At 42.7% G+C, this 144,179-nt stretch overlaps 2 protein-coding genes across 11 annotated transcripts; one reads left to right on the top strand and one right to left on the bottom strand.

Moving 5' to 3' along the window:
- Positions 1 to 89,622: 89,622 nt before the first annotated feature.
- NDUFB11 (NADH:ubiquinone oxidoreductase subunit B11) lies at positions 89,623 to 92,727 on the bottom strand. The gene is made up of 3 exons (XM_049871325.1): positions 92,289 to 92,727; positions 90,027 to 90,157; positions 89,623 to 89,851 (listed from the first exon to the last, which is right to left on the bottom strand). Exons 1-3 carry the CDS (start codon positions 92,493 to 92,495, stop codon positions 89,725 to 89,727), a joined length of 465 nt encoding a protein of 154 aa, XP_049727282.1. The 5' UTR covers positions 92,496 to 92,727; the 3' UTR covers positions 89,623 to 89,724.
- A 230-nt stretch (positions 92,728 to 92,957) lies between these two features.
- Positions 92,958 to 137,922, top strand: RBM10 (RNA binding motif protein 10). 10 transcript variants are annotated; one of them, XM_049871268.1, is made up of 24 exons: positions 92,958 to 93,117; positions 95,144 to 95,288; positions 121,935 to 122,118; positions 123,644 to 123,874; positions 125,729 to 125,798; positions 127,614 to 127,687; positions 129,156 to 129,242; positions 131,241 to 131,478; positions 131,632 to 131,808; positions 132,179 to 132,339; positions 132,531 to 132,628; positions 132,715 to 132,802; positions 133,443 to 133,629; positions 133,734 to 133,876; positions 133,994 to 134,111; positions 134,207 to 134,298; positions 134,408 to 134,572; positions 136,091 to 136,240; positions 136,338 to 136,403; positions 136,483 to 136,671; positions 136,759 to 136,833; positions 137,153 to 137,259; positions 137,337 to 137,466; positions 137,587 to 137,922. In XM_049871268.1, exons 2-24 carry the CDS (start codon positions 95,272 to 95,274, stop codon positions 137,710 to 137,712), a joined length of 2,973 nt encoding a protein of 990 aa, XP_049727225.1. In that variant the 5' UTR covers positions 92,958 to 93,117; positions 95,144 to 95,271; the 3' UTR covers positions 137,713 to 137,922. The 10 variants fall into 10 exon arrangements, with proteins under 10 accessions (XP_049727225.1, XP_049727224.1, XP_049727223.1 ...); XM_049871267.1 differs by having other exon boundaries at positions 92,958 to 93,304; XM_049871266.1 differs by having other exon boundaries at positions 92,958 to 93,335; positions 131,418 to 131,478; positions 132,179 to 132,336.
- The last annotated feature ends 6,257 nt before the right edge of the window (positions 137,923 to 144,179 follow it).

The raw sequence follows: 144,179 nt of genomic DNA, 5'->3' as shown, positions 1-144,179 counted from the left end.
CAGAGGCTGAAAACATTCCCCTTAAAAACAAGATCAAGACAAGGATGCCCTTTATCACCACTCCTATTTAACATTGTGTTGGAAGTCTTAGCTAGAGCAATAAGACAAGAAACAGAAATAAAGGGCATCCAAATTGGTAATGAAGAAGTTAAACTCTCCCTATTTGCAGATGATATGATACTAAGAAAATCCAAAAGACTCCACATGAAAACTACTGGAACTAATAGAAAGATTCAGCACAGTGGCAGGATACAAAATAAACATACAAAAATCACTTGGATTCCTATACTCCAATAAAGAGAATGATGAAAAGGAAATCAGGAAAACAATACCATTTATAATAGCCCCTAAAAAAAATAAAATACTTGGGAATAAATCTAACCAGGGATGTAAAAGACCTATACAAAGAAAACTACAAAACACTACTGCAAGAAACCGAAAAAGATCTACATAAATGGAAAAACATACCACGCTCATGGATAGGTGGACTCAACATTGTGAAAATGACAGTTTTACCCAATGCGATTTACAAATACAATGCAATACCAATCCAAATACCAACATTCTTTAACGAGATGGAAAAACTTATCATTAACTTTATATGGAAAGGGAAGAGGCCCTGGATAAAAAAAAAAAGTAAAGCACTATTAAAAAAAAAAGAATAAAGTAGGAGGGCTCTCACTACCTGTCCTCGGAACCTACTATACAGCTACAGTATTCATAACAGCCTGGTACTGGTACAACGACAGATACATTGACCAATGGAACAGAATTGAGAACCCAGATGTAAATCCATCCACCTATGGTCCCCTGATCTTCAACAAAGGCCCAAAGTCCATCAAATGGGGAAAACACAGTCTTTTTAACAAATGGTACTGGCAAAACTGCATGTCCATCTGCAAAAAAAAAAAAAAAAATGAAACAGGACCCATACCTCACGCCATATACAAAAACTGACTCAAAATGGATCAAAGACCTAAATATAAAGCCAAAAACCATGAAGTTCATAGAAGAAAAAATAGGATCAATGCTAAGGGCCCTAATACACAGCATTAACAGGATACAAATCACAACCAACAGCACAGAAGCTCCGGAGGATAAGCTAGATAACTGGGATCTTCAAAAAATTAAACACATGCTCATCAAAAGACTTCACCAAAAGAGTAAAAAGAGAACCTACAGAGTGGGAAAAATTTTTTGGGCTATTACAAATCAGGTCTAATCTCTAACATCTATAAGAAAATCCAACACCTCTACAACAAAAAGACTAATAATCCAATTAAGACATGGGCAAAGGAAATGAACAGATGCTTCACCAAAGAAGATATTCAAGCGACCAACAGGTACATGAGGAAATGCTAACGATCTCTAGCCATCAGAGAAATGCAAATCAAAACCACAACGAGATACCATCTCAACCCAGCATTACCGGCACAAATCAATAAAATGGAAAATAGCAAATGTCAGAGAGGCTGTGGAGAGATCAGAACTCTCATGCACTGCTGGTGGGAATGCAAAATGATACAACCATTTTGGAAAACGATATGGCACTTCCTTAGAAAGCTAGAAATAGAAATACCATATGATCCAGCAGTCCCACTCCTAGACATATAGCCTAGAGAAATAACAGTCATCACATGGAAAGCCATATGCACACCCATGTTCACTGCAGCACTGTTCACAACAGCAAAAATATAGAAACAACCTAGATGCCCATCAACAGATGAATGGATAAACAAAATGTGGTACATACACACAATGGAGTATTATGCACCGATAAAGAACAACAATGAATCTGTGAAGCATCTCATAACATGAATGCATCTGGAGGACATTATGCTGAGTGAAATAAGTCAATCAAAAAGGACAAATATTGTATGAGACCACTAATGTAAGAACTCATGAAAAGGTTTACATACAAAAAGAAACAATATTTGATGGTTACAAGGGACGGGAGGGGTAGGGATGGAAAAACAATAGACAATATAGATATGTGGTAACTTTGATGAAGGGTAAGACAGTACACAATACTGGGAAAGCCAGCACAACCTGTATAAGGCAAGGCCATGGTAGCTCCATAGACACCTCCAAACTCCCTGAGGGACTGAATTGCTGGGTTGAGGGCTGTGGGGACCATGGTCTCAGGGAACACCTAGCTCAACTGGCGTAATATAGCTTATAAAGAAAATCTTCTACATTTCTACTTTGGCGAGTAGCGTCTGGGGTCTTAAAAGCATGTGAGTGGCCATCTAGGATACTCCACTGGTCTCACCCCTTTGCGAGCAAGGAAGAATGAAGAAAACTAAAGACTTAAGGGAAAGATTAGTCCAAAGGACTAATGGACCACTTCTACCATGGCCTCCACCAGACTGAGTCCAGTACAACTAGATGGTGCCCAGCTACCACCACTGGCTGCTCTGACAGGGATCACAAAGGGTCCCCGACAGAACTGGAGAAGAATGTAGAACAAAATTCTAACTCAGAAAGAAACACCAGACTTGCTGGCCTGACACAGACTGGAGAAACAACAGTATGGCCCGGGACACCCTTTCAGCTCAGTAATGCGGCCACTGCTGAGGTTCACCCTTCAGCCAAAGATTGAACAGGCCCATGTAACAAAACAAGACTAAAGAGGTGCACCAGCCCTGGGACAGGGACTGGAAGGCAAGAGGGAACAGGAAAGCTGGTAAAAGGAAACCCAGAGTTGAGAAGGGAGAGTGTTGACATGTCATGGGGTTGTTAACCAATGTCATACAATAATGTGTGTACTGTTTCATGAGAAACTAGTTTGTTCTGTAAACCTTCATCTAAAGTTCAATTAAAAAAAAAAATCAAGTAGAGGTCTCTCTCTCCAAAGGCTAAGTCCTGACCTAGCGAACAGTGCTGCAATAACCACTTCTCTCTTCTGAGACCATGTCCTCATTCCTTCTCCAGATGCTAAGTACCATATTGGCTCCAGAGTCTAAGTCTTCGCATCTTGCTACTGAGGCTGAGTCCCCACTTTTTTACAGCAAAAGATAATTCCCAACGTTTACAAGTGGTTACCAGGGTAAGCCTGACAACCAATGAGAATAGAGTGGACCCACAAGTGACATAACACCAATGCAGTCTCTTCCTGGCCAACTTTCTGAGCCAAGGGAGGTCAGAAAGTTGTTGAACCTGCCCAGGGAACACCCAGAGGCCTCTGTGGAGGGTGCAGAGGAGTTCTGGCAGAGCCTTCCAGGAATAACAGAGATCCCAAGCCCTAGGCAGGGCTCCCCTTATCAGCCAACTAGCCCGTCACCTCTACTTGGTTGCTTCCTAGCTCAGAATCTCAGATTGAAGGAGGAAGGGACCAGCTTGCTGGGCTCATATGGGCCCACTCAGAGGCTGAAGAGACCTTTTCACTGGGGCCTTCCAGGGATGGTGTATCTGAAGCCCCAGACCTCCCTCCTCCCAACTCCCACCACAGTTGCTAGTTGTCCGATCTCTACTGGGTCACTTCCTGTCCCAATTTCTCAATTGAAGGAATGTAGAGGGCAACAGGGCTGGCATGGGAAAACCCCCAGGACTCCAAGGAGGGTGTAGAGACCTTTATTGCATATCCTCAAGAGACCAGGGATGATATGAAGCTCCAGACCTGGGTCCTTCAGCCACAGCTGGCTGGACTAAAACCATGCTCTGGTATATTCCCAGCCCAGGTCCTTGGAAATGGAAGGTCAGAGAGTGGTGGGACTGACTTGCTGGTTCTCCAGGGACCTCTGCAAAGGATTTAAAGGCATTTCAGGGGGCCCTCCATGGAAGCGGTCTATCTGACTCCCCAGTTCTGACTCCCCCACCCCCCTTCATGGCTTACTAGCCACTTGTCATCCTGATATACTCTCCAAAATGGCTTCTCAAACTGGGGAGTGTGGGGAGGTGAGACCAGCACCATGAGCTTCTAAAGTCTGGGAATGATCTGAAGCTCTAGATGTGGCACCCAGCCCATCCTACTACAGCTGGTTAGTCTCCTAACTCAGTTGCTTCTGGCCCATTTCTCAATCAAAGTCAATCGGAGAGTGGTGGGACAACCGAAGAGCTCCAGAAGCCAAGGTGGAGTGTTCTGAGAGCTTTGAGGAGGGAATCTTTAGGAATTGTGGGTGATCCAAACCCCCACTGTGGCTCTCTCACCCTCTCCAGGACCCCTGGGCCCAGGAACTCAACCCAGTGGAACCCAGGCTCTAGCCCTTTCCCTGGCTGCAGAAGCCTTGCCCACAACAAACATTAATCCCTTGCACTATCTGAGACTTTCCTGGCCAATTGCCCAGTAGCCCATCTGGTCAATCACACTTCTAAAAAGGATATCTGGTTAACAATGAATCCAGTCCACAAACCCAGATATAAGGTTAACCTCCAAATCAGAACATCTTTCAAGTCATGAAGCAGGCCATCTGGTTGGCCTGACTTATCAAAAGGTCATCTGATAGATCTCCAAGACTGGTCAACTGGTTGACTGTTGGAAAACACAATCTTCCATTGGCTCTGAGTGTCCCTCCGCATTATTGCTAGGCATGCCAAGAATGCAAGGCCATGACCATTCTTTACACAGGTCATTTCTCAGTGTTGTGTTTGCAGCAAGTTCCCTTTTGAAATGAGGTAACATCTCCTTCCAGACAAAAAGTAGGCTTTTTAACTGCTCATTATAAAAGTGATAAATTCCCCCCCCCCCCCCCACACAGTGTTCCTCTCCTGTAATACAACCCACTACGTGTACAGGCATCCATCTGGGCCCACCTGAATTACCCCTGTGGGACCTGGAGGGCATAGAGAACCAGCCCAAACATCATGCCGACATTCTTACTATTGCTTTTGCTGTGAATAATGAAGTCCTTTATCTTTGACTCAGGAATCTTATGCCTTCTGATATTATCCATGAAACAGGCTAGCTTGTCAGCTTACAAGTAGGGTAAAATTTCAGACCCTTTACAGTTCTGGACATTGACCCATACCCACCAGGCACTGAGTCCAAGGTCCTCAGGCCAGGCACTAACACCAGACTCCTCATACCAGGCACAAAATGCTGTCCTCCCCCTGCCAGATACCAACTCCCAAACTATGCTGCCAACTACTACTTTTCCAACCCTCGCCCCCAGAGGCTAACTCCACACTAATAGTTCCAGAATTTAAGTCCTCATTTTTGCTTCAAAGGCTAAGTTCCAACCTTCCTCTCCAGAGACTGAGTCCTGACCTCTTCTGCCAGAAATCAAGTTAGGAACTATTCCTACAGAGGATAAGTCCCAATACATGCTGCCAGCAGCTAGGTTCCCACTCCCCACTCCAGAAGCAAAGTCCTGATTTTGGCTCCATAGTCTAAGTCTCCACTTCTTAGTCCTGATATTAAATTCCAATTTTCACTGCAGAGGCTAAGTCCCAACTTTCACAAGCAGCCACTAAAGCTGTCTAACTGCCTGACTTCAACCCAGACATTTCATGGTCCCACTTCTTATGCAGGAGAGAATGGAGAGAGTAGGCGCTGGCACAGGGGGTTCCTGGGATTTTCCACAGAGGGTGTAGAGTCCTTTTAGGACAGACCCTAGGGAAACCAGGAACAATAAAAGGTCCTGAGCAGACCCCCCCAGCCTTCTGTGGCTGGCTGACTTTTAGATAATGACTCAGATAACTGGTGACCCCATTTCTTAGGTAGGGGAAGTTGAAGAGCAGGGAGACTGACATGGGATGACCCCAGGGGCCAACGCTGAGGGTGCAGAGGCCTTTTAGGAGGAGCCCACTGAGAACAGGGGGAATCCCAAATACCAGCACATGCTCCCTCAAACTTCTCCAGAGTCAGCTAGGCATGTGACCTGAACCTGGACATGTGACCTGCCCATCTCTTGGGAAGGAAAGTAAAGAGTTAGGGGAAATGGCATGGGTCACCCTGGGCTTCTCTGTGGTAAGTGCAGTGGACTTTTACGAGGGGCACTAAAAGAACTGGGAGGATCCAAACTCCCCAGCAGATCGCCTGCCTCCTCACTCCCTGCAGCTGCTATAACTACCAGGAATTTATCATGTGGGAGAGGTTGGAGAGCAGTAGAACCCCAAGGGACCACCCCAGGGGCCAATGCAGAGGGTGGCCTCTGTGGAACAGGAGCTGTCTGAGACTACAGCTGGGCTCCACCCTCTTTGGTTAGCTAACCACGTAACATTGTCCTGGTTACTCTCTGACCCTATGGTCAGAAAGGTTGGAGAATGGCTAGATTGACTTGCTCAGCCTCCAGGAACCTCCATTCAGGTTGCAAAGACTTTAAAAGGGCTCCTCCAGGCACCTAGCTCTAGCAAAAACCCTAGATCAAGCTCCTTATTCCACAAGAGGCTAACTGTTCAACCTCAACCTCATTGCCTCCCAGCCCCTGTTCTCAGCTGGGAAGACTGGAGAGAAGTAGGACAGGCTCAATGGTTTCTTGGAGGATTCCATGGAAGATAGGCTTGGTGGGCCCCTGGATTTCTTGTTCTGCAGCCAGGAGTGTAGGGGTTTCTGCAGAGTAAGGAGGCCTTTATTGAGGGATGCCCCAATATCCAGGACTGATAGATAGCTCCAGACCACATTCCCCCAACTGCATCATTGAAGTCATTGACTTCAACCCAATGAATTCCTGGCCTTGGTTCTCAGCTGGGAAAAATTAGATAGCAGCTGGACTGGCTTGAAGAGTCCCCAGTGGTCTCCACAGTGAAGGCAGAAGCCTTTTAGGGGACTTCAGGAGATCAGGGGCAATCTGAAGCCCCACTTTGCTCCCCCTTCTGCAGATAGCAAGCTGTCTGACAGTTCTGGTTGTCCTCTAACCTCTGTTCTCAGTCTGGAGAGAGCACCAGGAACCCCCATGGATCTCTGTAGAGGGTGGAGGCTCTTTGTGAGTGACATCTCTGAAAAGCCCATAGGGGTCAACACAGAGGGTTCAGAAGCCTTTTAGAAGAGGTCTTCCATGGAACTTGGGGTAATCTCAATCCCCAGAGTGTGCTTCCCCCATCCCAACTGCAGCTAGCTAGTTAATCAATCTCAAGCAGCAAACTTATTGGCCTGTTTCTAACATACCTAACCCTGAACCTAACCCTGAAATCGAACAATCAAATATTGACCTCAACTTAAACTGAACCCTAACACTAAACTGAACCCTAACACTAACCATAACCATGATCCTGACCCTCACTCTAATCATAACCCTAAACCTGATTCTAAAACCTGACTATAAAGCCTAACCCTAAACGTCACCATTAACTAGATCCTAAACATGACTGCTATGAGTCAGAATCAACTCCACAGCAACAGGTTTTTTTTTCTCTTTAAGTATGGCCTGATCATGACCCTGACTCTGACCCTAACCCCTAACCTAACCCTAAACTTGAACTTTACTTTAAACCTATCTCTAACCATAAAGTTGACCCTGACCTAAACCTAACCAGAATACTATCACTAAGAACCTGACTCAACTCTAAACCCTAATCCTGACCCTGATACTAAACAACCCTAACCCTAATCCTGAGACTGCTCCTACCAGCCAGACTAGAAAAAAACACATAATTCATGTGGTACTGGGTAGAGTACTCAGGAAGGTCTTGCCTCAGTTTTGGGGAATAATTAGCCATAGACTGAGTTATGCTCAAGACCCCATATAACAATCATAAAAGCAAGACCTAAAAGAACCAAAAGGTTTCCAAGAAACTTAACTTCACCCCAGAACAAATTTCAAGAAAATTATAAGAATACAAAAATATCCATAACCCAACAATGTCTGGCATCCAATCAAAGATTACCAATTATTCAATGAGACAGGAATGTTGACCCCTAACAAGGATAATAATCAATCAATCAAAACCAACCCAGAAAATTCTGGGAAGATGGCAGCAAATCTAGGTTCTCAATCCTCCTAACACATACACCAAGAAATACAACAAAAGATCTGTGCTTGGCTCTAGGGACCCTGAGCCAGTGGGCAGAGGACAGCAGCAATGATCTGCAGACAGACCCAAGTCAGTGACAAGTCTCATAGGTAAGAAAAGCACTTTGTCAATTGTCTCTGCACCTCCCCATTCCAGCACCATGGATTGTCAACTAAACCAGACAACAGCAGTGGTACCTGCAATGGAGCCTGTTCCCCTAGCCAACACAGGGCTTGCCTGTGCACAGAGAAAGGCCTGGAGTTCCAGCTCTGAAATTAATAGGACAGATCTCCTCAGTGGTCTATTGGGTATGCCCACCTCCCCACCCCCACAGCACAGTGCAAAGATGGCTGGGGCAATCACAGTCAACCTACAGCTTGCCTGAGAGCAGGAAAGGGACCCAATCTCTGCCTATAAGTGGGCCCCCACAGACCAGGAGAGGGAGCTTCAAACAAGAAAGAAAGGGCTGTTCATTCAGCATGGGCTTCCTTCCTGATCAGTCTGGAAGCCACAGAGACACGGAATGCATCCACACAGAGCAGGGGAGAGAGTGATAACCAAGTAAAGGAGGTTGCGCCCCCTGGTGGACGGATTGATTAGCACGTACTCTTGGTTCTATTTGGGAGAAGCTAAAAGATGGCAACTTTCCTCTGGACTTTCACAGAGCAGGGAGAGGCAGTGATAAATAAAGTCTGAAGGCTTTATTTAAAGTAAAACTGCCTCACAGGGTTTCCAAGGCTGTAATCTTTACAGAAGCAGACTGCCACATCTTTCTCCCACAGAGCAACTGGTAGATTCAAGCTGCCAAACTTTCAGTTAGCAGCTGAGTGCTTAACCACTTCACTACAAGGGTTCCCCAAACTAGAAGGTAAGGTAATCAAAATGATAGAAACTGAACAGTAACAAAGGAGAAGGCTTAAGACTGCTAAGCACAGTTTAATGGAATTATGGAACAACATCAAGTGCATCACAGGAATTCCAGGAGATAAGAGAAAGGGACAGAAAGAATATTTGAAGAGATAATGGCAAAAAACTTTCCAAATCTGATGAAGAACATAAACCTACAAATCAAAGAAGCTCAGTGAACTTCAAGTAGGATAAACCCAAAGAGATCCACACAGAGTCACATAATCAGACTCATAAAAACTAAAAATAAACAGACTCCTAAAAGCAGCAAGATAGAAGCAAATAGTCACATACATAGGATTCCCAAAACAATTAAGTGCCAATTTCTCCTCAGAAACCTTGGAGGCCAGAAGTCAATGGAATGACATATTTTAAATGCTGAATGAAAAGAACTCTGAACCAAGAATATTGTACCCAGGGAAACTGTCCTTCAAGAATGGAGGCAAAATTAAGATATTCTCAGACAAACAAAATCTGAAAGAGTTCATATACACTAGACTGGCCCTACAAGAAATGCTAAAGGGAGTCCTTCAGATGGGAAAGGACACTAGAAAGTAACTCAAAGTTCTTAGAAAGAAAGATCTTCAATAAAAGCAACTGCATGGGCAAGCATAAGGGCAAGTTTTAAGATATTCTTCCTTGGTAATTCTAATTACGTCCTTCATGCTTTATAGTGATAAATACATAAAAATAAGTATAAATTTATGTTAAAGTGCACATGATGTATAAAGAGGTAATTGGTGATAACAATGTAAATGAGGGGAGGGAGAGGAATGGTATAGATATAGAGTTTTTTATGTCACTGAAGTTCAGCTGGAATCAGTATAATGCAGATTGTTATAAATGCAAGATCTTAAATGCAATATTCATGATTACCACAAAGAAAATATCTTCAAAATACATACAAAAGGAAAGGAGAAGAAAATCAAAGTGGCTCACAACAAAAAAGCAACAAAATACGAAAGTTGATAGTATTTGAAGAAATAAGGGGCAAAGAAGGTAAAATACAAAATACACATAGACACACACACACAAAAATAACATTTCAGAAGATGGCGGACTAGGCAGACGCTACTTTGGATCCCTCTTACAACAAAGACACGGAAAAACAAGTGAATCGATCACATACATAACAACCTACGAACCCTGAACAACAAACACAGATTTAAAGACGGAGAACGAACTAATACAGGGAAGCAGCGATTGTTTTCAGAGCCTGGAGCCAGCGTACGAGTCAGGTACGGCACAAGCACAGAGAGCTGCTCCACCCCCCTGAACTAACCCCAGGAGGGGGACCAGCCGGTTCCACGGGCGGCGTGGGACGCAGCCGGTAGAAGAAGTCCCCGGGAGGCAGTGACTGGTCTTGGAACGGGGAGAGCAGCGTCCCAGCCAGGGAACCCTCCCGCCGGGATTTGGACTGGACGCAGGTACGGCATAAACACGGAGAGCTGCTCCACCCCCTTGAACTAACACCGGGAGGGGGCCCAGTTGGGTCGCGCAGGCGGCGTGGGACGCAGCCGGTAGGAGAAGTCCCCGGGAGGCAGCAACTGGTATTGGACTGGGGAGAACAGCGTCCCAGCCGGGACACTCGATCACGGCACAAGCACGGGGAGCTGCTCCACCCACCTGAACTAACCCCAGGAGGCGGCCCAACTGGTTCGCGGGGGTGGCAGGGAAACACGGCTAGAGGGACGAGAAGTCCCCGGGAGGCAGCGATTGATTTTAGAGTCGAGAGTGCACCGTCCCAGTAGGGGAGCCTTGACGCTGGGCGTGGGACTGGAAGCGGAGGATCTGACCTTGACTCCAGCAGGCCAGACCCCCGGGGGCAATCTCCACACAGCCAGCACACATAGGCGACGCGCCCCGCGGGAATCTCAGATATAATAGTCATTCAAGCAAGACAAGCAACTCTGGCTATATTCTGAGGTGCTACTCTCCTATCTCTCTGTTCCCTCCCCCACCCTCCCCAGGCGGCTTCATTAACATCCGAATAGCCTGAGCCAGAGGGAGAACTCTGATAGGGATCTGACTGCATATTTTTTTAGTGGATTTTCTGGAAAAACTAGTTTCCCAGTGATGGCTCGGAGACAACAATCCATATCAAACCACTTAAAGAAGCAGACCATGACAGCTTCTCCAACCCCCCAAACAAAAGAATCAAAATCTTTCCCAAATGAAGATACAATCCTGGAATTATCAGATACAGAATATAAAAAACTAATTTACAGAATGCTTCAAGACATCACAAATGAAATAAGGCAAACTGCAGAAAAAGCCAAGGAACACACTGATAAAACTGTTGAAGAACTCAAAAAGATTATTCAAGAACATAGTGGAAAAATTAATAAGTTGCAAGAATCCATAGAGAGACAGCATGTAGAAATCCAAAAGATTAACAATAAAATTACAGAATTAGACAACGCAATAGGAAGTCAGAGGAGCAGACTCGAGCAATTAGAATGCAGACTGGGACATCTGGAGGACCAGGGAATCAACACCAACATAGCTGAAAAAAAATCAGATAAAAGAATTTAAAAAAATGAAGAAACCCTAAGAATCATGTGGGACTCTATCAAGAAGGATAACTTGCGGGTGATTGGAGTCCCAGAATAGGGAGAGGGGACAGAAAACACAGAGAAAATAGTTGAAGAACTCCTGACACAAAACTTCCCTGACATCATGAAACACGAAAGGATATCTATCCAAGATGCTCATCGAACCCCATTTAAGATTGATCCAAAAAGAAAAACACCAAGACATATTATCATCAAACTCGCCAAAACCAAAGATAAACAGAAAATTTTAAAAGCAGCCAGGGAGAAAAGAAAGGTTTTCTTCAAGGGAGAATCAATAAGAATAAGTTCAGACTACTCAGCAGAAACCATGCAGGCAAGAAGGGAATGGGACGACATGTACAGAACACTGAAGGAGAAAAACTGCCAGCCAAGGATCATATATCCAGCAAAACTGTCTCTGAAATATGAAGGCGAAATTAAGATATTTACAGATAAACACAAGTTTAGAGAATTTGCAAAAACCAAACCAAAGCTACAAGAAATACTAAAGGATATTGTTTGGTCAGAGAACCAATAATATCAGATATCAGCACAACACAAGGTCACAAAACAGAACGTCCTGATATCAACTCAAATAGGGAAATCACAAAAACAAACAAATTAAGATTAATTAAAAAAAAATACACATAACAGGGAATCATGGAAGTCAATAGGCAAAAGATCACAATAATCAAAAAGAGGGACTAAATACAGGAGGCATTGAACTGCCATATGGAGAGTGATACAAGGCGATATAGAACGATACAAGTTAGGTTTTTACTTAGAAAAATAGGGGTAAATAATAATAAGGTAACCACAAAAAGGTATAACAACTCTATAACTCAAGATAAAAGCCAAGAAAAACGTAACGACTCAACTAACATAAAGTCAAACACTATGAAAATGAGGATCTCACAATTTACTAAGAAAAACGCCTCAGCACAAAAAAGTATGTGTAAAAATGAAATTGTCAACAACACACATAAAAAGGCATCAAAATGACAGCACTAAAAACTTATCTATAATTACCCTGAATGTAAATGGACTAAATGCACCAATAAAGAGACAGAGAGTCACAGACTGGATAAAGAAACACGATCCATCTATATGCTGCCTACAAGAGACACACCTTAGACTTAGAGACACAAACAAACTAAAACTCAAAGGATGGAAAAAAATATATCAAGCAAACAATAAGCAAAAAAGAAGAGGAGTAGCAATATTAATTTCTGACAAAATAGATTTTAGACTTAAATCCACCACAAAGGATAAAGAAGGACACTATATAATGATAAAAGGGACAATTGATCAGGAAGACATAACCATATTAAATATTTATGCACCCAATGACAGGGCTGCAAGATACATCAATCAAATTTTAACAGAATCAAAAAGTGAGATAGATACCTCCACAATTATAGTAGGAGACTTCAACACACCACTTTCGGAGAAGGACAGGACATCCAGTAAGAAGCTCAATAGAGACACGGAAGACCTACTTACAACAATCAACCAACTTGACCTCATTGACTTATACAGAACTCTCCACCCAACTGCTACAAAATATACTTTTTTTTCTAGTGCACATGGAACATTCTCTAGAATAGACCACATATTAGGTCATGAAACAAACCTTTGCAGAGTCCAAAACATGGAAATATTACAAAGCATCTTCTCAGACCACACGACAATAAAACTAGAGATCAATAACACAAAAACTAGAGAAAAGAAATCAAACACTTGGAAAATGAACAATACCCTCCTGAAGAAAGACTGGGTTATAGAAGACATCAAGGAGGGAATAAGGAAATTCTTAGAAAGCAACGAGAATGAAAATACTTCCTATCAAAACCTCTGGGACACAGCAAAAGCAGTGCTCAGAGGCCAATTTGTATCGATAAATGCACACATACAAAAAGAAGAAAGAGCCAAAATCAGAGAACTGTCCCGACAACTTGAACAAATAGAAACTGAGCAACAAAAGAATCCATCAGGCAACAGAAGAAAACAAATAATAAAAATTAGAGCTGAACTAAATGAATTAGAGAACAGAAAAACAATTGAAAGGATTAACAAAGCCAAAAGCTGGTTCTTTGAAAAAATTAACAAAATTGATAAACCATTGGCTAGACTGACTAAAGAAATACAGGAAAGGAAACAAATAACCCGAATAAGAAACGAGAAGGACCACATCACAACAGAACCAAATGAAATTAAAAGAATCATTTCAGATTATTATGAAAAATTGTACTCTAACAAATTTGAAAACCTAGAAGAAATGGATGAATTCTTGGAAAAACACTACCTACCTAAACTAACACATTCAGAAGTAGAACAACTAAATAGACCCATAACAAAAAAGAGACTGAAACAGTAATAAAAAAACTCCCAACAAAAAAAAGCCCTGGCCCGGACAGCTTCACTGCAGAGTTCTACCAAACTTTCAGAGAAGAGTTAACACCACTACTTCTGAAGGTATTCCAAAGCATAGAAAATGACGGAATACTACCCAACTCATTCTATGAAACCACCATCTCCCTGATACCAAAACCAGGTAAAGACATTACAAAAAAAGAAAATTATAGACCTATATCCCTCATGAACATAGATGCAAAAATCCTCAAAAAAATTCTAGCCAATAGAATCCAACAACACATCAAAAAAATAATTCACCATGATCAAGTGGGATTTATACCAGGTATGCAAGGCTGGTTTAATATCAGAAAAACCATTAATGTAATCCATCACATAAATAAAACAAAAGACAAAAACCACATGATCTTATCAATTGATGCAGAAAAGGCATTTGACAAAGTCCAACACCCATTTATGATAAAAACTCTCACCAAAATAGGAATTGAAGGAAAATTCCTCAACATAATAAAGGGCATCTATGCAAAGCCAACAGCCAATATCACTCTAAATGGAGAGAACCTGAAAGCATTTCCCTTGAGAACGGGAACCAGACAAGGATGCCCTTTATCACCGCTCTTATTCAACATCGTGCTGGAAGTCCTAGCCAGGGCAATTAGGCTAGACAAAGAAATAAAAGGTATCCGGATTGGCAAGGAAGAAGTAAAGTTATCTCTATTTGCAGATGACATGATTATATACACAGAAAACCCTAAGGAATCCTCCAGAAAACTACTGAAACTAATAGAAGAGTTTGGAAGAGTCTCAGGATATAAAATAAACATACAAAAATCACTTGGATTCCTCTACATCAACAAAAAAAACACCGAAGAGGAAATAACCAAATCAATAACATTCACAGTAGCCCCCAAGAAGATAAGATACTTAGGGATAAATCTTACCAAGGATGTAAAAGACCTATACAAAGAAAACTACGAAGCTCTACTACAAGAAATTCAAAAGGACATACTTAAGTGGAAAAACATACCTTGCTCATGGATAGGAAGACTTAACATAGTAAAAATGTCTATTCTACCAAAAGCCATCTATACATTTAATGCACTTCCGATCCAAATTCCAATGTCATATTTTAAGGGGATAGAGAAACAAATCACCAATTTCATATGGAAGGGAAAGAAGCCCCGGATAAGCAAAGCACTACTGAAAAAGAAGAAGAAAGTGGGAGGCCTCACTTTACCTGATTTCAGAACCTATTACACAGCCACAGTAGTCAAAACAGCCTGGTACTGGTACAACAACAGGCACATAGACCAATGGAACAGAATTGAGAACCCAGACATAGATCCATCCACGTATGAGCAGCTGATATTTGACAAAGGACCAGCGTCAATTAATCGGGGAAAAGAAGGCCTTTTTAACAAATGGTGCTGGCATAACTGGATATCCATTTGCAAAAAAATGAAACAGGACCCATACCTTACACCATGCACAAAAACTAACTCCAAGTGGATCAAAGACCTAAACATAAGGACTAAAACAATAAAGATCATGGAAGAAAAAATTGGGACAACCCTAGGAGCCCTAATACAAGGCATAAACAGAATACAAAACATTACCAAAAATGATGAAGAGAAACCTGATAACTGGGAGCTCCTAAAAATCAAACACCTCTGCTCATCTAAAGACTTCACCAAAAGAGTAAAAAGACCACCTACAAACTGGGAAAGAATTTTCAGCTATGACATCTCAGACCAGCGCCTGATCTCTAAAATCTACATGATTCTGTCAAAACTCAACCACAAAAAGACAAACAACCCAATCAAGAAGTGGGCAAAGGATATGAACACACATTTCACTAAAGAAGATATTCAGCCAGCCAACAGATATATGAGAAAATGCTCACGATCATTAGCCATTAGAGAAATGCAAATTAAAACTACGATGAGATTCCATCTCACACCAGCAAGGCTGGCATTAATCCCCCAAAAAACACAAAATAATAAATGTTGGAGAGGCTGCGGAGAGATTGGAACTCTTATACACTGCTGGTGGGAATGTAAAATGGTACAACCACTTTGGAAATCTATCTGGCGTTATCTTAAACAGTTAGAAATAGAACTACCATACAACCCAGAAATCCTACTCCTGGAAATATACCCTAGAGATACAAGAGCCTTCATACAAACAGATATATGCACACCCATGTTTATTGCAGCTCTGTTTACAATAGCAAAAAGTTGGAAGCAACCGAGGTGTCCATCAACGGATGAATGGGTAAATAAATTGTGGTATATTCACACAATGGAATACTACGCATCGATAAAGAACAGTGACGAACCTGTGAAACATTTCATAACATGGAGGAACCTGGAAGGCATTATGCTGAGCGAAATTAGTCAGAGGCAAAAGGACAAATATTGTATAAGACCACTATTATAAGATCTTGAGTAATAGTAAACCTGAGAAGAACACATACTTTTGTGGTTACGAGGAGGGGAGGGAGGGAGGGTGGGAGAGGGTTTTTTATTGATTAATCAGTAGATAAGAAATGCTTTAGGTGAAGGGAAAGACAACACTCAATACATGGAAGGTCAGCTCAATTGGACTGGACCAAAAGCAAAGAAGTTTCCAGGATAAAATGAATGCTTCAAAGGTCAGTGGACCAAGGGTGGGAGTCTGGGGAACATGGTTTGCGGGGACTTCTAAGTCAATTGGCAAAATAATTCTGTTATGAAATCATTCTGCATCCCACTTTGAAGTGTGGCGTCTGGGGTCTTAAATGCTAACAAGCGGCCATCTAAGATGCATCAATTGGTCTCAACCCACCTGGAGCAAAGGAAAATGAAGAACACCAAGGCCACATGACAACTAAGAGCCCAAGAGACAGAAAGGGCCACACGAACCACAGACCTACATCATCCTGAGACCAGAAGAACTAGTTGGTGCCCGGCCACAATCGATGACTGCCCTGACAGGGAGCACAACAGAGGACCCCTGAGGGAGCAGGAGATCAGTGGGATACAGACCCCAAATTCTCATAAAAAGACCAGACTTAATGGTCTGACTGAGACTAGAGGAATCCCGGCGGCCATGGTCCCCAGACCTTCTGTTGGCACAGGACAGGAACCATCCCCGAAGACAACTCATCAGACATGAAAGGGACTGGTCAGCGGGTGGGAGAGAGACGCTGATGAAGAGTGAGCTAAATATATCAGGTGGACACTTGAGATTGTGTTAGCAACTCTTGTCTGAAGGGGGGATGGGAGGATAGAGAGAGAGAGAAGCCGGCAAAATTGTCACGAAAGGAGAGACTGAAAGGGCTGACTCAAGAGGAGGAGAGCAAGTGGGAGTGGGGAGTGAGATGTATGTAAACTTATATGTGACAGACTGATTGGATTTGTAAACGTTCACTTGAAGCTTAATAAAAGTTAATAAAAATAAATAAATAAATAACATTTCAAAAGTAAGTCCTTCTTTAGCAGTAATTACAGTAAACATAAATGAACTAAATGCTCTAATCAAAAGGCAGAGAGTAGCAGAATGAACAAAAAAACATGATCCAACTATATGCTGTCTGCAAGAGTTACATCTTAGGCCCAAAGACACAAACAGGATGAAAGTGAAAGGATGGAAAAAATATTCCATGCAAATAACAAACAAAAGAGAGCGGGGGTAGAAATTTCAATATCAGACAAAATGGACTTGATGTCAATGTCTTAGTTATCTAGTGCTTCTATAACAGAAATACCACAAGTGGATGGCTCCAACAAACAGAACTTTGTTCTCTCACAGTCTACTAGGCTAGAAGTCCAAATTCAGGGTGCCAGCTCCAAGGGAAGGCTTTCTCTCTCTCTGTTTGCTCTGGAGGAAGGTCCTTGTCATCAATCTCCCCCTGGATTAGGAGCTTCTCACCACAGGGACCCCAGGTCCAAAGGACCTACTCTTCTCCAGGCACTACTTTCTTGATGGCATGAGATCTCCATGCTTCTCTGCTCATTTCTCTCTTTTATACCTCAAAAGAGATTGACTTAAAACACAATCCAATTTTGTAGATTGAGTCCTGCCTCATTAACATAACTGCCGATAATCCCACCTCATTAACATCATAGAGGTAGGGTTTACAACACACAGGAAAATCACGTTAAATGACAAAATGGTGGACAATCACACAATACTAGGAATCATGGCCTCGCCAAGTTGACAGATATTTTGGGGGGACACAATCCAACCCACAATATTCAAAATCTCTTATAAGAGACAAAGAAGGGCATTATATAATTATAAATGTCCAGTCCATCAAGAAGATATAACTATTATAAATATATTTGCATCTAATATTGGAGCACCTAAAAACATAAAGCAAACACTGATAGAATTAAAGGGAGAAATAGACCACTCTACAATAATAGTTGTAGACTTCAATGCAATACTTTCAATAATGGAAAGAACATCTAGAAGAAGATCAATAAGGAAATAGAGTTCCTGAATGACGTTATAAACCAACTAGATCTAACAGACATTGTCTTAGGCTGGGCTCTCTAGAGGAGCAAAACCACTGAAGGGAAAGAGAGAGGAATTTAATTCAGGGAAATGGTTCACGCTGTTGTGGAGGCTGGCAAGTCCCAAATCTGTGGGTCAGGCGTCAGGCTGGAGGCTTCTCCTGACTCACAAGGCTGCAGGGACTGACGAACCCAAAATTGGCAGGTCGTATGGCAGGCTGCTGGCTCACAGGGCCAGCTTCCTCAGGGAGAAGCAGCCAGCCACACAGCCCACTCACACCTCTGGGACCTGAGGAGAAAGGCACTCTCGGAAAAAGCTAAGTACTTGCATATATTTTAACACGCCCCCCCCCCCCCACCTGCAAACCGGCTTCAGAGGCTGAATTCCCTGGGCATGAGATAGGCCCTGTTGAGTGCCTAGAGCCATCCTTCCAGCCTTGGGGAAGGAAAAAATTTGCATTTGGGTGAAAAGATAATTTGCTAGCTCCAACAACTGAGGGAGCTCAGGACAGAAAGAAGCAGCTTCTGTCCAGGCATAAATCGTCTGTGGACTTTGAGCACATTTCCCTTCTGCATGGACCTGTGTGGGGCTATTTTGGGAGAATAGGCCCTCGTGGGCAGACTCCAACCATTTCAGCTGTGTGGTGGAGAGGTGGGTGTTTGATGTTTGACATTGCTTTGCCTATTAAACAAGGTCCCCACCTACCCACATCAGGGATCTAAGGACTGGTAGCTCCACTCAGGTCACCCAGCCACCCACGACAGGGGTCCAAAGATAACTGGTACCAGTCCTTACAACCAAAAACTTTGCATACCCATGGTCCATCTGCAGAACCAACCCACCCGCATGTTCTAGGGAACAAGGATGTGCTTTCCTCAGAGACACTCGGGGGTCGGTTCTCAGCCCCCTGTCTTGTTCAGAGCGTGACCCCCTGCTGCAATCAGATACCAGTATATATGCCCCTGCCTCTTTAAGACTGTAGGACAGAGCCTTTACCACACACTTGATGATCAGATACCTGGAAACCTGAGCTGAATTCATGCAAGAAAACTGAATGGACTCCTAGACTGATATACCTGATCACAGCTCTAGCCATCTGGGGACTGGACGTTAGAGCTCCAAACGCGAAAAGAATCAAGCTAGCTCACTCAAGCAACCCATAGGGGTATACCAAAACAAAACAAAGCAAGAAGGTACAACACAGTGAGCAAGCATAAACTAATACAATAACTTATAGATGGCTCGGAGACAACAGTCAATAAAAAGTCACATAAACAAACAGACCATGATCACCTCAACAGACTCTCAAAACAGAGAATTCAGGGATCTTCTAGATGAAAGTGCATTCCTGGAATTACCACAGCCAGAATACAAAAGTTTAATATACCCTTCAAGACATCAGGAAGGAAATGAGGCAATACGTAGAACGAGCCAAGGAACACAAACATAAAGCAATTGAAGAAACTAGAAAGATTATTCAGGAACATAATGAAAAGTTTAATAAGCTGGAAAAATCCATAAACAGGCAGCAATCAGAAATTCAGAAGATTAACAATAAAATTACAGAAGTAGACAACTCAATAGAAAGTCAGAGGAGCAGAATTGAGCAAGTAGAAGCTAGAATTTCAAAACTCGAAGATAAATCACTTGACACTAATATATCTGAAGAGAAATCAGAAAAAAAGAATTTAAAAAAATGAAGAAAACTTAAAAATCATGTGGGACACTATCAAGAGAAATAACCTACAAGTGATTGGAGTACCAGAACAGGGAGGGATAACAGAAAATAGAGAGAATTGTTGAACATTTGTTGGCAGAAAACTTCCCTGATATCGTGAAAGATGAGAAGATATCTATCCAAGCTGCTCATCGAGCTCCACATAAGGTAGATGTTAAAAGGAAGTCACCAAGACATATAATAATCAAACTTGCCAAAACCAAAGATAAAGATAAGAGCAGCAAGGGATAAACGAAAAGTCACCTACAAAGGAGAGCCAATAAGAATAAGCTTGGACTACTCAGCAGAAACCATGCAGGCAAGAAGACAATGGGATGACATATTTAAAAAATTGAAGGAAAAAATTGCCTGCCAAGAATCATATATCCATCAAAACTGTCTCTTAAATATGAAGGTGAAATTAAGACCTTTCCAGATAAACACAAGTTTAGGGAATTCGTAAAAACCAAACCAAAACTGCAAGAAATACTAAAGGGAGTTCTTTGGTTAGAAAATCAATAATATCAGGTATCAACCCAAGACTAGAACACAGGGCAGAGCAACCAGAAGTCAACCCAGACAGAGAAATCCAAAAAAAAGCAAGATTATTAAAAAAAAAAAAAACCTCAAAACAGGGTAACAGTGATATTATCATAAAAAGAAGACAACATAAGAATAATAAAGAGGGACTAAGAAATGTAATCCTACACCTTCCACACAGAGAGGAAGATACAGTGATACACAGAAATAAAAGTTAGGTTTAAATTAAGAAAAAATACAGGTAAATAATAAGGTAGCCACAAAGGAGACAAACTATCCTACTCATCAAAATAAAATAACAAGAAAAAAGTAGAGACTCAGCAGAAACAAAATCAACAACAACAAATATGAGGAAACGACAACATATAAAGATAATCTACTCAGCACATAAAATTAAGAGGGAAAAAGAAACTGTCAACAACACACAAAAAAAGACATCAAAATGACAGCACTAAATTCATACCTATCCATAATTACCCTGAATGTAAATGGACAAATGCACCAATAAAAAGACAGAGAGTGGCAGAATGCATTAAAAAACACGATCCGTCCACATGCTGCCTACAAGAGACACACCTTAGACTTAGAGGCACAAAGAAACTAAAACTCAAAGGATGGGAAAAAAATATATCAAGCAAACAACAATCAAAAAAGAGCAGGAGTGGCAATATTAATTTCTGACAAAATAGACTTTAAAGTTAAATCCATCAGAAAGGATAAGGAAGGACACTATATAATGATTAAAGGGACAATACACCAAGAAGATATAACCATACTAAATATTTATGCACCCAATGACAGGGCTGCAAGATACATAAAACAAACTCTATCAGCATTGAAAAGTGAGATAGGCAGCTCCACAATAATAGTAGGAGACTTCAACACACCACTTTCGGTGAAGGACAGGACATCCAGAAAGAAGCTCAATAAAGACACGGAAGATCTAAATGCCACAATCAACCAACTTGACCTCATAGACATATACAGAACCCTCCACCCAACAGCAGCCATGTACACTTTGTTTTCTAGTGCACATGGAACATTCTCTAGAATAGGCCACGTTATGTAATAAAGCAAGCCTTACCAGAATCTAAATCATCAAAATATTACAAAGCATCTTCTCTGACCATAAGGCCATAAAAGTGGAAATCAATAACAGAAAAATCAGGAAAAAGAAATCAAACACTTGGAAACTGAACAATACCCTGCTCAAAAACGACGAAGTTATAGAAGACATTAAGGATGGAATAAGGAAATTCAGAGAATCCAACGAGAATGAAAACACTTCCTATCAGAACTTTTGGGACACAGCAAAGGCGGTGCTAAGAGGACAATTTATATCAATAAATGCACACATACGAAAAGAAGGGCCAAAATCAAAGAATTATCCCTACAACTTGAACAGATACAAAGAGAACAACAAAAGAAACCCACAGGCACCAGAAGAAAACAAATAATAAAAATTCAGCAGAACTAAATGAAATAGAAAACAGAAAAACAATTAAAAGAATGAACACAACCGAAAGCTGGTTTTTTGAAAAAAATCAACAAAATTCCAGGAGAGGAAGGAAACAACCTGAATAAGAAATGAGATGGGCGATATTAAAACAGACCCAACTGAGATTAAAAGAATCATATCAGATTACTATGAAAAATTATACTCTAACAAATTTGAAAACCTACAAGAAATGAATTCCTGGAAACACACTACCTACCTAAACTAACACAAACAGAGATAGAACAACTAAATCGACCCATAACGAAAGAAGAGATTGAAAAGGTAATCAAAAAACTCCCAACAAAAAAAAAGCCCTGGTCCGGATGGCGTCACTGCAGAGTTCTACCAAACTTTCAAAGAAGAGTTAACACCACTACTACTAAAGGTATTTCAGAGCATAGAAAAGGATGGAATACTACCTAACTGATTCTATGAAGCCACCATATCCCTGATACCAAAACCAAGTAAAGACACCACAAGAAAAGAAAATTATAGACCTATATCCCTCATGAACGTAGATGCAAAAATCCTGAACAAAATTCTAGCCAATAGATACAACAACATATCAAAAAAATAATTCACCATGACCAAGTGAGATTCATATCAGGTAGCAGGCATGGTTCGACATTAGAAAAACAATTAATGTAATCCACCACATAAATAAAACAAAAGATAAGAATCACATGATTTTATCAATTGATGCAGAAAAGGCATTTGACAAAGTTCAACACCCATTCATGATAAAAACTCTCAGCAAAATAGGAATAGAAGGAAAATTCCTCAACATAATAAGGGGCATTTATACAAAGCGAACAGCCAGCATCACCCTAAATGGAGAGAGCCTGAAAGCATTCCCATTGAGATCGGGAACCAGACAAGGATGCCCTTTGTCACCACTCTTATTCAACATTGTGCTAGAAGTCCTAGCCAGAGCAATTCAGCTAGGTAAAGAAATAAAGGGCATCCAGATTTGCAAGGAAGAAGTAAAAGTATCTCTATTTGCAGATGACATGATCTTATACTCAGAAAACCCTAAGGAATCCTCCAGAAAACTACTGAAACTAATAGAAGAGTTCAGCAGAGTATCGGGATACAAGATAAACATACAAAAATCAGTTGGATTCCTCTAAACCAACAAAAAGAACATCAAAGAGGAAATCACCAAATCAGTGCCATTTACGGTAGCCTCCAAGAAGATAAAATACTTAGGAATAAATCTTACCAGAGATGTAAAAGATTTATACAAAGAAAACTACAGTACACCTCTGCAAGAAACCAAAAGAGAGTTACATAAGTGGAAAAACGTACCTTGCTCATGGATAGGAAGACTTAACATTATAAAAGCGATCTATACATTTAATGCAATTCCGATCCAAATCCCAAGGACATTCTTTAATGAGATGGAGAAACAAATCACCAACTTCATATGGAAGGGAAAGAGGCCCCGGATAAACAAGGCATTACTGAAAAAGAGGGGGGAGGGTAGCAGGGTGGGAGAGGGGTATTCACTAATTCGATGGTAGATAAGAACTACTTTAGGTGAAGGGAAAGACAACACACAGTACAGGGGAGGTCAGCACAACTGGACTAAATCAAAAGCAGTTTCCTGAATAAACTGAATGCTTCGAAGGCCAGTGTAGCAGGGGCAGGGGTTTGGGGACCATCGTTTCAGGGGACATCTAAGTCAGCTGGCATAATAAAATCTATTAAGAAAACATTCTGTACCACACTTTGGAGAGTGGCGTCTGGGGTCTTGAACGCTAGCATGCAGCCATCTAAGATGCATCAATTGGTCTCAACCCACCTGGATCAATGGAGAATGAAGAACACCAAGGACACAAGGCAATTAGGAGCCCAAAAGACAGAAAGGGCCACATGAACCAGAGACTACATCATTCTGAGACCAGAAGAACTAGATGGTGCACAGCTACAACCAATGACTGCCCTGACAGGGAACACAACAGAGAACCCCTGAGGGAGCAGGAGAGCAGTGGGATACAGTCCCCAAATTCTCATAAAAAGACCAGACTTAATGGTCTGACTGAAAGTAGAAGGATCCCGGTGGTCATGACCCCCAGACCTTCTGTTGGCCCAGGACAGGAACCATTCCTGAAGCCAACTCTTCAGATGGGGATTGGACTGGACAATGTGTTGGAGAGGGCTGCTGGTGAGGAGTGAGCTTCTTGGATCAGGTGGACACTTCAGACTATGTTGGCATCTCCTGCCTGGAGGGGAGATGAGAGGGTAGAGGGGGTTAGAAGCTGGCGAAATGGACACGAAAAGAGAGAGTGGAGGGAGAGAGTAGGCTGTCTCATTAGGGGGAGAGTAATTGGGAGTATGTATTTTTTTTTATCAAGGTGTATATAAGTTTTTGTGTGAGAGACTGACTTGATTTGTAAACTTTCACTTAAACCACAATAAAAATTATTTTAAAAATTGACAAACCTTTAGCTAGACTGACAAAGAAAAAAGAAGATGCAAATATCTAAAATCAGAAATGAAAGTGGGGCATTACAATCAACCCTTCAGAAATTAAAAGGATCATAAGAGAATATTATGAATAATTGTTTGCTAACAAATTAAATAGTCTAGATGGAATGGACAAATTCCTAGAAACACATAAGGTACAGGTAGTCCAGATTTACAATGTATTTGAGTTATGAGGAAACCCCAGTGGTGTAGTGGTTAAGTGCTACAGCTGCTAACCAAAGTGTCAGCAGTTTGAATCCGCCAGGCACACCTTGGAAACTCTATGGGGCAGTTCTACTCTGTCCTGTAGGGTCGCTATGAGTCGGAATCGACTCGACAGCACTGTGTTTGGTTTGATTTTGGTTTAAGTTATGATGAACCAAACTTACAAGCATCTGTTTTTTGTTTTGTTTTGGGTTTTTGGTACCTCTTATTGTTAGTAATATGTGCTACATACAATGTTGCAGTGCATAATTTGCTGGTGTTATCATTCTCAGATGTTCACTTGCAGACGTTTAATGTTATGATTTACAGAGGTACTGATAACAAAACCACAAAACCAAACCCAATGCTCTCAAGTCAATTCTGACTCATAGCAACCCTATAGATAATAAAAGGCAATAATAATGAAAACTAAAAAAAAAAATGAGATAATTGACTTACGTCAGAATTGACTCATGATGAAGTCTTTGGAACAGAACCCTGTTGTAAGTTGGGGACTACCTGTACCTACGGTGACTCAAGAAGAAACAGAAGATCTCCACAGACCCATAACAAATGAAGAAATTGAATCAGTAATCAAAAACTTCCCAATAAAGAACTAGATGGCTTCACTGGGGAATTCTATCAAACGTTTATAGAAGAAGTGACCCCAATCTTTCTTAAACTTTTCAAAAAATTGAAGAGGAGGTGTTATGGATTGAATTGTGCCTCCCCAAAATATGTGTTGTAAATCCTAACCTCTATGCCTATGGCTATAATTCCATCTGGGAATGGGTTGTCTTTGTTGTGTTAAAGAGGCAGAATTATCACAGGGTGTGTCTTCAGCCAATCTCTTTTGAGTTATAAAAGAGATTTAAAAAGCAGTGGGGCAGTAATGGGGGACAAGAGATGCCAAGCCACATTAAGATCGCCCAGGAGCAGAAGCTCAAAGAGACAAGGACCTTCCTCCAGAGGTGGCAGAGAGAGAAAGCCTTCCCTTAGACCCAGCACCCTGAATTGGGACTCCTAGCCTCCTAACTGTAAGAAAATTAATTTCTGTTTGTTAAAGCCACCCACTTGTGGTAATTCTGTTATAGCAGCATTAGATAACAAAGACAGGAGGAAAGACTTCCAAACTCACTTTATGAGACTAGCATTATTCTCAACTAAAGCCAAAGACACCAGAAGAAAACTATAGACCAACATGCTTTATGAATACAGATTCAAAAATCCTAAACAAAAGACTAGCAAACCACATCCAAAAGCATATTAAAAGAATTATACACCATTACCAAGTGAGATTTACCTCAGGAATGCAAGGGTAGTTCAACATTAGAAAATTAATATAATACACCACATTACTAGAACAAAGGAAAAGAACCACATGATCATTTCAATAAATGCAGAAAAAGCAAAATCCAACACGCTTTCATGATAAAAAACACTCAACAAGTTAGGAACAGATGGGAAATTGCTCAATCTGATAAAGGACATTTAAGAAACACCCACAAAAAACATCATACTCAGTGGAGAAAGACTGGGCGCTTTCCCCTTAAGATTAGGAAAAAGAAAAGGATATCTGTTCTCACCCCTGCTATTCAAATCATACTAGAAGTTCTAGCCAGAGTAATTATGCAAGAAAAAGAAATAAAAATATCCAAATTGAGAAGGAAGAAGTAAAACTATCCCACTTGGCAGATAACATGATCCAATATTCAGACCAACCCAAAGAATTTACGAGAAATTAGTAGACCTAATAAATGAATTCAGCAAAGTGTGCGATACAAAGTCAACACACCAAAATCAGTCGAGTTTTTACACATCAGTAATGAACAATCATAAAAAGAAGTTAAGGAAACAATTCCATTTACCATAGAATCTAAAAGAATAAAATACCTAGGAACAAATTTAACCAAGGAAGTGACTTATACACTGAAAACTATAAAACATTACTGAAAGAAATTAAAGAACACCTAAATAAATGGAAGGATATTCTGTGCTCATGGATCAGAAGACATAATACTGTTACGATGTTAATACTACCTAAAGCAATCTGTAGATTCAACATAATACCCACCAAAATTTCAACACTCTTCTTTGCAAAAATGGAAAAGCCAATCCTAAAATTTTTACAGAACTGCAAAGGGCTCTGTCTCAGTTATCTACTGCAGCTATAACAGAACTATCACAAGTGGGTGGCCTTAACAAACAGAAATTTATTTCCTCACAATTTAGAAGGCTAGAAGTCCAAATTCAGGGTGCCGGCCCTGGGGGAAGTCTCTCTCTCTCTGTTCACTCTGGGGTAAAGTCCTTGTCTTTTTTCAGCTTTTATTCCTAGGTTCCTTAGCAATCATGTGGCGTGTACCTTCTCCATTTGTGCCTGCTTGCTTGCTTAATCTGCTCTTTTATATCTCAAAAGATATTGACTTAATACAGATATGTATATGCAAACACATATATTAATAGAAGACACAATTACAGATGCTTCTCAGCCATAACCAAACACCAAGTGAGATTGGTTTTCTAGGTTTGAAGGCTTAGGACCTTAGTCTCATGGGACAACTCAGTCAATTGGCATAATAAAGTTCACGCAGTTCATGTTCTGCACCCTAGCAAGGTGAGTAGCATATGGAGCCTTAAAAGCTTGCAAGCAGCCATTTAAGATTCAACTATTAGTCTCTATTCATCAGGAGCGAAAGAGAAAGAAGAAAACCAAAGTTTCAGGCTATCTACAGGGCAGATAGCCTACATGAGCCACGGCCTCATCCACCCTGAGACCAGAAGAACTAGATGATGCCCAGCTACCACTACTGACCGTTCTGACAGGGCCACAATAAATGGACCCTGATAGAAGAGGAGAAAAATGTGAAACAGAACTCAAATTCTTAAAACGTCCAAACTTACTGGACCAGTTGAGACCAGAGGACTCCTTCAGACTATCGCTCTGAGATGCTCTTTAAACCTTGAACAGAAACTATCCCCTGAGGTCATATTTTAGCAAAATAACAGAATGCCACAAAAATAAAAAAGAAGAGGTGGGGCCAAGATGGCGGACTAGGTGGACGCTACCGCGGATCCCTCTTGCAACAAAGACTCGGAAAAACAAGGGAATCGATCACATACATAACAATCTACGAACTCGGAACAATAAGCACAGACTTAGAGACGGAAAACGAACAAATACGGGCAGACAGCGACCGTTTTCAGAACCAGGAGCCAGCGTACCAGGCAGGTGACCTTCGGAGCCCGATCTGGGGCAGAGCCAAGGGGGGCAGACGGCACAGAAAGGGGGCCCACCCCTTCCCCCCCGAACCCATCCTGGGAGGAAGTCTAGCTGGTTGGCGCGGGCTGCGTAGAGGCGCAGCCAGAGGGAGAAGCACCCGGGAGGCAGTGACTGATCTGGGAGTGGGGAAAACAGCGTCCCAGCTGGGGTGCCGTCCCGCCGGGAGTTAGGCGAGAGGCGGACGGGGCGCGAGCGGGGGGGGGGGTCAACTATATTTCCCTAAAGTGACCCCGGGGCGGGGCCCACACATTCCTGCGGGAGGACGCACACCCAGTCCGCGCGTGTGGCGCGGCACACCGGAGGGAGAAATCCCCGGAGGTGACCGGTCTCGAGGCGGGGAAGGCAGCATCCCAGACGGGGAGCCATTCCGCTGGGATCTGGGCACGCGCGTGGGCGGGGCGTGAGCGCGGGGTCCATTTTTATTACCCTGAATTGACCCAGGCGGCGGGCCCACCTGGTCGTGCGAGTGACGCCCACCCAGTTCGTGCAAGAGGTGTGGCGCACCAGAAGGAGAAGTCCCCGGGAAGAAGTGATTGCTCCCGGAGCGGGGAAAGCAGCGTCCCAAACGGGGTGCCGTCCTGCTGGGATTTGGGCGCGCGCGCGGGCGGGGCGTGAGCGCGGGGTCCATTTTTATTCCCCGGAATTGACCCAGGGGGCGGGCCCACCCAGTTCACGCAAGAGGTGTGGTGCACCGGAAGGAGAAGTCCCCGGGAGGAAGTGACTGGTTCCGGAACGGGGAAAGCAGTGTCCCAACCCGGAAGTCGTCCTGCTGGGATTTGGGCGTGCGCATGGGCAGGGCGTGACCGCGGGGCCCAATTAAAATCGCCTGAATAGACCCTGGGGGCAGGCCCACCCGTTCGTGCGGGAAACGCCCACCCACTGCGCAGCGCGAGCGGTGCCGGGCACCGGAGGGAGAAGTCCCCGGGAGGAAGTGACTGGTCTCCAAGCAAGGAAAGCAGCGTCCTAGCCGGGGACCCATCCCGCCCGGATTTTGGCGAATGGGGGCGGAGCATGAACACGGTGTTCAGCTCTATATTCTGTGGTGCTACACTCCTAGCTCTCTGATCCCTCCCCCACCCTCCCCAGGCGGCCCCATTAACATACGAATACCCGGAGCCAGAGGGAGAATTCAGATAGGGATCTGACTGCATTTTCTTTTAGCCGACTACCTGGAAAATCTAGTTTCCCAGTGATGGCTCGGAGACAGCAGTCCATATCAAACCACATAAAGAAACAGACCATGACAGCTTCTCCAACCCCCCAAACAAAAGAATCAAAATCTTTCCCAAATGAAGATACAATCCTGGAATTATCAGATACAGAATATAAAAAACTAATTTACAGAATGCTTAAAGATATCACAAATGAAATAAGGATAACTGCAGAAAAAGCCAAGGAACACACTGATAAAACTGTTGAAGAACTCAAAAAGATTATTCAAGAACATAGTGGAAAAATTAACAAGTTGCAAGAATCCATAGAGAGACAGCATGTAGAAATCCAAAAGATTAACAATAAAATTACAGAATTTGACAACGCAATAGAAAGTCAGAGGAGCAGACTCGAGCAATTAGAATGTAGACTGGGACTTCTGGAGGACCAGGGAAACAACATCAACATACCTGAAAAAAAATCAGATAAAAGAATTTAAAAAAATGAAGAAACCCTAAGAATCATGTGGGACTCTATCAAGAACGATAACTTGCATGTGATTGGAGTCCCAGAACAGGGAGGGGGGACAGAAAACACAGAGAAAATAGTTGAAGAACTCCTGACACAAAACTTCCCTGACATCATGAAACACGAAAGGATATCTATCCAAGATGCTCATCGAACCCCATTTAAGATTGATCCAAAAAGAAAAACACCAAGACATATTATCCTCAAACTTGCCAAAACCAAAGACAAACAGAAAATTTTAAAAGCAGCCAGGGAGAAAAGAAAGGTTTCCTTCAAGGGAGAATCAATAAGAATAAGTTCAGACTACTCAGCAGAAACCATGCAGGCAAGAAGGGAATGGGACGACGTATACAGAGCACTGAAGGAGAAAAACTGCCAACCAAGGATCATATATCCAGCAAAACTCTCTCTGAAATATGAAGGCGGAATTAAGATATTTACAGATAAACACAAGTTTAGAGAATTTGCAAAAACTAAACCAAGACTGCAAGAAATGCTAAAGGAGATTGTTTGGCCTGATGACCAATAATATCAGGTACCGGCACAATACAAGGTCACAAAACAGAACGTCCTGATATCAACGCAACTCAAATAGGGAAAGCACAAAAACAAACAAATTCAGATTAATTCTAAAAAATAAATAAATAAACAAAATAATACACATAACAGGGAATCATGGAAATCAATAGATAAACGATCACAATAATCAAAAAGAGGGACTAAATATAGGAGGCATTGAACTGCCAGATGGAGAGTGATACAAGGCGAAATAGAAGGATACAAGTTAGGTTTTTACTTAGAAAAATAGGGGTAAATAAAAAGGTAACCACAAAAAGGAATATCAATTCCATAACTCAAGAAAAAAGCCAAGAAAAATGTAACGACTCAATAAACACAAAGTTAAACATTATGAAAATGAGGATCTCACAAGCTACTAAGAAAAACGTCTCAGCACAAAAAAGCATGTGGAAAAATGAAATGGCCAACAACACACATGAAAAGGCATCAAAATGACAGCATTAAAAACTTACTTATCTATACTTACGCTGAATGTAAATGGACTAAATGCACCAATAAAGAGACAGAGAGTCACGGACTGGATAAAGAAACACGATCCATCTATATGCTGCCTACAAGAGACACACCTTAGACTTAGAGACACAAACAAACTAAAACTCAAAGGATGGAAAAAAATATATCAAGCAAACAATAAGCAAAAAAGAAGAGGAGTAGCAATATTAATTTCTGACAAAATAGACTTTAGACTTAAATCCACCACAAAGGATAAAGAAGGACACTATATAATGATAAAAGGGACAATTGATCAGGAAGACATAACCATATTAAATATTTACGCACCTAATGACAGGGCTGCAAGATACATAAATCAAATTTTAACAGAATTGAAAAGTGAGATAGACACCTCCACATATATAGTAGGAGACTGCAACACACCACTTTCAGAGAAGGACAGGACATCCAGTAAGAAGCTCAATAGAGACACGGAAGACCTACTTACAACAATCAACCAACTTGATCTCATTGACTTATACAGAACTCTCCACCCAACTGCTGCAAAATATACTTTTTTTTCTAGTGCACATGGAACATTCTCTAGAATAGACCACATATTAGGTCATAAAACAAATCTTTGCAGAATCCAAAACATCGAAATATTACAAAGCATCTTCTCAGACCACAAGGCAATGAAGCTAGAAATCAATAACAGAAAAACTAGGGAAAAGAAATCAAATACTTGGAAACTGAACAATACCCTCCTGAAAAAAGACTGGGTTATAGAAGACATCAAGGAGGGAATAAGGAAATTCTTAGAAAGCAACGAGAATGAAAATACTTCCTATCAAAACCTCTGGGACACAGCAAAAGCAGTACTCAGAGGCCAATTTATATCGATAAATGCACACATACAAAAAGAAGAAAGAGCCAAAAGCAGAGAACTGTCCCGACAACTTGAACAAATAGAAACTGAGCAACAAAAGAACCCATCAGCCACCAGAAGAAAACAAATAATAAAAATCAGAGCTGAACTAAATGAATTAGAGAACAGAAAAACAATTGAAAGAATTAACAAAGCCAAAAGCTGGTTCTTTGAAAAAATTAACAAAATTGATAAACCATTGGCTAGACTGACTAAAGAAATACAGGAAAGGAAACAAATAACCCGAATAAGAAACGAGAAGGACCACATCACAACAGAACCAAATGAAATCGAAAGAATCATATCAGATTACTACATAAAATTGTACTCTAACAAATTTGAAAACCTAGAAGAAATGGATAAATTCTTGGAACAATACTACCTACCTTTTAAACTAACACATTCAGAAGTAGAACAACTAAATAGACCCATAACAAAAAAGAGACTGAAACGGTAATCAAAAAACTTCCAACAAAAAAAAGTCCTGGCCCAGATGGCTTCACTGCAGAGTTCTACCAAACCTTCAGAGAAGACTTAACACCATTACTATTGAAGGTATTTCAAAGTATAGAAAAAGACGGAATACTACCCAACTCATTCTATGAAACCACCATCTCCCTGATACCAAAACCAGGTAAAGACATTACAAAAAAAGAAAATTATAGACCTATATCCCTCATGAACATAGATGCAAAAATCTTCAACAAAATTCTAGCCAATAGAATCCAACAACACATCAAAAAAATAATACACCCTGATCAAGTGGGATTTATACCAGGTATGCAAGGCTGGTTTAATATCAGAAAAACCATTAATGTAATCCATCACATAAATAAAACAAAAGATAAAAACCACATGATCTTATCAATAGATGCAGAAAAGGCATTTGACAAAGTTCAACACCCATTTATGATAAAAACTCTAACCAAAATAGGAATTGAAGGAAAATTCCTCAACATAATAAAGGGCATATATGCAAACCCAACGGCCAATATCACTCTAAATGGAGAGAACCTGAAAGCATTTCCCTTGAGAACGGGAACCAGACAAGGATGCCCTTTATCACCGCTCTTATTCAACATCGTACTTGAAGTCCTAGCCAGGGCAATTAGGCTAGACAAAGAAATAAAGGGTATCCAGATTGGTAAGGAGGAAGTAAAGCTATCACTATTTGCAGATGACATGATCGTATACATGGAAAACCCTAAGGAATCCTCCAGAAAACTACTGAAACTAATAGAAGAGTTTGGAAGAGTCTCAGGATATAAAATAAACATACAAAAATCACTTGGATTCCTCTACATCAACAAAAAGAACACCGAAGAGGAAATAACCAAATCAATACCATTCACAGTAGCCCCCAAGAAGATAAAATACTTAGGAATAAATCTTACCAAGGATGTAAAAGACCTATACAAAGAAAACTATAAAACTCTGCTACAAGAAATTCAAAAGGACATGCTTAAGTGGAAAAACATACCCTGCTCATGGATAGGAAGACTTAACATAGTAAAAATGTCTATTCTACCAAAAGCCATTTATACATATAACGCACTTCCAATCCAAATACCAATGTCATACTTTAAGGGGATAGAGAAACAAATCACTAATTTCATATGGAAAGGAAAGAACCCCCAGATAAGCAAAACAATACTGAAAAAGAAGAAGAAAGTGGGAGGCCTCACCCTACCTGATTTCAGAACCTATTATATAGCTACAGTAGTCAGAACAGCCTGGTACTGGTACAACAACAGGCACATAGACCAATGGAACAGAATTGAGAATCCAGATATAAATCCATCCACGTATGAGCAGCTGATATTTGACAAAGGCCCAGTGTCAGTCAATTGGGGAAATAATAGTCTTTTTAACAAATGGTGCTGGCATACCTGGATATCCCTTTGCAAAAGAATGAAACAGGACCCATACCTCACACCATGCACAAAAACTAACTCCAAGTGGATCAAAGACCTAAACATAAAGACTAAAATGATAAAAATCATGGAAGAAAAAATAGGATCTACCCTAGGAGCCCTAATACAGGGCATAAACAGAATACAAAACATTACCAAAAATGATGAAGAGAAACCAGATAACTGGGAGCTCCTAAAAATCAAACACCTATGCTCATCTAAAGACTTCACCAGAAGAGTAAAAAGACCACCTACAGACTGGGAAAGAATATTCAGCTATGACATCTCAGACCAGCGCCTGATGTCTAAAATCTACATGATTCTGTCAAAACTCAACCACAAAAAGACAAACAACCCAATCAAAAAGTGGGCAAAGGATATGAACACACATTTCACTAAGGAAGATATTCAGGCAGCCAACAGATACATGAGAAAATGCTCACGATCATTAGCCATTAGAGAAATGCAAATTAAAACTACGATGAGATTCCATCTCACACCAACTAGACTGGCATTAATTCAAAAAACACAAAATAATAAATGTTGGAGAGGCTGCGGAGAGATTGGAACTCTCATACACTGCTGGTGGGATTGTAAAATGGTACAACCACTTTGGAAATCCATCTGGCGTTATCTCAAACAGTTAGAAATAGAACTACCATACAACCCAGAAATCCCACTCCTCGGAATATACCCTAAAGATACAAGAGCCTTCACACAAACAGATATATGCACACCCATGTTTATTGCAGCTCTGTTTACAATAGCAAAAAGCTGGAAGCAACCAAGATGTCCATCAACGGACGAATGGGTAAATAAGTTGTGGTATATTCACACAATGGAATACTACGCATCGATAAAGAACAGTGACGAATCTCTGAAACATTTCATAACATGGAGGAATCTGGAAGGCATTATGCTGAGCGAAATGAGTCAGTTGCAAAAGGACAAATATTGTATAAGACCACTATTATAAGATCTTGAGAAATAGAAAAAACGGAGAAGAACACAGACTTATGTGGTTACAAAGGGGGGAGGGAGGGAGGGAGGGAGGGAGGGAGAGGGCTTTTTATTGATCAATCTGTAGATAAGAACTGCTTTGGGTGAAGGGAAAGACAACACTCAATACAAGGAAGGTCAGCCTAATTGGACTGGATTAAAAGTAAAGAGGTTTCCGGGATAAAATGAAAGCTTCAAAGGTCAGCGGAGCAGGGGCTGGGGTCTGGGGAACTTGGTTTGAGGGGACTTCTAAGTCAATGGGCAAAACAATTCTATTATGAAAACACTCTGCATCCCACTTTGAATTGTGGCACGTGGGGTCCTAAATGCCAACAAGTGGCCATCTAAAATACATTAATTGGTCTCAACCCACCGGGAGCAAAGGCAAAGGAAGAACACCAAGGTCACACGACAACTAAGAACCCAAGAGACAGAAAGGGCCACACGAACCAGAGACCTACATTATCCTGAGACCAGAAGAACTAGTTGGTGCCCGGCCACAATCGATGTCTGTCCTGTCAGGGAGCACAACAGACAACTCCTGAGGGAGCAGGGAGACCAATGGGATACAGACCCCAAATTCTCATTAAAAGACCACACCTAATGGTATGATTGCGTCTAGAGGAATCCCAGAGACAATGCTCCCCAGAACTTCTGATGGCACAGGACAGGAACCATCCCCGAAGACAAATCATCAGGCATGAAAAGGACTGGTCAGCGGGGGGGAGAGAGATGCTGATGAAGAGTGAGCTAATTAAATCAGGTGGACACTGGAGAGTGTGTTGGCAACTCTTGACTGGAGGGGGGATGGGAAGATAGAGAGAGAGGGAAGATGGCAAAATTGGCACGAAACGAGAGACTGGAAGGGCTGACTCAATAGGGGGAGAGCAAGTGGGAGAAGGGAGTAAGATGTATGTAAACCTACATGTGACAGACTGATTGGAATGGTAAATGTTCACTTGAAGCTTAATAAAAATTAAAAATAAATAAATAAATAAGAAGAGGGGATGAGGGGGCAGGGAAACTAGAGTACTGGAAAAGGAACAACCAGAACGTAATTAATGACAGTGCTGACACATTGTGAAAAATGTAACTAATCTCACTGAACAATTTGTATAGAAATTGTCAAATGGAAACCTAATTTACTGTGTAAACATTCACCAAAAACAAATAAAATATTATTTAAAAAAAAAGAGATTCACTTAAGACACATCCTACAAGAATACTGCCTCAACATAACAAACAAACCCATTCCCGAATGAGATTAAAACCACAGGTATAGAGGTTAGGATTTACAACACATTTTTTATTTTAATTATGCTTTAGATAAAGGTTTACAGAGGAAATTAGTTTCTCATTAAACAATTAATACCATGTTGTTTTGTGACATTGGTTGCCAACCCCACAACATGTCAGCACTCTCCCCTTCTAGACCTTGGGTTCCCCATTACCAGCTTTCCTGTCCCCTTCAGCCTTCTCGTCCTTGCCCCTGGGCTGGTGTGCCCCTTTAGTCTTGTTTTGTTTTAAGGGGCTGTCTAATCTTTGGCTGAAGGGTGAACCTCAGGAGTGACTTCAGTACTGAGTTAAAAGGGTGCCCAGGGGCCATACTCTTGGGGTATCTCCCGTCTCTGTCAGACTAGTAAGTCTGATCTTGTTTTGTGAGTTAGAATTTTGCTCTACATTTTTCTCCAGCTCTATCTGGGACCCTTTATTGTGATCCCTGTCAGAGCAGTCGATGGTGGTAGCTGGGTACCACCCAGTGTGCTGGACTCAGTCTGCTGGAGGCTGTGGTAATTGTGGTCCATTAGTCCTTTGGACTAACCTTTCCCTTGTGTCTTTGGTTTTCTTCATCCTCCCTTGCTCCAGATGGGGTGGGACCAGTGGAGTATCTTAGATGCCCGCTCACAAGCTTTTAAGACCCCAGACACTACTCGCCAAAGTAGGATGTAAACCATTTTCTTTATAAACTATGTTATGCCAATTGAGCTAGATGTCCCCTGAGACCATGGTCCCCACAGCCCTCAGTCCAGTAATTTGGTCCCTCAGGGAGTTTAGATATGTCTATGAAGTTTCTATGACCTCGCCTTGGTCAAGTTGTGCTGACTTCCCCAGTATTGTGTTCTGTTTTACCTTTCCCCAAAGTTACCACTCATCTATTATCTAGTTAGCATTTTTCCCTTCCCACCCACCCCCCATTACAACCAAAGATTGTTTCTTTCTGATAACACTTATATTTATGGGACACACTTCAACCCATAACATTCCATCCTTTAGTCCTTTCCACATGCAAAACACATTCACCCCATCACATCATCCCAAAAGTCTTAAATCAGCTCCAACTCCAAAATCTCATATTCTGAATCTTCTAAATCAAGTATGGGTGTATGAGACTTCGGATATATTCCATCCTGGAGCAAAATTTCTCTTCATCTGTGAACCTGTGAAAGGTTATCTGCTTCCAAAATACAATGGTACAATAGGCATTAGGTAGACATTTTCTTTACAGATGGGAGAGATTGGAGGAAAAGAAGGAATAATGGGCACCAAGCAAGTCCAAAATCCAGCAGAAAAAAATTACATTAGCTCTCAAGGCTTGAAAATAATCCTATGTTCCATGGGACCATCTGTGCAATGCACCCACCCTCCAGACTCTGGGTGTTGGCCATGCTGTCTGGATTCTGTGTATAGGCCCCTCAGCCCTGGGCAGAGGCCCCATCTTCCAGGCTCACTGGTACGGAAACCTCGTGCCCTCGGCTTTGAGTGGCACCACATTCTCCTAGTCCATCTGAGTGTGGACCCCATCCCCTCAGCTTTGGTAGGCTTCGTTCTCCTGCCCCTTGGGCATGGCAGCCCCATCCCCACTTTGGGCACCAGCCCCATCCTCTTGGCCCACCTGAATGGCAGCCCCACACTGCAGAACTGAATTGGTAGAGATCTGACTCTAAAACCTAGGAGGCTGTAGCTGCACCATTTGAAATCAAGGCAGTCCTGCTTCCCATGGTCCTTCGAACTGTTCTGCTGGTCTATGATCTGCTCCAGCAATGATCCTTTTCTTTTCTTAGAGTTCAACAGACGTTTGGAACCAAGTATTTCCACTGGCCTATTCTTTGCCTGTAGAATTCCAAGAGGCAGAGAGCTTCCCTTCATTTCTTCTCGTCTCTGTCCTCTTCAGTCAAAGATGATGGTTTTTCTGCTGTGGTAGTATATATCCATCAGTCACAAGCCTAATCTCTTTAACAAAAGATTGTGTAGTCAAGTCCTTGATAAGAGTCCTAGGACACATGTTCTTAGTTTGTACAATAGAATTTTCCAAATCTTTAAGCTTTGTTTTCATTTTGCACAGTTCATTTTTAAGACCACCTCTTTCCTCCCACATTCTCCTATACGTGGCAAGGAGAAACCATGCTGCCCCTTTAAGATCTTGCCTAGAAATCACCTCAGCCAAATGTCCAAGTTCATCACAAGTTCTACATTCCACAAAACATTTGAACATAATTCAGACAACTTCTTTGCCATTTCATAAAAACATTATCTTCCCTCCAATGTCCAATCACATGTTCATCATTTCCTTTTTATAGTTTTAATTTTTAATAAATTATCTTATTTCTTTAGTTGTTGAGAATATACACAACAAAACACACACCAATTCAACAGTTTCTACACGTGATCTCATTCTTCAAGTTCTGCAACCATTCTCACCCTCCTTTTCTGAGCTATTTCTCCCCTCTTAAGATAAACTCAAGGCCACCTAAGAGTCTTACCTAATCTTCCAAGTTGCTATTGTCAGTTTTATGCCATATAGATGGATCTTAAAGGAGCATAACGCTCAAAGTAGACATTTTTTACTAGTTAAGCTAAACTACTGTTGGTTTTAAGAAGACTTCAGGGGATATTTTTGGTTTAAGGTTTAAAGATTATCTTACAGCAATAATTTCAAGGGTTCACCTAGCCTCCATGGCTCCAGAAAGTCTGGAGTCCATAAGAAGGTGAAATTCTGTTCTGCATTTTCCCTCTTTTGATCAGGATTCTTCTATAGGATCTTTGATACACCATCCAGTTCTTTTGATCTCATGGCAAAGGAGGCAGTTGTTCACGGAGGCAATTAGCCATACATTCTATTTGCTTCCCCTGTTCCTGACTCTCTTTCTTCGTATGTTTTTCCAGACCAATAGAGACCAACTGTTGTGCCTTGGATGGCCACTTGCAAGCTTTTAAGACCGCAAGAACTGCGCAACAAACTAGAAGGTAGAACAGAAGCACTAAACACATTATTAGGCCAAATAACTGGGATGTCCCATGAAACCATGACCCTAAAACTCCAAACCAAGAAACCAAATGGTATTTGGTTGTATATCAGCAGCTACTTTTTTTGTCATTGTTTTAAATATGTCTATCACACAACTTTTTACAGGCATACAACTTATTGACAGCACTTGCAATAATTGGCTGTTCAACCCTACCCTTAATCAATGCAATTTTTCCATGACCGTAAAACAAAAGTCTGCACTCCATAAACAATAACCTCTCCTTTCCCCCTGTCTCCTGACCCTGGTAACCACTAAGAAACTTTGGTCTCTATACATTTGTCTGGTCTTGTCTTTTTATGTAAGTGAGGTCATACACTATCCTTTTGTGATTGACTTATTTCACTCAGCATAATGTCTTCAAGCTCCATCCAGACTGTGGCATGTATGAAGTCTTCATTTATCTTACTGGATGAGTGGTATTTATCATTTCCTTTTAATGTCTCACCAGAAGCACATTTAATGTCCGTATTTCTAGCAACATTCTGCTCATGATAGAAGCTCTCATCACAGCTCTCATTTCTTTCTTAGCCCTCATCAGAATTGTCCTTAGTGTTCATAATTCTATGAACAGTGTCTTCAAGGCAAACTAGGGTCTTACTATGACACACATCAAAATTCCTCTATCCTCTACCCATTACCCAATTCCAAAACCACTTCCGCATTTTAGGTATTTGTCAGAGCGGCACCCCATTCCTTGGTACCAAATTCTGACATGGTTATCTAGTGCTACTATAACAGAAATACCATAAGTGGGTGGCTTTAATGAACTGAAATTCATTTTCTCACAGTTTAGGAGGCTAGAAGTCCAAATTCAGGGTGGGAGCTCTGGGAACTGCTCTCTCTCTCTCTGTTTGCTCTGTGGGTTTCTTGGCAATTATGTGGTGTGTATCTTTCCTTCCATTTGTGCTTGCTTGCTTGCTTAATCCGATGTTTATACCTCAAAAGAGATTGATTTAAGGTACAATCTACACTAATACTGTCTCGTTAGCATAACAAAGAAAACTCATTCCTAAATGGGATTATAACCACAGGTACAAAACCAAAGAAACTCACTGATGTTGAGTCGATTACTACTTGCAACGACCCTATACAACAGAGTAGAACTACCCCATGGGGTTTCCAAGGCTGTAAATCTTATGGAAGCCGACTGCCACATCTTTCTCCAGGGAAGCACCTGGTGGGTTCAAACCATGTTTGGTTAGCAGCTGAGTGCTTTAACCATTGTGCCACCAGGGCTCTTCAACCACAGGTATAAGGGTTAGGATTTACAACACATATTTTGGGGGGACACGATTCAATCTATAACAGCCTCCAAATAGTCAAAGCAATCTTGAAAAAGAAGAACAAAATAGGAGGACTTACACTTCCTAATCTCAAAACATATAAAGCTGCAGTCATGAAAACGTTCTGATACTGGTATAATAATAGATATATAGACCAATGGAACAGAATTGAGAGTCCAGAAATAAACACATATATCTATGGCCAATTGATTTTTGACAAAGGTGCTATGTCCACCCAATGGGGAAAGAACAGTCTCTTTAATAAATAGTGCTGGGACAACTGCAACTCCACACACAAAAGAATAAAACTGGACCCATAAAAACTCACACCATATATGAAAACTAACTCAAAATGGATCAAAGACCTAAATGAAAGATCTAAAACCATAAAACTCTTGGAAGAAAGCATGGGAGTAAAGCTTTGGAGTCTAGTTTTTAACAATGGATTCTTAGAAATGATACCAAAAACAAAGCAACAAAATAGATAAATGGGATTTCATAAAAATTTAAAACTTTTGTTCATCAAAGGACTTTATCAAGAAAGTGAAGACGCAATCTAGAGATTGGGAGAAAATTTTTGGAAACCATATGCCGGATAAAGGTTAAATATCCAGAATACATAAAAACTCCTACAACTTAAAAACAAAACAAACAACCCAATAAAAAATTGACAAATGACTTGAACAGACATTTCACCAAAGAGGATATTCAAATGGTCACGAAACACATGAAAAGATGCTCAACATCAGCAGCCATCAGAGAAATGCAAATCAAAACCACAGTGAGATACAATTACACTCCCAATAGAAGGTTTTTACTATACTGGCCAATTTTTTTCAAATTTTTATTCTGCTTTAAGTGAAAGTTTACAAATCAAGTCAGTCTCTCATACAAATTATATACACCTTGCTTTGTACTCCTAGATGCTCTCCCGCTAATGAAACACCACACTCCTTCTCTCCACCCTCTATTTTTCTGTCCATTCAGCCAGCTTCGTCCCCCTCTGCCTTCTCATCTCCCCTCCAGACAGGAGCTGCCCACATAGTCTCATGTGTCTACTTGATCCAAGAAGTTCACTCCTTACCACAATCATTTTCGATCCTATAGTCCAGTCCAAACCCGGTCTGAAGAGGTGAATTTGGAAATGGTTCCTATCTTGGGCTAACAGAAGGTCTGGGGACCATGACATCCACGGTCCCTCTAGTCTCAGTCAGACCATTAAGTCTGGTCTTTTTATGAGAACTTGAGGTCTGCGTCCCACTGCTCTCCTGCTCCCTCAGGGGTTATCTATTGTGTTCCCTGTCAGTGCAGTCATAGGTGGTAGCCGGGCACCATCTAGTTCTTCTGGTCTCAGGATGATGTAGTCTCTGATTTATGAGGCCCTTTCTGTCTTTCGTGTTTTTCGTTCTCCTTTGCTTCAGGTGGGTTGAGACCAATTGATGCATCTTAGATGGCCGCTTGGTACCATTTAAGACCCCAGACGCCACTTTCCAATGTGCAATGCAGAATGTTTTCTTAATAGATTTTTATTATGCCAATTGACCTAGATGTTCCCTGAAACCATCGTCCCCAAACCCCCGCCACTGCTATGCTGGCCTTTGAAGTGTTCAGTTTATTCAGGAAACGTCTTTGCTTTTGGTTTACTCCAGTTGTGCTGACCTCTCCTGTATTGTGTGCTGTCTTTCCTTTCACCTAAAATAGTTCTCATCTACTAATTAGTGAGTACCCCTCTACCTTCCCCCTCCCCATGCTCATAACCATCAAAGAATATTTTCTTCCCTGTTTAAGCTATTTCTTGAGTTCTTATAATAGTGGTATCACAATATTTATCCTATTGTAACTGACTAATTTCACGTGTCTGTCAGTTTGTTGTACTGTAGGGGCTTGTGTGTTGCTGTGATGCTGGAAGCTATGCCACCAATATTCAGATACCAGCAGGGTCACCCATGGAGGACAGGTTTCAGCTGAGCTTCCAGGCTAAGGCAGACTAGGAAGAAGAACCCAGCAGTCTACTTTTGAAAAGCATTAGCCAGTGAAAACCTTATGAATGGCAGCAGAACATTCTCTGATATAGTGCTGGAAGATGAGCCTCCCAGGTTGGAAGGTACTCAAAAGATGACTGGGGAAGAGCTGCCTCCTCAAAGTAGAGTCGACTTACTGGATGATGTGGATGGAGTAAAGCTTTTGGTACCTTCATTTCCTGATGTGGCACGACTCAAAATGAGAAGAAACAGCTACAAACATCCATTAGTAATTGGAACCTGGAATGTACAAAATATGAATCCAGGAAAATTGGAAACTGTCAAAACTGAAATGGAATGCATAAACATCGATATCCTAGGCATTAGTGAGCTGAAATGAACTAGCATTGGCCATTTTGAATCAGACAATCATATAGTCTACTATGCTGGGAATGACAACTCGAAGAGGAATAGTGTTGCATTCATCGTCAAAAAGAACATTTCAAGATCTATCCTGAAGCACAACGCAGTCAGTGATAGAATAATATCCACACGCCTACAAGGAAGACCAGGTAATACAACTATTATTCAAATTTAGGCACCAACCACCAGGGCCAAAGATGAAGAAACAGAAGATGTTTATCATCTGCTACAGTCTGAAATTGATCAAACATGCAATCAAGATGCATTGATAATTACTGGCGATTGGAATGCAAAAGTTGGAAACAGCCCATTATCACCGCTCTTATTCAACATTGTGCTAGAAGTCCTCCTAGCCAGAGGAATTAGGCTAGACAAAGAAATAAAGGGCATCCGGATTGGCAAGGAGGAAGTAAAATTATCTCTATTTGCAGATGACATGATCTTATACACAGAAAACCCTAAGGAATCCTCCAGAAAACTACTGAAACTAATAGAAGAGTTTGGAAGAGTCTCAGGATATAAGATAAACATACAAAAATCACTTGGATTCCTCTACATCAACAAAAAGAACGTGGAAGAGGAAATCACCAAATCAGTACCATTCACAGTAGCCCCCAAGAAGATAAAATACTTAGGAATAAATCTTACCAAGGATGTAAAAGACCTATACAAAGAAAACTACAAAGCACTACTACAAGAAATTAAAAAGGACATACTTAAGTGGAAAAACATACCCTGCTCATGGATAGGAAGACTTAACATAGTACAAATGTCTATTCTACCAAAAGCCTTCTATACATACAATGCACTTCCGATCCAAATTCCAATGTCATTTTTTAATGTGATAGAGAAACAAATCACCAACTTCATATGGAAGGGAAAGAAGCCTCGGATAAGCAAAGCATTACTGAAAAAGAAGAAAGTGGGAGGCCTCACTCTACCTGATCTCAGAACCTATTATACAGCCACAGTAGTCAAAACAGCCTAGTACTGGTACAACAGAAACATAGACCAATGGAACAGAATTGAGAACCCAGATATAAATCCATCCACATATGAGCAGCTGATATCTGACAAAGGCCCAGTGTCAGTTAATTGGGGAAAAGATAGTCTTTTTAACAAATGGTGCTGGCATAACTGGATATCCATTTGCAAAAAAATGAAACAGAACCCATACCTCACACCATGCACAAAAACTAACTCCAAGTGGATCAAAGACCTAAACATAAAGACTAAAATGATAAAGATCATGGAAGAAAAAATAGGGACAACCTTAGCAGCCCTAATACAAGGCATAAACAGAACACAAAACATTACCAAAAATGATGAAGAGAAACCCGATAACTGGGAGCTCCTAAAAATCAAACACCTATGCTCATCTAAAGACTTCACCAAAAGAGTAAAAAGACCACCTACAGATTGGGAAAGAATTTTCAGCTATGACATCTCCGACCAGTGCCTGATCTCTAAAATCTATATGATTCTGTCAAAACTCAACCACAAAAAGACAAACAACCCAATCAAGAAGTGGGCAAAGGATATGAACACACACTTCACTAAAGAAGATATTCAGGCAGCTAACAGATACATGAGAAAATGCTCTCGATCATTAGCTATTAGAGAAATGCAAATAAAAACTACAATGAGATTCCATCTCACTCCAACAAGGCTGGCATTAATCCCCCAAAAAACACAAAATAATAAATGTTGGAGAGGCTGCGGAGAGATTGGAACTCTTATACACTGCTGGTGGGAATGTCAAATGGTACAACCACTTTGGAAATCTATCTGGCGTTATCTTAAACAGTTAGAAATAGAACTACCATACACCCCAGAAATCCCACACCTCGGAATATACCCTAGAGAAATAAGAGCCTTCACACGAACAGATATTTGCACACCCATGTTTATTGCAGCACTGTTTACGATAGCAAAAAGCTGGAAGCAACCAAGGTGTCCATCAACGGATGAAGGGTTAAATAAATTGTGGTATACTCACACAATGGAATACTATGCATCGATAAAGAACAGTGACGAACCTGTGAAACATTTCATAACATGGAGGAACCTGGAAGGCATTATGCTGAGTAAAATTAGTCAGAGGCAAAAGGACAAACATTGTATAAGACCACTATTATAAGATCTTGAGAAATAGTATAAACTGAGAAGAATGCATACTTTTATGGTTATGGGGGGGAGGGAGGGAGGGTGGGAGGGGTTTTTTACTGATTAATTAGTAGATAAGAACTGCTTTAGGTGAAGGGAAGGACAATACTCAATACATGGAAGGTCAGCTCAACTGGACTGGACCAAAAGCAAAGAAGTTTCCTGGATAGAATGAATGCTTCAAAGGTCAGTGGACCAAGGGCGGGGGTTTGGGGACCATGGTTTAAGGGGACTTCTAAGTCAAATGGCAAAATAATTCTATTATGGAAACATTCTGCATCCCACTTTGAAATATGCCATCTGGGGTCTTAAATGCTAACAAGCGGCCATCTGAGATGCATCAATTGGTCTCAACCCACCTGGAGCAAAGGAGAATGAAGAACACCAAGGTCACACAATAACTAAGAGCCCAAGAGACAGAAAGGGCCACATGAACCAGAGACCTACATCATCCTGCATCCAGAAGAACTAGTTGGTGCCAGGCCACAATCGATGACTGCCCTGACAGGGAGCACAACAGAGAACTCCTGAGGGAGCAGGAGATCAGTGGGATGCAGACCCCAAATTCTCACAAAAAGACCATACTTAATGGTCTGACTGAGACTAGAGGAATCCCGGCAGTCATGGTCCCCAAACCTTCTGTTGGCCCAGGACAGGAACCATTCCCGAAGACAACTCATCAGACATGAAAGGGACTGGACAGTGGGTAGGAGAGAGATGTTGATGAAGAGTGAGCTATTTATATCAGGTGGACTCTTGACACTGTGTTGGCAACTCCTGTCTGAAGGGGGGATGGGAGGATAGAGAGAGTTGGAAGCTGACAAAATTGTCACGAAAGGAGAGACTGGAAGGGCTGACTCATTAAGGGGAGAGCAAGTGGGAGTACGGAGAAAGATGTAAATAAACTTATATGTGACAGTCTGACTTGATTTGTAAACGTTCACTTGAAGCTCAATAAAAGTTAATAAAAAAAATTCGAAACAAAGCATAAGGATCAGTAGTTGGAAAATATGGCCTTGGTAATAGAAACAATGCTGGATATCGAATAACAGAATTTTGCAAGACAAGTGACTTCTTCATTGCAGAGACCTTCTTTCACCAACATAAACGGCGACTATACACATGGACCTCGCCAGATGGAACACACAGAAATCAAATTGACTACATCTGTAGAAAGAGACGATGGAAAAGCTCAATATCATCAGTCAGAACAAGACCAGGGGCCAACTGTGGAACAGACCATCAATTGCTCATATGCAAGTTCAAGCTGAATCTGAAGAAAATCAGAGTAAGTCCATGAGAGCCAAAATATGACCTTGAGTATATCCCACCTGAATTTAGAGATCATCTCAAGAATAGATTTGACTCATTGAACACTAGTGACCGAAGACCAGACGAGTTGTGGAATGATATCAAGGACATCATCCATGAAGAAAGAGGTCAATGAAAAGACAGAAAAGAAAGAAAAGACCAAGATGGATGTCAGAGGAGACTCTGAAACTTGTTCTTGAGCGTCGAGCAGCTAAAGCAAAAGGAAGAATTGATGAAGTGAAAGAACTGAACAGAAGATTTCAAGGGGCGTCTCGAGAAGACAAAGTATTATAATGACATGTGCAAAGAGCTGGAGATGGAAAACCAAAAGGGAAGAACACGTTCGGCGTTTCTCAAGCTGAAAGAACTGAAGAAAAAATTCAAGCCTCGAGTTGCAATAGTGAAGGATTCCATGGGGAAAATATTAAACGATGCAGGAAGCATCAAAAGAAGATGGAAGGAATACACAGAGTCATTATACCAAAAAGAATTAGTTGATATTCAACCATTTCAAGAGGTGGCATATGATCAGGAACCGAAGGTACTGAAGGAAGAAGTCCAAGCTGCTCTGAAGGCATTGGCGAAAAACAAGGCTCCAGGAATTGATGGAATATCAATTGAGATGTTTCAAGAAACAGATGCAGTGCTGGACGTGCTCACTCGTCTGTGCCAAGAAATATGGAAGACAGCTTCCTGGCCAACTGACTGGAAGAGATCCATATTTATGCCTATTCCCAAGAAAGGTGATCCAACCGAAAGTGGAAATTATAGAACAATATCATTAATATCACACGCAAGCAAAATTTTGCTGAAGATCATTCAAAAATGGCTACAGCAGTATATCGACAGGGAACTGCCAGAAATTCAGGCCGGTTTCAGGAGAGGATGTGGAACCAGGGATATCATTGCTGATGTCAGATGGATCCTGGCTGAAAGCAGAGAATACCAGAAAGATATTTACCAGTGTTTTATATACTATGCAAAGGCATTCGACTGTGTGGATCATGACGAACTATGAATAACACTGTGAAGAATGGGAATTCCAGAACACTTAATTGTGCTCATGAGGAACCTTTACATAGATCAAGAGGCAGTTGTTTCGGACGGAACAAGGGGATACTAATTGGTTTAAAGTCAAGAAAGGTGTGCAATCAGGGTTGTAATCTTTCACCATACCTATTCAATCAGTATGCTGAGCAAATAATACGAGAAGCTGGACTATATGAAGAAGAATGGGGCATCAGGATTGGAGGAAGACTCATTAACAACCTGCGTTATGCAGATGATGCAACCTTGCTTGCTGAAAGTGAAAAGGACTTGAAGCACTTACTAATGAAATCAAAGACCACAGCCTTCAATATGGATTACACCTCAACATAAAGAAAACAAAAATCCTCACAACTGGACCAATGAGCAACATCATGATAAATGGAGAAAAGATTGAAGTTCTCAAGGATTTCATTTTACTTGGATCCACAATCTACAGCCATGGAAGCAGCAGTCAAGAAATCAAAACACACATTGCATTGGGCAAATCTGCTGCAAAGGACCTCTTCAAAGTGTTGAAGAGCAAAGATGTCACCCTGAAGACTAAGGTGCGCCTGACCCAAGCCATGGTATTTTCAATCGCATCATAAATGTGTGAAAGCTGGACAATGAATAAGGAAGACAGAAGAAGAATTGATTCCTTTGAATTGTGGTGTTGGCAAAGAATATTGAATATACCATGGACTGCCAAAAGAACGAATAAATCTGTCTTGGAAACGGTGTGGCCAGAATGCTCCTTAGAGGCAAAAATGGCAAGACTGCACCTTGCGTACTTTGGACATGTTGTCAGGAGGGGTCAGTCCCTGGAGAAGGACATCATGCTTGGCAGAATACAGGGGCCGCGGGAAAGAGGAAGACCCTCAACGAGGTGGATTGACACAGTGGCCGCAACAATAAGCTCAAGCATAACGACGATTGTAAGGATGGTGCAGGACCGGGCAGTGTTTCATTCTGTTGTGCATAGGGTTGCTATGAGTCGGAATTGACTCGACGGCACCTAACAACAACAATTTCACTCAGCATAATGCCTTCCAGATTCTTCCACGTTATGAAATGATTCACAGATTCATCATTACTCTTTATCAATGTATAGTATTCCATTGTGTGAATATACCATAATTTATCCATTCATCTGCTGATGGGCACCTTGGTTGCTTCCATCTTTTTGCTATTGTAAACACTGCTGCAATGAACATGGGTGTGCATATTATCTGTTCATGTAAAAGCTTTTATTTCTCTAGGATATATTCCAAGGAGTGGGATTGCTGGATGGTATGGTAGTTCTATTTGTAGCTTTTTAAGGGGGTGCCAAATCGATTTCCAAAGCAGTTGTACCATTTTACAATCCCACCAGCAGTGTATAAGTGATCCAATCTCTCCACAACCTCCCCAACATTTATTATTTTGTGTGTTTTGGATTAATGACAGCCTTGTTGGAGTGAGACGGGATCTCATTGTAGTTTTGATTTGCATTTCTCTACTGGCTAATGATCGTGAGCATTTCCTCAAGTATCTGTTAGCTACCTGAATGTCTTCTTCAGTGAAGGGCCCATTTTTCAATGGGGTTATTTTTGTTTTTGAGTTTTTGCAGTATCATGTAGATTTTAGAAATCAGGTGCTGATCAGAAATGTCATAGCTAAAAACTTTTTCCCAGTCTGTAGGTAATCTTTTTACTCTTTTGGTGAAGTCTTCGGTGAGCATAGGTGTTTGATTTTTAGGAGCTCCCAGTAATCTAGTTTCTCTTCTGGTGTTCATGCATTGTTAAGAATGTTTTGTATACTGTTTATGTCACGTATTAGGGCTCCTAGCATTGTCCCTATTTTTTCTTCCATGATCTTTATCCTTTTAGATTTTATTCTTAGGTCTTTGATCCATTTTGAGTTAGTTTTTGTGCATGGTGTGAGGTATGGGTCTTGTTTCATATTTTTCAGATGGATATCCAGTTATGCTAGTACCATTTGTTGAAGAGACTGTCCTTACCCCATTTAACTGACTTTAGGCCTTTGTCAAATATCAGCTGCTCATACGTAGATGGATTTATGTCTGTATTCTCAATTCTGTTCCATTGATCTATGTATCTGTTGTTGGCAACCAACATCACAAAATAACAGGTGTATTAATTGTTTAATGAGAAGCAAATTAGCTCTGTAAATCTTCATCTAAAACACAATATAAAAAAAAGAAAATCACTTTGCCCTAAGATTCACCTGCAATATACCCACAATTTTCAACTTCGTTATTTTTTCCTTGCTACTTATTTTCCCATGATTTACTTTCTCATTTTTTCCTTGTAATAGATATTTATTAATCCTATGCTTGTGACTTATTTGCTCTCCAGATAGAATTTTCCAAGACTGGTTATTTGCAGAAGTTCATGTGAGGGAAGGGCCCAAGGCCCTGTTGACCCACTTCAGGTCATCAGAAATTTTACTTATAACCAAGGATTTTAAGAGTATGATGGCCAACTCACCCATTTTAGAATGGCAATGATAAAAAAAAGACAACATCAACAATGGAAAACAATAAGTGTTTGCAAGGTTGTGGAGAAACTGGAACTCTCATCCATTGCTGATAAGAATGTAAAATGGTACAGCACTGTGGAAAACAGTTTGTCAGTTCCTCAAAATGTTGAATATAAAACCACCAGCTATTGCAATCCTAGGTATATGCCCAGAAGAAGTAAAAGCAGGAACACAAATAGAAATCTGTATACTAATGTTCATTGCAGGGTTTTTCACAATTGCCAAAAGATGGAAACAACTGAAGTGTCCATCAACAGATGAATGGATAAACAAAATGTGGTAGATACACAAATGGGATGCCACTCAGCCATGAAGAGAAATGAATTCCTGATGTGTGCCGCAACACGGATGAACCTTGAAAATATCATGCTGTGCAAAATAAGTCAGTCGCAAAAGGACAAATATTGTATGATCTCATTTATATGAAATAAGCAAATACATAGAAATCGAAGATTATTGGGGTGGGAGGGAAGGGGAAAGGGAGAATCTTTGCTTAGGGGAAAGTGAGCTTGTTAGTGGTGGTGGAAGGATTTGGAAAAGGATAGGGAAAATGGATGCACAACTTGAAGAATGTAATCAAGGTCACTGAATTGTACATGTAGAAAGTGAGAAGGCACATGTTTTGTTAAGTATATTTTCACCACAGTAACATAAAACAGTTAGTTGGATCAGCCTTTACTTCTCCGCAATCAATGGGAATAGGCCTCAGTAGAGTTTAACAAAAGAAAGCCTCGCTATTCTCCCACACTGCTTCAGGTGCATTTATCAAAAACATTTAAAGGCAAATGTATTTATTGCCGCTGCCTGGGGCAATGGATAAGGGCCAGGGCAAACAGTAGTCTAACCAAAAGCATGGGAGAGAAGGCTGGGGAATGAGATGCTTTGGGGAATAGGGCTTTGAAAATCTCCAACTATGAACATAAATGCAAAAATCCTAAATCAAATGTTAGCAATATATAAAAAGGGTCATTGCTGATAGCTACCCTTTGAGTGGGCCCCTGACTTATGGCAACCCCATGTGAAATAGAACAAAACATTTCCTGGAACTGTGCCTCAGTTGTGGAGCAGACCATTGTGATCCACAGGGTTTTAATTGGCTGATTTTTGCAAGTAGATTGCCAGGCCTTTCTTCCTAATCCACCTTGGTCTGGAAGCTCTGGAAGCTCTCCCGAAACACAAGTGTCCACTTACAGTTGGGTGGTGGCATTGACCAGAAATTGAATCTGGGCCTCCTGCATTAAAAAATGGCAATATTTCTACCGATAAAGATGAATGACTAAACAAACTATGGTACATAAACACAATGGAATACTCCACAACGATAAAGAAAAATGATGAATCTGTGAAACATCTTACAACAGGGACGAACCCAAAGGGCATTATACTGAGTGAAATAAGTCAATAAATATTACACGAGACCACTGTTACAAAAACTCATAAAAAGTTTTCCACCGAGAAAGAGACAATCTTTATACACACAATGGAGTATTACGCAACACTAAAGAATAATGATGAATCTGTGAAGCATTTCATGACATGGATGCATCTGGAGGACATCATCCTGAGTGAAATAAGTCAGTCACAAAAGGACAAATATTGTATGAGATCCCTACTGTAAAAACTCGTGAAAAGGTTGACATACAAAAAGAAACAATATTTGATGGTTACGCGGGGGGTGGGGATGGAAAAACACTTAATAGACAATAGATAAGTGGTAACTTTGGTGAATGGTAAGACAGTACACAATACTGGGGAAGCCAGCAAAAAACGTTCAAGGCAAACCTATGGTACTTCCATAGACACATCCAAACTCCCTGAGTGACCAAATCGCTGGGCTGAGGGCTGCGGGGACCATGGTCTCAGGGAACATTTAACTCAGCTGTCATACAGAGTTTATAAAGAATACGTTCTAGGAGGTGGGGTCAAGATGGCGGAGTAGTCAGATGCTTCTGGCAATCCCTCTTACAACAAAGATCTGAAAAAAACAAGTGAAATGACTATATTTATGACAAGCTAGGAGCCCTGAACATCAAAGCCAAAGTCAGAAAATGGACTGAGTGGCAGGGGGAGGGAAGAAGAGTTGCCAGACCTGAATTGCTGGGAACCCTCAGGCACCATTCTCTAGAGCTACCATGATAGGGCTGGTGGTAGTATTCTGGACACAGTTTCCTCAGGGAGAAATGGCCAGCCGAACAGCCTACTCACACCTCCAGAACCAGAGAACAACGGCACTCTTGGCGAAAGTTAAGTACTTGCACATATTTTACCACACTCCCAGCCTCCAAGCCAGCTTCAGTGGCTGTCAATTTCCCTGGGCCTGAGATAGGTCCTGCTGAGCACTCTGAGCCATTCTCCCAGCCTTGGAGAAGGAATAAATTCACAACTAGGGGAAAAGATAATCTGCCAGCTCCACTAAGCTAGGGAGCTCAGGACAGAAGCAGCTCCTGGCCAGGCATAAACGCTCCATGGATTTGAATACCTTTCCCCCCTACATGGACATGTGTGGGCCTATTTCAAGAGAATAGGCCCTTGATGGCAGACTGCAACTGTTTTAGCTGTGTGGTGGAGAGGTGGGTGTTTGATGCTTGACACCGCTTTGCCTACAAAACAGGTTCCTCACCTACCCACATCAGAAGCCTAGGGACTGCTGGCTCCACCCACATCACCTAGCCACCCACAACAGGGGTCCAAGGATAACTGGCACCTCCCAGTTCTTAGGACCAAAAGAATTGGGTGCCCATGGTCCGTCTTCAGAACCCACCCACCTGTGCACTCTAGGGAACAGGGATGCACTTTACTCACAGACACTCGGGGACAGTTGTCAGCCACCTGCCTTGTTCAGAGTGTGACCCCCTGCTGCAACCAGATACCTATACCTACACCAATCACCCCTGCCCCTCTAAGACTATAAGACAGAGCCTGTACCACACACATGATGACCAACTACCTGGACACCTGAGCTGACTCAATACAAGAAAAGTGAATGGACTGCTAGGCTCATATACCAGGCTAGAGTAAGCAAACATAAAATAAACTAATACAATAACTTATAGATGGCTCAGAGACAACAGTCAATATCAGATCACATAAAGAAGCAGACCACGATTGCCTCAACAAGCTCTCAAAACAAAGAATCAAAGGATATTCTGGATGAAGATGCCTTCCTGGAATTACCAGATGCAGAATACAAAAGATTAATACACAAAACTCTTCAACACATCAGGAACGAGATCAGGAAGGAGATCAAGCAAAACCCAGAACAAGCCAAGGAACACACAGATAAAGCAGTTGAAGAAATTAAAAACGTTATTCAAGAACATAATGAAAAATTTGCTAAATTCAATAAGTTTCAAGAAACCATAGAGAGACAGCAATCTGAAATTCAGAAGATTAACAATAAAATTACAGAATTAGACAACTCAATAGAAAGTCAGAGGAGCTGAATTGAGGAACTGAGAGGAAGAACTAGTGAGGCTGAAGATAAATGCTTGGCACCAATATATTTGAAGAAAAATCAGATAAAAGAAAAAAAAATGAAGAAACCCTAACAAACATGTGGGCCTCTATCAAGAGAAATAACCTACAAGTGATTGGAGTACCAGAAAAGGGAGGGATGACAGAAAACACAGAGAGAATTGTTGAAGATTTATTGGCAGAAAACTTGCATGATATCGTGAAAGATGAGAAGATATCTATCCAAGACGCTCATCGAACTCCACATAAGGTAGATCTCCACAGAAGTCACCAAGACATATTATAATCAAACTTGCCAAAAGCAAAGATAAAGAGAGAATTTTAAGAATGGCCAGGGATAAATGAAAAGTCACCTACAAAGGAGAGTCAGTAAGAATAAGCTTGGACTACTTGGCAGAAACCATGCAGGCAAGAAGGCAATGGGATGACTTATATACAGCACTGAAGGGAAAAAAAACTGCCAGCTAAGAATCATACATCCAGCAAAACTGTCTCTCAACTATGCAGGCAAAATTATGACATTTCCAGATAAACAGAAGTTTAGGGAATTCGTAAAAAACAAACCAAAACTAAAAGAAATACTAAAGGCAGTTCCCTGGTTAGAAAATCAATACTACCAGGTATCAACCCAAGCCTAGAACACAGGGCAGAGCAACCAGATGTCAACCCAGATAGGGAAATCACAAAAATAAATAAAGATTTTAAAAAACACTCAAAACAGGGAAACAGCGATGTCGTTATGAACAAGAAGACAACATTAAAAAAATAAAGGAGGACTAAGAAATGTAGTCATAGATCTTTCATATGGAGAGGAAGACAAGGTGATACAAAGAAATAAAAGTTAGGTTTAAACTTAGAAAAATAGGGGTAAATACTAAGGTAACCACAAAGGAGACTAACAACCCTATTCATCAAAATAAAAAACAAGAAAAAAAAATAGAGACTCGGCAGAAAGAAAATCAAAAACAACGAATAAGAGGAAAAGAGAATAAAAAAATATACCTATAAACTATCCAGGACAAAAAAAAATGAAGTGGGAAGAAGAAACTCAACAACACACACACACACACACACACACAAAATGACAGCACTAAACACATATCTATCCATAATTACACTGAATGTAAATGGACCAAATGCACCAATAAAGAGACACAGAGTGGCAGAACGGATAAAAAAACATGATCCGTCTATATGCTCCCTACGAGAGACACACCTTAGACTTAGAGATAAAAACAAACTAAAATTCAAAGGATGGAAAAAAATATATCAAGCAAACAACAATCAAAAAGAGCAGGAGAGGCAATACTAATTCCTGACAAAATAGATTTTAAAGTTAAATCCACCACAAAGGATAAGGAAAGGACACTATATAACGATTAAAGGGATAATATACCAGGAGGATATAACCATATTAAATATTTATGCACCCAATGACAGGGCTGCAAGGTAAATAAAGCAAACTCTAACAGCATTCAAAAGTGAGATAGACAGCAGCACAGTAATAGTAGGACACTTCAACACACCACTTTTGCTGAAGAACAGAACATACAGAAAGAAGCTTGGTACAAACACTGAAGATCTAAATGCCAGATTCAACCAACGTGACCTCATAGACATACACAGAACACTCCACCCAGTAGCAGCCAAGTATACTTTCTTTTCTAGCACACATGGAACATTCCCTAGAATAGACCACCTATTAGGCCACAAAGCAAGCCTTACCGGAATCCAAAACATCGAAATACTACAAACCATCTTCTCTGACCATAGGCCATAAAAGTAGAAATCAATAACAGAAAAAGCTGGGAAAAGAAATCAAATGCTTGGAAACTGAACAATACCCTGCTCAAAAACGAAGGGGTTATAGAAGACATTAAGGACGGAATAAAGAAATTCATAGAATCCAAACAGAATAAAATATTTCATTTTGAGACACAGCGAAAGCAGTGCCCAGAGGTCAATTTATATCAATAAATGCACACATACAGAAAGAACAAAGGGCGAAAATTAAAGAACTATCCCTACAAATTAAACAAATAGAAAGAGAGCAACAAAAGAAACCCTCAGGCACCAGAAGAAAGGAAATAACGAAAATTAGAGCAGGATTAAATGAAATAGAGAACAGAAAAACAATTGAAAGAGTTACCAAGACCCAAAGTTTGTTCTTAGAAAAAATTAACAAAATTGATAAACCTTTGGCCAAATGGATAAAAGAAAAACAGGAGAGGAAACAAATAACCTGAATAAGTAACAAGATGGGCGATATCACAACAGACCCAACTGAAATTAAAAGAATCATATCAGGCTAATACGAAAAACTGTACTTTAACAAATTTGATAACCTAGAAGAAATGGATGAATTTTTAAACACACACTACCTACCTAAACTAACACAAACAGAGGTTGTTGTTGTTGTTGTTAGGTGCCATCGAGTCAGTTTCGATTCATAGCGACCCTATGCACAACAGAACGAAACTCTGCCCGGTCCTGCGCCATCCTTACAATCGTTGTTATGCTTGAGCTCATTGTTGCAGCCACTGTGTCAATCCACCTCGTTGAAGGTCTTCCTCTTTCCCAAGGACCCTGTACTCTGCCAAGCATGATATCCTTCTCCAGGGACTGATCCCTCCTGACAACATGTCCAAAGTATGTAAGGCGCAGTCTTGCCATTCTTGCCTCTAAGGAGCATTCTGGCTGTTCTTCTTCTCAGAGAGATTTGTTCACTCTTCTGGCAGTCCATGCTATATTCAATATTCTTCGCCGACACCACAATTCAAAGGCATCAATTCTTCTTCGGTCTTCCTTATTCATTGTCCAGCTTTCACATGCATATGATGCAATTGAAAATACCGTGGCTTGGGTCAGGCGCACCTTAGTCTTCAAGATGACATCTTTGCTCTTCAGCACTTTAAAGAGGTTCTTTGCAGCAGATTTGCCCAATGCAATGCATCTTTTGATTTCTTGACTGCTGCTTCCATGGCTGTAGATTGTGGATCCAAGTAAAATGAAATCCTTGACAACTTCAATCTTTTCTCCGTTTATCATGATGTTGCTCATTGGTCCAGTTGTGAGAATTTTTGTTTTCTTTATACTGAGGTGCAATCCATACGGAAGGCTGTGGTCTTTGATCTTCATTAGTAAGTGCTTCAAGTCCTCTTCCCTTTCAGCAAGCAAGGTTGTGTCATCTGCATAACGCAGGTTGTTAATGAGTCTTCCTCCAATCCTGATGCCCCGTTCTTCTTCATATAGTCCAGCTTCTCGTATTATTTGCTCAGCATACAGATTGAACAGGTATGGTGAAAGAATACAACCCTGACGCACACCTTACCTGACTTTAAACCAATCAGTATCCCTTTGTTCTGTCCAAACAACTGCCTCTTGATCTATGTAAAGGTTCCTCAGGAGCACAACTAAGTGTTCTGGAATTCCCATTCTTCTCAGTGTTATCCATAATTTGTTATGATCCACACAGTCGAATGCCTTTGCATAGTCAATAAAACACAGGTAAACATCCTTCTGGTATTCTCTGCTTTCATCCAGGATGCATCTGACATCAGCAGTGATATCCCAGGTTCCACGTCCTCTTCTGAAACCAGCCTGAATTGCCGGCAGTTCCCTGTCTATATACTACTAAAAAAAAAAAAAAAAAAATTTTTTTTTTTTTTTTTTAGTAGTACTACGGCAGTATGTAATTTTATAACTCCCAACCAAAAAAAGCCCTGGCCCAGACAATGGCTTCACTGGAGAGTTCTACTAAACCTTCAAAGAAGAGCTAACACCACTACTACTAAAGTATTTCAGAGCATAGAAAAGGACAGAACACTCCCAAATTCATTCTATGAAGCCAGCATATCTGAGATACCATAACCAGGTAAAGACACCACAAAAAAAGAATATTACAGACCTATATACCTCATCAACTTAGATGCAAAAATCTTCAACAAAATTCTAGACAATAGATTCAACAACATATCAAAAAATAATTCACCATGACCAAGTGGGATTCAGACCAGGTATGCAGGCATGGTTCAACATTAGAAAAACAATTAATGTAATCCACCACATAAATAAAACAAGAGGCAAGAATCACATGATTTTATCAATTGATGCAGAAAAGGCATTTGACAAAGTTCAACACCTATTCATGATAAAAAAAAAAAAACTCTCAGCAAAATAGGAATAGAAGGAAAATCCCTCAACATAATAAGGGGCATTTATACAAAGCGAACAGCCAGCATCACCCTAAATGGACAGAGCCTGAAAGCATTCCCATTGAGATCGGGAACCAGACAAGGATGCCCTTTATCACCACTCTTATTCAACATTGTGCTAGAAGTCCTAGCCAGAGCAATTCGGCTAGGTAAAGAAATAAAGGGCATCCAGATTTGCAAGGAAGAAGTAAAAGTATCTCTATTTGCAGATGACATGATCTTATACTCAGAAAACCCTAAGGAATCCTCCAGAAAACTACTGAAACTAATAGAAGAGTTCAGCAGAGTATCAGGACACAAGATAAACATACAAAAATCAGTTGGATTCCTCTACACCAACAAAAAGAACATCGACGAGGAAATCACCAAATCAATACCATTTACAGTAGCCCCCCAAAACATAAAATACTTAGGAATAAATCTTACCAGAGATGTAAAAGTCCTATTCAAAGAAAACTATATGACACTACTGCAAGAAACCAAAAGAGACCTACATAAGTGGAAAAACATACCTTGCTCATGGATAGGAAGACTTAACATTGTAAAAATGTCTCTTATACCAAAAGCAATCTACAGATACGACGCAATTCCGATCCAAATTCCAAGGACATTTTTTAATGAGATGGAGAAACAAATTACCAACTTCATATGGAAGGGAAAGAGGCCCCGGATAAGTAAAGCATTACTGAAAAAGAAGAACAAAGTGGAAGGTCTCACACTACCTGATTTTAGAACCTATTATACCGCCACAGTAGTCAAAACAGCCTGGTACTGGTACGACAAGAGATACATAGACCAATGGAACAGAACTGAGAATCTAGACATAAATCTATCCACATATGAGCAGCTGATATTTGACAAAGGCCTAAAGTCAGTTAAATGGGGAAAAGACACTCCCTTTAACAAATGGTGCTGGCATAACTGGATATCCATCTGCAAAATATGAAAAAAGACCCATACCTCACACCGTGCACAAAAACTAACTCAAAATGGATCAAAGACCTAAATATAAAATCTAAAACAATAAAAATCATGGAAGAAAAAAAAGGAACAATGCCAGGAGCCCTAATACATGGCAAAAACAGTATACAAAACTACTAACAATGCAGAAGATAAACTAGATAACTGGGAGCTCCTAAAAATCAAACACCTATGCTCATCCAAGGACTTCACCAAAAGAGTAAAAAGATTACCTACAGGTTGGGAAAAAGTTTTTAGCTATGAAATTTTTAGTCAGCATCTCATCTCCAAAATCTACATGATACTGAAGAAACTCAACTACAAAAAGACAAATAACCCAATTAAAAAATGGGCAAAGGATATGAACATGCATTTCACTAAAGAAGACATTCAGGTAGCTAACAGATACATGAAGAAATGCCCACCATCATTAGCCAGTAGAGAAATGCAAATTAAAACTACAATGAGATTCCATCTCACTCCAACAAGGCTGGCATTAATCCAAAAAACACAAAAGAATAAATGCTGGAGAGGCTGTGGAGAGACTGGAACACTTGTACACTGCTGGTGGGAATGTAAAATGGTACAGCCACTTTGGAAATCGATTTGGCACCCCCTTTAAAAGCTTTTTTTTTTAAAGCTAGAAATAGAACTACCATACCATCCAGCAATCCCATTCACTGGAATATATCCTAGAGAAATAAGAGCCTTTACATGAACAGACACATGCACACCCATGTTCACTGCAGCAGTGTTTACAGTAGCAAAAAGATGGAAGCAACCAAGGTGCCCATCAATGGATGAATGGATAAATAATTTATGGTATATTCACACAATGGAATACTACACATCAATAAAGAACAATGATGGAAGAATCTGGAAGGCATTGTGCTGAGTGAAATTAGTCAGTTGCAAAAGGACAAATATTGTATGAGACCACTGTTATAAGAACTGGAGAATTAGTTTAAACAGAGAAGAAAATATTCTTTGATGGTTACGAGAGTGGGCAGGGAGGGAGGTCGAGGGGTACTCACTAATTAGATAGTAGACGAGAACTATTTTAAGTGAAAGGAAAGACAACACACAATACAGGAGAGGTCAGCGCAACTGGAGTAAACCAAAAGCAAAGATGTTTCCTGAATAAGCTGAACACTTCGAAGGCCAGCGTAGCAGGCGCGGGGGTCTGGGGACTATGGTTTCAGGGAACATCTAGGTCAATTGGCATAATATAATCTATCAAGTAAACATTCTGCATTGCAAATTGGAGAGTGGCATCTGGGATCTTAAATGGTACCAGGTGGCCATCTAAGATGTATCAATTGGTCTCAACCCACCTGAAGCAAAGGAAAATGAAGAACACCAAAGATACAAGGTAATTATGAGCCCAGGAGACAGAAAGGGCCACATAAATCAGAGACTACATCAGCCTGAGATCAGAAGAACTAGGTGGTGCCCGGCTACAACAGATGACTGCCCTGACAGGGAACACAACAGAGAACCCCTGAGGGAGCAGGAGAGCAGTGGGATACAGACCTCAAATTCTCATAAAAAGACCAGACTTAACGGTCTGACTGAAACTAGAGGGACCCCGGACATCATGGTCCCCAGACCTTCTGTTAGCCCAAGATAGGAACCATTCCCAAAGCCAACTCTTCAGACAGGGATTGGACTGGACTACAGGATCGAAGATGATAGCGGTAAGTAGTGAGCTTCTTGGATCAAGAAGACACATGAGACTATGTGGGCAGCTCCTGTCTGGCGGGGAGATGAGAAGGCAGAGTGGGTCAGAAGCTGGCTGAATGGACAGAAAAATAGAGGATGGAGAGAAGGAGTGTGTTGTCTCATTAGGGTGAGAGCAACTAGGAGTATACAAAGCAAGGTGTATATAAATTTTTGTATGAGAGACTGACTTGATTTGTAAACTTTCACTTACAGCACAACAATAATTTTAAAAAAATACATAGAGAGGTTTTTGAAATAAATTCTTCAAAACTTTCAAAAAAAATAAAAGGATATGTTCTACATTCTACTTTGGTGAGCAGTGTCTGGGGTCTTAAAAGCCTGTGAGTGGCCATCTAGGATACTCCACTGGTCTTACCCCTTCGCAAGCAAGGAAGAATGAAGAAAACTAAAGACTTAAGGGAAAGATTAGTCCAAAGGACTAATGGGCCACATATACCACGGCCTCCACCAGAGTGAGTCCAGTACAACTAGATGGTGCCCGGCTACCACCATTGACTGCTCTGACAGGAATCAGAATAGAGGGTCCTGGACAAAGTTGCAGAAAAATGTAGAACAAAATTCTAACTTGAGGGCGGGGCCAATATGCCTGACTAGGTAGAAGCTACCTCAGATCCCTCTTGCAACAAAGACTTGGAAAAACAAGTGAATCGATCACATACATGACAATCTACAAACCCTGACCATCAAACACAGATCTAAAGAGTTGAACTGAGTGACAGGTGCGCGAAAAGCTGCGTCCTCAAGCAGCAACTGCCTCTGGAGCTGGCATCTGGCACCACAGCCTTGAGCCCTCGCAGTTCCCTCGTGCTGAGTGGCGGGGCTGACTGCGGCTTGCTGAGTCGGGGCAGGCACGGGACACAGCCCTAACCCCTAGCTCCCGGGGGTAACCTCCATAGAGACTCAGCCAGTGCAAGCAGGCTACACACTGACGCGGCTAACAAGAGAACGAGCAACCACGGGGAAGCACCGACTGTTTTCGGAGCCTGGAGCCAGTGTCCCAGTCAGAAAACTGTGGCAGCAGGCTTTGGACTGGGTGCAGGGGAGCTGAGCACGGCATCTTGAGATGGTGCAAACAGAGGACTCAGCCCTAGCCCCCTGAAGTAAATTGGGGGAATCCCAGCCAGTGCACCCAGGCAGTGCAGCGACGCTGCTGACAGAAGAGAAGTCACCGGGAGGCAGCGAATGATTTTGGAGCCTGGAGTGCAGCATCCCAGCCGGGGAACCTTGGCACTGGGCTTTGGACTGGGAATGGACAAACTGACCATGGCTTCTGAGGCAGCACAAGCACAGGACGCGGGCCTGACCCTCACAGGGGGCAATCTCGACCCAGCCAGGCTACAAGCCCCTCGGGAATCTCAGATAAAACAGTCCTCACCAAGCAAGATAAGTAACTTTGTCTATATTCCGGGGTGTTACTCTCTCCTATTTATCTGATCCCTCCCCTCCCTTCCCAGGCAGCTTAATTAACATTGGAATTTCCCGGGCCAGAGAGCGAAGTGCTCTGAGGTTTTCGTTTTTGTTTTTGTTTTTTTTTTTTTTTTGTCTTTTCCTAACCCATTCTCCTAGCCTGAGAGAAAAAGCAGCTACAAAAAACCCAGGGACCAAAATTCCTTCCCTGACTTCCCGAAATTGGAATAAAAATACAGAACCAGCTCCAGCCAAGCATATGAGATCCACAGTCTTGGGCTTTCATCCCTACAGGGAACAAGGCGGCTATTATAATGCAAAGGCAATTCTGATAGTGATCTGACTGTAATTGTTTTAGCGGATTACTGCAAAGACAAGTTTTCCAGGTCTGATATCTCTACCTATTAAACAGAGCCCTCACTGACCCACAACGGGGAACTGAGGGCTGAGGCTCCACTCAAACCACCTAACCTCCTGCCACAGGGGTCTGAGGATAGTGACACCTACCAAAATGTAGAAGTACATGCATTGGGTGCCTAAGGTACACCTGGAGAGCCCACCCACCAAAGTGCTTTAGGAATAGAGACACACCTACCTCACTGGCACCTGGGGGAAGCCTGTCAGCATCCTGCCCCCCTAGCGTGTGACCCCCTGCTGCTACTGGAATCTGGTACACACAACTATCAACACTACTCCTCTAAGTGAATAGGTGACAGTCTACACCACACACTTGGGGACCCAAAATCAGATTCTACTCAAGAATAGTGAATGGACTCTTAGGGTTATATATCTGGTAACAGCCCAAACCAGCTGGTAATAGGACATAAGTGATTAAAAGCTACAACAATCAAGACAGCGCAATCTAGGAGCCCATCTACGTATATTGAAAGAAAACAAAACAAGATAAGACTCAGTGAGCAAACATAAAATAAATCATTACAATAGTTTATAGATGGCTCGGAGACACCAGTCGATATCAAACCACATAAAGAAGCAGACCATGATTGCTTCTACAACTCCCCAAATTAAAGAATCAAAATCTTTCCCAAATGAAGATACAATCCTGGAATTGCCAGATGCAGAATATAAAAAAACTAATTTACAGAATGCTTCAAGACATCAGGGATGACCTCAGAAATGAAATAAGGCAATCTACAGAAAAAGCCAAGGAACACACTGATAAAGCAGTTGAAGAAATCAAAAAGATTATTCAAGAACATAGTGGAAAAATTAATAAGCTGTAAGAATCCATAGAGAGACAGCATTCAGAAATCCAAAAGATTAACAGTAAAATTACAGAATTAGACAACCCAATAGGAAGTCAGAGGAGCAGAATCAAGCAAGTAGAATGCAGAGTGGGGGAGATGGAGGATAAGGCAATTGACACCAATATAGTTGAAGAAAAATCAGATAAAAGAATTTAAAAAAAATGAAGAAACCCTAAGAATCATGTGGGACTCTATCAAGAAGAATAACTTGCATGTGATTGCAGTCCCAGAGCAGGGAGGGATAACAGAAAATACAGAGAGAATAGTTGAAGATCTGTTGGCAGAAAACTTCCCTGACATCATGAAAGACAAGAGGATATCTATCCAAGATGCTCATCAAACCCCATATAAGATTGATCCAAAAAGAAAACCACCAAGACATATTATCATCAAACTTGCCAAAACCAAAGATAAAGAGAAAATTTTACAAGCAGCCAGGGATAAAAGAAAGGTCTCCTACAAAGGAGAATCAATAAGAATAAGTTCAGACTACTCAGCAGAAACCATGCAGTCAAGAAGGCAATGGGATGACATATATAGAGCACTGAAGGGGAGAAACTGCCAGCCAAGGATCATATATCCAGCAAAACTCTCTCTCAAATATGAAGGTGAAATTAAAACATTTACAGATAAACACAAGCTTAGAGAATTTGCAAAAACCAAACCAAAGCTACAAGAAATACTAAAGGAAATTTTTTGGTCAGAAAATCAAATAATATCAGATGCAAACACAACACAAGGTCACAGAACAGAACATCCTGATATCAACTCAAATAGGGAAATCACAAAAACAAATTAAGATCAATTTTAAAAAGAAAAAAATGCTCAAAACAGGGAATCATTGAAGTCATTATGTAAAAGATCACAATAATCAAAAAGAGGGACTAAATACAGGAGGCATAGAACTACCATATGGAGAGGAAAACAAGGCGATATAGGACAATACAAGATAGATTTTTACTTAGAAAAATAGGGGTAAATATTAAGGTAACCACAAAGAGGTCTAACAATTCCATAACTCAAAATAAAAACCAAGAAAAACATAACAACTCAGCTAACATAAATTCAACTACTATGAAAATGAGGAACACACAATTTACAAAGAAAAATGTCTCAGCACAAAAAGTAAGTGGAAAAATTAAATTGTCAACAACACACATAAAAAGGCATCAAAATGACAGCACTAAACACATACTTATCTATAATTACACTGAATGTAAATGGCCTAAATGCACCAATAAAGAGACAGAGATTCTCAGACTGGATAAAGAAACATGATCCGTCTATATGCTGCCTACAAGAGACACATCTTAGACATAGAGAAACAAACAAACAAAAACTCAAAGGATGGAAAAACATATATCAAGCAAACAACAGTCAAAAAAGAGCAGGAGTAGCAATATTAATTTCTGACAAAATAGACTTTAAATTTAAATCCACCACAAAGGATAAACAAGGACACTACACAATGATTAAAGGGACAATTGAACAGGAAGATACAACCATATTAAATATTTATGCACGCAATGACAGGGCTGCAAGATACATAAAACAAACTTTAACAGAATTGAAAAGTGAGATAGACACCTCCACAATTATAATAGGAGGCTTCAACACACGACTTTCGGAGAAGGATAGGACTTCCAGTAAGAAGCTCAATAAAGACACGGAAGACCTAATTGCTACAATCAACCAACTTGACCTCATAGACTTATACAGAACACTCCACCCAATAGCTGCAAAGTATACTTTTTTTTCTAGTACACATGGAACATTCTCTAGAATAGATCACATACTAGGTCATAAAACAAACCTTTGCAGAATCCAAAACATAGAAATATTACAAAGCATCTTCTCAGACCACAAGGCCATAAAAGTGGAAATCAATATCAGAAAAAATCAGGGAAAAGAAATCAAATACTCGGAAACTGAACAATACCCTGCTCAAAAAAGACTGGGTTGGGTTATAGAAGACATTAAGGAGGGAATAAAGAAATTCATAGAATGCAATGAGAATGAAAACACTTCCTATCAAAACCTCTGGGACACAGCAAAAGCAGTGCTCAGAGGTCAATTTATATCGACAAATGCACACATACATAAAGAAGAAAGAGCCAAAATCAGAGAACTCTCCCGACAACTTGAACAAATAGAAAGCGAGCAACAAAAGAATCCATCAGGCACCAGAAGAAAACAAATCATAAAAATTAGAGCTGAATTCAATGAATTAGAGAACAGAAAAACAATTGAAAGAATTAATAAACCATTGGCCACACTGACTAAAGAAATACAGGAAAGGAAACAAATAACCTGAATAAGAAACGAGAAGGACCACATCACAACAGAGCCAAATGAAATTAAAAGAATCATTTCAGATTACTACGAAAAATTGTACTCTAACAAATTTGAAAACCTAGAAGAAATGGATAAATTGTTGGAAAAATACTACCTACCTAAACTAACACATTCAGAAGTAGAACAACTAAATAGACCCATAACAAAAAAGAGACTGAAACGGTAATCAAAAAACTTCCAACAAAAAAAAAGTCCTGGCCCAGACGGCTTCACTGCAGAGTTCTACCAAATCTTCAGAGAAGACTTAACACCACTACTACTGAAGGTATTTCAAAGCATAGAAAATGACGGAATACTACCCAACTCATTCTATGAAGCCACCATCTCCCTGATACCAAAACCAGGTAAAGACACTACAAAAAAAGAAAATTATAGACCTATATCCCTCATGAACATAGATGCAAAAATCCTCAACAAAATTCTAGCCAATAGAATTCCACAAAATCTCAAAAAAATAATGAACCACAACCAAGTGGGATTTATACCAGGTATGCAAGGCTGGGTTAATATTAGAAAAAACATTAATGTAATCCACCATATAAATAAAACAAAAGACAAAAACCACGTGATCTTATCAATTGATGCAGAAAAGGCATTTGAAAAAGTCCAACACCCATTCATGATAAAAACTCTCAGCAAAATAGGAATTGAGAGGCGGGGCCAAGATGGCGGACTAGGTGGACGCTACCGCGGATCCCTCTTGCAACAAAGACTCGGAAAAACAAGTGAATTGATCACATACATAACAATCTACGAACTCTGAACAACAAACACAGACTTAGAGACGGAGAATGAACAAATACGGGCAGACAGCGATCGTTTTCAGAACCAGGAGCCAGCGTACCAGGCAGGTGACCTTCGGAGCCCGATCTGGGGCAGAGCCCAGGGGGGCAGACGGAACAGACAAGGGGCCCAGCCCTATCCCCCGAACTCATCCCGGGAGGGAGCCTATCTGGTTGGTGCAGACGGCGTAGCGGTGCAGCCGGTGGGAGAAGCACGGGGGAGGCAGTGACAGGTCTTGGAGCGGGGAGAGCAGCGTCCCAGCCAGGGAGCCGTCCTGCTGGGATTTTGGCGGGCGCGGACGGGGCGTGAGCACGGGGATCAGTTATATTCCCCTGAATTGACCTCGGGGGCGGGCCCAGCCGTTTGTACGGGCGACGCCCACCCAGTTCGCACGAACGGTGTGCCGCACCGGAGGGAGAAGTCCCCGGGAGGAAGTGACTGGTCTCGGAGCGGGAAGAGCAGCGTCCCAGCCGGGGAGCCGCCCCGCTCGGATGTTGGTGGGCGCAGGCGGAGTGTGAACGCGGGGATCAGCTCTATATTCTGAGGTGCTACACTCCTAGCTCTCTGATCCCTCCCCCACCCTCCCCAGGTGGCTCGATTAACATCCGAATACCCTGAGCCAGAGGGAGAATTCAGATAGGGATCTGACTGCATTTTTTTTTAGCTGATTGCCTGGAAAATCTAGTTTCCCAGTGATGGCTCGGAGACAGCAGTCCATATCAAACCACATAAAGAAACAGACCATGACAGCTTCTCCAACCCCCCAAACAAAAGAATCAAAATCTTTCCCAAATGAAGATACAATCCTGGAATTATCAGATACAGAATATAAAAAACTAATTTACAGAATGCTTAAAGACATCACAAATGAAATTAGGCTAACTGCAGAAAAAGCCAAGGAACACACTGATAAAACTGTTGAAGAACTCAAAAAGATTATTCAAGAACATAGTGGAAAAATTAATAAGTTGCAAGAATCTATAGAGAGACAGCATGTAGAAATCCAAAAGATTAACAATAAAATTACAGAATTAGACAACACAATAGGAAGTCAGAGGAGCAGACTCGAGCAATTAGAATGTAGACTGGGACTTCTGGAGGACCAGGGAATCAACACCAACATAGGTGAAAAAAAATCAGATAAAAGAATTTAAAAAAATGAAGAAACCCTAAGAATCATGTGGGACTCTATCAAGAACGATAACTTGCGAGTGATTGGAGTCCCAGAACAGGGAGGGGGGACAGAAAACACAGAGAAAATAGTTGAAGAACTCCTGACACAAAACTTCCCTGACATCATGAAACACGAAAGGATATCTATCCAAGATGCTCATCGAACCCCATTTAAGATTGATCCAAAAAGAAAAACACCAAGACATATTATCCTCAAACTTGCCAAAACCAAAGACAAACAGAAAATTTTAAAAGCAGCCAGGGAGAAAAGAAAGGTTTCCTTCAAGGGAGAATCAATAAGAATAAGTTCAGACTACTCAGCAGAAACCATGCAGGCAAGAAGGGAATGGGACGACGTATACAGAGCACTGAAGGAGAAAAACTGCCAGCCAAGGATCATATATCCAGCAAAACTCTCTCTGAAATATGAAGGCGGAATTAAGATATTTACAGATAAACACAAGTTTAGAGAATTTGCAAAAACTAAACCAAGACTGCAAGAAATGCTAAAGGAGATTGTTTGGCCTGATGACCAATAATATCAGGTACCGGCACAATACAAGGTCACAAAACAGAATGTCCTGATATCAACGCAGCTCAAATAGGGAAAGCACAAAAACAAACAAATTCAGATTAATTCTAAAAAATAAATAAATAAACAAAATAATACACATAACAGGGAATCATGGAAATCAATAGATAAACGATCACAATAATCAAAAAGAGGGACTAAATATAGGAGGCATTGAACTGCCAGATGGAGAGTGATACAAGGCGATATACAACGATACAAGTTAGGTGTTTACTTAGAAAAATAGGGGTAAATAATAAGGTAACCACAAAAAGGAATATCAATTCCATAACTCAAGAAAAAAGTCAAGAAAAACGTAATGACTCAACTAACATAAAGTTAAACATTATGAAAATGAGGATTTCACAATCTACTAAGAAAAACGTCTCAGCACAAAAAAGTAAGTGGAAAAATGAAATGGCCAACAACTCACATGAAAAGGCATCAAAATGACAGCACTAAAAACTTATTTATCTATAATTACTCTGAATGTAAATGGACTAAATGCACCAATAAAGAGACAGAGAGTCACGGACTGGATAAAGAAACACGATCCATCTATATGCTGCCTACAAGAGACACACCTTAGACTTAGAGACACAAACAAACTAAAACTCAAAGGATGGAAAAAAATATATCAAGCAAACAATAAGCAAAAAAGAAGAGGAGTAGCAATATTAATTTCTGACAAAATAGACTTTAGTCTTAAATCCACCACAAAGGATAAAGAAGGACACTATATAATGATAAAAGGGACAATTGATCAGGAAGACATAACCATATTAAATATTTATGCACCCAATGACAGGGCTGCAAGATACATAAATCAAATTTTAACAGAATTGAAAAGTGAGATAGACACCTCCACATTTATAGTAGGAGACTTCAACACACCACTTTCGGAGAAGGACAGGACATCCAGTAAGAAGCTCAATAGAGACACGGAAGACCTACTTACAACAATCAACCAACTTGACCTCATTGACTTATACAGAACTCTCCACCCAACTGCTACAAAATATACTTTTTTTTCTTGTGCACATGGAACATTCTCTAGAATAGACCACATATTAGGTCATAAAACAAATCTTTGCAGAATCCAAAACATCGAAATACTACAAAGCATCTTCTCAGACCACAAGGCAATGAAGCTAGAAATCAATAACAGAAAAACTAGGGAAAAGAAATCAAATACTTGGAAACTGAACAATACCCTCCTGAAAAAAGACTGGGTTATAGAAGACATCAAGGAGGGAATAAGGAAATTCTTAGAAAGCAACGAGAATGAAAATACTTCCTATCAAAACCTCTGGGACACAGCAAAAGCAGTGCTCAGAGGCCAATTTATATCGATAAATGCACACATACATAAAGAAGAAAGAGCCAAAAGCAGAGAACTGTCCCGACAACTTGAACAAATAGAAAGTGAGCAACAAAAGAACCCATCAGGGACCAGAAGAAAACAAATAATAAAAATTAGAGCTGAACTAAATGAATTAGAGAATAGAAAAACAATTGAAAGAATTAACAAAGCCAAAAGCTGGTTCTTTGAAAAAATTAACAAAATTGATAAACCATTGGCTAGACTGACTAAAGAAATACAGGAAAGGAAACAAATAACCCGAATAAGAAACGAGAAGGACCACATCACAACAGAGCCAAATGAAATTAAAAGAATCATTTCAGATTACTACGAAAAATTGTACTCTAACAAATTTGAAAACCTAGAAGAAATGGATAAATTGTTGGAAAAATACTACCTACCTAAACTAACACATTCAGAAGTAGAACAACTAAATAGACCCATAACAAAAAAGAGACTGAAACGGTAATCAAAAAACTTCCAACAAAAAAAAAGTCCTGGCCCAGACGGCTTCACTGCAGAGTTCTACCAAATCTTCAGAGAAGACTTAACACCACTACTACTGAAGGTATTTCAAAGCATAGAAAATGATGGAATACTACCCAACTCATTCTATGAAGCCACCATCTCCCTGATACCAAAACCAGGTAAAGACATTACAAAAAAAGAAAATTATAGACCTATATCCCTCATGAACATAGATGCAAAAATCCTCAACAAAATTCTAGCCAATAGAATCCAACAACACATCAAAAAAATAATTCACCCTGATCAAGTGGGATTTACACCAGGTATGCAAGGCTGGTTTAATATCAGAAAAACCATTAATGTAATCCATCACATAAATAAAACAAAAGATAAAAACCACATGATCTTATCAATTGATGCAGAAAAGGCATTTGACAAAGTCCAACGCCCATTTATGATAAAAACTCTTACCAAAATAGGAATTGAAGGAAAATTCCTCAACATAATAAAGGGCATCTATGCAAAGCCAACAGCCAATATCACTCTAAATGGAGAGAACCTGAAAGCATTTCCCTTGAGAACGGGAACCAGACAAGGATGCCCTTTATCACCGCTCTTATTCAACATCGTACTTGAAGTCCTAGCCAGGGCAATTAGGCTAGACAAAGAAATAAAGGGTATCCAGATAGGCAAGGAGGAAGTAAAGCTATCACTATTTGCAGATGACATGATCGTATACATGGAAAACCCTAAGGAATCCTCCAGAAAACTACTGAAACTAATAGAAGAGTTTGGAAGAGTCTCAGGATATAAAATAAACATATAAAAATCACTTGGATTCCTCTACATCAACAAAAAGAACACCGAAGAGGAAATAACCAAATCAATACCATTCACAGTAGCCCCCAAGAAGATAAAATACTTAGGAATAAATCTTACCAAGGATGTAAAAGACCTATACAAAGAAAACTATAAAACTCTGCTACAAGAAATTCAAAAGGACATACTTAAGTAGAAAAACATACCCTGCTCATGGATAGGAAGACTTAACATAGTAAAAATGTCTATTCTACTCGAAGCCATCTATACATATAACGCACTTCGAATCCAAATACCAATGTCATATTTTAAGGGGATAGAGAAACAAATCACTAATTTCATATGGAAGGGAAAGAACCCCCGGATAAGCAAAGCATTACTGAAAAAGAAGAAGAAAGTGGGAGGCCTCACTCTACCTGATTTCAGAACCTATTATACAGCTACAGTAGTCAAAACAGCCTGGTACTGGTACAACAACAGGCACATAGACCAATGGAACAGAATTGAGAACCCAGATATAAATCCATCCATGTATGAGCAGCTGATATTTGACAAAGGACCAGTGTCAGTCAATTGGGGAAATGATAGTCTTTTTAACAAATGGTGCTAGCATAACTGGATATCCATTTGCAAAAGAATGAAACAGGACCCATACCTCACACCATGCACAAAAACTAACTCCAAGTGCATCAAAGACCTAAACATAAAGACTAAAACGATAAAGATCATGGAAGAAAAAATAGGGACAACCCTAGGAGCCCTAATACAGGGCATAAACAGAACACAAAACATTACCAAAAATGATGAAGAGAAACCAGATAACTGGGAGCTCCTAAAAATCAAACACCTCTGCTCATCTAAAGACTTCACCAAAAGAGTAAAAAGACCACCTACAGACTGGGAAAGAATATTCAGCTATGACATCTCAGACCAGCGCCTGATCTCTAAAATCTACATGATTCTGTCAAAACTCAACCACAAAAAGACAAACAACCCAATCAAGAAGTGGGCAAAGGATATGAACACACATTTCACTAAAGAAGATATTCAGGTAGCCAACAGATACATGAGAAAATGCTCCCGATCATTAGCCGTTAGAGAAATGCAAATTAAAGCTACGATGAGATTCCATCTCACACCAACTAGACTGGCATTAATCCAAAAAACACAAAATAATAAATGTTGGAGAGGCTACGGAGTGATTGGAACTCTCATACACTGCTGGTGGGATTGTAAAATGGTACAACCACTTTGGAAATCCATCTGGCGTTATCTCAAACAGTTAGAAATAGAACTACCATACAACCCAGAAATCCCATTCCTCGGAATATACCCTAGAGATACAAGAGCCTTCACACAAACAGATATATGCACACCCATGTTTATTGCAGCTGTTTACAATAGCAAAAAGCTGGAAGCAACCAAGATGTCCGTCAACGGATGAATGGGTAAATAAATTGTGGTATATTCACACAATGGAATACTACGCATCGATAAAGAACAGTGACGAATCTCTGAAACATTTCATAACATGGAGGAATCTGGAAGGCATTATGCTGAGCGAAATGAGTCAGAGGCAAAAGGACAAATATTGTATAAGACCACTATTATAAGATCTTGAGAAATAGAAAAAACGGAGAAGAACACAGACTTATGTGGTTACAAAGCGGGGAGGAAGGGAGAGGGTTTTTTATTGGTCAATCAGTAGATAAGAACTGCTTTGGGTGAAGGGAAAGACAACACTCAATACAAGGAAGGTCAGCCTAATTGGACTGGACTAAAAGCAAAGAGGTTTCCGGGATAAAATGAAAGCTTCAAAGGTCAGCGGAGCAGGGGCTGGGGTCTGGGGAACATGGTTTGAGGGGACTTCTAAGTCAATGGGCAAAATAATTCTATTATGAAAACATTCTGCATCCCACTTTGAAATGTGGCGTCTGGGGTCCTAAATGCCAACAAGCAGCCATCTAAGATACATCAATTGGTCTCAGCCCACCTGGAGCAAAGGCAAAGGAAGAAGACCAAGGTCACACAACAACTAAGAATCCAAGAGACAGAAAGGGCCACATGAACCAGAGACCTACATTATCCTGAGACCAGAAGAACTAGTTGGTGCCTGGCCACAATCGATGTCTGCCCTGTCAGGGAGCACAACAGACAACTCCTGAGGGAGCAGGAGACCAATGGGATACAGACCCCAAATTCTCATAAAAAGACCATACTTAATGGTATGACTGCGACCAGAGGAATCCCGGAGGCAATGCTCCCCAGACCTTCTGATGGCACAGGACAGGAACCATCCCTGAAGACAACTCATCAGGCATGAAAAGGACTGGTCAGCGGGGGGGAGAGAGGTGCTGATGAAGAGTGAGCTAATTAAATCAGGTGGACACTGGAGAGTGTGTTGGCAACTCTTGACTGGAGGGGGGATGGAAAGATAGAGAGAGAGGGAAGACGGCAAAATTGGCACGAAACGAGAGACTGAAAGGGCTGACTCAATAGCGGGAGAGCAAGTGGGAGAAGGGAGTAAGATATATGTAAACTTACATGTGACAGACTGATTGGAATGGTAAATGTTCACTTGAAGCTTAATAAAAATTAATTAAAAAAAATAGGAATTGAAGGAAAATTTCTAAACATAGTAAAAGGCATCTATACAACAGCCAACATCATTCTAAATGGAAAGAGCCTGAAAGCATTTCCCTTGAGAACGGGAACCAGACAAGGATGCCCTTTATCACCGCTCTCATTCAACATTGTGCTAGAGGTCTTAGCCAGAGCAATTAGGCTAGACAAAGAAATAAAGGGCATCCGGATTGGCAAGGAAGAAGTAAAATTATCTCTATTTGCAGATGACATGATCTTATATACAGAAAACCCTAAGGGATCCTCCAGAAAACTACTGAAACTAATGGAAGAGTTTGGCAGAGTCTCAGGTTACGAGATAAACATACAAAAATCACAGGATTCCTCTACATCAACAAAAAGAACATCAAAGAGGAAATCACCAAATCAATACCATTTTCAGTAGCCCCCAAGAAGATAAAATACTTAGGAATAAATCTTACCAAATATGTAAAAGACCTATACAAAGAAAACTACAAAGTACTACTGCAAGAAACTGAAAAGGACCTACGTAAATGGAAAAACATACCTTGCTCATGGATAGGAAGACTTAACGTTGTAAAAATGTCTATTCTACCAAAAGCCATCTATACATACAATGCACTTCCGATCCAAATTCCAATGACATTTTTTAATGTGATGGAGAAACAAATCACCAACTTCATATGGAAGGGAAAGAAGCCCTGGATAAGTAAAGCGTTACTGAAAAAGAAGAAAGTGGGAGGCCTCACTCTACCTGATTTTAGAACCTATTATACAGCCACAGTAGTCAAAACAGCCTGGTATTGGTACAACAGGCACATAGACCAATGGAGCAGAATTGAGAACCCAGCTATAAATGCATCCACATATGAGCAGCTGATATTTGACAAAGGCCCAGTGTCAGTTAATTGGGGAAAAGATAGTCTTTTTAAAAAATGGTGCTAGCATAACTGGATATCCATTTGCAAAAAAATGAAACAGGACCCATACCTTACACCATGCACAAAAACCAAATCCAAGTGGATCAAAGACCTAAACATAAAGACTAAAACGATAAAGATCATGGGAGAAAAAATAGGGACAACCCTAGGAGCCCTAATACAAGGCATAAACAGAATACAAAACATTACCAAAAATGACGAAGAGAAACCAGATCACTGGGAGCTCCTAAAAATCAAACACCTGTGCTCATCTAAAGACTTCACCAAAAGAGTAAAAAGACCACCTACAGATCGGGAAAAATTTTTCAGCTATGACATCTCCGACCAGCACCTGATCTCTAAAATCTATATGATTCTGTTAAAACTCAACCACAAAAAGACAAACAACCCAATCAAAAAGTGGGCAAAGGATATGAACATGCACTTCACTAAAGAAGATATTCAGGCAGCTAACGGATACATGAGAAAATGCTCTCGATCATTAGCCATTAGAGAAATGCAAATTAAAAGTACAATGAGATTCCATCTCACTCCAACAAGGCTGGCATTAATCCAAAAAATACAGAATAATAAATGTTGGGGAGGCTGTGAAGAGATTGGAACTCTTATACACTGCTGGTGGGAATGCAAAATGGCACAACCGCTTTGGAAATCTATCTGGCATTTTGTTAAAAAGTTAGAAATAGAACTACCATACAACCCAGAAATCCCACTCCTCGGAATATACCCTAGAGAAATAAGAGCCTTTACACGAACAGATATATGCACACCCATGTTTATTGCAGCACTGTTTACAATAGCAAAAAGCTGGAAGCAACCAAGGTGTCCATCAACAGATGAATGGATAAATAAGTTATGGTATATTCACACAATGGAATACTACGCATCGATAAAGAACAGTGAGGAATCTGTGAAACATTTCACAACATGGAGGAACCTGGAAGGCATTACGCTGAGTGAAATTAGTCAGTTGCAAAAGGACAAATATTGTGAGAACACTATTATAAGAACTCAAGAAATAGTTTCAACAGAGAAGAAAATATTCTTTGATGATTACGAGAGTGGGGAGGGAGGGAGGTAGAAAGGTACTCACTAATTAGATAGTAGACGAGAACTATTTTAGGTGAAAGAAAAGACAGCACACAATACAGGGGAGGTCAGCACAACTGGACTAAACCAAAAGCAAAGACGTTTCCTGAAAAAACTGAATGCTTCGAAGGCCAGCATAGCAGGGGCGGGGGTTTGGGAACCATGGTTTCAGGGAACGTCTAGGTCAATTGGCGTAATAAAATCTATTAAGAAAACATTCTGCATCACACATTGGAGAGTGGCGTCTGCGGTCTTAAACGCTAGCAAGCAGCCATCTAAGATGATGCATCAATTGGTCTCAACCCACCTGGATCAAAGGAGAATGAAGAACACCAAGGACACAAGGTGATTACGAGCCCAAGAGATAGAAAGGGCCACATGAACCAGCAACTATATCATCCTGAGACCAGAAGAACTAGATGGTGCACAGCTACAACTGATGACTGCCCTGACAGGGAACACAACAGAGAACCCTTGAGGGAGCAGGAGAGCAGTGGGATGCAGACCCCAAATTCTCATAAGACCAGACTTAATGGTCTGACTGAGACTGGAAGGACCCTGGTGGTCATGGCCCCCAGACCTTCTGTTGCCCCAGGACAGGAACCATTCCCGAAGCCAACTCTTCAGACATGGATTAGATTGGACAATGGGTTGGAGAGGGATGCTGGTGAGGAGTGAGCTTCTTGGATCATGTGGACACTTCAGACTATGTTGGCATCTCCTGCCTGGAGGGGAGATGAGAAGGTGGAGGGGGTTAGAAGCTGGCAAAATGAACACAAAAAGAGAGAGTGGAGGGAGAGAGTGGGCTGTCTCATTAGGGGGAGAGTAATTGGGAGTGCGTAGCAAGGTGTATATGGATTTTTGCGTGAGAGACTGACTTGATTTGTAAACTTTCACTTAAAGCACAATAAAAATTATTAAAAAAAAAAACGAACCATGCAAAATGAAAACAAAACTTAAAGATTTGGAAAATTCTGTTGTACAAACTAAGGACTTGCATTCCAGCATGATCACCAAGGATGTGGCTACACAATCTTTTGTTAAAGAGATTAAGCCTGTGACTGATGGATATAACCAACTACCACAGCAGAAAACCCATCCTCTTATAGAGAAGGGGGCAGAGAAAGAACGCTGTCTGCCTCTTGCAGTTCTACAGGTAAGACACAGACCAAAGTAGCTACATTTGTTTTCCTCCAAGAAAAGAAAAGAACCATCCCTGGAGCAGCTCAGAGATCAGCAAACTTTTGGAAGGAGCATGGAAAGCAGGGCCTTCTTGGTTTCAAGGGGTGGGGCCATGGCCTCTTGGGTCTCAAAGGATAGAGCCCCCATCTTCTAGGTTTCGAAAAGTCAGATCATCATCAACTCAGTTCTGGAGTGTGGGGCTGCCACTCAGTTTGGCCAAGAGAATGGGACCAATGCCCAAAGCTGAAAGGGCAGGGCTGCCATGCCCAAGGGGCAGAAGAACAGGGCCTGCTGGGGCCAACAGGTTCCCACTCAGATGGACTAGGAGAATCGGGTGTCCCAAACCCCAGGGAGCAAATTTGCCATCCCAGTAGGCCTCCACCCAGAATCTAGAGGGGATGGCCAAAACCCAGAGGGTCCGAAAGAACAGAAAATTATTTTCAAGCTTTGAGAGTGCATGTCAATTGTTCTGCTGGGTTTTGGACTTGCTTGGTATCCAGTATCCCTTCTTTTCCTTCAATTTCTCACATTCGTAATGGAAATGTTTACCTTATGCCTGTTCCACCATTGTATTTTGGAAGCCAATGACCTACATTTTAGATTTCACAGGTTCTCAGATGAAGAGAAATTTTGCCCCAGGATGGAATATGCCTAACATCTCACCCATACTTGATTTAGATGATTCAAAAGATGAGATTTTGGACTCGGAGTAGATTTAAGACTTTTGGGATGATGTGATAGGGTGAATGTGTTTTGCATGTGGGAAGGACATGAATTTTGAGGGCCAAAGGGTAGAATGTCATGGATTGAATTATGTTCCCAAAAAATATGTGTTGTAAATCCTAACATCTATACCTGGGGTTACAATCCCATATGGGAATGGGTTGTCTTTGTTATGTTAATGAGGTAGGAATTGTGTAGAGTGAATCTTGAGTCTCTTTTGAGATATAAAAGAGATTAAACAAGCGAGCAGAGAGAGAGGGTAAGATAGATGCCAAGACACATGGAGGTCTCCAAGGAACCAGGAAGCAGAAGCTAAAGAGAGAAGACCTTTCTCCAGAGCTGACAGAGAGAGAAAGCCTTCTTCTCTGAATTAGGATTTCTAGCCTCCTAATTGTGAGAAAATAAGTTTCTGTTTGCTAAAGTCATCCACTTGTGGTTTTTCTGTTATAGCAGCACTAGATAAGACACAAATGCAGTGGATTTACAGCACAACCAAGTAATACTGAGCTTGGGAATCCAGTCTGCTCTTGAGCCCAGAGAGAGACATTACTTCATCCCTCCAGGTTGCTGTCAACCCAATCCAGAAAAATGGCCCAGGTGAAGAGAGGCCAATCATCAATAATTACAGGGGACAATAAAAACCAAAAAACCAAACCCAGCGCCGTCGAGTTGGTTCTGACTCATAGCGACCCTAGATGGGCCCAAAAGCAACTTCCAATGACTGATATCAGTTCCTTTCAGCTTAGTAATGCCTAGAATATTGTTCTATTTCATTTTTGACTTCTAATTTTCATTGATTCATGCATTCCATGTTCTGATTCTTAACAGATGTTTACAGCTGTTTCTTCTCATCTTGAGTCGTGCCACATCAGCAAATTAAGGTCCTGAAAGGTTTACTTCATCCGTGTCATTAAAGTTGACTCTACTTTGAAGAGGCAGCTCTTCCCCAGTCATATTTTAGGTGCCTACCAACCTGAGGGGCTCGTCTTCTGGCACTATATCAATGTTTGGCTGCTATCCATAAGGTTTTCACTGGTCAGTTTTTTCAGAAGTAGGCTGCCAGGTCCTACCAACCTGAGGCGCTCGTCTTCTGGCACTATATCAATGTTTGGCTGCTATCCATAAGGTTTTCACTGGTCAGTTTTTTCAGAAGTAGGCTGCCAGGTCCTTCTTCCTAGTCTGTCTTAGTCTGGAAGCTCTGCTGAAACCTGTTCACCATACATGACCCTGCTGGTATTTTAAATACCAGTGGCATAGCTTCCAGAATCACAGCAACACGCAAGCCACCACAGTACAACAAACTGACAGAGGAGTGGTAGTTTCTCACATAGCAGTTAGGTATTGGCTTTTATTCAGACTGCTTGGTTTGAATGGTGGTATAGCGGTTAAGTGCTGCAGCTGCTAACCAAAAGGTTGGCAGTTCAAATCCACCAGGCACTCCTTGGAAACTCTATGGGACAGTTCTACTCTGTCCTATAGGGTCGCTATGAGTCAGAATTGACTCGACAGCAATGGGTTTTTTATGGGAAGTTTTAGTTGGAGCCCTGGTGGCACAGTGGTTAAGAGATCAGCTGCTAACCAAAAGGTTGGCAGTTCAAATCTACCAGCTGCTCCTTGGAAACCCTATGGGGCAGTTCTACTCTGTCCTGTAAAGTCACTATGAGTTTGAATCGACCTGACAGCAATAGGTATGTGGGAAATTTGACCTGTGTGTGTGTTTAAAATACGTATTTAAATTTTTTATGAAGCAAAAGCCTTTTTCAGGACCAGATCCCAAACTGACCACTTTAAGCTCATTTTTCAAAATGAAAGCTTCTCCTAAGAGGCCGCATTGTAGGGCAGGTGGGATTTTCTGTAAAAGGGAGAAAACAGATTTCAGGCAAGGAAAATGGTGGCCCAGAAGTTGATATGACTAGCATCTTGGTAGAAGCAGAGGTTGCAAAATGTATACAGAGAGGGTTTTTCCACTTAGATGGAATCGGTTCGAGTCTTGGTTTAGAAAGGTACAAAGTCTTTTTAATATTTTGACTCTTTAATTTTTATTTATTTTATTTATACTAAATTTTATCTTTTAAATGTAATTTTATTTTACTTTTATTATGTATTTGTTTTATGATTTTTAAGAATTTTATTGTTTCTGGTTTTTTTTAAAGAAAAGTACAAGAAGATATAGTAATTCTTCTAATCTTAACAGGTCTGGGGACAGACATTCATACTTTGGACCTATTTGTAGGTCCAAATAATCTATAATTTATTTTATTCCTTAATTAACTCTAAAAACCCAGAAAAAATATATGTTTCCCAGAACATTAGGGTCTGGTAGGGGATATAGACATTTTATAAATATTTAATGAAAATAGGAAAAAAGATAGAAACTTGATAAGAGATCTAAGTAAGTGCTGTATTATTTTGCATTATGTCTGCTAGCAATATTCATTGTACATTGCCTAGAAATGTAATAGTCTTTTTCTTTTTCTCCTAGATGATTTGTGAGAAAACTGTGAGCAATTTTGCACAGAGACAGAGTGAGACTTCTATGTCTGGCTAACATTTATTGACTACTTGTAGGTACTAAGAACAGTTCTAAATGCTTTTCATATATTATCTCATTTAATCTTCACAAACAGGCACTTTTATTGCCACCATTTTATAAATGGGGAAGCATCTATAAGTGGCAAAGCTGAAATCTGAACCTGAGCAGTCTTAAGGGACACATCGTAACAGTGCTTTATTGTTCTCCTCTGTAAAATGGCGGGTAATGATACATGGTAATTGATTAAGACATGGTAAGTGATTAGGACATGGTAAGTGATTAGGACATACAGTTAGCTCTTGATAAATGTCAGTATTTGTTACTACTGTAGCCTTGGTTAAGGCTCTTAGCCACTCTGTCGGTTAGATACTAACATGATCTCCCTTTTCTAGAAGAAAAAAACTGAGGTTCTGAGAGAGTATGTGACTTGTCCAAGGTCACTCAGTTGGTGTATTGTATAGCTGGGCTCAAGCTGTGGTCACTTTCCTGCTTTAAACTCTTCCCTGTTTCCACATCCTCCTCTAGATAAAGTCTTGGCATGAAGGCTTTTGATTCATAAAATTTAAATATATTTTAAAACACATATACACATAAACCATGGTGTGGCATTCAGAGCCCTCCCTGATCTAGCCCCAATCCTACCTTATCTTGATGGGTTTAGGATTTCTGATGGTCTCTTTCTTCCCTCCTTCCCCCCCGCTTCCTTCCTTCCACTAAAAAAAAAGCAACCTAATTTATTTTTTAAATTCCTTGTAGCATGACCACAATTAAAAGGACAACACACCAAATGCAGTTTATATGTGCTATGGAAAGAAAAAAACTCAACAATAAGTGTAGAGAATGAGTAGTAAGGGGGATTGGGAGTGAGGAGTTGGAATTTTAAATAAAGAGAGTCTTCTTTGAGAAGTTGATATTTAACAGAGACTTGAAGGAGGTGAGGGAGTTGGAAGGAGAACAAAAAGATAAGGCTACAGCATTTCGGGGCCGCCAGAAGCGTACCTCTTAAGTGACCACTTGTGGGACTCATCAATGGCTGCTCTTTTCCTAAACTGCAGCTGGGACCCTAGATCCTGCTTCTGACCCTGGCAGTTTCCCAGATCCTCTATACCTTTGAGACGACTGACTCCAAGAATCCCTCAGCTTTTCTGACAACACTGCTAAAGGCCCTGACTGCTAGGTTTGTCTAACCTTCTCTTCATGAACCACTGCTTTCAATACCTAAAACCTCTCAGTAATAACTGCCAGGTTTGCAAAACTACCTTCCATCCTGGATTCACAATCTGAACATTCCCAAAACCATGTTTACCCCAATTTCATTTTTTAGAGCACTTATTCGAAAACTTCCATGATCACTACTACATTAATATTAATGAAGATTCATTCATTCAGGGAACATTTACAAGCACTTAATCCTTAGAAAAAAAGGAGCCCTAGTGGTGCAGTGGTTAAGCGCTTGACTGCTAACCAAAAGGTCAGCGGTTCAAACCCACCAGCTTCTCCATAGGAGAAAGATGTGGGAGTCTGCTTTCGTAAAGATTATAGCCTTGGAAACCCTATGGGGAACTTCTACTCTGTCTTACAGGGTTGCTATGAATTGGAATCAACTCAATGGCAACAGGTTTCTAGTTTTAATCCCTAGAAAGGAGACTCTGGGTGGTGCAGATTGTTAAACTCCCAACTACTAGCTGAAAGGTCGGCAGTTGCAACCCACCCAGCGGCATCTCGGAAGAAAGGTCACAGCCTTGAAAACCCTATGGAACAATTCTACTTTTCACATGTGGAGTCGCCATGAATGGAATTGATTCGATGGCAACTAACAACAACAATCCTTAAACTCAAGGATGGTGAGACTTCATCTTGCTTACTTTGGACATGTCATTAGGAAAGACCAATTCCTAGAAAAGGACACCTTGTTCGGCAAAGTGGACAGTAATTGAAAATGTGGGAAACCCTCCACGAGATAGATTGACAAGGTGGCTACAACAATAGGCTCAAACATATGAAGGATGTTTGAAAGTGACCACAGCTTGAGCCCAGCTATACCATGTACCAACTGAGGATGGTACGGAACTGAGCAATGTTTTGTTCTGTTATACATAAGGTTGCCATGAGTTGGAGCAGATTTAACGGCAACTAACAACAACAGTAATCTTTGTCAGGCAATGTTGTAAATATTCTTAGATTAATCCTCACAATATCCTGTATGAGGTAGTTAACATGGTTATCCCCAGTTTTTCAGAGGAGGAAAATGGGAACACAAGGTCACACATTTAGTATGGAGGGGGCTGTGATTTGAACTAGGCAGTCTGGCTCCAGAATCTATCCTCGTAACCACTGTGTTAGGCTGTCTCACAGTCTTGATTCTTGTTTCAAAGTTATCTCTTCAATTACACATTTACCTCAGATCTTTCTCAAATGTCATCTTCTCAATGAGGCCTTTTACCTGACCACTCTACCTAAAATTTCATCACACACACAAATATGTACTATGCCCTTTCCTCCTTCATTATTCTCCTTAACACTTATTACTGTCATATATTCTACTTATCAACCTACCAATTATCATTACTCAAAAATTTTTTTTCTTACATTTATTATCTGTGTCCTACACTAGAAGGCCCTGGGTGGTGCAAACAGTTTGCACGGGGCTACTACTGAAAGGTTGGTGGTTCAAACCCACCCAGTGGCACTGTGGAAGAAAGACCTGGCGACCTATTTTTGTAAGATTATAACCATTGAAAACTCTATGGAGTGCAGCTCTAATCTGGCACACATGGGGTTGCCATGAGCTGGGGGCCGACCTGATGGCAGCTACCAACAACAGTGTTAGTTGGTGTTTCCAATCGCCTCATATGCATGGGAAAGCTGGACAATGAATAAGGAAGACCAAAGAATTGATGCCTTTGAATTACGGTGTTGGCAAAGAATATTGAATATACCACAGACTGTGAGAAGAATGAACAAATATGTCTCGGAAGAAGTACAGCCGGAATGCTCCTTAGAAGCAAGGATGGCAAGACTTTGTCTCATGCACTTTGTACATGTTATCAGGAGGGACCAGTCCCTGGAGAAGGACATCATGTTTGGTAAAGTAGAGGGTCAGTGTAAAAGAGGAAGACCCTCAATGAGGCAGACTGACACACTGGCTGCAACAATGGGCTCAAATATAACGACGATTGTGAGGATGGGGCAGGACTGGGCAGTGTTTCATTCTGTTGTACAGAGTCACTGCGAGTCGGAATCGACTCGACAGCACCTAACAACAACAAAAAACAGTAGAAGTCAGCTCCAAAAGGGCAGGGATTTTTGCCTATTTCTGAATCCCCTGTTACACAGTAGATATTTGGTAAATGTTTATGTGATGAATGAATGAATGACTGAATGAGGGAATGAACTCTGCTTACAAATATTAACATTTAACATTGTAATTATGCCAACTTAGGTGAATTTCTACGGAGAAAGTTGGCCTTGGAATGAATTCCCCTGAGTCAATTTGTTACCATACAGTAGTGCCGTTAGCCCAAAGTCAATATTTGCCATTTTCATTTTCCTGAAATTATTTTCAGTGCAATTAATCATTTTCCGATTAATTCTTACAGAGACAAATCAATTCCTACATCAATAACTTTCTTATCTGTGTCAAGTTTAACCTAGTTTCTCCCAGATATCTTCTTGGCCTCAGGCTGCTTCATTAACATCTCAGGCACATTCTTACTTCAGGAACTCTGTACTGGTTGTTCCTCCAGAAATATTCTTGCACCAGGTATCTATGCAGTTAATCTTTTGTTTCCTTCCCATTTTTGCTCAGCCTAAGCTATGAGCCCTCATGGCGCAGTGGTTAAATGCTTGGCTACTAACGGAACTACCAGTTGCCCTGTAGGGGAAAGATGTGGCAGTCCGCTTCCGTAAAGATTTAAAAAAAAAGTTGCTGTCCAGTCCATTCAATTCCTACTCATAGCGGCCCTACAGGACAGAGTAGAACTGCCCCATAGAGTTTCCAAGGAGCACCTGGTGGATTCAAACTGCTGACCTTTTAGTTAGCAGCTGTAGCTCTTAACCACTAAGCCACCAGGGTTTCCCCATAAAGATTACAGCCTTGGAAACCCTATAGGGCAATTCTACTCTGTCCTATAGGGTCACTATGAGCTGGAATCAACTCGACAGCAGTGGGTTTGGTTTTGCTGGCTTTAAGCTGACAAAGGGTTGGCAGTTCAAATCCACCAGGTGCTCCTTGGAAACTCTATGGCGCAGTTCTACTCTGTCCTATAGGGTCGCTATGAGTCGGAATCGACTTGACAGCACTGGGGTGGGATCCTATTTAGGGAAACCCTGGTGGCATAGTGGTTAAGTGTTACGGCTGCTAACCAAAGGGTCGGCGGTTCAAATCCGTCAGGCACTCCTTAGAAACTCTACGGGGCAGTTCTACTCTGTCCTATAGGGTTGCTATGAGTCAGAATTGACTTGAGGGCACTGGGTTTGGCTCCTATTTATAATTCAAGCTTCTCCCACGCCCACTCCCTGAACTCCTGATTGCCCTTACTGGCTTTATTTTCAATTTAATGGATACTTATCACGTCCTAGGAGTCCCTGAGTGGTGCAAAAAGTTAAAACACTCAGAGGATGACTGAAAGGGCTGGTGGTTCCAGTCCAACCAGAGATGCCTCAGAAGAAAGGCCTGATGATCTACTTGTGGAAAATCAGCCATGGAAAACCCTATGGATATATTTATACCACCACCAAAAAAAAAAAAGAGTAGTTTCTGAGGCTGCTCATGTACAACCAAACACTTCATGAGATTTGGTTCCTTCATTTGGAGGTTTAGGGCCATGATTTCATGGAACATCCCAGCTAATTGGCCTAATAATGTGTTTAGTATTTCTGTTCTGCCTCCTAGTTCCCTGCGTAGTGACGAGGTCTTAAAAGCTTGCAAGTGGCTATACAACTTACAACAATATGGTCTCTATTTGCCTGGAGCAACAGAGAAAGGAGAATCAGGAATAGGAGGAGGAAATGGAATGTGTGGTTAATTGCCTCCGCGAACAACTCACAACTCTCTCCTTTGCCGTGAGATCGAAAGAACTGGACGGTGTCTGGCTACCATTACTGAACATTTTGATCAAAGATTCTACAGAAGAATCCTGATCAAGAAGGGGAAAATGCAGAATAGAATTTTAAATTCTTACAGAATACAGATTTTCTGGAGCCATGGAAGCTGGATGAATCCCTGAAACTATTGCCCTGAGATAATCTTTAAACCTTAAACCAAAAATATCCCCTGAAGTCTTCTTAAAACCAATCAATAGTTTAGCTTAACTAGTAAAAAAAAAAAGTCTGCCTTGAGCATTATGCTTTTTTAAGAACTATCTATATGCGATCAAACTGACAACAGCAACTCGAAAGATTATGTAGGAATCTTAGGGGACAGTGAGTTTATGTTAATGGGGGAGGAAGAACTCAGAAAAGGAGGGTAAGAATGTTTGCACAACTCATAGAATGTAATCAACATTACTGAATTGTATATGTAGAAATTGTTGAATTGGTGTGTGTTCTGTGTATATTCTCAACAACAAAAATTAATTATATATATAAAAAAAGAAAACCCTATGGAACATAGTTCTACTCTGACACACATGGGATCGCCATGAGTCAGAATTGATTCAATGGCAATAGGTTTGGTTTTTTTGGTTTACCACGCATATAACATACAAACTTATTGCATTGTCTATTGTCTGTCTCTCCCTGATAGACTATAAGCTTCAAGAGTCCAGGAATTTTTTAATCTTTTGTTCCCTGCTTTATTCCCATCACCTACAACGGTGCCTGGCACCCAGTAAGCACTCAAGAAATATTTGCTGAATGAATAGCTTCTATCATTCTGAATGTAATTTGTGGCCAGTTTTCATCAAGTCTAATACTTCAGAGTCAAATTTTGGAGGTCCACATTTTGCTGAGAAGATTGGATATGTTAATCAATTTTCACCCAATACACTTTAAAAGTTCACAGTTTTAACTGCTGTCAGTTTATTGTGTGGTGCCTGTATTCACTGTGAATCTGGTAAAATATTTTGTCTTTACTTTCTGGGTAATCCATGAGCAAAGCAGTAAGCAATCCCCCTCAGTCCATAATTGTCTGGGATGGATTTTGCTAATTTGTGTTTTCAGTAAGCTTCCGGTCAACTTTGTGTAGTGCGTAAAGTCTAAAGTCCTTGTAATCATGGCCAGTGGGGCTCCACTGATCTGGCCCCTGCCCACCTCAGTAACCTCATCTCAAGCCACTCTCTTCCTCGCAATATCCCAGCCACACTAGCCTTCTGGTATAACTTGTCTCTTTTGTTGATTTGTGTGCTTGTTTACCCTTGGTCTCCTTGAGGACAGGGGCTGTCTTAGTGTGGGTCCCTCCAGAAGCAGACCCTAAGACAAAAATTGAAGTAGTTTATTTAGGAAGTAATCCCAGGAAGCACCTGTACAGCAGTGAGGAAGTGAAACAAAGAAGAGAAGGTAGCCAATAAAGAGTGTTATTAAACAATTTACCACTGTGGGAAACTGGTGCATATTCTCACTAGGGAGATCCGGGGGCCAGTGGAGAACACACACCTTAGTTGTCCCATTTGAAAGGTGACGGGGTAGAGATAGTTATCCACCAGCTCTCATCAGTCACTGGTTGAGAGCTGCTTCTAGGGGTGTTAATTTCCTGGCACTTAATTTTTTTTTTTCTAGCCTGTCAGCCCCTCAAGCGGAATGACCTTTGGAAGCTTGAGAGAAAGAATCCAATAAAGAAATGCAGACCCTGGCAGTCGAAGTTCACCAGTGCACAATAGAGCAGTAAGGTCACAGGGATATGGACAGGGAACCAACAGTGTCCACTGCAGGGCCAGAGTGTCTTGTTCATGGGGTATGGTTTGCACGTAAGGCTTGTAGTTGAAGACTGAAGGATGAAGGTTGGTGGCTTTTACATTGGCAGAGCAAAGCTGGGTCCAAAACACCAAGGTTCAAATGTCCTTGAGGCCCAAACGGTAGGGTGAAAACATTGTTTCAGTTCTCTGACCACTCATACTGCACCCCCACCCCCAAGAAATTCTTGACGGTAGGGATCCCAGTTTCTATCACTGTCTGACACAGGTCTTGGGACACTGTAGGCACTCAACCCCCACTCCTCCATCTCAATGTGGTCCTTAAAAGGTCAGTCACCCAGCAGAACGGTTAAAATGAAAAAGATGGAAAACGTTGGTGAGGGTGTGGCACCCACTACTAGAGGAAGTGTAGGTTGGGAAACTGGCATTATTTACTAAAGCTGATCATGTCTACCCATGGCTTAGCAATTCCTAGGTATACGCCCAAGAAATGAGTGCATATGTCCATCAAAAGATAGGTACAAGAATTTCATAGAATTATTCTTAATAGTCCAAAATACAAAACTACACAGATACCAATCAATAGTACAATAGGTGAAGTACGGTCTATTCATACAATAGATTAAAATATAGCAATCAGAATGAGCAAACAAGAACGGGAAGCACCTGAGATGAGCTACTGAGGTTTGGTCACGTTCTTTCTTGACCTGGGTGCTGGTTATATGGGTGTCCCATTTGTAAAAAGTAAATGAGCTACACATTTACAATATGTACACTTTTCTGTATGTACACTTAAATTCAATGGTTAAAAGAAAAGAGAGAGGTGGCCAGCGTGGCTGAGCTGGGACAGGAAGGTGGTATTGTTGTGGTCAGAATGGGGGGACAATGGCGTGGATTTTAGGATTTACTCTAATTACGGCCACTTGTTTGACCAGAATGGAGGTTTCTTGAAAGCCTGAGAGTGTGATGAGGAGGCAGGATTGAAAGTGTTCATCCTCAGCAACTGTAGGCCTGAAGGGCATGGATGGGTAGAGGATGTCCCCTATACAAGAGGTAACAATATGGATTTTTTTTTTTAATTTTTATTGGGCTTTAAGTGAAAGGTTACAAATCAAGTCAGTCTCTCACAGAAAAACTTTTACACCTTACTACATACTCCCAATTGCTCTCCTCCTGAGACAGCATGCTCCCTCCCTCCACTCTCTCTTTTCGTGTCCATTTTGCCAGCTTCTAACCCCCTCCACCCTCTCATCTCCCCTCCAGGCAGGAGATGCCAACATAGTCTCAAGTGTCCACCTCATCCAAGCAGCTCACCCCTCACCAGCGTCCCTGTCCAACCCATTGTCCAGTCTAATCCATGTCTGAAGAGTTGGCTTCGGGAATGGTTCCTGTCCTGGGCCAACAGAAGGTCTGGGGACCATGACCACTGGCATCCTTCTACTCTCAGTCAAACCATTAAGTCTGGTCTTATGAGAATCTGGGGTCTGCATCCCACTGCTTTCCGGCTCCCTCAGGGGTTCTTTGTTGTGTTCCCTGTCAGGGCAGTCATCAGTTGTAGCTGGGCACCATCTAGTTCTTCTGGTTTCAGGATGATGTAGTCTCTGGTTTATGTGGCCCTTTCTGTCTCTTGGGCTCATAATTACCTTGTGTCCTTGGTGTTCTTCGTTCTCCTTTGATCCAGGTGAATACCGAATATTTAACAAGTGCATTAAAAAAAACCCATTGCCATCAAGTTGATTCTGACTCATAGGGACTCTATAGGATAGAGTAGAGCTGCCCCATAGGGTTTCCAAGGAGTGGCTGGTGGATTTGAACTGCCAATCTTGGTTAGCAGCCTAGCTTTTGACCACCGTACCACCAGAGCTCCATTATCAAGTGCATACTACATGCTAATCGCTAAGTGAACACAACGTACCTGCTCTTATAGAACTTACATCCTAGTTGGGGGTGAGTGCGGGTAATGTGTTCTCTGGGCCAGTGGTGGGGTATGGCTCCAGCATGCTGAGGTTTATTATAGGGTGTATTACCCCAGTATACTCAGGTATTTGATGGCTGGGATAACATGTCTCTTTCACTTCCATAGTCCCAGTAAATGCAGGTTGGAGGGTGGAGAATGCTCCTTTTACACATTAGTATTCTGTGCTTTGGGGCTTAGCCTCAACTTGGGAGACTTCTACCCACAAGGAAGCACTCAGCGGTGATAGTCCTCACTTACAGGAAGGTTTATATGTATACTGCTCCCACCTTAGCCACATACAAGTGGACTAGGGCTCCTCCTGAGACTCAGTATCTAGGGGTGGGGCATTACCTCTGGTGGGACTATCAGGCCAGATTTTCTTCTGGCAGCCGGTGACTGGGGGCTCCTACAACCTCTGAAGCCCCAAGAAAGGACAAGCATAGCAATGGTAGCAATGAGTATATGCATGAATATGAATATGTGAGCTGTGGAAGGGGAGAAAGGGCAGAAATGCCAGAAGCATGAAAGGGAGCCCAGATGTTCAGACTTAGGGAGCTAGGAGAAAGTCCCTGGAAAGAAACAAAGACAGCCAGAGCCAGAGAAAAGTCTCCTACTCCATCTGCCAGGTCCAGAGAGAAAAGAGTCTGAGACAGTAAGCCCCTGATGCAAGGAGACGGCCTATTCCCAGAAAGAAAGTGAAGTGGGAGGAAAGAAAGACTTCCTGTTTGAGAGAGAGACACAGAAAAACAGGGAAGGAGAGAAGGCAGGGTAGAGAAACAGAGTTAGAGACCACTCAGATTTTGGGTAGAACGGAAGAAACAAAAACAAACTAAACTGAGCCAGTTGTCATCAAGTCAATTCCTACTTGTAGTCATCTCAAGTATGTCAGAGTAGAATTGTGCTCCACAGGGTCTTCAACGGCTGGGTTTTTTTTTGTTTTTTTTTTTTTTTTTGGAAGTAGATTGCAAGGCCTTTCTTCTGAGGCACCTCTGGGTGGACATGAACCACCGAACCTTTCAGTTAGCAGCCAAGCAGAAAGGTGCATAAATCATAAATCTAGACTCATCAAAAGAAAGGCTGAAAGAGGGAAGACAGAGAAGGCAGGGAGAAAAACAAATACTCATCCTCAGCAATAAAAAAGCCCTGCTCTGCTCCACCATCCTCAATCCAAGGTCTCCCTGGCCCTTCTTCAAACACAGGCAATCCCAGTGTGGTAGCTTGTGTCTAAAGATGACTGCCATCAATTTCTTCCTAAGTGCTACTTCCCCATTCAGAGGAGCCCTGAGCCACCTTGTAAAAAGCCCAGGCTATTTTCTGCTAGAGAGCGGCCACATGGAAGAAGACTCATGTGCCAGACAGGTGAGTGAAGAAGTCATCTCGGATGCCCAGCGCAGTTGAGCTGTCAGATGACTCCAGGCCCAGCCACCATCTGACTGTAACTACCCAAGGACAGTCTTTGGAGGAACTACCTAACTGAGCCCAGTCAATCCACAGGACCATGACAGATAATAATAAATTGTTGTTTTAAGCCACAAATTTTTAAGGTGGTTTGTTACACACCAAAAGATAACCAAAACACCCAGAAACGGCTGCAGTGGCCTTTTAAGGCTTGTGAAACCCCCACCCCAACCCCCCACACAACAAAAGCAACACTAGCCAGTCCGATTTTCAGTCTCTTTAATTAGGTGCTCTGAGGAGAGGGCAGGAAGGCAGGTGGAGTGGGTGGGAGGGTGGTGCTTCGTAAGCCCCACTTGGCAATCAGTCAGTCCTCTTCCTCTGGCAGCTGGATCTTGCTGGGGTCAAAGCAATTGGATTCCATGATGGGGAGGCCATTGGCCTCTCGGTACTTTACAAGCCTCTCAGCTTCCCTGCGGGCCCACTCGTGCATCCTGGAGGCAGCAGCAGCAGGGGGTAGATGTGAGGGAGCCTCACTGGACACCTATCCCTCATTTTAGCTCCCCATTCCCCAACAGTGCAAGGACGGGATTCCGGGCAGAATCCCCTTCAACCTCCACCCCTGCCTCTGCCCCTCACCCATCCCACTCTCTTGGACACCCCATGCACCTGTAGTCAGGCAGGTAAGCCACAAAGGTGCTGCCAAGGACTAGGACGATGGAGAAGCCAAAGAAGAAGACAACACGCATGTTCCAGAGGTCCACAACAGGATCCTTGTCATAACCATGGGAGTCTGGGTTCTGTGGCAAGGAGAAGGAGGTATCAATGAGGGCTTCCTGCCATTCCACAAAGTCTCATGCTGGCCCTGCATAACCTTGTTTCTGGTCTCACGTCAGATCCATCACTCCTCCCTCACCACATCCCTCTCTTTCTATTCTTAGGACATGGCAAGTTCCTTCCCACCACAGGGCCTTTGCACTTGCTGTTACCTCCCATGGAAACTTTTCCCTGAGATCTGGTCATGGCTGGTTCCTCCTCATTCAAGGTTTCGGCTCAACCATCACGTCCTTTAGGAGGCACTCCCTAGTCATCTTGTCTATTAAGTTAGGAAGCATAGGAAATTGCCATTTTATAGGTCAAAAAACAGTTGAATATTGGCAATTTCCTATGGTTCAACCTAATAAAATAACCTATCTATAAGTCACTCCCCATCCCTTTATCCTGCTTAACTTTCTTTCTAGCATTCATCATTATTTGAAATTATATTCATTGTTTACCAAAGCAGTGTACCCTCAGATCCTCTGTATCATATTATCTTATGTTATTATTACTTTATACTATCATCTTCTGATATTTTACATGTTTATTTTCTGTCTTTCCCACTATCATGTAAGGTCTATGAGAGCAAGGGCTTTGCCTGATTCCCATACTGCTGTATCCCTAGAGCCTTGAACTGTGCCTGACATAAAGCAGGGCTTTGATACATATTTACATAATGAATGAATAAATGAATAAGCATCCTACATATCCACGCCCCTTAACCAGAGGTTAGTATTGATGAGGTACCTATTATGGGCCAGGCCTTTTCACATATATAATCCTCACAATATCTCAGTAAGGTGGAAAGTGATGAAAATAAACCCTGGTGGCGTAGTGGTTAAGTGCTACGGCTGCTAACCAAAGGGCCAGCAGTTCGAATCTGCCAGGCGCTCCTTGGAAAAAAGTTCTACTCCGTCCTATAGGGTCGCTATGAGTTGGAATCAACTCAACGGCACTGGGTTTGGTTTTTTTACCTTGTTTTGGTTAATGCTAACTGAAGGAGCCCTGGTAGCACTGTGGTTAAGAGCTGGACTGCTAACTGAAAGGTCAAAAGGTCAGCGGTTTGAACTTACCAGTCACCTAGCGGTAGAAAGATGTAGCAGTCTGCATCCATAAAGATTACAGCCTTGGAGACCCCATGGGGCAGTTCTACTCTGTCCTATTGGGTTGCTATGTGTGGAATCGACTTCATGGCAGTGTTTTTTTTTTTTAAATGGGTAATGTTATCTGGGTTTTTAATGTTAACTAAGTACTTACTAAGTGCCAGCTGACTCATTTAGTTTCAAGAGGCAGGTGTCCTATTACTTTTTCTATTTTACAGGCAAAGAAACTGAAGCACATGGGGTTAAAGTATTTGCCCAAGGTCACACAGGTGAGTAACCGTCAATGCTTGGATTCTAACACAAGCCACCGGATTTCAGAGTCTCTGCTATTAATACATCACAGTAGACCTGGCAGATCTAAGTTCAAATACCGGTTCCACCACTTACTCAGTTATGTGAGCAGAGGCAAGCTACTTAACATCTCTATGCTTCAGTTTTCACATCTGTAGAATAGGTGTATAATAGTGCCTACCTCAAAACAGGAAACCCTGGTGTCATAGGGGTTAAGTGCTACGGCTGCTAGCCAAAAGGTCGGCAGTTCGAATCCGCCAGGCGCTCCTTGGAAACTCTATGGGGCAGTTCTACTCTGCCGTATAGGGTCTCTATGAGTCGGAATCAACTTGACGGCAGTGGGTTTGGCTTTTTGGGGGGGGGGATTACCTCAAAATAAGGTTGTTTCGAGGATTAAACGAACTAATGTATACAAAGTGTTTAGCGCCACATAGATTCTTAACATTAATGTTGTTAATCCTATATTGCTTATACTGTGTTTTGATCGCTACCCATTTCAGGTTTGATTTTTGTCTGCAAAATAAGGTCAATCTCACCTCTGGGTCTGGACCGAGGATACCGGGGGACAAAGGCAGAAAACAAACTAAGCAAAATTCCCAAATCTTAGACGATTTCGTTGACTGCGCAATATCCAGCCACCTAATAATGTCCTCTAACTGCGCCCCGTCCTTCCGCCCCCGATTGACCCTCCCGATGTCCCGTTCCCCCTCCCTCTCACCTTCTCGTAGAGGTTTTCGTCCTCGAGATCCGGATCCTCCTGCGAGCGTATGGTCGGTTCCCGCGGCCGCTTCCCCGCGATGGCGGGTGGAGCAACCACAGCCCTGGAGGCGCTGGATTCCCAGCGGACACGGACAGTCGGGAGCCCTCGTAGCGCCGTTGCCGCCAAAAGGCGGCGAGCACACAAACCTAACAACCCCACCACCATGATTGTTCTGCAGCGTCTCGGAGGCGGGGACGGAAATGAGAGTTTGCGCAGCTGCAGCTGCCCCTAGCGCGATAATTTTCGCTCCGCCTCCGGCGCACCAAATAGGTCCCAGGTCAAATGAGGCTGGGCACTGAGTAACCCTCTTTCCCTCCCTTTGTCGTGGCTTTACGGGACCACCCAGTCTCTTATCCTCTCGATCAGGCTGAGAAATTTCTTATTGCTAGTTCTTCTCATTTCCTTGATGGAAGAAAGCGGTGACATTTGGGTGGATACAGTTCCCAGCCAATCTCACAGAGATTTCCCTTGCCCTTTGGGGAAGGGGACGGAGCTTCCGTTTGCCTTTCATCTTCAAAGGAAACCAACCTTCTAAAAAGCAGACCTTGCTGGATTGGCCAATAGCTACTCAACTTCTCGACTTGCGGGCGTTCGCATGGAGAGTGGGGAGGTGGCATACACTTGCCAATCAGAGGAGGCCAGGGCTGGCCGACAGCGGGCAGTGGCCAATAGCCGAGACCCGCCAGAGCGCGCTCCCTTAGTAGGTGGATGGTGGTCTAAGGGCCGGCTCCCTTCTCGTCGTCGCCATTTTGTGTTGGTGATTGCGGCTGGCTGGGAGTAGGCGGCGGTGAGTTTCTTTGGGGAGGGTAGCGCGCCTGGCGCTTCTCCCTTCCCCCTTCCTCGTCCCTTCTGCCTCCAGCCTCAGACTTGGTTGTTGCGTGGACCGGCTCAGGCTGAGCTGGGAGAGTTGGAGGAGGTGGCGACGGGCCGAGGTGATGTCTGGGAGCCCTCCCTTGACAGCCCGGACCGAGAAGGTGAGCGTCGACGCTGGTCGTGGGGGCGGAGGTAAGGGGCCGGGGGTGGGGTGGGGGCGTAGGGGTGGTGCTAGGGCGGGCTATGGGCTAGGGGGCCTGGAGTACGCACAGAACCCAGGAATTGCGTGCACTGTCTGAGCCAGGGAGGGGGGTGTTTCTCTTTTTTTTTTTTTTCCTTTTGAGAACAGAGGCGCGTGCGCGATTGGGAGACGGGATGGGTGCACGCGGGTTGGGGGAAGGGAGGGACAAATGGGAGTGGGTTACTGTGTCTGCGACGCTGGACTTAATGGGAGACGGGTGTCTGCGACTTTGGTTTTTATCCATACGGGAAGTGGTGTGCTGTTTGCTCTGTGAATCTGATGCTTCATTTGTCCATGGAGAAGTGTTCTGTGGCTCTGGTCCTTATTCCTTGCCGGGGGCGGGGGGGGGGTAATGTCTGTAGACTCTGGTCCTTATCCTTAGGGTGTGTGTCTGTAACTCTAGTCCTTATCCATGGGGGCTGTCTCTCTGATTGGCTCGAACTCACTTTGTGGGGAGGAGGTGCGGGGAATGTGTGCGTGATTATTGCCCCTTTTGGGAGGTTTGCATCTGTAGCTCTGACGCTCAGTCGTTGAAAGTGGTCGCAGTGTGTGATTATGGCCATATTTATTGCGGCTTCCTATCAGTGATTTTGACCCGTAATTATTTGGGGCCCCTATCTGTAACTTTGGTCTCTATCCGTTGTGGATTCTAGTGTGTGACTCTGGCTTCTTTGCCAGAGTCTTTTGAGATTTTTGTATCTAGCTCTGAGCCAGTGGGGCCCCTGGTTGTAGTTCTAATCCTTATCCATCTAAAAAAACCGGTGTCCTCTAGAGAGAGGTAACTGGTTCCCTGAGGCTTGTGGCGGAAGAGAAAATTTGTGTGTATGTGTACACACATGGGAGAGAGGTGTCGTGGCAACCTAGTGTTGGGCAGGGGCTGTTAACACCCGGCTTAGCTTAATTCCTGTTTAGAGGGTGGGGCCTGAAGAATTTGGGTACGTCCTGACCCCTGGCTGGGTCACATGGCTCTCAGGACTCCCTTAGTCTTCAAGGCAACTGTGAGGGTTGGGTGAAGTGATTTCTCTGTCCTGGCAGAATAGCACAGTGGTTTGGAACAGCCTCTGAAAGGCCCCCTTTTGCCTCTGAGAAAACTTGGGCTTAGAGCCCTTGGGGAGAGAGAGCTGTCTTGGGACCTGGCTGTGTGTAAGGCTCAGGGCTGATCCAGTTGCTGTGTGGGCTGAGCTGGCTGGGAGCCCAGGGAGTCAGCAGCTGTCTTCTTGCCAAGTTAGCACCTTCGCTACCCCCAGCAGCCTTTCATGGGATCTACCACCATGGAGGGGTCTGCCAGCATCTTGTTGGGGGGATGAAATGGTACCTAATGGGAACCTAAGACTCCCATTGCTGTGACTTGAAGTCTTGCCTCAGTGCCTTATGAACCTAATCTCTGGTCATTCAGCATTGATAGCACTCTGAGCTTGTCTACCAGTCTCAGATCGCAAAGCCGTGGTACCACAACCCCTTTACAACCCTTGAATCTACAGCCCCTGGGAATGTTCCAGGTCTCTCTGCAAGATGTCCCCTGTCTGATGAAGGCCTTGCTGTTTCTAGGGCAGTGGGCTCTAGCCTTATGTTTGTGGGGAAAGGAAGGAGCAAGCCAAGAAGGGGCTGTGTTCTCGCTTTGGTCCACAAGAGCAGTAGGAGTTGGGAAACAACTTATCTGGGCTAAGGGACAGCAGAGAGCCTTGAAAACTAGGGTTTCTCAAGGAGGTCCCCTCTGCCTCAACTGCCTTGACCCCTTTCTTCCCTCCGCTCTCCCCAGAGTCCCTGCAGGAGGCAGCATCACCCAGGCTGGCAGATCATGGTGGCAGCAGCGGGGGTGGCTGGGAAGTGAAACGGAGCCAGCGGCTGAGGAGGGGCCCCAGCAGCCCCCGCAGACCCTATCAGGACATGGAGTATGAAAGACGGTGAGTTATCCGCTCCCACCCCTACTAGGCAGCCTAGGCTCGTCCCCAGGTGGGAATTGATCCATGAAGGTGCTAGAAAGGGCCTTCTAGGCAGAGGAAACAGTAATAGATGATTGTTTTTTTGTTTTGTTTTTGGCACCTGTTTTGAGCCAGGAACTGTGCTAGGCTCTGGGAATGCAGTGGTGAATAAGACAGATATGGTTTCAGCCCTCTCTTTATTTGGGGGTCTCACAAGGAAGACTGCTCAGTTTATGGGTGATTACAGAACAGCATGATGGATGTCCTGATTAGATGTGAGGTTGGGAAGGGATCAAGAGAAAGGGAGGACTTGGGGCTGATGCCAGAGTTTCCAGCTTGGGTGACCTGGATTGGTATGTGGTGCCATTCACTACTGTGAGGACAGCCACTGCAGGAGGAGAGGCAGAGATTGGTATCAGATGGCTGTTGGGTTGTAAGTGCCTGTGGATGCACAGGAGAGAGGTCTGGACTGCGACTTGGGGTTTGGGAGGTGGGTGGGAGTGGGGCCTTCAGGGTCAGGAATTTGCCCAGGACAAATGAGGCAGATAGTGGGAGACATCAGGGACAGGTTGGGCTAGGGTTGGTGCTACTTGTCTTGGAACAGACTCACTCAAGGTTGGTGATACTTGTCTTAGAACGAACTCTCTCAAACAGTTATTTTTAAATTCTGGTATGAGCAAGAAACACTTGGGATATTGGGTAAAATACAGAGATCCTGGGCCATAACCTTACTGACCTGGTGGGCTACCCCAGGTGATTCTGATACAGGTTATCTATCCATGACATTTTAAGATTGTATAGGAAGTGGGAGACCTGACTCTCCCAGAAAGCCTCCATTAAGAGACCAGGATGGCTATAATCAGAAAAATGGAAAACAACAAGTGTTGGTTACAAAGATGTAGAAAAATTGGAACCCTCATCAGTTGCTGGTGGGATTGTAAAACGGTGCAACCACTGTGGGAAACAGATTTGACAGTTCATCAAAAAGTTAAACACAGTTACCGTATGACCCAGCAATTCCACGCCTAAGTATGTACCCAATAGAGTTGAAAGCAGGGACACAAATAGATACTTACTTGTATACAATGTTCATTGCTGCATTATTCACTCTAGCCAAAAGGTGGATACAACCTAAATGTCCATCAATAGATGAGTGGGTAAACAAAATGTGGTATATACACACAGTGGACTGTTATTAATCCATAAAGAGAAATGAAGTTCTGATATGTGATGTGACATGAATGAATCTTGGAAACATTATGCTAGGCAAAATAAGTCACAAAAGGACAAATATGTATAGAGACCAACGTTTATTAGTGGTTGCTGGAGGTGAGAAGGAGAGCAGAAAGCGGAGTTGTTTCTTAGGGGGCACTGAGTTTCTGTTAAGGTCGATGGAAATGGGTAATGGTGATGGTTGCACAACACGATGAAAGTAATTAATGTTACTAAATTGTGCATGTAAAAATGTTGAAACAGCAAACGTTAATTTAAAAAAGGAAATTTGTAAAAATTTGAAATAATTTTTTAAATGCCTTACAAAGGATTTTTTCTACTTTTACCCGTTTTTAAAAGTGCAGAATGTTTTTTTCTGGAAAATGAACCCAAATTTGAGTGTTATTCAGTCTTGAACTTCTTTAAAGGTGTCTTTTGAAAGGCATTTGATTTTGGATAGTATTAACCAGAAGTGCTTTGTGGCACTTTCCGAGTTTGAGCAAATGATATATTTGATTCCGACTTTACCAAATAAAGCCACTGGCTTTCTTTTGGCTTTTAAAGGACCTCAAGTGCAGAGGTTTGAGTTAATCATACTTTCCAGTTCAAGGTAGGTTTATTTCATAGGTCAGCACAAGGCCCTCTTTTGCCGTATTTTTTTTTCCCTTTTATCCTCTCCATTTCCTATCTCCGTAGGCAGCTGCTCTGTCATGTTTGATATGTATTCTTCTAAAATGTGTAGTGTTGTTTTGAGTGTTTGTGTTTTTAACTTACACAAATGGCAAAGTGCTACAGTCTTCATTTCTATTCTGTTTCCTGAACTTTTTTAGTTTCAGGCTTTTATGTTTTTAATTCTGTCCATATTGTTGTATGTATATTAGTGCTTTGCTTCTAATTGCTGCTGAGGGCACAATAAAGTATGTCTATTGCATTTTCCTTATCTATTCCTGCAAGAATGGATACCTGTTCTTAATTTTGATGTGCTTTAATATTGACCTTTTTTTTTTTTTTTTTGGCTTATCATTTGTGCTTTCAGATTCTTCTCTTTTCCTACCCCTGGATCACAGAGATTCCTTTCACTCTATAGTTTTACCTTTAGCTCTCAGGTCTTCAGTCTGTCTAGAGTCCACTTCTGAATATGGTATGAGGTAGGTTCTGGTTTTATGTTCCTGCATATAGTGAGCAGTTTTCCCAGTACCATCTCCTAAACAGTTTGTTCTTTCTTCGTTTGTGGTACTTCATCTGATCTCAAGTTCCTTTGTATACATGGATCTGTCTTGAGTGCTGTAATTTGTTCCGTTGATCTGTGTGCCTATTCTTGTGCCAGAGCCTTACTACTTTTATTATTATGACTTTATAAAATGCCTTAATAGCTTCCTCTTTGCTCTTATTTTTCAAAGTTGATTTAGCCATTATTTTTCTATATAAAAAGTTTGTTAAGTTCCTCAAAAACATTCAACAAGAATTTTACAGAGATTGCATTTGGGGAGAATTCTCATCTTTATAAGTAGTCATCTTATCCAAGACCTGTAGAGAGAATATTTCATTTAATTTTTATTCTGAGAAGTCAAAATATACTTTTATTATGCTATAACTCTAGATTGAGGATATGACTTTAATGTGTGTCTACCACGGGCATCTTTTTTTTTTTTTTAATAATACTGTGTTTTTGGTAAAGACTTACACAGCAGTTTAGGTTCCCACTCAGCAATTTCTATACAAGTTGTTCAGTGGTATTGGTTGCATTCTTTATAATATATGAACATTCTCATTATTTCAATTAGAATACTTTAAAATTCATTTAAAGGACATAAAAATCTGAATAAATGAGAAAGCAGGTTTTGCATATTCTTTGTTAAAGTAATTCCTAGGTACTTCAGTAGTTTTTGTTGGTGTCTTATTTCTTTTATATTTTCCAAGCTGATAATTGCTGAGGTAGAGGAAAGTTCTGGATTTTTCTAAGTTATCTTATCCCTGCCATATGCTCTTGTTATTTCTAATGGTTTGTTGTTGATTCTAATGGTCTTTCTAAGTAGTTGATCATATTGTATGCAAATACTGAGTTTTATCCCTTTCCTATCAACCCTGTCACTTTTATTTTTATTTTTTATTGTGGTACATTTATAGGTAACAGAACATTTGCCATTTCAACAATCTTCTCATGTAATTCTGTCATGTCTTATTTCTTTTTCTTCACTTATAGCTTTGGCCAGGACTTTTACTACCATTTAAATAATACCAGTGATGCTGGCTGTACAAATTAAGATTTGTTTTGGCTGGTTGTGACAGAAATCCCAAAGAATAATGGTTTAAACAAGATATTTTTCATTCACTTAGAGGAAATCTAGAGATAGGCAGTCAGTCTAGGGCTGCTTAGCACATGGTATTCTAGGCAACCAGAAGGAAGAAGGGGAATAAAAGGATATGCCTTCTCCCTCTAAGAACACTTCTTGGAAGTTTTATGTGGTATTTTTATTTACTTCCCATTGGCCAGAACTTATCCACATGGTCTTTATTCTGGGCAGCCAAGTGCCTAGCTAAACACTGGGGATTTACTAAGAATATCAGAAGCCAGATATGGTAGGCATCTTTATTTTGTCCTTGATCTTAAAGTTTCTCCTTTAAGTAAAATGTGTGCTATAAGCTTTAATATAAAAAAAAATGATATAGTCTTTATTAATCCAAGAAAGTTCTCTATTCTTAGTTTACTAAGATTGATCATAAAATGAGTGTTGAACTTCATATTCTTGTGCTTTTTTTTTTCTCCTCTTGTCCAGTAATTTCATAATTACATTAAATTACATCCTTGGCATTCCTAAGATATACCCTACTTGATCATAGTAGTATGTATAACTTAATATTTTGAAAAAATTTCAAATTAACAGAAAGGCTGCAAAAAAGTACACTGAACTCCCATATATCCTTTATACAGAATCAGTGATTATAAACATTTTGCCATGTTTGCTTTATCATTCTCTTTATATACATACACGTGCATGTGTGTATATATATATACGCACACACAAACATACACACGTTACATTTTTTTGTTTGAACTGGTGGCAGGCATCATGACCCTTTAAGTACTTCAGCATGTATGTTCTGAGAACAAGGACTTTCTCTTACGTAACCACGGTACAGTTACCGATATCAGGAACTTTAACATTGATACAGTACTTTTGTATAAAGTTCCTATTCGCATACTTTATAGCTATTTTTCCGCAATCAGGATCCAGTCCAAAATCATGCATTGCATCGAGTTATTTTGTATTTTTAGTCTCCTTTAATCTCTGGGATGGAAACCCTGGTGGCGTAGTGGTTAAGAGCTACAGCTGCTAATCAAAAATCAGCAGTCCAAATCCACCAGGTGCTCCTTGGAAACTCAGTGGGGGCAGTTCTGCTCCGTCCTAGAGGGTTGCTATGAGTTGGAATCGACTCGATGGCAATGGGTTTTTTAATCTGAAACAATTCTGTAGTCTTTCATGACCTTGACATTTTTTAAGAGTACAGGCCAGTTTTTTGGTAGAATGTTTCTCAATTTGGGTTTTTCTAATGTTTACTCGTGAATTTTTGGGAGAATTATTAAGTATCTTAGTTAATCTGTTGCTATAACAGAAATACCACGAGTAAGTGCCTTTAACACACGCACATTTATTTTCTCACAGTTTAGGAGGCTACAAGTCCAAATTCAGGGTGCTGACTGTAGAGAAAGGCTTTCTATCTGTTGGCTCTGGAAGAAGGCCCTTGTCTCTTTTGAGCTTCTGCTCCCTGGGTGATCTTCATGTGGCTTGGCATCTCTCTTCCCCGGTCTCTGCTTCTTTTGCTTGCTTGTTTAATCTCTTATATCTCAAAAGAGATTGACTTAAAACACACTGTATACTAATCCTTAATCTCATTAACATAATGAAGACAACCCATTCCCAAATGGGATTATAACCACAGATACAGGGGTTAAGATTTACAACACATATTTTTGGGCAGTATGTTCTTCCCTTTTGGTTTTCTAACTCCAGGTCTTCGCACATTTCATTATAATAGTTTGTCCCCTTGAGCCACCCTTCGAAATCTTCTGTTCAGCTCTTTTACTTCATCATTTCTTCCGTTCACTTTAGATACTCTATGCTCAAGAGCAAGTTTCAGAGTTTCTTCTGAAATCCATTTTTAGTCTTTTCTGTCTTTTTAATGACATTTTGCTTTCTTCATATAGGATGTCCTTGATGTCATTCTACAACTCGTCTGGCCTTTGGTCATTAGTGTTCAATGTATCAAATCTGTTCTTGATATGGTCTCCAAATACAGGTGGGATGTACTCATGGTCGTATTTTGGCTCTTGTGGAGTTACTTTAATTTTCTTCACCTTCAACTTGAACTTGCATATGAATACTTCATGGTCTGTTCTACAATCGGAACCTGGCCTTGTTTTGACGGATGATATTGAGCTTCTCCATGGTCTTTTTCAACAGGTATAGTCAGTTTGATTCCTGTGTATTCCATATGGTGAGGTCCACGTGTATAGTTGCCACTTATGTTGTTGAAGAAAGGTGTTTCCAATGAATAAGTAGTTGTTACTGCAAAATCCTGTCATGCAATCTCCCACGTCGTTTGAATCACCAATGCCATATTTTCCAATTACCAGTCCTTTTTTTTTTTCTTTCAGACTTTCACATTGCAATCACCAGTAATTATTAATGCATCTCAATTGCTTCTTTGATCAATTTCAGATGCAGAATTTGGTAAAAAAAAAAACTTCATTTTCTTCATCTTTAGCGTTAGTGGTTGGTACATAAATTTGAATAATAGTAATATTAACTAGTCTTCCTTGTAGGCATATGGATATTATCCTATCACTGACAACATTGTACTTCAGGATAGATCTTGAAATTTTCTTTTCGACAATGAATGTGACGCCATTCCTTTTCAATTTGTCATTCCCAACATAGCAGACCATACGATTGTCTAATTCAAAATGGCCAATACCAGTCCATTTCAGTTCGTGTCTTAGTCATTCTTAGTCATCTGGTGCTGTTATAACAGAAATACCACAACTGAATGGCTTTAACAAAGAGAAATTTATTCTGGCACAGCCTAGTAGGCTACAAATCCAGATTCAGGGCATCAGGGGAAGGCTTTCTCTCTCTGTCAGCTCTGGAGGAAGGTCCTTGTCATCAATCTTCCCCTGCTCGAGGAGCGTCTCTGCACAGGGACCCCAGGTCCAAAGCATGCACTCTGCTCCAGGTGCTGCTTTCTTGGTGGCATGAGGTCCCCAACTCTCAGTTTGCTTCCCTTTTATCTCTTGTAAGATAAAAGGTGGTGCATGCCACACCACAGAGAAACTCCCTTTACGTTGGATTAGGAATGTGACCTTAGTAAGGGTGCCACAATCCGACTCTAATCCTCTTTAACATCAAATTACATTCACGAAATGGAAGACAACCACACAATACCGGGAATCATGGCACAACCAAATTGATACACACTATTTTGGGGGACATAATTCAGTCCATGACATTCCACCCTTTGGCCACCAGAAAATCACATCCTTGCAACATGTAAAACATTTTCATCCCATCAGCAAAAGTCTTAACTCCAAGTCCAAAATCCAAAAATTCCTCTTCATCTGCGAAGTCTAGAATACAAGTTATCTGCTTCCAAAGTACAGTGGCAGAACAGGCACAAGCTAGACCTTTATCCATTACAAATGAGAGAAATTGGAGGGAAAGCAGGCGTAACAGTCGCCAAACAAATCAGCAGAACCCATTACATTAGCCCTCAAGGCTTTGAAAATAATCATTTGTTCTCTGAGACCATTTACACAATGGCCCTGCCCTCCAGCCTCTTGGTATTGGCCACAGTCTCCAGATTCTGAGTGGAGACCCCTCGGCCCTGGGCTTGAGCTCTGCCTTCCGGGCCCACTGGGACGGCAACTCTGCTCCCTTGGGTTTAGGTGTACCATTTTCCTAGTCCATCTGAGTAGTGACTCCAGCCCTAGAAACACCAGAGGCCATGGCTTCACCCTTTGAAACCCCATGGATTATGACCATACCTTTTGACACTGGGGCAGCTCAGCTTCTTGTGTTCCTTGTCTCTTCAGCTTCTGCTTCCGGGTTTCTTGGCCTCTTGGCTCTTTGGGCCTCACGCCCTGGAGGCGCCCCATTCTGCCTAGAAGCCTCCTGCACACAGGCACTTGGCTATCTTGCTCCATGGGTCAGGTCCAGCACCTCGTCGCGCTTGTCTCCTAGTTCTCCTGCTGCTGGTTCTCTGCCGCTGCTGGTCCTCAGCCACTGCCACTCCTCTATCCATTCACGGTTTCAAAACTGCTTCCACATTTTAGGTATCTGTTAGAGCAGCACCCCACTCTCGATACCAAATCCTGTCTTAATTATCCAGTGCTGCTATAACAGAAATACCACAAGTGGATGGCTTTAAAAAGAGAAATTTATTTCCTCACAGTAAAGTAGGCTGAAAGTCCAAACTCAGGGCGTCAGCTCCAGGGGAAGGCTTTCTCTCTCTGTCGGCCTTCTCATCAATCTTCCCGCAGACTAGGAGCTTCTCCACGCAGGGACCCTAGGTCCAAAGGATGCGATCTGTTCCCAGTGCTGCTTTCTTGGTGCTATGAGGTCCCCGACTCCTTGCTTGCTTCCCTTTCCTTTTATCTCTTGTAAGATAAAAGGTGGTGTAGGCCACACCCCAGGGAAACTCCTTTTACATTGGATCAGGGATGTGACCTTAGTAGGGGTGCTACAATCCCACCCTGATCCTTTTTAACATAAAATTACAATCACAAAATGGAAGACAACCACACAATACTGGGAATCATGGCCCAGCCAAATTGATACACACATTTTTGGGGGGAAGTAATTCAATCCATGACAGTTTACTAATGCCTAGGGTGTTTATGCATTCCATTTCATTTTTTATGACTTCCAATTTTTGTAGATTCATATTTCATACATTCCACATACCAATTATTAATGGATGTTTGCAGCTGTTTCTTCTCATTTTAAGTCATGCAGCATCGCAAACGAAGGTCCTGAAAGCTTTACTCCATCCACGTCATTAAGGTCGACTCTACTTTGAGAAGGCAGCTCTTCCCCAGTCATACTTTGAGTGCCTTCCAACCTGGGGGGCTCATCTTCTGGCACTATATCAGACAATGTTCTGCTGCTGTTCATAAGGTTTTCACTGGCCAGTTTTTTTCAGAAGTAGACAATCAGGTCCTTCTTCCTAGTCTCCCTTAATCTGGAAGCTCTGCTGAAACCTGTCTACCATGCGTGACCCTGCTGGTATTTGAATTACCGGAGGCATAGCTTCCAGCATCACAGCAACACTCAAGCCACCACAGTACAACAAACTGACAGATTGGCCTGAGTGTTGCTGTGATGCTGGCAAACTGATGGAAGACAAAGTATTACAGTGAAATGTGCAAAGACCTGGAGTTAGAAACCCAAAAGTGAAGAACACGCTCTGCATTTCTCAAGCTGAAAGAACTGAAAAAAAATTCAAGCCTCAAGTTGCAATTTTGAAGGGTACTCTGGGCAAAATATTGAACGATGCAGGAAATATCAAAAGAAGATGGAAGGAATACATAGAGTCACCATACCAAAAAAAATTGATCAACATTCAGCCATTTCAGGAGGTAACATATGATCAAGTACCAATGATATTGAAGGAAGAAGTTCAAGCTGCACTGAAGGCATTGGCGAAAAACAAGTCTCTAGGAATTGACGGAATACCAGTTGAGATGTTTTAACAAGCAGATGTAGTGCTGGAGGTGTTCACTCGTCTATGCCAAGAAATTTGGAAGATAGTACATGGCCAACCGACTGGAAGAGATCCATATTTGTGCCCATTCCAAAGGTGAGCCAACAGAATGCGGAAATTATCGAGCAATATTGTTAATGTCACATGCAAGTAAAATTTTGCTGAAAATAATTCAAAAATGGTTGCAGCTGTACATAAACAGGAAACTGCCAGAAATTCAAGTAAGATTCAGGAGAGGAGGTGCACCGAGGGATATCATTGCTGATGTCAGATGAATCTTGGCTGAAAGCAGAGAATACCAGAAAGATGTTTACCTGTGTTTTATTGACTCTGCAAAGGCACTCGACTGTGTGAATCATAACAAATTATGGATAACATTACAAAGAATGGGAATTCTAGAACATTATACATAGAAAAAAAATTTTTTTTTAAGCATAGACCAAGAGACAGTCATTCGAACAGAGCAAGGGGATACTGCATGGTTTAAAATCAGGAAGGGTGTGCATCAGGGTTGTATCCTTTCACCATACTTACTCAACCTGTATGCTGAGCAGATAATCCGAGAAACTGGGCTGTATAAAGAATGCGGCATCAGGATCGTAGGAAGACTCATTAAAAACCTGTGATAGGCAAATGACACAACCTCACTTGCTGAAAATGAAGATGACTTGAAAGCACTTATTAATGAAGGCCAAAGACTATACAGCCTTCACTTCAATATAAAGAAAACAGAAATCCTCACAACTGGACCAATAAGCAACATCATGATAAAAAGAAAAGATTGAAGTTGTTAAGGATTTCATTTTACTTATATCCTCAATCAACGCCCATGGAAGCAGCAGTCAGGAAATCGAACAACATATTGCATTGGGCAGACTTGCTGCAAAAGACCACTTTAGAATGTCCAAAAGCAAAAGATGTCTCTTTGAGGACTAAGGTGTGCCCGACCCAAGCCATACTTTCAGTCACCTCATGTGCGTGCAAATGCTGGACAATGAATAAGGAAAGCTGAAGAAGAATTGAAGGAGCTGCTTTGGGGATGGTCCTTTTCTTTTCTCGGAGGACAACAGATGTAGCTCCTTTGGCCTGTTTCCTGCCCATAGAATTCCAAGAGTCAGCGTTCTTTCCCTTCACTCTTTCTCTGTCCTGTTCCATATAAGCTGATGAGTTTTCTGCCGTGGTGGTTGGTTAGATCCATTAGCCACAGGCTTAATCTCTTTAACAAAAGATTATGTAGCCACATCCTTGGTGGTCATGCTGGGACACATGTCCTTAGTTTGTACAACACAATTTTCCAAATATTTACATTTGTTTTCATTTTGCATGGTTCATTTTTAAGTCGATCTCTTTCTCTCGCATTTTACCATAAGCAGCAAGGAGAAACCACATGGCCTCTTTTAAGATCTTCATAAAAATCTGATCAGCCGGATATCCAAGTTCATCGCTTAAAAGTTCTACCTTCCACCATGTGTTTGAACATAATTCAGACAAGTTCTTTGCCAGTGCATAAAAAGCATCACCCTCCCTCCATTGTCCAATCACATGTTCATTTTCTTTTAAAGTCTCACCAGAAGCACATTTAATATCCAGATTCTAGCACCGTTCTGTTGCTGATGCCATATGTATTCTCTAAGATGATAGAGATTTTCCCTGTAGCTCTCTTCACTTCCTTCTGAACCCTCACCAGAATTGCCTTTGATGTCCGTAATTATATCACAGTCTGTTCAAGACAATCTAGGCCTTTACTATTGGGCATCTTAAAATTCCTTCATCCTCTACCTATTACCTAATTCCAAAACCACTTCCACATTGTAGATATTTGTTAGAGGAGCGCTCCCACTTCTCAATACTAAAGTTTTAGTTATCTAGTGCTGCTATAACAGAAATACCACAAGTGGATGGCTTTAACAAACAAATTTATTTTCTCATAGTTTAGGAGGCTATAAGTCTCAATTCAAGGTGTCAACTCTAGGGGAATGCTTTCTTTCTCTGTTGGCTTTAGAAGAAGGTATTTGTCTATTTTGAGCTTTTGCTCCTGGGTGATCTTTTTTTTTTTCCAAAACTTTATTGAGGTATAACAATATGCAATAAACAGTACATATTTAACATATTTACAGTATACAGTTTGATAAGCTTTCATCTATCTATATATGATAAAACCATCACCCAAATGAAGATAACGAACATATATATATATGCATCTCTCCAAAAAGTTTCCTCATACCTTTTGTAATACTACCATCCCCTGAGCAACCATGGGTCTGCTTTCTGTCATTGTAAATCAGTTTGCTTTTCCTAGAATTTTATATAAATGGAATCATAGAGTATATATTCTTTAGCTGTCAGGCTTCATTCACTCAGCATAGTTACCCAGAGATTCATCCATGTTGTTGAATGTATCCATAGTAATTTTTTTTTGTATCTGCCATTTATTTTTTATTATGCTTTAGGTGAAAGTTTACAGAGCAAATTAGTTTCTCGTTGAACAATTTATACACAAACTGTTTTTGTGACATTGGTTGCAATTCCCGTGACATGTCAGCACTCTCCTCTTCCCTACCCTCGGTTCCCCATTTCCATCCGCCCGTTTTTCCTGTCCCTTCCTGCCTTCTCAGTCATTTCTTCCAGGCAGGTGTTGCTCATTTAGTCTACTATACTTGATTGAACTAAGAAGCATGTTCCTCAAGTGTGTTATTTTTTTTAATAGATCTGTCTCATCTTTGGCTGAACAGCGAACTTTGGGAGTGGCTTCAGTTCTGAGTCGAAAGGGTGTCCGGGGGCTATAGTCTTGGGGGTTCCTCCAGTCTTTGTCAGACCAGTAAGTCTGGTCTTTTTTTTATGTGCATTTGAATTTTGTTTTACAATTTTCACCAGCTCTGTCCGGCACCCTCTATTGTGATCCCTGTCAGAGCAGCCAGCGGTGGCCGGGCGCCATCTAGATGTTCTGGGCTCAGGCTGCTGGAGGCTGTGGCTCATGTTGTCCATTAGTCCTTTGGACTAGTATTTCCCTTGTGTTTTTGGTTTTCTTCATTTTCCTTTGCTCAGGAAGGGATGGGACCAGTAGATGTATCTTAGGTGGCTGCTTTCAAGTTTTTAAGACCCCAGATGCTACTCACAGAAGTTGGATGTAGAACATTTTCCTTATCAATTTTATTATGCCAGTTGACCTAGATGACCCCCAAGACAATGGTTCCCAGCCTTCAGCCCCAGTGACTCAGTCCCTCAAGGTGTTGGAATGTGTCTATGAAGCTTCAATGACTTTCTTTGCCCTTGGTCAAGTTGTGCTGACTTCCCGTATATTGTATACTCTCTTTCCTTTCACCAAGGTTATCACTTATCTATCTAGGTAGTGGTTTTCCTTCTCCATTCTTCCTCTCCAAAAATATTGTTTCTTTCTGTGTGTAAACCTTTTCTCGAGTTTTTATAATAGTCGCATACAATATTTGTCCTTTTGTGATTAACTTATCTCACTCAGCATAATGCCCTCCAGATTCATCCATGTTGTGAAATATTTTGCAGATTCATCATTCTTTATCGTTGCGTAGTATTCCATTGTGTACCATAATTTGTTTATCCATTCATCTGTTGATGGGCACTTAGGTTGTTTGCATTTTTTTGCTATTGTGAATAATGGTGCAATGAACATGGGTTTGCATATGTCTATTCATGTGATAGCTCTTATTTCTCTAGGATATATTCCTAGGAGTGGGATTGCTAGATCATATGGTATTTCTATTTCTAGCTTTTTAAGGAGGCACCATATCATTTTCTATAATGGTTGTACTGTTTTACATTCCCACCAGCAGTGCATAAGAGTTCCAGTATTGCTGCAACTTCTCCAACGCTTGTTATTTTCTGTTTTTTTGATACATGCCAGTAATGTCAGGGTGAGTGAGTATCTCGGTGTAGTTTTGATTTGCATTTTTTCCATGGCTAATGATCTCAAGCATTTCCTCATTTGTCTGTTAGCCACCTGAATGTCTTCTTTAGTGAAACTTCTGTTCATATCCTTTGCCCATTTTTTAATTGGATTATTTGTCTTTTTGTTGTTGAGGTGTTGCAGTATCTTAGAGATTTTAGAAATTAGACCCTCGTCTAATATGTCATAGCCAAAAATTATTTCCCAGTCTGTATGTTCTCTTTTTACTTTATCGGTGAAGTCTTTTGATGAGCATAAGTGCTTAATTTTTAGGAGCTCCCAGTTACCTAGTTTATGTTTTGGTGTTTGTGCATCGTTAGTTATGATTTGTATTGAATTTATGTCTTGTATTAGGACGCCCTAGCATTGTTCCTGTTTTTTCTTCCATGATCTTTACAGTTTTAGGTTTTATATTTAGGTCTTTGATGCATTTTGAATTAGTTTTTGCATATGGTGTGTGGTATGAGTCCTGTTTCATTTTTTACAGATGGACATCTAGTTTTGCCAGCACAATTTGTTGAAGACTGTCTTTTCCCCCATTTAATGGACTTTGGGCCTTTGACAAAGATCACCTGAACATAGGTGGATGGATTTACGCCTGGGTTCTCAATTCTGTTCCATTGGTCTGAGTGTCTGTCATTGTACCAGTACCAGGCTGTTTTGCCTACCGTGGCTGTATATTCTGAGATCAGGTAGTGTGAGGCTGCCTGCTTTGTTCTTCTACAGTAATGCTTTACTTATCCAGGGCTTTTTTCTTTTCCATATAAAGTTAGTGATTATTTTTTCCATCTCTGTTGGTATTTGGATCAGGATTCCATTCTTTCAGTAGATAGCTTTGGGTGGAGTTGACATTTTCACAATGTTGAGGCTTCCTGTCCGTGAGCATGGTTTTTCCGTTTATGTAGGTCTCTTTTGGTTTTTTGCAGTAGTGTTTTATACTTTTTTATATATAGGTCCTTTACGTTCCTGGTTATATTTATTCTTAGTATTTTATTTTTTGGAAACCCTGGTGGCGTAGTGGTTAAGTGCTATGGCTGCTAACCAAAGGGTTGGCAGTTCGAATCCGCCAGGCACTCGTTGGAAACTCTATGGGGCAGTTCTACTCTGTCCTGTAGGGTCGCTATGGGTTGGAATCGACTCGATGGCACTGGGTTTGGTTTTTTGGTTTTTATGTCCCTGGTTAGATTTATCCTTAGTGTTTTATTTTTTGGAGCTCTGGTGGCACAGTGGTTAAGAGCTCGGCTGCTAACCAAAAGGTCAGCGGTTTGAATCCATCAGCTGCTCCTTGGATACCCTATGGAGCAGTTCTGTTCTGTCCTGTAGGGTCTCTATGAGTCGGAATTGACTCGATGGCAATGAGTTTGGCTTATTTACTTTTTTAGGGACTGTTATAAATGGTATTGTTTTCTTGATTTCCTTTTGGAAAGTTCTTTGTTGGTATATAGGAATCCAGCTGATTTTTGTATGTTAATCTTGTTTCCTGCCACTCTGCTGAATCTTTCTATTAGTTCCAATTGTTTTCTTGTGGAATCTTTGGGGTTCTCTATGCTTAGGATCATATCTGCGAATAGGGATAGCTTACTTCTTCCTTTCCAATTTGGATGCCTTTTATTTCTTTTTCTTGCTTTATTGTTCTAGCTAGAACTTTCAGCACAGTATTAAATAGAATTGGTGATAAAGGGCATCCTTGTCTTCTTCCTGTTCTCAGGGGGAAATGCTTTCAGTCTCTCTCCATTGAGAATGATGTTGGCTATTGGTCTTGTATAGATGCTCTTTATTATGTTGAGGAATTTCCCTTCTATTCCTATTTTATCAAGAGTTTTAATCAGGAAGGGGTGTTAGACTTTATCAGATGTCTTTGTGGATTAAGATGATCATGTGATTTTTTTTGTTTGATTTATGTGGTGGATTACATTGATTAATTTTCTAATGTTGAACCATCTTTGCATAACTGATACGAATACCACTTGGTCGTGGCATATTATTTTTTTGATATGATGCTGAATTCTGTTGGGTAGAATTGTGTTGAAAATTTTGCATCTATATTCATGAGAGATACTGGTGTGTAATTTTCTTTTTTTGTGATATCTTTGCCTGGCTTTGGTATCAGGGTTATACTGGCTTTATGGAATGAATTTAGAAGTATTCCTTCCTTTTCTATGCTCTGAAATAGTTTGACTAGTACTGGTGTGAGCTTTTCTCTGAATGGTAGAATTCCCCAGCAAAGCTGTCTGGGCCAGGGCTTTTTTGTTGTTTTTGGGAGTTTTTTTTTTTTTTTAAGCCTCTTTAATCTCTTCTCTTATTATGGATCTGTTCAGATTTTTTTATTAGTTTTGTATTAGTCTGTTCATTTTGTGTTTGGGTAGGTAGTGTGTTTTTAGAAATTTGTCCATTTCTTCTAGGTTCTCAAATTTGTTGGAGTACAGTTTTTCATAGTATTCTGTTATAATCCTTTTTATTTCAGTTGGGTCTGTCGTAATGTGCCCCATCTTATTTCTTATTTGGATTATTTGCTTCCTCATCTTTTTTCCTTTTGTCAGCTTGGCCAAATGCTTTGTCGATTTTGTTGATCATTTCAAAGGACAAACTTTAGGTCTTGTTGATTCTTTCTATTTTTTTCTTTTTCATTTATTTTTGCTCTAAACTATTATTTCCTTTCTTCTGGTGGCTGTGGGCTTCTTTTGTGTTCTCTATTTGTTCAAGTTACAGGGCTAGTGTTTTGATTTTGATCTGTTGTTCATTTTTTGTGTGTGCATTTATTTCTATAAATTAATCTCTGAGCACTTCCTTTGCTTTTTCCCTAAAATTTTGGTATGATGTGTTTTCATTCTCATTTGATTCCAGGAATATGTTTATTCCCTCTTTAATTTCTTCTATTATCCAGTTATTTTTAAGCAAGGTGTTATTCATTTTCCATGTATTTGATTTTTTATCATTCCTATCCTGTTATTGATTTCTACTCTCATGATGTCGTGATCAGAGAATGCTCTGTATTATTTCGATGTTTTGAATTTCATTGGAGGTTGCTTTGTGGCCTAAAACGTGATCTGTTCTGGAGAATGTTCCTTGTGCACTGGAAGAGAATGTATACTTTGTAGCTACTGAGTGGAGTGTTCTGTATATGTCTTTGAGGTTCAGCTGGTTGATTTTAGCCTTTAGATCTTCTGTATCTTAGATGAGTTTCTTTCTAGATGTTCTGACCTTTACCCAGAATGGTGTGTTAAAGTCTTCCACTGTTATTGTGGAACTGTCTCTTTCTCTTTTCAGTGCTGTTAGAGTTTGTTTTATGTATTTTGGAGCCCTCTTGTTGTGTGCATAGATCTTTGTTAAAATTACGTGTTCTTGGTGGATTGCCCCTTTAATCGTTATTTAATGTCTTTCCTTTTATTGTTGATTTTACCTTGAAATCTGTTTTATCTGAGATTAGTATTGCCACTTCTGCCCTTTTTTTGGTTAGTTTGCTTGATATGTTTTTTTCCCCCATCCTTTGATTTTTAATAAATTTGTCTTTGTGTCTAAGGTGTGTCTCTTGTAGACAGCATATTGATGGGTGTTTTTTTTTTTAATCCCTTCTGCCATTCTCTGTCTCCTTATGGCTGCATTTAAACCATTTACGTTCAGTGTGCTTCAGTAGGTATGAGCTTATTGCTGTCATATTGGTTTTTTTGTGTGTGTGTGTTGCTGACGTTTTCTTTTTTCCTCTTAGTCTCCTGTGCTGAGGTCCTTTTGTTTGTGGATTTTCTTTTTTTTTTGTTATTGTAGATTTTGTGTTTACTGATTCTTTGTTTTTCTTTGTTATTCTAATGAATAGGTTTGTTAACATTCTTTGTGGTTACTTTGAAATTTACTCTTATCTTCCTAAGTTTGGACCAGTCTTTTATTACTTGGTATTGCTTTGACTTGCTGTCCACTGTGAGTCAGAATCGACTCAATGGCACTTAACAACAACAACAACAACATACCTACGCTGTTTATTGCACCTTCTATTGTTTTGTCCTTGTTATTTCTGATTGATGTCTGTGTTTCCCCGTTGTAAGTCTTTTAGTTTTGTTTTATTATTGAGAGTTCTTTACCTTGGTTGGTTTCTGGCTGATGCTGTCCTGTGTCCTAGACTCTGATTGTTATCTGATGTTGTTGGTTCTTTAACTGAAGGACTCCTTTTAATGTTTCTTGTAAGTTTGGCTTCGTTTTTGTGAATTCCCTTAATTTCTCTTTACCTTGAAACACCCTAATTTTGCCATCATATTTGAGAGAGAGTTTTGCAGGACATATTATTCTTGATTGGCAGTTTTTTTGTTTCAAGGTTTTTATTTATGTTATTCCATTGCCTTCTTGCCTGCATAGTTTCTGCCGAGTAATCAGAGCTTAGTGTTATGGTTTCCCCTTTGTAAGTGACTTTTCATTTTTCTTGAGCTCCTCTCAGGATTCTTTCTTTGTCTTTTGGTTTGACAAGTGTTATGGATTGAATTGTGTCCCCCCAAAATGTGTGTCAACTTGGCTAATCCATGTTTCCCAGCATTGTATGGTTGTCCTTCTTTTTGTGATCTGATGTATTTATTCTTTGTGTTGTAAATCCTAACCTCTATGATGTTAATGAGGCAGGATTAGAGGCAGTTATGTTAATGAAGCAGGACACAATCTACAGGATTAGGTTGTATTTTGAGTCAGTCTCTTCTGAGACATAAAAGAGAGAATCGAGCAGAGGAGAGGGAGACCTCATTATCACCAAGCAAAAACAGCCAGGAGCAGAGTCCTTTAGACCTCCCCTGTGTTGAGAAGCTCTTAGACCAGGGGAAGATCAATGACAAGGACCTTCCCCCAGAGCCAATGGAGAGAAAGCCTTCTCCTGGAGCTGGTGCCCTGAAATCAGACTTCTAGCCTCCTTGACTGTGAGAGAATAAATTTCAGTTTGCTAAAGTCATCCACTTGTGGTATTTCTGTTATAGCAGCACTAGATAACTAAGACAGCAAGTGTAATTATGATCTGTCTTGGTGACTTTCTTTTCGGGTCTATCCTATGTGGGGTTCATTGAGCTTCTTGGGTGGTCAGCTTTTCATCTTTAGTAATATTTGGGAAGTTTTCTGCTAGCAAATCTTCAATAATCTTTTCTGTGTTTTCAATTTTCTCCCCCGTTCTGGAACGCCAATATTTTTGCTCTTGATTATGTCCCACGTAATTCACTGGTTTTCTTCATTTTTTTCTTCTTTCTTCTCTCTGATTTTTCCTCAAAGTGTCGTCTATGGATTTGTCTTCAGTCTCACTGATTCTGTTTTCTTTTGTTTCAAAACTGGTACTAAAACCTCTGTTGAGCTGTCCATTTCTGAAATCTCTTGAAGAGCTCTAAATATTAGTCTTTTGAATTTCGTATCAGGTAGTTTCACTGTCTTTTATTCTACCGGAAGGTCGTCTGATTCTTTGGATTTCATGCTGGAGCTCTGTTATTCTGTTTACTTATATGTTTTGATATCGTCTGCTGTTTCCATGACATTAAGGCATTATTTTATTTATCAATTATATGTTCGTTTGTTTCATCCTGCTTTTTTGCTTTGTTTCGATGTATCTGGGCAGGCGAGCCAGGGTTGTTTGGCTGCTTGCTTGTCTGTGGGCATGATAGTTCCCACCACCTTGTCTAGGTGGGCAGGGCAATAGCAGACAGGGTGAGTCTGCTTTGCTGTACACTAGTTTGGCAAGGTGGCTGAGGGCAACAAGGTGGGCACTGTCTGCCTCCTGATGTTGGTCCAGTTCTGTGGGAGCATTCATAGCCCCTGGCCAGATAGGCGGGGGTGTCGTACGGGCAGTGGCGTGGGCTCACTTCCCACTGTTCGGCAGCTGGTCAAGTGGCAGGAGAACAGGGCAATACATGCCCGGTGTGGTAGTGGGCCTGAGCACTGAGGATGCTCTAGCCACAGTGGCATGTCAGAGGCCCGTGGGAAGTGGGGCTGTTGTGTGAGGCTAGGTGGAGGGGGAGGAAAAAAGAGAGAGAATTTTTTAAAAGAGTAGTCCATGGGTGGGGGCTGGGTGGACCTGGGAGCCAGCGGGAAGGGGGAAAGGTGGCATATGAGGCTAGGTGGAAGGTAGAAAGAAAAGAAAGTAAAAGAAAAAAGTAAGTGTTGGCACAGTGAGGGTGGGCAGACCCAGGGCAGCAGTGGGCCAGTGGCTTTCCAGCCAAAGCAGCATGGTGGGGTCCAGCAGTGGGGGGTGGGGGGTGTACTGGGCTATATCTGAGGGAAAAGGAAAAAAATTAAAATAGAAAAAACTGGCAGCATGGTGGGGGCCAGCAAATGGGGGCAGGTTGGACCTGAGGGCCAGTTGGAAGGGAGGTGTTTTAGTCATCTAGTGCTTCTGTAACAGAAATGCCACAAGCAGATGGCTTTAACAAAGAGGAATTTATTCTCCCACAGTCCAGTAGGTTACAAGTCCAAATTCAGGGTGTCACCTCCAAGGGAAGTCTTTCTTTCTTTGTCAGCCCGGGAGAAAGGTTCTTGTCCTCAATCTTCCCCTGGTCGAGGAGCTTCTTGGGCACAGGGACGCCGGGTCCAAAGGATGTGCTCTGCTCCTGGTGCTGCCTCCTTGGTGGTATAAGTCCCCAGCTCTCTGCTTGCTTCTCTTTCCTTTTTCTCTCTTGAGAGATAAAAGGTGGTGCAGGCCACACCCCAAGAAAACTCCCTTTACATTGGATCAGGGGTGTGACCTGGGTAAGGGTGGTGTTACAATCCCACCCTAATCCTTTTTAACATAAAATTACAATCACAAAATGGAGGACAACCACACAGTACTAGGAATCATGGCCTAACCAAGTTGATACACATTTTTGGGGGATATAATTCAATCCATGAGAGGAGGGAATGTGATGTTCGGAGCTAGGTGGGATGGAGAAAGAAACAAAAGCAAAAAAAAATGGTGGCGCTGTGGGAACTGACAGGTAGGGTGAGGCAGACCCAGGGTAGCAGTGGACTGGTGGCTCTCTAGCCGATGCCGCAAGGCATGGCCGTGCAGGACAGGGTGGAGGTGGCGTGAAGGACTAGGTGGGAGGAAGAAGGGGGAAAAGGAGAAATGGAAAAAAATGGTGACACAGCAGGTGTAGGCGGGGCAGACGCAGAGCAGCTGTGTGCTAGTGGCTATCAGTGTGGCTGTCAGGAAGGGATGGAGGTGGCACATGGGGCTAGGTGGGAGGGAGGAAGAAAAGGAAAGAGAAAAAAATGACACAGCGGGAACCAGCCAGTGGGGGCGGGGTGGACCTGGGGTGGGGGCGAGCCAGTGCTTCTCCAGCTGAGCAGTGTGGCACAGCCCGTCAGGAAGGGCCTGAGGCAGCACACAGGGCTAGGTGGAGGAAAGAAAAAAAGGAAGGAAGGGAAAGAGAGAAAAAATGTCACATCAAGACCTGGCCGGTGAAGGCGGGGCAGACCCAGGGTGGTAATGAGCTGGTGTCTTTCCAACCAAGCTGAGCGGGAAGGGGCTGAGGCAGTTGGTGCACAGGGCTGGGTGGGAGGGAGGAAGAAAGGGGAAGAGAAAAAAAAATGGTGTTGAGGGAGCAGGCTGGTGGGGGCAGGGTGGACCTGGGGCAACAGTGAACCAGTGTCTCTCCGGCCAAGCATTGTGGTGTGGCCCGTTGGGAAGCAGCATGCAGGGCAGAAGGGTGAGGAGGTGGGAAAGCATATTTCTGTGGTTACCGGTTGCTCTATCTCATATTGGGAGAATTACGAAGTTGCCATCTTGTACTCCCTGTCCAGGGTTGTTGCTGGCTGTACTCCAAGATGGCGAAGCTGTGCCACATTAGCTGATAGTTCTCCGTCAGTTTCTTCTTCTATTCTGTGCATGCTGTAGCTCTTTATACCTTAATTTAATGCTCAGGGTTCCGGGATTGACATTTGTATCTGTTTTACTTAGTTTCTCATTTTCAGATCTTTGCTGAAGAGGGACAGCCTGGTGCCTCTGCCTGTGGTGCCATGTTGGCTCCGCCCCCTCCTGGGTGATCTGGATGTGGCTTGATATCTCTCTTCCCCATCTCTGCTTCTTTTGCTTGCTTGTTTAATCTCTTTTATATATCTCAAAAGAGATTGACTTAAGAAACATCCTGCACTGATCCTGTCTCAATATGAAAAAGAACCCATCCCCAATTGGTATTATAACCACAGATATAGGGTTTAGGATTTATAACACATATTTGGGGAGGACACAATTCAATCCATAACAATGATGTTATATATATTTTAAAAAGAGATTTGATTCGCTGTTGCGTTGTAGGATATTTACATCCGTGTTCATAAGTGAAGTGGTCCTCTAATTTTCTGGTGTTTTTCTAGCATTGGAATCAAAGGCAGCTTTTGCTATTTTTCTGTTTATTGGAACAATTTGTATAAGAATTATCTGTTCCTTGAAAGCTTGGTAGAACTCACCCTTAAAAGCTCCTGGGCATGAGTTTTTGATTATCATTTTGTCTATTCTGCCGATTTTGGCATTTTATTTTTTTCAGAAATGAGCCCATTTTATGTAGGTCTTTATATATTGTTATTCAGTCTAGCTTTCTAGAAGTGTTTTATAAAAGGTTATCTGCCTTTGAAAGGTGTTTAGCTGAACTTCTCTGTGGCCAATTTAAAGTATCCTTCCTTATCCAAATCTTTTTCTCTTCTAGAGTTTACATAGCAAGAGTTCAATACCTACATGTATTTGCTTTCTGAGTATCACAGAGTTCAGGATTTCATCTGAAAATTCATTCACATCTGTTCATTTCTTGAATTCTCATGACTAGAGTTCAAATAGCAAGGGATACTTGTAGCAAACAAAAATGAAAAAAAGAATTTATTGTATCAAACACTGACAGCAATTTCTTCTCTGGGCATCTATCTTTAACTTTAAGGAAATAGTTTGGGTTACATGAAACTCATAAAGCCAGGGACTTTGTTTTGTTTACAGCAGTATCTCCAACACCTGGAACACTGACTGACACACAGTAAATGTCACAGTAACATTTGTTGGGTGAAGAAATAATGAACAAGCAATTACCAAAATTAGAGACAAACCAAAATGTTTGGAAATATTTTTAGAAACTAAAAGTACTTGATTAAAAAAAAGATAATTGGTTAAAATAGTAGTAAAATGGTATGTTCATATAACAGAATGTTGCACAGCCGCTTAAAATGGTTTTGTAGAAGAGCGTATCTAATGACATGGAAAGATGTTTATGAAAAGGAAGAGGTTATAAGATAGCATGATCACATTTTAATATAACGAAAAGGGGCCTAGAGGTTCACATAGGCATTATCAGTATTTTGCTACTGCAGGCAGCACTGTAGTGAGTATCTTTGTTCATATGTTGGAGTGTGTTTATAGGATTAATCTCCAGAAGAGAACTTGCTATGTCAAAGGATGTGTACGTTTACATTTTTTATCGATATAGCTGAATTTTCCTCCACAAGGGTTTATGAGAGGGCCTCCTCTCCCACACACCTTTGCCAATAAAATGTGTAATCAAATTAATTTGATCTTTGCCAGTCTTCTAGGTGAAAAATTATTTTTATTAGTATTTCTTTAATAATGGTTTGTTTTATTGAGACATATTTCATTTGTACTGTTTATTCATGTCCTTTTTCCCATTTTTGATCTTTATTAACTTGTAAGAACTCTTTACAGATTAAGGAAGTTATTACCCTTTTATCTTTAAAATGAGTTGCAGATATTTTCCACATTTATGATTTATATTTTAAGTTACGGTATTTTTCCAATATTTTATTATGAAAAAATTTCAAACATGCAGCAAAATTGGAAGAATTTTACAGTGAACACCTGTATACCTACCATTACCTTTAACATGTTACCGTACTTGCTTTTATCTCATGTTTATTTGTTATTGGTATTTTTTTTTGTAAAAATGGCTGTAACAAAACATATACCCATTCAGCATTTTCTACATGTACAGTTCAGTTACATTTGTTACATTCTTCACATTGTGTCTCACTCTTGAATTTCTGCCCATTCTATTTCACCACCAAGACACTCTGCCTTCTAAACTTCTCCTCTGTGTTTTAGAGTTACTGCTGTCAGTTTGATCTCACATGGAAAAGTCTTTGAAAGAGCGCAGTGCTCAAGGCAAACATTCTTTATTATTTGAGCCAAACTTTTGCTTTGTTATTCTTTATTATTTGAGCTAAACGTTTGTTTCATTTGAAGGTGACTTCATGGCATAATTTTGGTTCAAGGCTTGAAGATCATCTCGGGGCAGTTAGATTCAGGGGTTCTTCTAGTCTCATAATGAGTCCATTAAGTCTGGTTTCTATAAGAATTTGAAATTCTGTTCCACATTTTTTTCTCTTTTTGATCAAGATCAATCTATTGGGTCCTTGATCAAGACATTCAGTAATGGTAGCCAGGCACCAGTTAATGGTATTTTTTTTATACTGCAGATATTTTTAATTTTTACAAGACCAGATTTATGATTCTTTTCTTTCATAGCTTCTGGGTTTTGTCTTGTTTAGAAAGACCTTCCCCGTTCTTGAGGTGGTAATTTTTTTCATATGTTTTCTTTCTAATATTTTCATGATTTCTATTTTTGAACTTAAGGTTTTGATCCATCTAGAATTTATTTGCTGTAAGAAGTGAGGTAGATAAGCAGCTTTATTTTTTAGGGGTCAACAGCTTTTATCTGTAAAGGGCCAGGTAGTAAATATCTTTGGCATTGCGGACCATACAGTCTTTGTTGCAACTGCTCAACTGAAAGCAGCCATTTACAGTGGATATGGTTGTGTTCTAATAAAACTTTATTTAAGGCGATTGGATTTGGCCCACTGGCTGTAGTTGGCTGACCCCTGGGATGATGGTTATCACAGCTACATAATTATTGACAAATCCATTTTCCCTGTTAATTTGAAATGCAACCTTTGGTTTATACCAAATTTCCATGTGTATTTTTGTGTATATGGACTCTATTCCATTTCACTGAGTTCTACCTTTATGTTTTAATATTTGGTAGCACTCCTCTCCCCTCATTAGTATTTTTTTTAACAGAATTTTCCTGACTCTACTAAGTTGTTTACTATCGTTTGCTGTTATAAACAATGCTGCAGTGAGTAATGTTTTTACATGCGTACAAATATATCTGTATATTAGATTCCCAGAAGTGGAATTGTGGGTCAGTGAGTATATAGATTTTTAGTTTTGTCAGCTAGTACCAAATTCCCTCTGTAGGGGTGTACCATTTTCACTCCCACCAGCAATGTGAGGGTACCTATTTTCTATACAGCCTTGCCAACAGTTTGTTGTCAAACATTTGAACTTAAGCACATCTGCTGGGTTAAAAATGGTCTATCACAAATATTCCTTACAGAATTCCAAATAATACATATGAATATTCTTCTCCAGTGGGTAGAGCTTAATTCCCCTCCCCTTGAGTGTTTTTTTGAGTGTGGGCTGGACTCAGTGACTCACTTTCAAAGAATAAAGTATGGAAAGGGAAAAATTGAAACTTATCAGTGGGAAAACCTGGCAAACACCATTTTAACCAGGTAGTCAGGGTTAACCTCAGTGATGAGTCATATTGTTATCATGTACTCCCGGATATGATGTGATGTGATATGATATGTGATGAGCGTACCTCACTTCCCTGGTATTCTTTTTAAAAATCCATAACCCAAGTATAATCATGAGAACAAATCAGACAAACCCAAATAGAGGGAATTCTACAAAATATCTGACCACTACACTTCCAAATTGTCTAGGTCATAAAAAAACGAGGAAAGACTGAGAAACTTTCACAGACCAGTGGAGACTAAGGAGACATGATAACTAAATGCAGTATGATATCTTCGATTAGATCTTAGAACAGAAAAACCACATTAGTGAAAATACTGATGAAATCCAAATAAAGTCCGTGGTTTAGTTAATAGTTTTGATGAAATGTACCATGATTTTGTTAGCATTAGGGGAACTGGGTGAAGGGTATATGGAAACTCTGTATTATCTTTGAACTTTTCTGTAAATCTAGAATTATTTCAAAATAAAAAATTTGTTTAGAAAATGGTCTATCAGCGTAGTATTAATTTTCATCTTTCATTGTGGGTGAGATGGAAACCCTGGTGGCGTAGTGGTTAAGTGCTACGGCTGCTAGCCAAGAGGTCGGCAGTTTGAATCCACCAGACGCTCCTTGGAAATTCTATGGGGCAGTTCTACTCTGTCCTACAGGGTCGTTATGAGTCGGAATCGACTCAACAGCAGTGAGTTTGGTTTGGTTTATTATGAGTGATAGAGCAACTTTTCAAGTACAAATCATTTGTATTTCTTTTCTGTGAATTCTGCTCGTGCTTTTCCCTGTATTTTTTCCCAGTTGATTGTTTATCTTTTGACTTAATTTTTTTTTTGTTTTTGTTTTTTACAAGCAGAAGTACTTTACTTTTATATAGTTGAACTTAATAATCTTTTTTTTATGGCTTCTGCTTTTGGAGTCATAGCTAGGATTTCCCTATTTCAAGGTACAAAGAAATTATCCTGTGTTTTCTTTATTGACTTTTATGGTTTCATTTTTTCCATTTAAATCTTTTAATCTATCTCAAATGTATCCTGGTATATATGTGTAAGTATTGTCATAACATCTTGCACATATCTAGATATTTAACCTTTTTGATGTGCTTATACTTTGGGTCTTTATTTCTGCAGGTTAATTTTGTACCCAGCATCCTTATTGACTTATTATCTGTAATCATTTTTCAGTTGATTCTCTTAGGTTTTCCAGGCATACCCTCATATCACCTACAAATAATGGTAATTTTGCCTTCTCCTCTCCAGCTTTTAATTCTTATTCTTCATTCCTTTGTTTAATTGCACTAGCCAGTATCTTTAGAATAATATTAAATAATGGTGTTGATAGTGGACATTCTAGTATTGTTCCTGACCAGAGTTGGAATCCTGCTAGTAGTATTCTACCAAGGTATCTGTTTTTTCTTGCCTGTTCATGTTTTCTTTTTAAAAATATAAACATGTTTTGACTGTAGTAAATTTTTTATTATTATTTTATCTAAAAAATAATTACTGAGTACCAGGCACTATGCTAAGCTTTAGGGAATATGATAGTGAACCAAATGGATATGGTGCCCTCATTTTATGGAACTCACAATCTAGTATTTTTTAAAATCATAAAAGAAATGCAAATTAAATCAACTTTGAGATAATTATTTTACAGTTATTGCATAGGAGAAATTTTAACAAAACAGCTTCCAGTGCTAGCAAGGTGGCCGTGAAACAGAGGGGCAGGGTGGCGCAGTGCACGATGAGGCGGAGAGGGAGAGAGGTCGGCAGGGACCTCACCCCGCAGGACCCTGCAGACCTTGTAGGACCTTGGTGAGCATTTTGGTGTTTTATCTTGAGAATAAGAGGGAGCCATTGAAGGGAGTGGTACGGTTGGGTTTGATTGGCTTTGCCTTATAGAACACTCACACTTGTTGGGATGTAAAGAATGAGCTGGGGGAGGCCTGGGTGGAGGTGAGGAGATTAGTCAGGAGGCCACAAGCGAAGTCTCAATAAAGGAAGGCAGACGTGTGGGCCAGAGAGGTGGGGGAGGGATGGAGAAAAGTGGATTGGATTTGAGAGAGAGGCGAGAGCTTGCCCCATGGGGTAAAGATTTAGGAATCCCTGTTTGGAGGGTGGGTGGGACTGAGAACCTAGAGGGAGTGGGCAGGGATCACCCTTATCTCTTATACCTTTTTCAGAAAGGACTGCCTCTAATGCCTCCCCATTCTTCTTCCCCCAGAGGTGGTCGTGGAGACAGGACTGGCCGCTATGGAGCCACTGACCGCTCGCAGGATGACAGTGGGGAGAGCCGCAGCCGAGACCACGACTACCGGGACATGGACTACCGTTCGTATCCCCGCGAATATGGCAGCCAGGAGGGCAAGCATGATTATGACGACTCATCCGAGGAGCAGAGTGCAGAGGTGAGGCCTGGGGAAAGCTGGGCCAGGCCTGGGTGGGGAGGACTCCTGAAGGGCCTCTGCGTCAGGCTGCAGCACCATGTGCAGGTAGCTCTCAGCTCCCATGCCTTTGGACTGTGCTGGGTGGCTTTGCCTCACCTGAAGGGTCTGTGCCCATTCTTTTTTTAAGGGGTACTCTACTGATTTGGCTTCCACATGCTTGGCTCTACCTCTGAAGGCCCCGGCTATCACCTCTTTCCCTTCTTCCCTGTTGTTCAGTGATTCATTGAACCCTGTGGTTCACTGCAAGCCCTGTACTGCCTTCTCCCAGCCCATTTAGGACACTTGAAGAGTTCTCACATGGGATCTGGCGCCTGAGGTTGGGAGGGCACCTGGGGGAATAGGATATTACCAAACAGAGCAGTTTCAGGAGGCCAGCCATGGGCATTCCCAGTGATGACAGAGCTCCTAGACAGAAGGAAGGAGCCCTCAGTTCTTTCCTTTGGGCTCAGGGGGTAGCCAATTCCATGTTGGGTAGCTACCCTTAGCCTGAGGGGTGAGGATAATATTCACCATCAGGGAACCAACATATGAGGGGGAGAAGCACCCTTGGGAACCCCAGTTTGATGGGGCAGTCAGGGCCCTGGTCCAAGCAAGCACATAGTTCTCCTGTGGGGGTGGGGGTGGGGAGGGTATCCTCACAACTCCAGCCCTGGAAGCCAGAGTGCCACCCTTTGGAGGGTCCAGTGCAAAGACCCCAGTGGTAGACCACCAGCTTTGGTGGGTGTACCAGGGGATGACAGTAGCCATGCTTCCCCAGTGGCAGCTTTTGAGCTGTGCCTGGATATCTCCAGGGGCACTGAGTGGGTCCTGGGTCGACCCAGTGGGAAGAGTGGGAGTGGGGTGCTGAGTTAGCCAGCCCTCCTGAGGGCTGGAGGGGTATGGACCCAGGCCTGGCTGGGTTAGTCCTGGCATGGGTTGGGTAAAAACTAAGAACCCAGCAACCACACCCTGTTTTGAGGGATACTGGTGGTGGTGGAGGACTGGCCCAGGCTTAAGATTAGGCACTGAAGGGCAGCATCTGTGGCCCTCGTACCTTTGCCAGCTCTTGCTGGCTGGCTCTGGCTGAGATTTTATGCTGTTTCTATGCCCACAGCTTGATTGCATAGGAGACGGACGGCCTTCTGTGGCTTGTGGAACAATTGTGCACACACTAGCTAGATTGGTGAGGGTGGGGGCAGGGAGGAACAGAGGACAGAGTCTAGTGTGCGAACTCCAAAGGAGGCTTAAGCTGTGTCTGGTGACCTGCCTGCCCATAGGAGTTGTTTCCCCTACCGCCACTAAAACTGCCACCAATCTCCCCCTACCCCCCGCCCCAGAAGGGCTGCAGTCCAGGGCCTACCCACCCTGTCTGCCTTGAGCCTTTAACCGGAGCCCGCCCACCCCTGGCTTTCAGAGCCTGCTTGCCTCAGAGAGCCAGCGGCCAGCCCCTAGGCTCGCCCCAGACTGACTGCCAGTCTGGTGTCTCTCATCTCGTTCTGTTGGCCAGGATTCGTACGAGGCCTCCCCGGGCTCCGAGACTCAGCGTAGGCGGCGGCGGCGGCACAGGCACAGCCCCACCGGCCCACCAGGCTTCCCCCGAGACGGCGACTATCGGGACCAGGACTATCGGACCGAGCAAGGGGAGGAGGAGGAGGAGGAGGAGGATGAGGAGGAGGAGGAGAAGGCCAGTAACATCGTCATGCTGAGGATGCTGCCACAGGCAGCCACTGAGGATGACGTACGTGCCCCCCATGGCCCCGGGCAGGTGGCAGAGCAGGAGGCCAGATTGGGTCTTTGCCAGGGCCCTCATCTTCTCCCCCACTCCTTCCCTCACCCCCAACCTCAGCGCCTTTCAACCCCTCTCCCCAACTGGCTCCTGCCCCCAGCACTGATCCATCCTCTGTGGGCAGGCCCTGTAGTCTCCTGGTCTGGAAGGGAGGAGTGTTGAATAGGTCCGCTTGACCAAGGGGGTGGTGGTGGTGTTGGGTGTCTGGCAATCATGGGCATGGGAGGGAGATGTGCATTCCTCCTGCACATTCCACTAGTCATCCACCCCTTCTGCATATGTTGATCAAGGGCCAGGACTCGCCAGGCCCAGTACTGCAGCGCTAGGTATTGCTGGTAGCAGAGATGATGCTGGTTCCCTCCCAACCTAGGGGATCCCCATGGGATTTCTTGAAATTTATTTCTCATTCTTTCCCAATGCCTTTCGTCAGTATCATCAAATCTCATCACTGACCTGGTACCAGAGCCTTGGGTTCTTCTCTTACTCTTCTTCTGGCTGCTGACAGCTTCCCCACCCTGTTTTCCTTTGTGACATTCTCTCTCATCTTCCTCCCTTTTCTCCTGTTCTTTCTCATACAGACTCCCCGTAACGATCCACATATAAGCCCCATGAGGCCCCCTGGACTAGCCTCCTTACTTAGCTTCTCTGATTTCCCAGTGAACTCGCTATCAGCACTCTCTGAATCTTGTAGCAGAGAAAATCCCACCTGCGTATTTGAGAGCTAGATGCTCTTGTCCAGAGTCAGTAGTAGTTGACTGCTTACATTTGCTGAGGCTTTACCACATGGTGGACCACATGCCAAGCCTGATTAATCTTCACAGTGGCCCGTCAGGGAAGATACTCTTTGTAATCCAGTCCTACAGATGAGGAAACCAAGCCCCTGAGCAGTCAAAGTGACTTGCCTCAGGTGCCACAACCAGTGAGTGGCAGAGCGGAGTCGGGGTCTGACCCCTAGAGCTGCACCCTAGAGCCCACATTCTTGCTGTTTCCGGAACCCTTCCTGAGTGTTTGGAGTCCCAATAGACTGTTTATCTTTCCTTTTCATCCTTGTGACAGCCCTGTGGTGTGTTAATCGCCTTTCTGTTGTTTAACCTGATGAGAAAACTGACGCCCAGAGGCATTAAGACTACTGCCTGAGAATGTTTGGCCTAGGCTCCCAGTCCTCCTCAAGAGGCCTCACTAGCCTAGAGACCCTACCTCACCTGGTCCAAATCCTAAATTGCCCCTACAGCTTTCCTCTGGCCTACTTATCCAGGGAACTTTCCCAAACCCTAAGCACCTCCCTAAATTACTGCTACACTCATGGTCTTGGACGCATGGCTAAGATGTGCTTAGACTCCAGTCCTTCCCAGTTTGGTATTTGTGTCATGGGTTTCTTTTGATGCAATCTGGAGGGTAATCTCTTTGAGGTAGATACAAATTGTGTCCCAGCTTTCCTTGTTTTGTGACTGCCATCAAGCCCGTTGTTAGATCACCCCCTGCCCCACCATTCATGAATTGCTGGCTTGCTTTCTCTCATTGTTCTGTGTGCCCCCAGGGGTCATCATGCTGCCATCCTTAACCTTGCACTGTGCCCTTTCTCCATTTGAGTCACTTTCTGCAAGTCTGGGGTTGAAAGCTGACTGGGTGGGTGCTGGTGTGGGGGTAGAGGTATTGTTGCTCGGAGAAGAGCCCTGAGTGAGGAAGAGGAGACAGTGGGTGCAAATCCTCGATGACCACTCAGGGTCCTGGAGGCCTCCAGCCAGCCTCAACTGTCCAGCAGCCCCCCTTGTGCTGAGCCTGCCCCATTCTGTATCTCCCATACAGATCCGTGGCCAGCTGCAGTCCCACGGGGTCCAAGCACGGGAGGTCCGGCTGATGCGGAACAAATCCTCAGGTGAGCTTTTTTGTTCCAGTGCCCTCCCTTCTTCTGGCCAGCTTCAGCCTTCAAATCTCCCTCCTGCCTCTGCCATCTCCCTCACCCTCCCTGCCTTCCTGCCACAGCTGGGAATGGGCAGATGGGGGGGTACCCTCTCTTCCTTCTCTCACCCTCACCCTACTCTCCTCACCCAAAAGCCTCATTCATGGGGCTATCAGGGAGGGGGATGCAGCTCTGAGCTGAGTGCTCCCCGGGGGCAGGGCCAGGGCCAAGCTCCGGGGAACCTCCTCTTTGGGACTCTTGAGTATCTGAGATGGTAACCTCCCCCTCCCAAGCACACTCTTCCCTCTCCTTTCTTCTCCGTCCCCTGTGCCTCACCCCCCCCCCCCTCCCCGACACACACACATTTTTCTGGTAACAGCCTCTGACCAGAAAGTAGGTTGGACATGGCCCCACCCATGTACCTCAGGAGGGGAGGCAAGGGATGGCTCTTGTCCAAGGGTGCATCCCGAGGAGCAGCCAGGAATTCCTGGCCTCACCTGTTCCCTCCCTCCTTCTTGCAGGCTGCTTGGAGTTGGCCTGAGGTTAGCAGGGCGGTAGGGGAGGGAGTTGTCTCTGCAGGACCTTTGGCCTAGGCCCCCCAAGGCAGGCACAGTGGGGCCTCACTCTGCCTAGGCTTCTCTCTCCATCTCTCAGTCTCTCTTCTGCCCCTACCTCTCTCTCTCCTCTCTCTCTCTCTCTCTCTCTCTCACCATTCTATCCTCCTATGCATCCTATGGTTGTTCTTTCAGAGATGAAGCATGCCTCCTAAGCCCCGCTACACCTAAGCTCTCCCTGTGTATCCACCTCTAAAGGAAGAGATGCTTCCTGAGGACTCAAGCCCTGAATCCCTTTGCCAACCCTGACCAGGCCTGGAGTCTGTCATGGTAGCGTGTAGGTCACACTCTGCTTCACCCCAGCTAGGCCTCATGCTGACAGAGATTCTAGGTCTCCCTCCCCCACAAGGAGATATCCCAACTGCAGCCGCCTTTATGGCCCTGGGCTCTTTACCCAGGCACACACTGTTTCTTACTCTAAGATCCTCCTGGCCAATCCCAGCCCCCATTGTCCCTCTGTCCAGGAGGACCTGGACTGTTCATGGTTGTAATCTCCCCAACTTGGTCCTGAGGTTGCTCTCTGGTGAGGCCCACTTCCCATGCACTGTGGAGAGGCTGAGGTTAGCTTGTGCCTCTTAATTCCCCCCAGTTCCTCATAAGCCTGGAGCATTCCTAGCCTAACGTAGCCAAGCTCCTCTTTTACTTCTTTACTTAAACACCTGTTGAATTAAACATCTCCTGAATGCCCCTGGCCTTGTGTGGGCCCCACCCTTGAGTTACTTACTCTGGCATGTATGGAGCCAGTAGCCTTCCCACCTTCCTGTCTTTCCTTCTCTGGAGACAGACCTGTACTTGTAGCCTTCCCCTCCTAGCTTCTTCTCTCTGTCACTGTCACCCCAGGCTGGCCCGGTAGGTCTGCCTGAGCCCCTTCTCTTTGTCTCTCTTCCCAGTTGGTGTGTGTGTATCTCCCTTGACCCCACACTCTGGCATCTCTCCTACTCTGTTTTCCTCCCTCCTCTCACCTTTCCTCTTCCTGTCTCCTCCAGCCATCTGCCTTGCCTCCCACTCCTCTAGTCTCTCTCTCTCTGATTGATTCTCTCTCTTCCTCTCTCTTTCCTCTTCCCCCTTCCCTCTCTGCCCCCCCTGGTCCTCTCCCCTCGGGTCCCGCCCCCGGGAACGCCGCGTGTCCAAAGCTGTTGACTAACCCACTGCGTCTGTATCTGAATGCTGTCTCCAGGTCAGAGCCGGGGCTTCGCCTTCGTCGAGTTTAGTCACTTGCAGGACGCTACACGATGGATGGAAGCCAATCAGGTTGCTTTGCCGCACTTGAACCCCCCCCCAAACAAATACTACTATGTAATCAAACGCTCCCCATCGCCTGGTTCTTATGGACACAGTTCCCTGCCCTGTGGCCCCACGTCCCATCCCCCCCCCCCAGCCCTTCTCTCTGTCCCCTTCCTGACCCTCACTATCTCCTTTTCCCACCTCTTGCTACCCCACTGGGCTTCCCATCAAGAACCCATGCTCACCATTGGCCCCTTCCTACCACCAGGCACTAGCTCTGCCCCTCTAATTCTCCTGGCTGAGCCTTCAGAGAAAGAGCTACCAGGGTGGGTTCTTTCACCTAGGTTCCCACTCCCCAGGGAGTGAGGCCTGTCCATCCTGGGGCCTGGGTAGGGTGTGTCCTAGGGGGACCACCCTGCTCTGGGGTTAGCCAAAGCCAGGACTTTGTTCCACTCTCAGGCACTGCTGGAAATCCAGCTACTGGGAAACTTAGTTGTTCACATACTAACTAGTAAGCCCCATTTTGTTAGCTCTCTCCCTGCATGTGAATTTGGCCTTTTGAGTTCCATGCAAGAGGACAGCGCTGCTCTGTTGATCTAAAGCACCAGTCAAGTGTGATAGTTTCGTTCATGCCCCGGACACACTTTGGTTGCCCCTACCTCTCCCACCACACATACCTACCACAGGAATTACCACCTCAGGCAAGCCCATGTCTTCTCAGCAAGGAGCTGTGCACAGCCAGCAAGAAAGGGAGCCTGCATCCCCAGTCCAGCATAAGATCTCTACCCAGCAGCTTTGGGACCTTCAGAGACCCAAGAATCTGCTCTGGTCACCCATCCCCAGCCAAGATCACTGGCATAGGGCATTGAAGAAAAGCTTCAGGGAAGGAAGGACTTGGGGCGGGTAAGGGTGGAAGGGGGCAGATGTAATGAAATGGGGGAATCCCAGCAGGAGCAGCCCTGGGCCTTTTCTGCAGGGTCAGTAGGCTAGCGCGATGGGCCCAGGACCCAGCCATCCATGGGAAGACAGCCTCATGGCAGGAACTTGTGTTTTTCAAATATGGCTCTGTCTTTTTCCCCTCCTCCAGCACTAGCGTGCGTGTACTCTCTTTCTCTTTCTCTCTCCCTCCTTCCCTCTCCCCAAGTGTAGCTTGTGTAGTGCTGGCCCTGGGTGTGGCCTGGTAGTGTCAGGGCCAAGTGGGGATTTTCCCCACTGTCTGGCAAGCGTCGGTTAGCTGAGCACTGTGTGCCTGGTGGTGTGTGTTCACATGTGTGTGTCCGTGTGCCCGGAAAAGCAGCAAACAGCTGCGCCCGAGAGCTGTGGCGCTTTCCCTCCCTCCTTCCCTTCCTTCTTCCCTTCGTCCGTTCTCCGACCTCCCTCCTTCCCTGTCCCTCATCCATCCAGCTGAAGGGCTCGCTCACTCTCTTCTCCTGTGCTGAAACGGTGCGTGGGGCACTGCTGCCTGGGCCTCACGGTGGTCTGCTTTTTCCCGCAGCACTCCCTCAACATCCTGGGCCAGAAGGTGTCCATGCACTACAGTGACCCCAAGCCCAAGATCAACGAGGACTGGCTTTGTAATAAGGTACAGGGGCAACAAGCAGCATTTGCCATCGATAGAGACAACAGCAGCGGTGGCAGCAGCATCTCTGTCTGGGGCCTCTGAGGGGTGTGGGCATTGAGGACTGACTCAGCTCAAGTACTACTGTCCCTGGCCATACACCCATCCATCCAGTCATCTATCAATTTGCCCAAAAATGTGTGCTGAGCTTTCACTCAATGCCAGGCTCTCTGCTCTCATGAAACACAATCTTGCCTGGATTCCCAGTAGACTTTAAACAAATATTTACATGAGTGACTAATTAGCGACAGTGTAGGCATAAACATGGTACGTAGAATGTGCACTACAGGAGCCAAACTGGCTGAGATTAGAGTATCCCAGATCTGCCTTGATTTTGGTCAGGATACTTAACCTCTCTTTCCGTGTCTCTAAGATGGGAATAATAATGATACCTCTCCCAAAAGGTAGTTGTAATGATTAAAATGCATTGATGTGTGGGTAACATTTAGAACAGCACCCGGCCCACAATTGACTCTGTTATTATGAAAGAAAAGCACAGGGTGTTCTGAGAGTCTGTATTAAGTGACCCAGCCTAGAAGACCACTCTGACAAAGCTGCATCAAAACTGAGACCAAAAGGGCATGGTTGTAGGTTTTGTGGTCATCTCCATATTACATAGGAGGAAGCTGAGGCTCGGAGGGGTGGCGGGGGGGTGGGCTGCGGGTGAGCCTTTAGCCGTGACTTGTTCCTGATCACAGGGGCCATGGATGTCACAATGGGTTCAGATTTACCCTTGGGGCCCCCTGGGGGCCTGCCTCACAACCAACCCAAAGCCAGCCTTGTGGTTCCACAGCCTATAGCCATCTGTCAGTCCTGAAACCTACGGGGAAGACTGAGAGGTTGTAGAGGCTCCGACGCACTCTCCAAGAAGTATTCTGCCTAGTAAGGGGGAGTGGCTTCTGTTTGTTTAAAAAAAAAAGGGGGGTGGGTGTTCAGTGTCTCTGGAGAGATAGGGACAAAGTGATAGCAGAACTCCATCCCTCCTATATTTTCAGATACTCCTCGAAACCAGGGACTTATCTTCGACTCCTTCCCCTCCTTTATCCCCTGCATCCTGTTGGTCACCAGGTCCTGTTGCTTCCATCACAGAAATGCCACCTTCCCTCCCTTGCCATTTCCGCTGCTCATGCCAATCCTCACGCCCTCTCACCCAGACAATCGCTGCGGACCCCTCTCTGGTATGCTGGCCTCCTGCCCTTTCACTGTAACATTCCTAAAAACCAGCTCTGAGCATGACCTTCTTTCTCTGCTTAAAATCCCTACAACTCTGAGCTTAGGCATGAAGATCCTCCATAATCTAGCATCATCTTCCCTCTCCAGCCTCAGCTTTTGCCTTTACCTTCATTTTCCTACACCAGCTATGGAAAATCTGTTGTCCCCTCTGCTGGGAATCCCTTCCCAGCAAAAAAAAAAAAAAAAAAAAAAAACTTCTGGGCATCCCAAATCAAACGTCCCTCCTTCTGTGCAGCCCACCGTGAATCTCCCGTTGATGGACAATCCACACAGACTGACCTATCTCTCTGCTGTTAGGCCATGAGGGCAGAGGCCACATCCTTGGCACATGGGGCAGGGCCTGACACAGGATCAGTGCTCGGTGCCTGACTGGGGAACAGAGATAAAAGTGTAGTGGAAGCTCAGGGGTTTCCAGAGGCTGGAATATCCAAGGAAGATTTCTCAAGAGCAGTAGAATCCAACCCAGTCCTGGAGAGAAAGGAGGGGTGGGCATTTGGAAAGAGAGGCTACCAGGTTCTAGGGATAGAAACATTGAAGGTTTCTGAACAGGGGAGCATATTTTGGAAAGAGGAAACCTGCTAAAGGGATTGGGGGAGGGGTATCCCTGGGAGTTGGTATTCCCTGAGGAGGAAAGTGAGGGGAGAAGGCAGCAGTTATAATGGGGATGGGGGAGCTGTTGATTCCTGAATTGAGGGTGTGGCACTAGGGATTGATTTAACCTGTGTAAAGGGGACATTCACGAAACCAAGAATGGCAGCAAAAGTTCCAGAGCACCCTACCCACCCCTGGCCCTGGAACCCCCTTCCTGGGGCATTGTGGGGCTCTCCAAGGGATGCCATGGTTCCAAGTTTGGAGGGTACCCTAAGAAGCCCTACCTCCCCTCATGACCTGGCCTGTGCCTCACAGTGTGGAGTCCAGAACTTCAAACGACGTGAGAAGTGCTTCAAATGTGGTGTGCCCAAGTCAGGTGAGACCCTCCTACTTCCACCCCACTCCCTGGGATGTTGGTGGGTGGCAGAAGGGGGAGGGGCCAGTGCTCAAGGGTTGATACGGATAGGAGGGTGACTAACCATGGAGTCTCCCCCTTTGTCACCTGCCTATTCTTTACTACCCTTGACAGAGGCAGAGCAGAAGCTGCCCCTCGGCTCAAGGCTGGATCAGCAGACGCTGTCACTGGGTGGACGGGAGCTAAGCCAGGGTCTGCTCCCCCTGCCACAGCCCTATCAGGCCCAGGGAGTGCTGGCCTCCCAAGCCCTGTCACAGGGCTCAGAGTCAAGCTCAGAGAATGCCAACGACAGTGAGTCAGTTTCTTTCTCCTTTCTCTGCCCTCGGGTGTCTGGTTTGGTCTCTCCTAGGTAGAAAATGGTGGTGACCAGGACTCAGTCCTCACAGAGGTCTCCACCTGGTAGGAGGACAGACATGTGGTATAGGAAGTGCGGAAGGAGGAGGGTTGCTTGATCTGGGTTTGGGGGTGTGTTGGGAAGGTTCTCAGCAGATGAGCACTTGAGTTAGGATTTAGGCTCACAAGCAGAGTTTATCTAGGAGGGAAAGGTGAGAGGAAGCAAAGGCATGGAGGCCAGAGAAGAGGGAGCAGTGGGGAGCCACCAAAGGGTGAGACTGGAGCAGAATATCAGGGATAGCCCCTGATGCTTTGCCCCTTCCTGCAGCTATCATTTTGCGCAACCTGAACCCACATAGCACCATGGACTCCATCCTGGGGGCCTTGGCACCCTATGCGGTGCTGTCCTCCTCCAATGTACGCGTCATCAAGGACAAGCAGACCCAATTGAACCGTGGCTTTGCCTTCATCCAGCTCTCCACCATCGTGGTGAGGGCGGCACAGGGGGGGGCCGGGCAGCCAGGGACCCGGCCCCCGGGATGGCTGGGAGGGCCCTCTGGGGTGGGGAGGAGAGACCCTTGCCCCAGCCCCCCACCGCGGCCCCAAGCCTGGATATAGGGCAATGGAGCCGGGGGCCTCCCCGGGCCTGACCTTTCTGCCCCTGCCTACCCTCCACACAGGAGGCAGCCCAGCTGCTGCAGATACTGCAGGCCCTACACCCACCACTCACCATTGACGGCAAGACCATCAACGTTGAGTTCGCCAAGGGTTCTAAAAGGTCAGGGCCCCACCTATGTCCCTTCCTAGCTTGACCCTCAGCTTGGGCCCTCCCATCTCATTCCTGCTCTCTAACATTCTCCCCAGGGACATGGCCTCCAACGAAGGCAGTCGCATCAATGCTGCTTCTGTGGCCAGCACTGCCATTGCTGCGGCCCAGTGGGCCATCTCACAGGTACTCAGACTCCCCTCTGCCCCCCAGCATCCTGATACCTGGGCACCCTCCTGTACTCTCTCTGCAAGCAGAAGGGCTGGCTTGCTATCTGTGGACCCAAAACCTTCTTAGCGTGGCTGACATGGGCTTTGGGGGCCCTGCTACATTCCTCTCAGCTCCCTAGGCCTCCTAACACATTACCACTGCAGTCCTAACTACAGCTCCCTTCCCAGCCACTGTCTCCCATGTTTTCGTGTTCAACACCATCATGGCTGTTTTTCCATTTCATTTGGTGGGTTTTTTTCTTAATTGTCCTGAGTTGTTACAACATCTTTAATAAAAAGGAATGTATGGGTGGTTGAAAGAAAATTGGGGGAAGAGGAAACAAGTAGGAGACTGGTATCTTGTTTGGCCTGATACTCAATACATGTAACACATGCGCCAGTATCAGCTCTGGGAGCATTTTGGCGTGCATCTTTTTATCAATCTTGCTTTTTGCCACCTCCCTGTTCTGCTGTCGCTGGGCAGTCTGAGGGCTGTGTGTTTTTCTGTCAGGTAGACAGACCCTGACATTATCTATGGGACCAATGTGCCTTATCAGGTTCTCTAGCTCCCCTACTCCCCTTCTTGTTCTAATGAACCCCTCCCACCTGCCTCTCAGGCCTCCCAGGGTGGGGAGGGTGCCTGGGCCACCCCCGAGGAGCCAACGGTCGACTACAGCTACTACCAACAGGATGAGGGGTATGGCGGCAGCCAGGGCACAGAGTCTTCCCTCTATGCCCATGGATACCTCAAGGGCACCAAGGGCCCCAGCATCACTGGAACCAAAGGGGACCCAGCTGGAGCAGGTGAGCCCCCTAGCATCTCCCCATCAGCCCATGGTGGGGGCCAGCAGGCATAGGGTTCTGGGCCCTGCCATTCAGGCATTCTTCTCCTTCTGCCCCTCTTACAGGTCCTGAGGCCTCCCTAGAACCTGGGGCAGACTCTGTGTCACTGCAGGCTTTCTCCCGCACCCAGGCTGGTGCTGCCCCTAGCATCTACCAGCAGTCAGCAGCTGAGGTTAGCAGCAGCCAGGGCAGTGCTGCCAACAGCCAAGTGAGTGAGCTCTAGGGGTATCCTGGGTAGGCAGGCGGGCAGACGGGGTATCCTGGGTGGGCAGGCGTGGCATTGGCAGACATTGAGTCCTGTTCCCCTGTCTGGCCCCATGACCAGTCATACACCATCATGTCACCTGCTGTGCTCAAATCTGAGCTCCAGAGCCCCACCCATCCCAGCTCTGCCCTACCACCAGCCACCAGCCCCACTGCCCAGGAGTCCTACAGCCAGTACCGTGAGTAGCCACAGCCTGTGGGTAGAGGGTAGGGAGTTCTTAACAAAGCAGGGAGAAGTGTGACACCCCCCTCCCCACTTTTCTTTGCCTTCCAGCTGTCCCTGATGTCTCCACCTACCAATATGATGAGACATCTGGTTACTACTATGACCCTCAGACTGGCCTCTACTATGACCCAAACTCCCAGGTGATAGAACAGCCCGGGGAGTGGTTGGGGTGGGCTTGGGTTGGATGGCAGCTCTCCCTGCAGCTCACCCTTCTCATCTTCCCTCATGCTTCCCTTTTCCTACCCCCAGTATTACTACAATGCTCAGAGCCAGCAGTATTTGTACTGGGATGGGGAAAGGCGGACCTATGTACCTGCCTTGGAGCAGTCAGCTGATGGGCATAAGGAGACAGGGGCACCCTCAAAGGAGGGCAAAGAAAAGAAGGAGAAGCACAAGACCAAGACAGCCCAGCAGGTGAATACTGTGGCAGTTCAGCAGTCACTGGATGGCTGTTGGGTATCTTCCAGTGACTACATTTTGTCATCTATTGCCTTCAACTGCTGAGGGAGGTGGGGTGGTGGATGGATGCATAAGTGGACATTTACTGTGGTCAAGAGGGACAGTTCTTCTGGCCTATTTTTGCTCTTCAGCTGTGTGACCTGTCTTCGCAGTTCCTGTCAGGGCTACCACCTCCCTGAGGTGGCCTGTGCCATCCAAGTGAGGCCTGTAAGCTTTCCTCTGTCCCCCACTGGGAATCCTCACACATTGCTAGTGGGAGTATGAACTGATACAAGTATGTGCCTGAAGTCAGGCTGGCCTAGCCTGTAAAAATTAATCAGCAGGCATACTCCTTTGGACTCAGAAACCCCACTCGGGTGTATATGTATATGTATGTGTGTGTCTGTGTATGTATGTGTGTGTATATGTACGCGTATATACCCATTGTTGTTGAGTCAATTCCAACTCATAGCGCGACCCTATAGGACAGAGTAGAACTGCCCCGTAGGGTTTCCAAGGAGCGGTTGGTGGATTAAACTGCCGACCTTTTGGTTAGCAGCCGAGCTCTTAACTACTGTGCCACCAGGGCTCACTTGCTCTCTATATATATCCCAGAGAAATTCTCACGGGCCCATAGGGGTTGGGAAGGAGAGTAGCTGTTGCAGTATTTTGGGGTAGTGGGCAGCTAGAGGGAGCCTCAGTTAGAAGCAAACACTAAGTGTTTCCTTAGCAACCTGGTAAATTCTAAAAATGGTGTCCTGGTGGCGGGGCGGGGGGAGGGGGTAATAAACAATGTGGAAATGGTGTGGTATCACACATGTAAATTAAAATTATACACAGATAAAAACAAGCCTATTTATCTTAGAATGATAAAATGAAACATACAGCAAACATACTAGTGTGAGTACCTGTCAGGGGAATGGAAGCACAACAGGAGAAGGGCCTTGACAAGCAATGATGACAGTGTGACAAATACGAACTTTCATCACCACATCTCTCACTTCTGCTTATTCTGCCTCAGACTCCCTGTGTCTGCGTCCCAGATGAACCCACCTCTCTACCCCACACTGTTTCTGCCTCCTTGTCATTGCAAACCAAGGAGGCTGCAGGGGGGTGGGGGGTGTTAGGAACTGAGGTCGGTAGAGACCAGGCTATGCAGAGGTCGGAAGCCATAGTTGTAAGTTTGGGTTTATTCTTAGTGTAATAGGAAGCCAAAGAAGGGTTTTAAGAAAGTAGTGTTTGGGTCGAGGCTGGTTTATATTTTTTAAAAGAGCGCTCTACTGTGTGAAGGGGGCAAGAGTGGTAGCTCAGAAGCCAAGTGAAGTCTCTCGGAGTAGTTCAGACTGGGGACTGAGTTTGAGGCTGTAGAGCAGTAAAAGTAGACTGCTCAAGGGCAGTTGGTCAGTGGATAGGGTTGACTCCCCCAGGAATATGAGGGTTCCGAAGGCTGGGGAGCTCCAGGTGCCCAGCACTCACCTCCACCCTCACCCCCAGATTGCCAAGGACATGGAACGCTGGGCCCGCAGCCTCAACAAACAAAAGGAAAACTTTAAAAACAGCTTCCAGCCGATCAGCTCCCTAAGAGATGATGAAAGGCGGGAGTCAGCCACTGCAGATGCTGGCTATGCCATCCTTGAGAAGAAGGTGTGTTATGGCCATCCATCTGCACCCCCTCCCCCAGTTTTGTCATTCTTCCAGTCCTTCTATAGAGTCCCTGAATTTCTGTGCCTCTCCACCCCAGGGAGCACTAGCCGAGAGGCAGCACACCAGCATGGACCTCCCAAAATTGGCCAGCGATGACCGCCCAGTGAGTGCCCAAGGCAGAAAGAGGGGCAGGGAACTCTGATCCAGCCAGGCCTGACCTCCCCCTACCCTCATCCTCACAGAGCCCGCCACGGGGCCTGGTGGCAGCCTACAGTGGGGAGAGTGACAGTGAGGAGGAGCAGGAGCGAGGGGGCACTGAGCGGGAGGAAAAACTGACTGACTGGCAGAAGCTGGCCTGCCTACTTTGTCGACGTCAGTTCCCCAGCAAAGAGGCCCTCATCCGACATCAGCAGCTCTCAGGGCTCCACAAGGTGACTGAGGGGAGGGCAGGCAGGGAACCCTAGAGCCTGACCTACCCCAGCCCAGCAGCTTAACAATGCCTCTTGTTCTACTTGAAGCAAAACCTCGAGATTCACCGGCGAGCCCACCTGTCAGAAAATGAGCTGGAAGCACTAGAAAAGAATGACATGGAGGTGAGGCATGACCCATTCCTGGACTCCATCCCCTCTACCCCCTGGAAGATCCCCATCCATGCAGGCAGCTGAGTTCAAGTCCCTTACCTGCGTACAGCCTGACTTCCATTAGTCATCTCATATCCTATCCCTTTGAGGCTTTTTCCAAATTCCCCTACCCTGGCTGCTTGCTCCCACTATGTCCTGTCCCTTGGGATCTGGGACTTCTCATCCAGATTGAGCTCCCCATGGGCCCAGGTCTTGCCCCACACCACCCATTCCCATGTTTCTTGCATGATGTGACCAACCCCCCACCATTCATACACGTACACAAACTCAGCAAATGAAGTACCGGGACCGTGCAGCTGAACGCAGGGAGAAGTATGGCATCCCTGAGCCGCCAGAGCCCAAGAGGAGAAAGTACGGTGGCATGTCTGCAGCCTCTGTGTGAGTGTCCAGGGCCAGGTGAGGGAGTCTGGGGCCTGGCAGGTCAGTCACTCACACTGTACTGCTGTCCCCTCCAGGGACTTTGAGCAACCTACGCGAGATGGGTTGGGCAGTGACAACATTGGCAGTCGTATGCTCCAGGCCATGGGCTGGAAAGAGGGCAGTGGCCTGGGCCGCAAGAAGCAGGGCATTATAACACCCATTGAGGTGAGTATTCCATGGTCCTATCCCCATCCCCCAAGTACTCCCTATTCACACTGCATCCCCATCTTGTCCCCATCCTTCCCTACTCTCCAGCCAACCTGACAGTCTGTGTCTCTCACACAGGCCCAGACACGGGTACGGGGCTCTGGCTTGGGTGCCCGGGGCAGCTCCTATGGGGTCACCTCAACCGAATCCTACAAGGAAACACTGCACAAGACAATGGTGACCCGCTTCAATGAGGCCCAGTGAGCATCCGGGAGAGCAACTTATACATATGTTGGGTGTCCAGCTGAGGAGGATGAAATGTTGGGTTGTGTGAGGGAGCCCTGCTCCTATCTACTAGCCCACTCCCCAGGTGGAGAGGCCCTGACCAAATCAAACTTTGCGTTGGTGACTTTTATTGGAAAACTGGGCTGGGATCATGTTCTTCTTTTGTAATAAAAGCTGAAAAGTCTGCAACTTGCATGTCTCTCTTCCTCATGCTCCATTGTGTTTTGTGGGCCACGTAGACACAGGGACACAAATGCAGATGGACAAGGGGCCTCCTCAGGCTGAGGTGGGTGGCAGTGATGATGTTCACAGTGTCTAGTGCATGGTTTCTACTCAGTGGGGAGAGGGAGCAGAACATGGGGTTTTGGTCTATGCCCTAATCCCCAAAATCCTGGTCACAACCCTCACCTCACCATTGTCAGGGTCCAGCAGCCCATGCTGTACCAGGAAATCCAGCACTGCCAGGGCATCATTGGATTTGAAATCCCCCCTGGATCAAAGCCAGGACTGGGAGTCGCCCCCACCCTCCCATCCACCACCACCACCCCCCCAGTTGCATTGTGGGCTCCCAGCTGTATTTCATCTGCAATTCTGAGGCTAAGCTACTGTACCTTGCCATCCCAGGCCAGGGGACTGTGCCTTTGGGCACCTTTCCAAGTCAAGACAACAGGCACACATTGGCCCAGCACCCTTGAGGTGCTAATGACTCCACAGCGGGGTGCAAGTAGAGGAGGCTTGGCCTAAGTGTCTGCCAATCCCAGGTCCCAGGAATGCCCCCATCAGGACTATTTGGGCCCACTTTCCTCTCATCTCCTCCAGTCCAAATCCTGAATGGCCATTACTTTGGTATCCCACCCCTCTGGTCACCCCTCAGTTCCCAAGCATGTGCTCTGGCAGAGATTCTGGGTGCAGCCAAACCAAGCCGGGGCTGCCTTCGATCTGGGAGGGCTGTACTGTGAAATGGGGTCAGGAACTGCCCCCTTCTACCCCTCACACATACACGCTTGTGAGGCAAGAGGAGGAAAGGGGCTGTGTAGGAAAATCAACTGGAAAAAAACCCCTCCCTCCATTTATTATGTGTTGTGCCATCACCCCGTGGGTGGGGGTTAGAAAGAAGGGATCCCCTAAAGGTAGAATGGTGCTGATTTGGGCAGAGGGGTTGGTGGGGGGCGTTGGTCAGTGAGAGGGAAGGGAAAATTAAGCAAAAAGGAGAGGTGGAGGAGAGGGATGGGAATAGAAAGACCACCTAGCCTTAATCTCAGGGTGGATGTTCTTTTAGTCTGGAGATGCCCCACATTCCCTTCCCTCCCCCCCCACCCCAGGACTGTGGCTGGAATTCCGTAGTTGGAAACCCTCATGCATTACTAGGGGCAGGGTACAGCTACTCTGGAAAACTGGCAGTTTTGCATAAAGTTAAATGTACATTTACCCTATTACCCAGCAATTCCACTCTTAGATATTTATCCAAAATAATTGAAAACATGTCTACAAAAAGACTTGTATATGTATGTTCATAGCAGCTATATTCATAATAGTTAAAACCTGGGAACAACCCAAATGTTCAACAGCAGGTGGATGGATGAATTACAGTATATTCATGCAATGGAATACAACTCAGTCATATAAAGGGACAAAATACTGATACAAATATCAACATGGATTAATCTCAAAAACTATATTGAGTGAAAGAAGCCAGACACAAGAGTACATACCATACAATTCCTTTTATATGGAGTTCTAAATCAGGCAGAACAAAATTATAGTGCTAGAGCAGTGGTTGGGGTGGGGAGGGTGTTATCCACTGGAAAGGGTTGTAAGATGGTTTTCTGGAATGATGGAAATGCTCTATATCTTGATTGGGGTGCTGAGTTAACCCAGGCACCTGTAAAAATTCAACGAGCTGTATAATTAAAATGTGAGCAACCTCAGTAAGAAGAGAGGAAAAAAGGAAAGAGCAGAAATTGATGAAATAGAGAACAAAAAAATAAAAGATTAATAAAATCAAAAGCAGAATCGTTGAAACAAAAATTAAGAGGAAAGACAGGCCTCTGGCAAGACTGATGAAGAAGACAGAAGATGCAGATAAAGTACAAAACTAAAAGGAAATTTACTACAGTTGCAAAAGAGCTTTTAAAAATAATGAAAGGATATATTTGAAAACCTAGATGAAATGCATACATTCCTAGAAAAATATAAAATTCCCAAACTGTTCCATGAAGAAATAGATTACTTGAAATAAGTAATAAAATGGTAGTCAAAGGCTTCCCTCCCTGTCTGCCCCAAAAAGGGCCCAGATGGTTTTTAATAGGTGCATTCTACCAAACTCCCAAAGAACAGTTCCTATCTTATAAAAATTGTTCTAAACATTAGAAAAAGATCAAAAGATGGTTTATTTTAGGAGGCTAGTATAATCTTGGTCCCCAAAACAGATGAGACAATACAAGAAAATTTTCAAGCCCATTTCATGTATAGTTGTAGATACAAAAATCCTTAATAAAATATTAGCTAAATGAATCCAATAGTATATTTATCAAATACGTTTTGATCAAATAAAGTTTATCCCAGGAATGCAAAATTGAGTCAACGTCAGAAAAGCTTTATATATAGTCCTCTATTATCAACAGGAGCCCTGGTGGCACGGGTAAAGCACTCAGCTGCTAACTGAAAGGTCAGCAGTTCGAACCCACCCAGCAGCTCCACGGGAAAAAAGATCTGGCAATCTGCTCCATAAAGATTTCAGCCAAAGAAAACTGAATGGGGGTGGTTTTACTCTGTCCTATAGGGTTGCTATGAGTCAGAATTGACTTGGCAGCAGTCAACAACACAACAGTATTATTGTGGGAAATTCTCAGCATTTCTATGTGGAAGACTATAAAAAATTTTAGGCACAAAATGGCAACAAAATATTAAAAAAGGAACCCTGGTGGCACGATGGTTAAATGCTTACATACTAGTCAAAACCCACTCAGAGGCTCCTTGGCGAACAGGCCTGACTATCTGCTTCCTGAAAGGTCACAGCCTTGAAAACCCTTTGAAGAAGTTCTACTCTGCACACGTGGGGTCACCCTGAGGTGGAATCTACACAATGGCAACTAACAACAACATATTAACTGACTAAAAGGAAACAATAATCTCAACCACAGAAAAAACTTTGATAAAGCGCAAGAATCCATTAATCCATACTTATATAATTTTTTTTATATAAATAAAGGAATAAATGAGGAAACAAATGGAGGAGGGAAAGCTTTTCTTTACGATAGAATGTCGTCTAATAATTATAAAACAAATGATAAAACCCTCTGAATTTCAGTGGGTTAAACTTCTATGAGGAACAATATTTACATAGTATTAAAGTACTTCACCACCAAATACTTGCTAACTACAAAGGGAAAAGATAATAACTTTACAGTAGAGAACCTCGCAGATAGCATTTTAATCAAGGGATGAAAGTGAGCATCATCAGTATTAAAACTGTACACCACCTGATAAGATGAAATGAGAAGACAGCATCACTTCTGTGATACAGTGTATTCCTATCCAAGATGCAGAGCCCGAATCAAATCTGAGGAAACATCAGACAAACCCAAACTGAGGAACATTCTACAAAATAACTGTAATCTTCAAAAGTGTCAAGGTCATGAAAATCAAGGAAAGACTGAAGGAGACTAGAGAGGTGAGACATCTGAATGCTCAAATGTCACTTCTGATTGCCCTAACTACCCTATTTAAAATTCCAACCCCTCCTCCACCATACTCTCTATGCCCCTTCCTTGCGTTGCTTTTCTCCATAGCACTTCTCAACTTCTAATGTACTGTATATTTTATTTATTTTTCTATATGGTTTGTCTCCATCACTGAAGTGCAAGCTCCATGAGGGTAAGGATTTTTATCTGTCCTGTCCACCGCTGTATCCCTAGTGCCTAGAGTAGGGTTTGGCGTACCAGATATTGGAAACGTGAATAAATGCACACACCACAACTGTTCAAATCATTCTCATCCTCAAGACTCTATTTTTAAAAAGTTCCTGAAAATCCGTAAGTACACCAACCCAATAGAAAGGAGGCAAAGGACATGCACAGAAAGTTCCCAGAAAAAAAAAAAATGCAGTTATCTTCAAATCTGTGAAAAGATACTTAAACTCACTCATAATAAGAGAAATGAAAATTCTAATTACAGTGATTGACAAACATCCAAAAGCTTGACAATACACTCTGTGAGATTGTGAATAAACCGGCACTCTTCTATGTTGCTGAAGGCAATGCAAAATGCCTTTCCCCTCACCTCTCCCTCTACTTTTCCCCTCTTTCTTACCTCCACAAGCTTTTTTTTTTTTTTGCTCAAGTAGTTTCCTCCAACTCTCCCCTCTTGCTTGTCCAAGTCAAATTCGGCCTCAATTACTGCCTCTGAGACATTTGAAGGCAATCAGTTCTTCAGAGAAGAACTCTGACACATCCATGGCATCAATTTCCACCTCTCATGAGCTCAAATCCGTATCTCCAGCCCAGACCTATTCCCAACCCCTGAATTTCAGACCCGGTCCCCAGCTATTCACTCAACTGACACCTCTACTTGGATGTCTAACAGCAACAACAAAAAACCAAAGCTGTTGCTGTTGAGTCGTTTCCTACTCACAGCAACCCTATAGGACAGATTGGAACTGCCCCATAGCGTTTCCAAGGAGCGGAGCTGCTGATGGATTCAAATTGCTGACTTTTGGTTAGCAGCCGAGCTTTTAACCACTAGGCCACCAGGGCCCCATAATCATGTCCAAACTTATCATGTCCAAAAACACACTCCTGATCTTCCCCCATATCTGCTCGTAATGGAGTTATGTGCCATGTCAGTTGATGGCAACTCTATCCTTCCAGCTGCTCAAGCTAAAAGCCTGGGGGGTCAGCCAGGACTCTATCTTTCATGCCCTACATCTGATCTCTCAGCAAACCTTGGCATCCTTACCTTCAAAATCAATCCAGAATCATCACTCCTCACCACTTCCACTTTCACCATCTTGGTCTGATCCTCTCATCACTTCCTAGACTCTTACAGTAGCCGTTTCACAGATCTCGATTCTTCCACCTTTGCCCCTATAACCCTCTTTGTCCCTCCATACAGAGCAACCAGATTGTTCTAAAACATAATTTATATTATGTCACTTCTCCGCTTAAACCCCTTTTAAGGCTCCCTACGGATCTTAGAGTAAAAGCCAAACAAACATCTCAGCCTGGCTTACAATACCCTACTTGATTTGGTGTCTGATCTCATCTCCTAATACTTTCCCTTCCTCATTCCTCAAGGAGCCCTGGTGGCACAGTGGTTAAGAGCTCGGCTGCTAACTGAAAGGTTGGCTTGTCGAACCCACCACCTGCTCTGCTGAAGAAAGGTGTGACAGTCTGCCTCCCTTACTCTGTCCTATAGAGGGACTATGAGTCAGAATCAGCTCAGTGGTAATACGTTTAGTTTTTTTGGTTTTCCTCATTCCTCTCCATCTACACAGAATCATGCCACGATCCTTCCAACCTCAAGGCTTTGCACCTGATGTTTCTTTTGCCTAGAATGCTTTCCTCCACATTTACACATGGCTCACTTCCTCACTCCCTCACTGCTCAAATGTCACCTCCTCAGAGAGGCATTCCCTGACTATTTTAGACTGTGGGTATCAGGCAAGGCTTCTCTGAGGTGATGCAAGATCTTGACAACTGCAAGGGGACCCTTGCTATGTTCCTTGCTATATCCCCAGGGCCCTGCACTTAGTGGGCGCTCAATAAATCATTTTCAAATGAACGAATTTGGAGGTTGCTAACAGGGTATGAGATACAGAATTTGGGATAAGGTGATAAAGATATTCTGTGTTAAATAAACTCCTTGGCACAAATGTCATCTTTTCAGTGAAACCTTCACTGGCCACACTGTCTGAAATTGCAGCCTATCCCCACAGATTCCCCTTACCTTGTCCTGTTTTCCCCCATAGCATTTAGAAGTTAGCATATGTATACAATGTTATTGTTAAGTGGGCCTCAGGTATACAGAATGATGCCCTGTCCTGTGCCATCTTCATGATCATTGGTCTGTTTGAGTTCATTGTTGTGGCTTCTATGTCAGTCCATCTCATTAAAGGGTTTCCCTCGTTTTCACTGAGCCTCTCTACTTTACCAATAAATATTTATTTATATAATTCACACATTAATATATGTATTTAACATAAAAAAAATTTATTATACCAAAACCCGTTGCCATTGAGTCGGTTCCGACGCATAGCGACCCTATAGGACAGAATAGAACTGCCCCATAGAGTTTCTAAGGAGCGGCTGGTGGATTTGAACTGCCGGCCTTTTGGTTAGCAGCCTGAACTCTTAACCACTATGCCTCCAGGGCTCCAAATTTATTATATACAGATGTAAATCATTTTAATAAATACTAAGGCTCCAAATTTATTATATACAGATGTA

This window comes from Elephas maximus, chromosome X (assembly GCF_024166365.1).
Source record: "Elephas maximus indicus isolate mEleMax1 chromosome X, mEleMax1 primary haplotype, whole genome shotgun sequence".
Lineage (NCBI taxonomy): Eukaryota > Metazoa > Chordata > Mammalia > Proboscidea > Elephantidae > Elephas > Elephas maximus.
Note: the sequence above shows the minus strand (reverse complement) of the source record. Positions and strands in the feature narration are given on the sequence as shown.

Coding starts and splice junctions, on each gene's coding strand:
- RBM10 (XM_049871262.1), top strand. CDS start 93,266: ATGTCTGGGAGCCCTCCCTTGACAGCCCGGACCGAGAAGGTGAGCGTC. Junction 127,688..129,155: donor GATGGATGGAAGCCAATCAG/GTTGCTTTGCCG, acceptor TTTTTCCCGCAG/CACTCCCTCAACATCCTGGG. Junction 137,467..137,586: donor GCATTATAACACCCATTGAG/GTGAGTATTCCA, acceptor TCTCTCACACAG/GCCCAGACACGGGTACGGGG.
- NDUFB11 (XM_049871325.1), bottom strand. CDS start 92,495: ATGGTGGTGGGGTTGTTAGGTTTGTGTGCTCGCCGCCTTTTGGCGGCA. Junction 90,158..92,288: donor ACGAAAACCTCTACGAGAAG/GTGAGAGGGAGG, acceptor TCCTTGCCACAG/AACCCAGACTCCCATGGTTA. Junction 89,852..90,026: donor GCTTACCTGCCTGACTACAG/GTGCATGGGGTG, acceptor TGCTGCCTCCAG/GATGCACGAGTGGGCCCGCA.